The 121,896-nt window shown below is 43.3% G+C and overlaps 2 protein-coding genes across 4 annotated transcripts; both read left to right on the top strand.

Moving 5' to 3' along the window:
• The first annotated feature begins 7,382 nt into the window (after positions 1–7,382).
• LOC139578687 (zinc finger CCCH domain-containing protein 3-like) lies at positions 7,383–100,017 on the top strand. 3 transcript variants are annotated; one of them, XM_071406620.1, is made up of 13 exons: positions 7,383–7,471; positions 7,716–9,318; positions 9,897–10,117; positions 17,065–17,136; positions 63,442–63,592; positions 70,849–71,021; positions 81,180–81,261; positions 81,363–81,518; positions 81,636–81,705; positions 84,043–84,174; positions 89,946–90,115; positions 90,387–90,577; positions 99,690–100,017. In XM_071406620.1, the coding sequence occupies exons 1-13, from the start codon at positions 7,426–7,428 to the stop codon at positions 99,719–99,721; spliced, it is 3,099 nt and encodes a 1,032-aa protein (XP_071262721.1). In that variant the 5' UTR covers positions 7,383–7,425; the 3' UTR covers positions 99,722–100,017. The 3 variants fall into 3 exon arrangements, with proteins under 3 accessions (XP_071262721.1, XP_071262720.1, XP_071262723.1); XM_071406619.1 differs by having other exon boundaries at positions 7,716–9,330; XM_071406622.1 differs by lacking the exon at positions 17,065–17,136 and having other exon boundaries at positions 7,716–9,330.
• A 9,421-nt stretch (positions 100,018–109,438) lies between these two features.
• On the top strand, positions 109,439–113,942 carry LOC139578686 (transcription factor MafAa-like). Its single transcript, XM_071406618.1, has one exon. It carries the CDS (start codon positions 110,574–110,576, stop codon positions 111,498–111,500), a length of 927 nt encoding a protein of 308 aa, XP_071262719.1. The 5' UTR covers positions 109,439–110,573; the 3' UTR covers positions 111,501–113,942.
• Positions 113,943–121,896: the final 7,954 nt, after the last annotated feature.

The raw sequence follows: 121,896 nt of genomic DNA, 5'->3' as shown, positions 1-121,896 counted from the left end.
GTGTGTCACAGCATCATCGGACTGAGCTTGTTGTCATTGCAGGCAATCTCAACGCTGTGCGTTACAGAGAAGACATCCTCCTCCCTCATGTGGTACCCTTCCTGCAGGCTCATCCTGACATGACCCTCCAGCATGACAATGCCACCAGCCATACTGCTCGTTTTGTTACGTGATTTCCTGCAAGACAGGAATGTCAGTGTTCTGCCATGGCCAGCGAAGAGCCTGGATCTGGGACCGTTTGGGACCTGTTGGATCGGAGAGTGAGGGCTAGAGCGTGATCAACCATTTCAAAGTGTGTTCACATTATGGGGATAAAAATAGTCCGACTTGCGCCTAAATGTCGATTGCATGAACTTGACAAAAATCATGTGATCATAGGTCATGAAGTTGGTTCAACGTAATTTTATAAAAATTACGTGGAAACAACTTTGATTCAACCAGTGTGTGCCCAGTGGGCATTGTGAACCACGGGTGTTTTTGTTTGACCCATGTGAACGTGACCAAAGACATGACAAATAGGAACCAACTTTGCTGCAATTCATGAGTACAGTGGATATGTGCAAATGAATGTGATATTTGAGGCGCTCTCTCACCAATTCTTCGTACACATATATTTTTCAGTGTGTGATATAGGAGTTGGAGACATGTTCATTTCGACGTTCTAAAGAATACTTTTTATAAACAATGGCAACACTGCCATGTTGCGCTAAGCCTTGCTGTTGTCTTAAGTCTCTCCTTATGTAGTGTTGTGTTGTCTCTCTTGTCGTGATGTGTGTTTTGTCCTATATTTATATATTTTTTAATCCCAGTCCCGTTCCCGCAGGAGGAATTTTGCCTTTTGGTAGGCCGTCATTAGAACTAAGAATTTGTTCTTAACTGACTTGCCTGGTTAAATAAAGGTTAAATAAAATAAATAAATAAAATGTTGGAAAACCACATCAGTGTCTGACTTTTGGCTGTCGCAGATGCACCTCCCCCGACTTCAAGCCTCGACTTTGATCTGCAGTCGGTTGCTTTTTCTTACCACTCAAATGTGCCTTGTGTCTGTGGTGCCACAGCGAGAGGGATAACTGGGCCCAAAATCTGTCTTCTTCAGCAGGTTGCGTTTTTTTTTCGCTCATCAAGTGAGGAGTTTTTATATGAGTGTCGAATTTGGTTAACAAAACATGTAATTACTTATTTGCTACATGTGGCTTATTTATCAAACTGAAGTTTCGTAATGCTTAGGTTGTTATGAGTGTGCTGATTAGTAGACGTGACATCCCGGCAATTTAGAGAAAAAAAACACTTTATATCAGTGCCTGTTGTTCAAATTCATATCTGCTCTCTCATTGGTTAGAATGGTCCCACCTTGCCTTCTCCCGACTCCCTTACATTTTGGAAAACATTTATTTTATTTTCATTGCTAGAGCGGCCTCTTGAGTATCTGGACAATATAATGGATAATCTGTGCCACAGTGGAAAAAATCTGGTCGTCACTAGTTACCACTGCCACAAAGTCAGAAGGCCTGCGTACTCAACCAATCTGATGAGGGAGTGTGATGACGCTTTGCCGGCTCAGAAGACACGCCTACCCGACCAATCAAATTAGGGAGTGTGTTGACGTGTATTCTGGTTTGCGGGAAACAACTCATTTAAAAAAAAGCATATCTTGAGATCAAGTTTGAGGACAAATTAACTGAAGGGTATCAAGCGCATGAAGCGAGACAGTGGATGGTGGTTGGAAGATCGCGCTTGTTTGAAATGGAAAAGCGTTGCGGTAGCTTTTGATAAAGAAGCAGGTGTTATATAAGTGGGATGCACTGTTGAGCGCTACATCCCGAGGTATTTGTGCTAATTGTAAGGAGATTGTGAAAGCCGGTTAAATGGCGTCTCTTGAGAAGGCAAGAACAAGATGTCAGTAGAAGTGCAGTATTATCATAAGGAGACGTACTGTATACTTGGAATACTGAGGAGGAATGGAGGGAAAAAGTGAGGCAGAGAGAGGGAGGAAGAGGGTGAGCTTGAGTCGGTTAAAAATGGCGGAATAAAGGGAGATGGTTTGTTAAAGAAGAATGGTAGAAAGGGTAAGCAGAGTGAGCTGAAGACAGGAGGAGAAATGGAAGTGAATGAGGTCGAAGTATTGGAGGTGGTAGGTTTGTTTAAGTTCTCGGAGCCCGAGGCTTGCACCGAGGGTCAGGATAAAGATGAGTCTGTGACAGTAGCGGTGAAGTTTTTGGAAAAAGTGGACCTTTGCCTTTTGGCTGATCCATTTGTGCTTTCAGGATGGGTGAAAACAGAGTTGGGTGCTGTGGAATCGGTAAGGGTAACCAGAAGTGGTCTTGTGATAATTGTTTGTGTTTCTGCTGGTCAGAGGGAGAAGGCGCTCAGAGTTAAACGAATGGAGGCAAGAAATACTAATTGTTTTGCTCTCAAGAAAAGGGTGCCATTGAAAGAAGTGTTTACTTGATTACTTGGGTAGCAGTAAATGTAAATGTTGACTAACTGAAGGGGAACATTCCCGGTGTTTGTGATGCTCGTCGTTTGGTGTGACGCAGACAGGGTGGCGTGAGTGGTGAAACCAAAGAGTCATTGTCTGTTCTTTTGAGTTTTGATGTTGAGTCTTTGACCGACAAAGTGATGTTAGGATATATAAGTTATCCTGTACGAGGTTCCTAGGTGTGAGAAGTGTGCAGAAGGGCATGAGACAAAGGAATGTGTAGCATTGGGGATAGTAGTGGTATGTGTTAATTGTAGGGCTGCCCATGGGGCTGGGGATCAGAAATGTCCCGTGCGAGAGTGGCAGGTTGACGTTTCCAGGGTTATAGTACTGCAGAGGTTGTCATATGCCGAGACAGTGAAGAAAGTAGAGGAAGATGGGTCAAGGGGGCGGGATCCTGAGAGGGGTGGTGTGAGTAGTAGATCTGTACCAGTACAGAGGGATAGGCCAACAAGTGATACATGTTTCAGTAAGATTGGATTTTTTACATTTATAGCAATGTTTATCAACTGTACTGCAGGGATGGAACGTAAGTCGCAGAAAATTAAGGTTGTGGTGGCAGCTGCAGAGAGGTATTTGGGTGTGCAAGACGTGACATCAGAAGAGTTACAGGGTGTGTTAAGTGGTGGTGTCCCATCCGTTCAGGTTGTTGGCTTGAGGTAGGACTAAATAGATTTAAATAGTGGATTAGGGTGGGGTAATATATATATTTATTTTTAATTTTGTGAGTGTAGTGTTAGATGGTAAGGTATTTGCTTATTTATTTATTTTTCAAGCAAAGTATAAGGGAGTTGTACTCCAGTCTAGTAGGTGGCGGTAATGCATCATTTATTGGATGCCAACTGCTGTTAAACCTCATCGAAGAAGAAGGACCAATTAACTAAACACATTCGGTAACAAGAATTGGCAACATCACTCAAATTCATAACATTGAGAAAGGACAAAAGTTTTGGGATAAAGGGTCAGTTGTATTTTCTTTGTTAGATAACTAGTAGCTTATTTTTGCTACTCTCATCTAAAATGAGCTAGCTAGCTAGAATAAATCAAGTCAAATCAAATGTTGTTTGTCACATACACGTGTTTAGCAGATGTTATTGCGGGTGTAGCGAAATGCTTGTGCTTCTATTTCCAACAGTGCGGGAATATCTAATAAATAATATCTAACAATTTCACAACAAATACCTAATACACACAAATCAGAGTAAAGGAATGGATTTAAGAATATACAAATATATGGATGAGCAATGTCAGAGCGGCATAGACTAAGATACAGTAGATAGTATAGAATACAGTATATACATATGAGATGAGCAATGCAAGATTTGTAAACATTATTAAAGTGACTGGTGTTCCATTTATTAAAGTGGTCAATGATTTCAAGTCTGTGTATGTAGGCAGCAGCTTCTCTGTGCTATTGATGGCTATTTAACAGTCTGATGGCCTTGAGATAGAAGCTGTTTTTCATTCTCTCGGTCCCAGCTTTGATGCACCTGTACTGACCTCGCCTTCTGGATGATATACTGACCTTGCCTTCTGGATGATAGCGAGGTGAACAGGCAGTGGCTCGGGTGGTTGTTGTCCTTGATTATCTTTTTGGGCTTCCTGTGATATTGGATGTTGTAGGTGTCCTGGAGGGCAGATAGTTTGCCCCTGATGATGCGATGTGCAGACCGCACCACCCTCTGGAGAGCCCTGCGGTTGTGGGCGGTGCAGCTGCCTTACCAGGTGGTGATGCAGCCCGACAGGACGCTCTCAACTGTGCATCTGTAAAAGTGTGTGAGGGTTTTAGATGACAAGCCAAATTTCTTCAGCCTCCTGAGTTTGAAGAGGTGCTGTTCCGCCTTCTTCACCACACTGTCTGTGTTTGTTGGACCATTTCAGCTTGTCAGTGATATGTACGCAGAGGAGCATAAAACTTTCCACCTTCTCCACTGCTGTGGATGTGGATATGTGGGTGCTCCTCTTGCTGTTTCCTGAAGTCCACAATCATCTCCTTTTCTTTGTTGACGTTGAGTGAGAGGTTATTTTCCTGACACCACACTCCCAGAGCCTTCACCCCTATACACTTCTTGATAAACTCAGTAACCGTCTCAGTGTGCACATCAATATTATTCTCTGAAGCTGCCCGGAACATATCCCAGTCCGCTTGATCAAAACAATCTTGAAGCGTGGTTTCCGATTGATCAGACCATTATTGAATAGTCCTTTGCACGGGTACTTCCTGTTTGAGTTTCTGCCTATAGGAAGGGAGGAGCAAAATGGAATCGTGGTCAGATTTGCCGAAAGGAGGGCGGGGGAGGGCCTTGTATGCATCCCGGAAGTTGTAGTAACAATGACCGAGTGTTTTTCCAGTGACAGTACTACAATCGATAAGCTGATAGAATTTAGGAAGCCTTTTCTTCAAATTTGCTTTGTTAATATCCCACGCTAAAATAAATGCAGCCTCGGGATATGTGGTACACGGCTATGACAATAACCGAAGAGAATTCTCTTGGGAGATAATAGGGTCAGCATTTGATTGTGAGGTATTCTACGTTGGGTGAACAAAAGGACTTGAGTTCCTGTATGTTATTACAATTACACCATGAGTCGTTAATCATGAAACATACACCACCGCTCTTCTTCTTCCCGAAGAGATGTTTATTCCTGTCGGCGCGATAGACCGAGAATCCAGATGGTTGGACTGACTCCGACAGTATTTCCCGAGAGAGCCATGTTTCCGTGGAACAGAGTATGTTACAATCCCTGATGTCTCTCTGGCAAGAAACCCTTGCCCTGATCTCGTCAACCTTGTTATCCAGGGACAGAACATTAGTGAGTAATATACTCTGAAGTGGTGGGCGGTGTGTGCACCTCCTAAGTTTGACTAGAAAACCGCTCCGACTTCCTCTTCTCCGCGGGCGTTGTTTTGGGTCGGCCTCTGGAATCAGTTCAATTGCCCTGGGTGGTGCGAACAAAGGATCCACTTCAGGCAAGTCGTATTCCTGGTCGTAATGATGGTAGTGCTGGTGAGTTACCACCGCTCTGATACCTAATAGCTATTCCCGATTGTATGTAATAACACATAACATTTTCTGGGCTAACAATGTAATAAATAATACATACCAAAAAAAATATACAGCAAAGTTTCCTAAGAACTAGAAGCGAAGCAGCCCTCTCTGTCTGCACCGTCTTATTTAAGGAATTCCATTCCAAGCATAGAGGAGTTATTCTATTTGACAGAGCAACGTTGTTAGTTTCCTACAAGCCTTTAATAATAGTAATATATCATATTCTTGACCTTCAACAGAAGAACAGCCTTTGGCAGGAAAAACAACTCATTTGGGAGAGTTAAAATCTCCCATTCAATGGTGTTCTGTCAAGTTGTGGGCACAAAGACGTATGAATGTCACCAGGGCAAAGACCGACAAACAAATGCCAAAGAGAAATATGCTGCTGAAATGAACATGAAGGCAGTAAGTTCAAAGAAAGATCACTGTAATTTATACTATATACTTTTACAACATTAATTTCATTTGAATAATGTTGAAATACCAACTAACAATGGAATGTTCCTCAATAAAATTGAAGAAGATGGGACTTCAAATGGGTGTCCTAACTCTGTGGTCACTAAAGATCCCATGACACTTATTGCAAGTGTATTTAATGATGAGTACCATTTTATGTGTAATGTGTATATCAAACTGTATTCTTATCATGTAATTCTGTGTATAAAAGTACCCTGTATGTAAAGTGTATGAATAATGTATATATAACAAAATATCTGTAAAAAAAAAACAAGTTAAACAAGTTTACTTTGGGCCAATAAAAGTAGAGTATGTCAGTTGGGTTAGCGTGGTAAGTTTCCCCTTACACTGTTTGGGTGCTTTGGGTGTCTAGAAAAGTGTCATGTAAGTCCAATCAATTATTTATTATTAAATGTTTTGCCATCTTCCATAGCTTGAAGACCATGCCTTTGTACAGCGGCAAACTGGTTCAAAATACCAGAAAGGTGGACTGCACGGCTATGTTAGGTTAAATAAACAAATTACTATAGTAAGTCCTAGGTGCCAAATAAAGTCACAGGGTTGAAGTTTATATCTTAAATCAGCCAAAAATCAGCCAGTTTAAAAAAAATGAAATTTCTGTGAACATTTCTGTTAAACTGTTGTGGATTTTGGAAATAAAAATCTAAAATTAAGACATGTCAATTTGTTTGTCTACATGCCATTTAAAATACAATAGATATTGGAGTAAACCTATTTTGGGGTAAGACAAGTAACTATGAGTAAGGGCAAATATCATGATAATCTTGCGAGCTGAGTTGAAATAAGACATCTGATTACCACTTTGCATTTAGAACGTTTGGTTTTATTATAGTTAATAAATAACCAAATCATTGGTGAATCACTAGATTAAACAAATGCATGTCTTTAAAAAAAATCTTTATTATGGTTAAGGAAACCGAGTAGCACATTCTCCCATAAAAAAACAAAAGTCATCAAGAATATTAACAATTATTAAACTGTGAATATCTTTCCATAATTGTTTTACATGTAGACAATGCCAAAATAAATACGAAACTGTTTCTGGATGCTCAATACAAAAAGTACAATCAATGTTAATGTCTTTTTTGAGTTTCTTCAGGTAATGATTCGCAGGGTAATACTTATGGATCATTCTGAAAGAGGCCTCTTTGACCTTGTTAACAAGCAAGTTTTTGTGTGGTAATAACCAGACTTTTTCCCAACAGATATTAGTGACCAATGTATTCCAGTAATTTGTGACATAATGCATGTCTCGTCTGGCATTGCAAGCCGGTCGACATACGCGTCATCACACTCCCTCATCTGATTGGTCGAGTAGGTGGGATTTCTGATTTTGTGGGTAATCTACCCACAAACCCACACACGTAATCTATAATCGCGACGCTGGATGATGACGTTTGAGTTTAGGGCATAAACAACATGGATGAGAGAGAAGCGCTGAAAAGGCAAATCGATCTGTTGCAAAGTAATGTGGAGTTTTACAGTACAGTTAACATTAATGATACACTATATTTAATAACTAATACTTACCAGTTACATTTGAAAGCTGTCACGCTGGCTGTTGGAACCACCACGTTCTCTGTTGATGCCTAGCTAACGCTATCTAATTTAGCTGGTGCAAATTGACGGTGCTAGCTAGATACACGTTTTTGAATTTTAATTAACCACTGTTGCCAGTTACTTCTTAACCTCTTTCTGTCATCTCACAGATCTCATCAATAACCATAGAAGTATCCATGGTGATGCCCCTTCTTGTTCTGGCCAGCAGTGGCACCCAGCGAGACCACCAGCCCGAGGCAGGAGTCCCAGCTCATTTTTCAGCCCTGCATTCTCCTCGCGTGGTGGGCCTCACCCCCCTCAACCCACAGGACACTGGAGGAAGAGCTTCACCCTCAGTAGCAAGACCAGCTCATCCCAGCACAGTAGACAGACTGCCAAGCCCTCTCTAGAGCAGCAGGGTAGACCAATACAGATTACCAAGCCCTCTTTAGATTCTGCAGCACCCAACTCCTCTACTGGCTTCCTGTCCCTTCATGCTGCAGATACCTTACAGTCCAGCCACAGCAGTAAGGACCCAGCTAGAGGAGAGAAGGATGGAGCAAAATGTGCTACGTCTAGGGATCTAACAGGGCCAAGGGGCCAGCAGTACGCACTCATAGGGGGAGTGAGAAGATCTATGACGGGGACAGGCAGTGGATCCACAGCTATAGAGGCAGAGACTGAACCCGGCAGAGGAAGGACAGGACCTGGGGGCAAGGATGGGCTGGGAGTCTCGGGGCTTAAAGGGCCTGGACCTCCAGAGGACCAGCATAGAGAAACAAAACACAATATTCAGGCCAAGATTGAAGGGAAGAGCATAGGACTGGGACTGCCTCTGATGGTGACCGCCCCTGGACAAATGGACTTGTCAGGTGTCCCTACCTCAGCCAAAACGACCACCACTGCCACCAGGGTTCAGAGCACTGCTCAGCTACATATTAAACATTGCGGCACTGGGAAAACCAACACAGCAGCTAAGCAGGTTGTCGCCAAGGCAACCTCCAACAGCAACCCCACCCCTAGCGATGCCAATTCACTTCCTTTACCCCTTCCACCTCATCTCTCTGCTCCCCCTAGTGCCTCTCTCAGTCCCAGGTCCAAGCTCACCCCAGCCCAGCCAGCCTCCTCTCCCCAGAACCACTCCAAGTTTACCTGGGTGAAGAGCCATCAGCCAGGAGGAGTCAGGCCCAGCCAGGCCAGAATAGAGTCCCGGCCCCCAGAAAATCGAATCACCTCTGTCACCACCACAGTCTCCCATTCTGGGGTCCCTAGTAGTTTCTCATCCAGCCCCAGTTCCAGTAGGAAAGCCTTTGCCCCCAGAAAGAAGGTTCCCCGTAGGCTCAGTTTATCCACTGCAGTCCCTAAGACCTCCAAGTACACCTGGGTGTCCTCCTCTACAGGGGCCCAGGCTAGGCTGTCCCGGAAGCCTCTCTCACCCAAAGACCTGGCCCTGGCTCTGCCCCAGAGAGCTACAGAGGGGTTGGTAGCCAAGAAACCAAAATCCCTAAATCTTTTAGCCAAGCAGCGTAAGGCAGCAGGGGCCTCCTCCTCCACTACCCTCAGTAGTCGCTACTGCTGGAAGGCAGGGCCTGGGGGAGGGGGGCAGACTGGCTCCGGGACAGGGTCCAGAGGTGGGTCTCTGTTCCGCTGGACCTCAGAGAAAGAGAACGGGGCCAAGGGGGAGTCCAGTGTCCCTCCATCTGTAACTCAACGCACCGCCTCCTCTTCCCCTGGAGGGTTCAAACTCAGGAGCAGGATGAAGATCATCAGGAGGTCAGTTAGCAGGTGAGAAAGAAGAGGATGAGGGCAGCCAGTGATTTATCTTCTCATCCATTCTCTTACTATAGAGAGCAATAGTAATGGCGTCTTTTTGTAAGCACTAACTCCGCCATGGCTCGTTGGGTCAAAGCCTATGGGGAGGTGAATTAATGTTTTTATTTTGGGGGGTAGATAAACGTGAAAATAAGGTCTGTTAAATACAAGCCTAGGAGATCTTATACATTTTCTTTGAGATTATTTTCTTCTAACTACTTTTTGTGAATTTTGAAGCATTTATGTAAAAGAAAATATAAATTAAAGCACATAAAGGCTTTACAATTCATAAAGGTCATGTTAACTCAGGGGTTACCAAACATTTTCACTCAGGCCCCCCTTCCAGCTTTAGGGAACATCCTGCGCCCCCCCTTCAAGCGCACGCCATGTTACTATTGGCAAAAGCACTATTCATGAAAAACTGTTCACACCCCTCTTGGCAGAAGAATTTATATTATTTCCCCACTACCTCTAACACACACACACACCTACCTCTAACATGGACATCTACCTCTAACACACTCTGCTATGTATTACAGTGGGTCTGGGGCAGAACGGAGATCCAGCCCAGCAGCCATGACCCTGATCAGCCGCTACTCTCTGCGCCTTAGGACACACACTCCGGTCCGGACACAAACTGCAGTGAGGACACGCACCCTTGTCCAGAGCCCGGGGGGTGTGAAGAGGAGCCCGTCCCTTGAACTGGTCTCATTTGGCAGACACAAGCTACGACGTCTCTCCCCCAACCCCTCCAGGACAGGTAGGAAAAGAGAGCTGGGGGAAAGGGGGCAAACACACATGATGTACAGTCCTATTAGGGCCAGTAGGTTTTTCTGACCTTGGCTAGTGACCTGAACAAAAATAACATCTTCCATGTAACTCCAAAATTAATGAAGGAATTAATGGAGATCCTTTCCATTCTAACATTTTAATTAAAAAAAATAATATGATTTTATAAATTTTGCTAGCAGGGTTCGGGTGAATTCCACAAATTAAATTCCAACTCAATTCCCTCTCCCTATAAATTCCATCAATTCAATATTCCAGCAGGGTTGGGGTCAATTCCCTAAATTCAATTCCAATGTAATTCCCTCTCCATTTAAATCCCATCAATTCAATACAAATTCCATAGCAGTTCTTCAATTCAGAGTAAATTCAACTTGAATTCCAATTCTGAGTCAATAAAAAAATACAGTTCCTAATTCGTTGTTCTGCCACAACAATTCACTCAATTAAATTCATCTCAAATACAAATTCTAAATCAATTCAAAACTACAATTCTTAATTCAATATTCTGCCACAACAATTCAAATAGTTACATTTCCTCACTCGACCAATTCCCTGAATTTATATTCCTTCTTTCAACTCAAGCCAAACACAACCCAACTACCTCAACTCATGGCAGATTCCAAAGACAAACTTAACCTCTTGACAAATTAAGAGGGAATATACCTGGTAAACCTCAATGTCCCCAGAATTCTGAAAACATTCAGGAATTTGGGGAATTAGCTTAACATATAAAATAATACTATCAGATGCTTTTCAAATTGAAACATACCATCGTAAAGCTGTAAAACGTTATCCTAAATATAACCCATCCAATTTGTGAATATCATAGATAAGTTAAAGCTGTTTAATACGAACAGCATCAAATAATGCAGAAAATGCTGAATTCTCAATTCCATTCGATAGCGGCTATTGTTTTATTCATTATTGTGTTATACAGTTTTTCCCCAATTGTTTTGGAACATTGTAGGGAACAAAGCTCCATGCTCTAAAAACAATTGCCAAACCTTTTTTTATGAGATTGGGAAAACACCTAAAACACATTTACTTCATGTTTTTAATATTCAAACAAAACCCTTTATATAACATACTCATTATGTAACATTTACACATCAGTTGCCTAAATGTATAGTTCGAAACAAGATTCATGATAGAAATAAGAGGATCGTCCAGTGCCGTGGTCATGTGGACAACACTCCCAGCAACATGCAAATGTGTGCTTCCGCACCGGAGACCAGTGTTCAATTCCCATTTCCACCTTTCATGCAATTTGTCTGTCTAAATAAAGCACAAATTCTACAGTAGAGTGGAATTCCACTCCAAATAATATATGATAGGTTTATTAATTCAGTAGTTAAATTTACACTCAGTGTTGTAAAATAAACCGTTGGTGTTAATAACTTGAGTTGAGTGTGATTGTCATTTTTACTCTGTGTAGAATAAAACAATCACATTCAAAACCATAGCTATCATTATCATATTTCCCAGCATGCTTTATTGCAGGTACATTTTTAGAATTGTTTATGACAATTTCTGTGTTTTTGCATGCACATCGATTGATTGATTGATCTGATGCTGTACAAAGATAAATAACAAACAATTTTCTAATCTAATTCAATCCGTTAGTGGTTGAACTTATTGCACCCGTTAATGAGATCATTGTTCAAGTTGAAATGGTTTAGGTAGTTTCTTTTGTCCAAGTCTCCCTACCTTGGCAATCGTTATCAATGCAGGTTGTGGGTGATCAAAAGTTCCACTTGTTGGATATACATATCCATATTACTTTGCAAGCCAGCATAAATTGACTTGCTTGATGTGACCTGCAAACCATGAGTTTCAGATCACTGTGTTAGGGTAAAACTAGGCTGTTGCAGTATAGGCTAATGATATGTGTTGTCATAAAGGGTTGCATTTTAAGGATAAGATATTCACTTAGGCCACTCAGGAACATTCAATGTCGTCTTGGTAAGCAACTCCAGTGCATATTTGGCCTTGTCTCCCAGTGTCTGTTGGAAAGCAGACTGAACCAGGTTTTCCTCTAGGGTTTTGCCTGTGCTTAGCTCTATTCCGTTGTGTCCAAAATAACTCCCTTGCCGTTGACAAACATACCCATAACATGATGCTTGAAAATATGAAGAGATGTACTCAGTGTTGTTGGATTTGCCCCAAACATAACGTGTTGTATTCAGGACATAACGTTTTTTTTTGCAGTTTTACTTTAGTGCTCTATTGCAAACAGGATGCATGTTTTTTAATATTTTTTATTCTGTACACGCTTCCTTAATTCACTCTTTCATGCAGGTTAGTATTGTGGAGTAACTACAATGTTGATCCATGCACAGTTTTCTCCTATCCCCTCCATTAAACTCTATATCTGTTTAAAGTCACAATTGGTGAAATCCCTGAGCGGTTTCCGTTCTTTCCGGCAACTGAGTGAGGAAGGAGGCCTGTATCTTTGTAGTGACTGGGTGTATTGATACACCATCCAAAGTGTAATTAATAACTTCCATATGCTCAAAGAGATATTCAATGTCTGCTTTCCCCCCCCCCATCTTCCAATAGGTGCCCTACTTTGTGAGGAATTGGAAAACCTCCCTGGTCTTTGTGGTTGAATCTGTGTTTGAAATTCACTGGTCGACTGAGGAACCTTACAGTTAATTGCATGTATGGGGTACAGAGATGAGGTAGTCATTCCAAAATAATTTGAAATACTATTATTGCACACAGAGTGAGTCCATGCAACTTATTATGTGACTTGCTAAGCACATTTTTACAACTGAACGTTAGGCTTTCAATAACAAAGGGGTTGAATATTTATTGACTCAAGACATTTATTGACTCAAGACAAAATCCTAGCGGAAAACCTGGTTCATTTCAGCTTTTCATTTTTAATTTGTAAAAATGTCTAAAAACATAATCCATTTTGACATGTTGGGGTATTGTGTTTAGGCCAGTGACACAAAATCTCAATTTAATCCATTTTAAATTCAGGCTGTAACAACAAATTGTGGAAAAAGTCAAGTGGTGTGAATACTTTCTGAGGGCACTGTATGTTGTAGAATTATAAAGCAATACCAAATAATTGAGTAAACAATACTTGGTGGAATTTGAATGTTCCCTCCTTATACAAGACGTCCTTAAGTGATAGTTCACCCGTATTACAAAATAACAATGCCATAGTTCATAAACTGCTTACGGCTAAGGAAACCAAAATGTCATTTTGGTTAACTATCATGTTAATTGGACCTATATATTGCCCGTCGACTCTTCATTAGAAAACAGTATTATATATAATTATGTGATTTAAAAGAAAGTTGAATTCAATTTCAATACATTAATAATACATGGTCATAGCCTCGTGGCTATGACCACATCACAGCCTTGATTAAAAATGTCAGAACCAATGGCCTCTCATATATTGTTTTTATACAATGGGTTACCAACATGAAGAAGCAAGATTGTTACCCAAACCATATTTTTTTCAACAAAACATGATGATACATTCACTAACACTGGTTGTCAAGTGCAATTTTAGGCATTCTCTGGTTGTTAGTTCTATTCGCTTTGACTGCCGTGTAAAGCAAAACTACCCAAGCGCTGGTTAATAGAACTTTGCAAGTTGCTATGGCAAACAAAAATGGTTGCTATGGAGGCTTTTCCTCCCCTTGCTAGCTTGCCACTACACAGCTAACACAATCACTTCAGACTGAAGCTGGAAAGACAGCAAAGTATCTTAATTTCGTTTAATCTTACCCGTTTTTCTATTGATATTTCTTTGTATATATCCATACAAATTATGCTGATTCATGATTTCGACTGTCTGAGAAAAATTGCCTGTCTGTCTCGTCCGGTCACGTTCATTATTATGGGACACAGTGAAATCGAATTTCGATATTGTAACAATGTTGGAGATAATTTGTGATGCTTTTTACAGTGTTGATCAAGTTTATAAATTGTGTAGCTGGGCAGATGAGACAGTGGATCTGTAAAAGTAGTTGTAGTGCGTTGCTAGGTAACGGCGTATATTAGCGCTGGGCGATATGGCCAAAATATCATGTTATATGGTATTTAAAAAATGTTTTTGATTAATAAAAGTTCTAAATTTGCTTTATGAGTAGTGCGTGACCCTAGGGTGGCAACACATATATTCTAAATTATTTCAATGGGTCTTACTCCATTCTGATTGTTTTATACTGTTCAATTCTACCTAAAATAATTTCCTGCATTTCCATCAATTTCTGCATTTCCTGCACTCATTGTAGATCATTTCCACACTACCACGATATGGGAAAAAATACTAGGCCTTATTTTTAACCAAATGTTGCAATTGCGATTTAGATCTAAACACTTGGGTGAACTTTTGGAATCATGGAAATAGAATGTTTATTATAATTCTATAGTTAAAATATAAATAATAGTGGGTACTTTGAATACAGTGTTTGACATGACAACAAATGAAAATGCCATGGACAAGTTTATTGTGGCAGGGTAGGAACCAAAGTGATGTTCAGTGTTTCCTATGGGACCCTATAATCTTGTGCTACATTAAATCTTTGTTCATATAGCCAACATATTCATGTTTCGCCTATTCCTCTTTGATTTAGAAGATACTGTTACACAAACAACATGCTGATTTAAGCCTCCACCAGTACTGGTATCAGGCTGTATTAGCTAGCTACGTTTGCTCTGACTCAGAACTTTTATTAGCTAGTTTGCTAGCCAGCTAACTAGCGATTAGCATTAGTGGCTAACACGATTTAGCTTAACTTGCTAAGAAAATACAAACTAGCTGTTTGCAGATGTAAGAAACACAAACTGATATTGTAATTATAGAACGCTTGTGGATTTATATTACGATCAAAGTGGAAACAACTTCGTTGTCATCAACATTGTTGCATGTGCTGCATTGACCATGCAAACTGAACAAAAGTGTCTCGTGGACAAGCAACAACAAATTCGCTACTTGAGTGACGGGGTGAGACTAGGTCTGTGCGGAGTGCGGAATGGAGAGAGAGAATGCAGAGAGGGATGACTCAAGTAGCGGAGTAAACTATAAAAATGGACGTTACACAGGGCGTATCACATTTAACAATCCACACATTCAAATATCGGTATAGAAGGTAATGTAAAAACCCAAACCGGTCCGTGCATAAATACCAGTATATAGTAAAATACGGTATACTGCCCAGCCCTACATTTGATGAACGTACTGGCCATGTGTATGTTGTTTAGTATATCATCGGCAGGAAAGGTTGCTAGATCGAATCCCCGAGCTGACAAGGTAAACATCTGTCGTTCTGCCCCTGAACGAGGCAGTTAACCCACTGTTCATAGGCCGTCATTGTAAATAAGAATTTGTTCTTAACTGACTTGCCTAGTTAAAAAAAGGTTAAAATAAAAATTCCATTGCAAGGACGCTTCATGTTAGAATTCAATTTCAAATCACAGTTTAAATTCCAGTTCCATTCCAGGGATGATATTCTTTTCAAATTCAATTAAAATTCAGACAGTCTAAATTCCAGTTAAATTCCAATTACGTTTTTTGAAGATATAATTCTTCACTTCCTGCTTGAATTCCAAAATTGAATTCGGAATTTGAAATTAAATTGGAATTTACCCCAACCTTGATCACTAGCGATCACAGAATAAACACATTTTGAATTACATACCTACAGTAGAAAAGAGGATAATATATTATTTCTAATGATTTTAACTTTGTTTTTCAACTCCTAATATTTAAGCAAATTACATTCATTGGAGCCAATTAAACTCACTGGAGTAGCTGACATAGGCTTTGAAAAAGCACCCGTGAATAGGCTGGCTAATTATTCAGATGGCTGTGAGTTGTGTCTTAGTCTGTGTTAGCTACTGTGTGACTAATTCACTTAGAGGGAATCCTTAATGTTGAAACTGACACTTCTTTTTGGGATATTACAGCACAAAGAAGTTACTGCAAACAATCACTGTTTGTTGCCATCTTTAATGAATATATCCCTCTGTGTAGAATTACATGACATGGACTGGAGTAGTGTGGATATAATCTGTCTAACAGCTCTATGGTTTAGTAATTTTAGGACACTGTGATCATTTTAGGAAACTATTGGACATGTTTGCGCTTTGCAGTGCTCGAATCGGCCTATCTGCCGATGGTATCCCACACTGTCTCCAGTCTCCTGCAGGGGGCAACATACCCATCTCTATGAGAGGCCTATGGAGAAATGCAATGTGGTCTTTGTGTGAGGTCGGCAGTTAAGAAGAGGGGTGGGGGGGTGTAATTGATAGCCTGATTGAGCTGTGATGGTGAACAAGTGGTTACAGTGGGTAATTTGCAGGGCTGGAGGTGGGGAAAAGAAGAGGCTCTACTATCAAGCCCTAACATCACCACACCACTCACCTCCCCATCTCCCCCATCCAGCCCTCTAGATAAAAAGCAGCTTATGCATAATTATCATTTTGCAAATTGGATTGTTTTAACAAACTAGAGAATCTAGGCCTAACCTGATAGAAAGCAATCAGTGTTTTTACAACCCTCTCTTCCTTCCATCCCCCGGTCATTCTGCTATAGCAGCCCCTGTCATGCCCGTCTTTGTAATCTCCCCCCAGTCAATGGAGTCGAGCAGACATTAGAAAATACATCACTATTAACAATGGGCTTTATTCATCCTGATGGCTGGCTGTCTGGCCCTCTCCATCGCTCACTCTCTCTGTTTCTCTCCTTTCTCTCTCTTCATTCACCCTCCTCTTCTCACATCAACTCTCTGTCCTCCATTGTTTTCCTTCTGTTCGTCTCTTCTTGTTCTGTCTCTCACCCCTCTCTCTCTCCATCCAGTCATTCTTTCTCCTGGTTCTGTGCCTTATCTTCCCTTGTAAGTGTCGAGATGAAGCTCGCCTGAAGCAGGACATGTTTTTTTTTCTTCTCAGTGATGGAGGGAAGGAAGGAGAAACTGAGGAAAGAAGGGATGGAGAGAGAGAGAGAGAGGAAGATGGAACGAGGTAAAGAGAGAGGGAAAGTAGCCATCTATGCTGCAGATAAGAGCTGCTAATAAAGAGCAAATTTAATTACTAATGATAGGGAGCAGTCTTACAGCTCTGATGACCACACACAAACAATGTTGTTTTCTCTTCAATGATCTCTCTTTCTCTCAGTGCAGCAGTAGTGCAGGCGTTAATTTTGCTCCCCGGATATCTACGGTTTAATTTAAAGAGAAAATTCAAGGCCGTTATGAATCGTGTGTGTATGTGTGCGTACGTGTGTACGTATCTGTGAGCCCAGATAACCTAATAAAGCAGATAAACGACAGGAATGGACAGAACGCGGAGTGGAGGAGTGCTGAGCCATGTGGGTTCAGGCCCCATGTGATGGCTCGCTGGGAGTGGAGGGTCTCTCTCTCCCCCCTCCATCTCTCTTTCAGCCTCTCTCTCTCCCCCCTCCATCTCTCTTTCAGCCTCTCTAAATCAAATCAAATGTAATTGTCACATGCGCCGAATACAACAGGTGTAAACATTACCCTGAAATGTGTACTTATGAGCCCTTTCCCAACAATGCAGAATTAAAAAGTAATAGAAAATATAAATAGTAGCACAATAAACAAAGCTATATACAGTGCTCTGCAAAAGTATTCATCCCCCATGGCATTTTTCCTATTTTGTTGCATTACAACCTGTAATTTAAATAGATTTTTATTTGGATTTCATGTAATGGACATACACAAACTAGTCCAAATTGGTGAAGTGAAAAAAATTACTAAAAAATCTAAACCTGAAAAGTGGTGTGTGTATGTATTCACCCCCTTTGCTATGAAGTCCCTAAATAAGATCTGGTGCAACCAATTACCTTCAGAAGTCACATTATTAGTTAAGTAAAGTCCACAAGGAAAACGCTATGTCTGGCGCAAACACCTCCCTTCACCCCGAGAACCCCATCCCCACAATGAGCATGGTGGTGGCAGCATCATGCCGTGGGGATATATTTCATCGGCAGGGACTGGGAAAATGGTCCGAATTGAAGGAATGATGGATGGCGCTAAATACAGGGAGATTCTTGAGGGAAACCTGTTTCAGTCTTCCAGAGATTTGAGACTGGGACAGAGGTTCACCTTCCAGCAGGAGAATGACCCTAAGTGTACTGCTAAAGCAACACTTGAGTGGTTTAAGGGGAAACATTTAAGTGTCTTAGAATGGTCTAGTCCAAGCCCAGACCTCAATCCAATTGAGAATCTCAAATGAAATTGTATTGGTCACATACACATGGTTAGCAAATGTTAGTGCAAGTGTAGCGAAATGCTTTTGCTTCTAGTTCTGACCGTGCAGTAATATCTAGCAAGTGATCTAACAATTTCATGCATAGTTTCCTAAGAACACGAAGCCAGGCGTCTATCTCTGTCGGCGCCATCCCACCTGTGGTATGACTTAAAGATTGCTGTACACCAGTGGAACCTATCCAACTTGAAGGAGCTGGAGCAGTTTTGCCTTGAAGAATGGGCAAAAATCCCAGTGGCTAGATGTGCCAAGCTTATAGAGACATGCCCCAAGTGACATGTAGCTATAATTGTTGCAAACGGTGGATCTACAAAGTATTAACTTTGGGGGGGTGAATAGTTATGCATGCTCAAGGTTTATTTATTTACTTATTTCTTGTTTGTTTCACAATAAAACATATTTTGCATCTTCAAAGTGATAGGCATGTAGTGAAAATCAAATGATACAACCCCCCCAAAAATCTATTTTAATTCTAGGTTGTAAGGCAACAAAATAGGAAAAATGCCAAGGGGGGTGAATACTTTCGCAAGCCGCTGTATATATTTAAGTGGGCAGGGGTACGAGGTAGTTGAAATACTAGGTAGGGGTAAAAGTGACTAGGCAATCAGGATAGATAGTTAACAGAGTAGCAGCAGCATATGTGGAGATTGTGAATGTGTGTGTGGTGTCAATATGCGTGTGTGTGTGAGTGAGTGTGTGGGTAGAGTACTCTAGCTGTCTCTTTTGTGTCTGTATTTGTCTATACAGTGGGGCAAAAAAGTATTTAGTCAGCCACCAATTGTGCAAGTTCTCCCACTTAAAAAGATGAGAGAGGCCTGTAATTTTCATCATAGGTACACTTCAACTATGACAGACAAAATGAGAAAAAAAGTCCAGGAAATCACATTGTAGGATTTTTCATGAATTTATTTGCTAATTATGGTGGAAAATAAGTATTTGGTCACTTACAAACAAGCAAGATTTCTGGCTCTCACAGACTTGTAACTTCTTCTTTAAGAGGCTCCTCTGTCCTCCACTCGTTACCTGTATTAATGGCACCTGTTTGAACTTGTTATCAGTATAAAAGACACCTGTCCACAACCTCAAACAGTCACACTCCAAACTCCACTATGGCCAAGACCAAAGAGCTGTCAAAGGACACCAGAAACAAAATTGTAGACCTGCACCAGGCTGGGAAGACTGAATCTGCAATAGGTAAGCAGCTTGGTTTGAAGAAATCAAATGTGGGAGCAATTATTATGAAATGGAAGACATACAAGACCACTGATAATCTCCCTCGATCTGGGGCTCCACGCAAGATCTCACCCCGTGGGGTCAAAATTATCACAAGAACGGTGAGCAAAAATCCCAGAACCACACGGGGGGACCTAGTGAATGACCTGCAGAGAGCTGGGACCAAAGTAACAAAGCCTACCATCAGTAACACACTACGCCGCCAGGGACTCAAATCCTGCAGTGCCAGATGTGTCCCCCTGCTTAAGCCAGTACATGTCCAGGCCCGTCTGAAGTTTGCTAGAGAGCATTTGGATGATCCAGAAGAAGATTGGGAGAATGTCATATGGTCAGATGAAACCAAAATATAACTTTTTGGTAAAAACCCAACTCGTCGTGTTTAGAGGACAAAGAATGCTGAGATGCATCCAAAGAACACCATACCTACTGTGAAGCATGGGGGTGTAAACATCATGCTTTGGGGCTGTTTTTCTGCAAAGGGACCAGGACGACTGATCCGTGTAAAGGAAAGAATGAATGGGGCCATGTATCGTGAGATTTTGAGTGAAAACCTCCTTCCATCAGCAAGGGCATTGAAGATGAAACGTGGATGGGTCTTTCACTATGACAATGATCCCAAACACACCGCCCGGGCAACAAAGGAGTGGCTTCATAAGAAGCATCTCAAGGTCCTGGAGTGGCCTAGCAAGTCTCCAGATCTCAACCCCATAGAAAATCTTTGGAGGGAGTTGAAAGTCCGTGTTGCCCAGCAACAGCCCCAAAACATCACTGCTCTAGAGGAGATCTGCATGGAGGAATGGGCCAAAATACCAGCAACAGTGTGTGAAAACCTTGTGAAGACTTACAGAAAATGTTTGACCTCTGTCATTGCCAACAAAGGGTAAATAACAAAGTATTGAGAAACTTTTGTTATTGACCAAATACTTATTTTCCACCATAATTAGCAAATAAATTCATGAAAAATCCTACAATGTGATTTCCTGGACTTTTTTTTCTCATTTTGTCTGTCATAGTTGAAGTGTACCTATGATGAAAATTACAGGCCTCTCTCATCTTTTTAAGTGGGAGAACTTGCACAATTGGTGGCTGACTAAATACTTTTTTGCCCCACTGTATGTCTCTGTGTAATGTGGTGTTGCTCTATATTATACAATCACACAGTTAGAACAGAGCTATCTCTGAGTCTTCGCATAACAAATCCAATCCCGTCAATAGATCATGTTAGGTTCAGACTTCACTTCACTGAGAGGGTGTCTTGGGGGGTTGGAGATGTAAGTTGAGAGGGCAACTGTTGGTGCGTTAGAGTTGGTGTAGTTCACATACTGGCCCTGCTATGGCAGCCATGTTCTCCTCTTTCTCAGCATCAAGTTACTGGTACCCCCCCTCCACCACAAACACACACACATACACACACATACACCCCCACCCCCCCCCCAGCCGGTTACCCCGCCACCACAGATGTTTTGTGGGGATCCCGCTACCGTGCCGATGATCGGCCCATTTGGTCCATAAATTATCATAGTGCGACGTGCATCTAACCACAAATATATTTAGGCTTCACTTAGTGACAGTATGCTCTTATATCATGCCCCCAGGCTCTGCTATTAGGTCTTCGTATGACTTAGCAATATAGTGATTCTATGATATACTCTGAAATAAAATCTAAATCGAGCTGCACTATTTCTTTGTATATGCAACACAAAATGTAGGTGTGCGTGTGTGGACTATCTGTTAGTGCAGTGATGGTTGTAATCTCTGCACCCAGAAGCAACTATTGCGTACATGCTGGCAACTATAAATGGTTATTTTGGCAGACATGCCTAGATGTTGAGAAAGAGGTCTACGTTCCCTGCCAGGTTGTAAACTCAGCAAAAAAAGAAACGTCCCTTTTTCAGGACCCCATCTTTTAAAGATAATTTGTAAAAATCCAAATAACTTCATAGATCTTCATTGTAAAAGGGTTTAAACACTATTTCCCATGCTTGTTCAATGAACCATAAACAATTAATGAACATGCACCTGTGGAACGGTAGGCAATTAAGGTCACAGTTATGAAAACTTAGGACACTAAAGAGGCCTTTCTACTGACACTGAAAAACACCAAAAGAAAGATGCCCAGGGTCCCTGCTCATCTGCGTGAATGTGCCTTAGGCATGCTGCAAGGAGGCATGAGGACTGCAGAGCAAAAAATTGCAATGTCCGTACTGCCTAAGACAGCGCTACAGGGACGGACAGCTGATCGTCCTCGCAGTGGCAGACCACGTGTATCAACACCTGCACAGGATCAGTACATCTGAACATCACACCTGCGGGACAGGTACAGGATGGTAACAAAAACTGCCCGAGTTACACCAGGAACACACAATCCCTCCATCAGTGCTCAGACTGTCCGCAATAGGCTGAGAGAGGCTGGACTGAGGGCTTGAAAGCCTGTTGTAACACCTTGCCCAAACCGGCTGCGCACGTGCGCTATCGTGCATACATTTATTTTGCCCCCCCACACCAAACGCGATCACAACACGCAGGTTAAAATATCAAAACAAACTCTGAACCAATGACATTAATTTGGGGACAGGTCAAAAAGCATTAAACATGTATGGTAATTTAGCTAGTTAGCTTGCACTTGCTAGCTAACGTTCATTTGTCCTATTTAGCTAGCTTGCTGTTGCTAGCTAATTTGTCCTGGGATATAAACATTGAGTTGTTATTTTACCTGAAATGCACAAGGATCTCTACTCTGACAATTCATCCACACATAAAACGGCCAACCGAATCGTTTCTAGTCATCTCTCCTCCTTCCAGGCTTTTTCATCGTTTAAATTATATGGTGATCGCATCTAAACTTTCATTGTATTACCACGACTACCGGCAAAACAGTTCGTCTTTCTATCACCCACGTGGGTATAACCAATGAGGAGATGGCACGTGGGTACCTGCTTCTATAAACCAATGAGGAGATGGCACGTGGGTACCTGCTTCTATAAACCAATGAGGAGATGGGAGAGGTAGGACTTGCAGCGCGATCTGCATCAGAAATAGGAACGACATCTATTTTAGCCCTTGGTGTCGCAGACGCTCGTTGGCGTGCGCAAGCAGTGTGGGTGCAATAATTGAATAACATGGATTTCTAAATGTATTTTGTGACGCTCGCGCACGCGACGTGTCCGGTCTGGTCAGCATGTAAGGCAGGTCCTCACCAGACATCACCGGAAACAACATTGCCTATGGGCACAAACCCACCGTCGCTGGACCAGACAGGACTGGCAAAAAATGCTCTTCACTGACGAGTCGCGGTATTGTCTCACCAGGGGTGATGGTCGGATTCGTGTTTATCGTCAAAGGAATGAGTGTTACACCGAGGCCTGTACTCTGGAGCGGGATCGATTTGGAGGTGGAGGGTCCGTCATGGTCTGGGGTGGTGTGTCACAGCATCATCGGACTGAGCTTGTTGTCATTGCAGGCAATCTCAACGCTGTGCGTTACAAGGAAGACATCCTACTCCCTTCCTGCAGGCTCAACCTGATATGACCCTCTAGCATGACAATGCCACCAGCCATACTGCTCGTTCTGTGCGTGATTTCCTGCAAGACAGGAATGTCAGTGTTCTGCCATGGCCAGCGAAGAGCCCAGATCTCAATCCCATTGAGCATGTCTAGGACCTGTTGGATCGGAGGGTGAGGGCTATGGCCATTCCCCCCCAGAGATGTCCGGGAACTTGCAGGTGCCTAGGTGGAAGAGTGGGGTAATATCTCACAGCAAGAACTGGCAAATCTGGTGCAGTCCATGAGGAGGAGATGCACTGCAGTACTTAATGCAGCTGGTGGCCACACCAGATACTGACTGTTACTTTTGATTTTGATCCCCCCTTTGTTCAGGAACACACTATTCAATTTCTTTTAGTCACACGTCTGTGGAACTTGTTCAGTTTATGTATGTTGTTGAATCTTGTTATGTTCATACAAATATTTACACATGTTAAGTTTGCTGAAAATAAACACAGTTGACAGTGAGAGGACATTTATTTTTTTGCTGAGTTTATATCTTTCTCGTCTCTCGGTTGTCTCCTCATTAATCAGATCAAGCCACCCCTTCCAATCCCACCACACCCCGTCTGTATGCATGCATGACTGTAAATCGCGTTGGATAAAAGTGTCCGCTAAATGGCTAATTATATTATTATTATTAAAATCACACCCGCTTGCTGGATTATACTTATTTTTTATTCATATGTTGTACAGTAGATTAGGCTAAAGATACTCTATGCATATCCAATGTAATCAATCTCAGTGCTAGTATCAGGTATAGTCTAGGCTTCAACTATGGCAACAACGCAACACACACTGATCGGTGAAAATGACACCATCTCCCCTAACACACTGATGTCATGCGTCACATTTAAAAGCCTGTCCTTATTTGGCTGTGGTTTGGCTTAATGTGTTTTTGTTTGTTTATTTGCATCATTCACTAGTTCACATTTACATTTACATTTTTTACATTTAAGTCATTTAGCAGACGCTCTTATCCAGAGCGACTTACAAATTCACACTTTCTCTAGTTTCTCCCACTATAGTTCCCCCCCGTCCCCGTCGTAAACATTCCGTTATACACACACACAGCTTTATTTGGCTATGGGCTTGAAATCACTCCTGTATTTGTTTGGATTCAGAATACACAGTTGCTGTGTCCATATGTGTATATGCATGTACGAATACATGTGTAAAATAATCTTTCTGCATGCCAACAATCGTCTCTTACTCTTGTAATAGTTATTGAGTGAGGAAGGTGAATCGTGTGTGCGTATTTCTTTCATCAGCTGCTTGTCAACATATCCCACTCTAAATGCCATTCCCTAACACATTGTCAGTCAGGCACCATAGCTTCGTCAATCAGGCACCAGGCACGCACACTCTGCATCTTATGGCAGGCAGCAATGCCAACCCACAGCTCTCTTCGTCCTCCCTCAACAGGACAGGTAGCCTATTCTCATCAGAGGTCATCAGAGGTCTTTGAATCAGAGGTCTTTGAAACCTTGAATAAGGGTTTCAAATTTGGGGAAATGACACTCTCAATTTTTAAAAATATTTTTGACATTTTGTCAGGAAATGCAGCTCTGTCTCAGGTTCTGCTTTATTGCAGTGGTTGCACAGACTTTCCTCTACGCGTCCTGTGTCTACCTTTCTCAATGACAAGTCTCTCTCTCTCTGTTTTTATCTCTCTCTCAATTTAAGGGGCTTTATTGGCATGGGAAACATATGTTTACATTGCTCAAGCAAGTGAAATAGATAATAAACAATGGAAAAAAATTAGCAGTAAACATTACACTCACAAAAGTTCCAAATTAGTGCCAAAGCATTTCTCTCTCTCTGTTTCTCTTTCTTTGTGTTTTTCTCTCTCTGTCACTTTTTCAGGCTCTCCTCTCCTCTCCTCTCCTCTCCTCTCCTCTCCTCTCCTCTCCTCTCCTCTCCTCTCCTCTCCTCTCCTCTCCTCTCCTCTCCTCTCCTCTCCTCTCCTCTCTCTATCACTCACACACATACACACACACGCATGGCTGCATGAGGCGTCACACACATGCGTCTTCATGCATCCACAGAATCACACACACAGATGCTGCTTTGCGTTGCCGATGCAGTAAAGATTTAACCAGCTATTGTTTTGAAGGACCACCCACATCCCTCGTTATTGACTACTTTATGGTCATATTGATGGGGGAATTCCGTGGTGCCACCCTGCTGACAATGTCAGAGTTTAATTCAAAAAGAGAAAAGCTGTGCAATGGAGAGTTTAAAATAAAGAGAAGGGAGGGCCAGAAAATGTATGTTTGGGAAAGACTTGGTGAAGTGGTAAAACTGGATGATAGCAGTTGATTGTGAGGAGCTAAACAAATTTGACAATCACAGTACGGAACTTCAAATAGGCCTATGGCATGTCAAGGGAACTGTAGCCTACTGTTCAGATGGGTTAAATGGTAACTGGGAATCTGAGCACGGACTGTAGTATGTCTATAACCTCTCACATAGCCTTATGCTTAATTCTGCAGGAGTTAATATTATCTTGCAGTAAAATGATACACCAATTTAGCTTGTTAACAGCAGAGAATACCCTCTTGGATCAAGAGGCTTGCTGTCTAATATTTGTTTTGTGCGTGCAGCAAACTGTGAGTAGAATTTGAGTTACTTGTATAACTTTATGAGCTGGGACGTCTGTCCTGCAAATACTTTAGGTCAGAGACTATATAATGTTCGCAATGCGCTCGTTAGCATTTAGTTAGCATTCTCTCTGGGATTTTACATGTACTTGTTAGCATTGCTAACCATCAGATTACAAATATAGCGCCCCTTGTGTTCACTGCTGTTATTGACGAATATACTGCTATGGCATAAGGTCGGTATGACAATCTGGATACCGCCCAAGCCGAATTGCCTGTTTCTGTTTGAGTCTTTTTATTAAAGAATGTGACACAATGTGTCTGTTTGCTGCTGTTCATTAAATCATGCATAGCAGTTCTTTATATGGCCTAAAATTTGTTCATACGGGGGGGGGGGTGATATATGGTAAATGCAGACATTTGAACATTTCAGAAAAAGCTTTTAAAGCCTTCAAAAAGCTGTTTCCTGGGACCTGCTTCTTTCACATATAATTGGCGAAAAGTCCAATTGGCGAAAAGTACAAACGCTTTTCAAAGTGTGACAAAAGTACCTCAACGACACTGACTACGCCCAAGAGATCAGGAAACTCAGCGCGCTCACATTTGTCTCACCGGCTGATGTAGGCAAATGTTTCAATGAACTGCTGGATACCCTGTTATTTCATCGCCTGGAACATGAATTGGAGGGGCTCCTGACATACTTCGGGCAACATGGTTTTGGGAGAAGGTTGGAAGCATTCGAAGAAAGACTGTTTCCCATAGGTACGTCTTGTTTAACATAATAATGTCTTATTCTTTTTGATGGCAGCATGGCCAAGGCCAATAACATGGTTGCTAATATTCTTTTTTATTTTCAGAATTATGGAACTGTGACGATGCTGTCCTGCAAGACTTGGCGAAGACCAACAATGGACATTCCTGCAGCCAGCATTCCAATTGCACACTCTCTCAAAACGTGTGTTGTGTGACAAAACTGCACATTTTAGTGGCCTTTTATTGTCCCCAGCACAAGGAGCACGTATAATGATCATGCTGTTTAGTTAGCTTCTTGATATTGCCACACCTGTCAGGTGGATGGCAACTAAGGAGTGGCTCCGTAAGAAGCATCTCAAGGTCCTGGAGTGGCCTAGCCAGTCTCCAGACCTGAACCCAATAGAAAATCTTCGGAGGGAGCTGAAAGTCCGTATTGCCCAGCGACAGCCCCGAAACCTGAAGGATCTGGAGAAGGTCTGTATGGAAGAGTGGGCCAAAATCCCTGCTGCAGTGTGTGCAAACCTGGTCAAGAACTACAGGAAACGTATGATCTCTGTAATTGCAAACAAAGGTTTCTGTACCAAATATTAAGTTCTGCTTTTCTGATGTATCAAATACTTATGTCATGCAATAAAATGCAAATGAATTACTTAAAAATCATACAATGTGGTTTTCTGGATTTTTGTTTTAGATTCCGTCTCTCACAGTTGAAGTGTACCTATGATAAAAATGACAGACCTCTACATGCTTTGTAAGTAGGAAAACCTGCAAAATAGGCAGTGTATCAAAAACTTGTTCTCCCCACTGTATATGTTTTTGTGAGTGAGCAGGCTGAGCCGGTGATTGAGGGACATGGCTGGAGGCAGAAACAGTAAAGTCAGCTTGAACTCTTCCAAGTTAAGGGGGTACAATTTTTTGTAGGTATCCAGAGCAGTCAGAGCAGTGTCCTATGTGCACCGCTGGCTACACTCTCCTCTCTCTTCTCTTCTCTCTCGCTCTCTCTCTATATTTATATATATATATACTTATTTCCATAGACATGCCAACAGGGATGTTACTTGGTGGGTATGTTTCTATGTTAAACCACAAGGCCTTATGGGCCATGTAGCTATCACTGACATAGATTCTGTTAGATTTTCATTTTCACCTGATTACTGTTTAGCCAGTCATACATTGTTGCAATCTGTTTTAATAGCATATACTGTAGTACCATTTACATGGATTCATACAGACTACGTGTGACCTTTGCATAGGCCTGGCTATTCGTTGTAGTAGGAGTTTCTCCTTAAGTTCGTTGTTTTGATAATGGAAGACCAATGCCCCACTGGTTTAGCCTGGTGAAACCAACCTGATCGCTGCCTTCACCATTCTGTAAGTGAAATAGAATGGTGAACACAGCAATTTGGCTGGTTCCACCAGGCTACCACTGGTTTTGCCTTGAAATAATATGTCAACATTACAAAATGTGGGGGGAAAAAGACAAATCTTTCTCACATCCACCTGCTCAGAATAAAGCTTTTACAGTGTTCAGTTTTGGGAACAGTACCCAGAATGTGTTCTGTGGTTTTGTTGTATTATGTAAAGCTCCAGGAAGCTGCTCCAGTCCCTCAGTCAGTCAATCATAGAGCAGTACACTGGCATCTACCCCCTCACTCCCCCTATAGAGTACAATAGTATGAGTTATAATACCCATAAAACCTAGCGGTCAAACAAGGAAATGGTTCCAATCATTTTCCCATCATTAATTTTTCCCCGTAGGGGTTTTTAGAAACACTTAATGTAAGGGCTGTGTTTTGTGTAGGCATATTCTGGCGTGACGTTTTGATAACCATGTAAATATCTCTAGGACAAGGTGACTTTTTATCAATATATTCACCTTTATTCACCCCCCAAAAATGAAATGCTAATGTGGCTATCATAAAGAACAACAAATGCCATGATGATCTGGACGAGACTGCCAAATCGAGGCAAAAGTAAGAATCTCTGATTAACTATCTAATGTTAGCTACATTTTGTAATTGATACATTGGCTACATTTCTTTAAATTGACAATTCTGTGAACTGTCTTGTGCAAGTTTTAAATTGACCTGTTAGCAAAGGTGTCATCTAGAGATGCCGTGCAGGAGCTTGCAGAGATTTGTAGTCTTGCATGATGTCTACTTTGACGCTAATTAGCATTTTCGAATCTGAGGGTAAATAGAGCCGAATATATTGATGTCACCTTGTCCAAGAGAGATTTACATGGTTATCAAAACGCCATGCCATGGTAAGCCTACATGAAACACAGCTCTTATTTTAAGGGATTCTAAAAGTCCCTTTGGGAAAAATGTATGTTGGAAAAACGATTGGAACCATTTCCATGTTTGAAGGCTAGGTTTTATGGGTATTATGACACCTCCACTGTGGGGCTCTATCCCTCACCTCTCCCTCGCCATTACAGTAACCCAACACCAACTCCCTCCCCTCCATGTGTCTTTACAGAGTGAAGTGTAACCATAATAATCATGGGGGTTTGGCATTTGCGTGTCCTTGGATCGCCTGGCATGTTAATTATGGGACCTCCTCTCCCTGTCTCTCTACCTTCCTGATTGCATGCAGGGATTGCATGCAGGGACACTTCTGGTCCCATTGGGGCAGGGGTAGCGGGCGACAGAGGGGTTAGGGACTTTAGAGCTTGGGAGTTGGGGGTCCAAGCAGGGGGCTTGAAGTGTGTCCCTTGGTTGGGGGGGAGGGGGTCAGGAGCAGCCCACCTCTGCTCTAGCCTTTAACGCCCTCTTGTAAGACAATCCTCCCTCTAGTCCAGTGGGTTTATGATGGGGAACCTCAGAGGAGAGGAGACTGGCTTTACACTGGGTTACCCTCAGCGCTAGATAGGACAGGTAGCTGACTGTACGGAGTTACCTCACCCTTAAATGGCCCTTTGGGCCTCATTAGGGAATATCTTTTACACCCTGTCTTACATATACTCACTCACTCACTTTCTTCTTTTACACTCCCAAACTCCTTACTGACATACTCACACTCAATAGGTTACTTATTTACACACAGTCACTGTGTCTGTCAGTCAGTAGCTCCAGTATCTCTCTTAATCACACTAATAGCACCTACTAGTCAATCCCGCAGGGACGGAGAGATCAGTGGAGATGGATAGGGGAATGGGCCTGTCCCAGCCACTGACTGACCACAGACCACAGGTTCAGGAACTATTCTGAGCTATTCTCCCCCCACCTCCTCACTCCCTCTCTCCTCGATCCCTCTTCCTCTCTTTCTCTTCTTCGTCTCTCCCTCCTCGCTCCCTCTCTCTGTCCAGAGGGAGTAATGATATTTTTCTAATTAACTGGTTGGCTGATGCTTTCTCAGGGCCAGCTGGGCAAGGCTAGGGGCCAGATCTCACCCTGCCTCCACCATCCCGTCCAGTGCTATCCCTGGTTCAGCTGGGTGAAGCTAGGGGCCAGATTACTCTTCCCCCTGACTCGCTCTCTCCCCAAAAACAGCTCCAGCACCAGGCCCCTAGTAGCCCCTCCAGACGTGGGGAAACCCAACCCTCTAATCTCTTTCTATCTCTCTCACTGCCTGATATTTTTTGTCAGCCTTTCCAACTTTCCATTTCAGTCGTGCAGGCTGCAGGGCCGGACACCTGAACCCCCTGTCTATTCTGGTCCTCTAGAGTTATCCAGCCAGCAACCTCTCTCCCTCCCTCTCCCTGCCTACCTCCCTCCCTCCCTCCTCACACGCTCCTCTCCTCCGTGCCCCAGTCCATCCCCTGGGGGCAGTTAAGTTTCTCCAGTCTCTTGGGCCCCCCAGCTATGTGGCTATGTGCTTCAAGTCATGATAAGCATGCAAGCCTCCAAGCTCAACACCAGCCTTTCTCCTAAGCCTCTGCCCTGACCTCCCCCACCTGCCCCCTGACCCTCGGCGTTCTATGCCCGGGCACACACACACACAAACTCTCCTCACCATCCTATCCCCACAGGTGTGCCCATCACCTCCCTCAAAAGAGGAAGGTGACAGACAGGTGTAAACTGAATGATGGATGGGTGAAACATATATGAACCCGGTCTCGCCCTATCTCTATCTCTCCCTCCCTCTCTCCCTCCACTGTCTCACTCCTCCGCCTTCTCCCTCCTATCTCACTTAACCCCCCTCATTTAACTTCTGCTAGTACCCTTTATCCATCTCCTTCTCTCCCCCTCCATCACTCCTCGAGCTCACCCCAAGCCCTGGTTGTGTGTGTGTGTGTGTCCCTCTGCGTCTGAATAATTCATGCTTAACCTATTTCATTAGGGAGATTTGCTCTGAACAGAGAGAGGCAGAGTAATTGAGTCCTCTTAACTGTGTGTGTGTCTGTGACTGACTGTTAGTGTAAACATTCTAACACAGCGATAGCAGCATTGAGCGACTGTAAGAAGAGTCTGAGGAGCCACCAGTCTCTATCCCTCTCTCTCCTTTTCACAGTTACCTAGTTGATTTAATTCTCTCTTTCTCTCTCTCTCTCTCTCTTACTCACATTCACTCACTCACTCACTCACTCACTCACTCACTCACTCACTCACTCACTCACTCACCGTTTCCTGCTAACCAAATCAGTCTTTCACAATACTTGGCGGTGCTGGGGATTGGCTGTCTTGTTGATCGTTGCACAATACTAGTGTTGTTGGTAATATCCTGGTCAGATGGGTGACTGACGTGGCTACAGACGAGTAGTGCCTTCATTACTGGTCTCTATTACTCATAGTGTCTCTCTCAGGGCTTGGCAGGCTGTTTTTATTTTTGTATTTATTTAACTAGGCAGTTGGGACAACACTGTGGTTAGGGTCAGCGTCCAATGCTAATTATACACACCTGTCCTCAACCGGGTTAAGTGTACAGCCAGGACCAGGGTATACAAATGCACGTGTGCATGCATACACCCGCATACACACGTGTTTGTCAGCTGCTTGTATTTCTGCTCATGGACTGCAGAGGGGGCTGTGCACTGTGAATGCAGGCAGGACCAGGCCCGGTGACCTGAATGATTTCAGAGGATGGTCTATCTATGAGCCTTACATCTGACATTGTCGGTGGGGCTGAATGTGTGAAAGTACGTGTGAGATGCATGTTGCAGGTGTCCTCTACCCTCTACTGTATGTCACTAAGGTAATCACAGACAGGACAATCCTGAACGTAAGAATTTAGGTGGCCACCACAGCCTCCAGCTTGACCTAACCCTCTCTGTAACTGGTTGGGGGAGGCGACAGTGGAGAGTGCTGAACAGGAGATGGATTAGGTTTTGGCTTTAGGCCCTCAAAGGATCAAGAATAGGGGCACTACTCTTGACTTAACCACATTTTCCAGCCAGATCCACTCCTTAAAGCCCTCTCTGTAATGTGTTCTGTGTATGGGGGCTGCGGAGTTGACCGCGTCATAAGGTGTGAGGGGGAGTCTGAATGTCACACCTGACCCTCCACACCTGTCCAGCTGTATGATACTTAACGTCACCCTTCTCCAGACAGCTCTGCGCCTGATGCTTAATACTAATATGTACACTACGCACATATGCACGACGATTACACACATACAGTGCGTTCGGAAAGTATTCAGACCCCTTCCCCTTTTCCACATTTTGTTACGTTACAGCCTTATTCTAAAACGGACTCAATTATTTTCCCCCCTCATCAATCTACACACAATACCGCATAATGACAAAGCGAAAAAAATATTTTTAGAAATGTTTGCAAATGTATAAAAAAAACAAAAACAGAAATACCTTATTTACTTAAGTATTCAGACCCTTTGCTATGAGACTCGAAATTGAGCCCAGGTGCATCCTGTTTCCTTTGATCGTCCTTGAGCTGTTTCTAAAACTTGATTGGAGTCCACCTGTGGTAAATTCAATTGATTGGACGTTATCTAGAAAGGCACAAACCTGTCAATATAAAGGTCCCACAGTTGACAGTGCATGTCCGAGCAAAAACCAAGCCATGAGGTCAAAGGAGCTCCGAGACAGGATTGTGTTGAGGAACAGATCTGCGGAACACTACCAAAACATTTCTGTGTTCTTGGGGACCTTCAATGCTGCAGTGTCCTCCGTCATTCTTAAATGGAAGAAGTTTGGAACCACCAAGACTCATCCTAGAACTGGCCGCCCGGGTAAACTGAGCAATCAGGGGAGAAGTGCCTTGGTAAGGGAGGTGACCAAGAACCCGATGGTCACTCTGACAGAGCTCCAGAGTTCCTCTGTGGAGATGGGAGAACCTTCCAGGACAACCATCTCTGCAGCACTCCACCAATCAGGCCTTTATGGTAGAGTGGCCATACGGAAGCCACTTCTCAGTAAAAGGCACATGACAGCCCGCTTGGAATTTGCCAAAAGGCACCTAAAGGACTCTCAGACTATGAGAAACAAGATTCTCTGGTCTAATGAAACCAAGATTCAGGTTTGGTGGAAACCTGGCACCATCATGTGGTATGTTTTTCAGTGCAGGGACACACTCAATTGCATACTTTAAAAAAAAAAGGAAATACTATTTAAAAATACTCTGCGCCCCACACACTACTCTGTTTGAGAGAGACAGGGAAGAGGAGAGAGAGAAAGAGAAGGAGGGGGTGAGAGGAGAGCGACTGTGTGAGAGAGTACAGTATTGATTTGGGGGCAGTTCATTCTGTGCTGTCCCTGGTGAGTTGCTCTGGGGGAAATAGCTAGTTTGTCTCCTGTCACTTTGGCTTCACAGTTAAAGAAAGAAAAGAGCGGAGAAAGAAAACCACTTGTCTCCATAGACGAGAGCATCAACATCAAAGGGACGTGGGGAGATCTAGAACAGACGGTGCGTGCGTGCGGTGGAGAAGGTTGTATTGATCATTGGTCGTTTACTGTCCCTCGTTCCCTGGTGAATTGCACTGTGGGAAGTGGTTAATTTGTCGCCTGTCCAGGGGGTGCTTGGACAAGATGCGTGCATACAGTATGTGTGTGTGTGGTCATTTGTCTCCTGTCCAGAGTCGTCCTCAACTGTTAAAAGCCTCGCTCTGTCTCTGTGGTGACAATGTGATGTCATTGATCCCTCTGTCCAATGACGGTAATGCTGGACTAACTGGCCTCATTAACATAATGTATACATTATATACGGTAGAAATTGTATAGGAAGAAAATAACAGTTATGAAAGAATGAAGAAGCATTGTACTCTTTGTGATCTAGGAGGCTAAAAGCCTATTCAAATTGAAGAGAGCTGAAGCATTGGTATGCAGACAAAATTTTATTTCATATAATATGTACATAAACTTTTCAATTTACATTTGCAACAAAAGGTCTTGTGCCGAGAGGGTTCGGGGACATTTACCTTAAATATCAAATTTTTGCAACATATTTTGCAACCTGTATGGTGCAGCTGTCAAGTTTTTGGACCTTAAATAAAAAAGTATAGCAGTTTCATTTATCACAATTTTCTTTAGCCAATTTTGTTATTTTAATGCATGGCTGACAGACAAGTTCTTTACCTTCTCTGCTTTCCACTTGCCTCCTCCATTTCTGCTATAACACTGCAATCAGTTAGTTGTAATTTTGTGTAGAGCAGACTTCCATATATTTTGGTTAACTGCGTGTGTGACAACTCCACCAGTCCTATTTATGATATTATATACAATTTATATATTATTATAAAATATATACATTTTTTCATCAATCGTACTTTTGAGTTGAACCATAATATTTGTTCTGGTGGATTAAACTGAAATTGCAACCAGTTTTCTATTGCTTGTTTTAAAAATAGCAATATTTTGAAAATGTTTTCATTTTCAAATAACCGAAAGTGAGATGTGGTAATCTGATGAAGGGAAACAGGCCATCCTTGAACACGGGATGAGCCATTCTTACTAATCTGCTCGAGAACCGGTTCGGATTTAAGTATATTTTTTGTATGACTGAAGCCTTTAGTGAGAGGTCCAATGCTTTAATATTTTATAACTTCTGCCCACCTAATTCCTATTCATTATATGAATATGTCAGTTTAATTTTGTCTGGCTTGCTGTCAGCGTAGTGTCCAGAGCATGGAGGCGCTACCAGGAGACAGGCCAGTACATCAGGAGACGTGGAGGAGGCAGTAGGAGGGCAACAACCCAGCAGCAGGACCGCTACCTCCGCATTTGTGCAAGGAGGAGCAGGTAGAGCACTGCCAGAGCCCTGCAAAATGACGTCCAGCAGGCCACAAATGTGCATGTGTCTGCTCAAACGGTCAGAAACAGACTCCATGAGGGTGGTATGAGGGCCCGACGTCCACAGGTGGGGGTTGTGCTTACAGCCCAACACCGTGCAGGACGTATGGCATTTGCCTGAGAACACCAAGATTGGCAAATTCGCCACTGGCGCCCTGTGCTCTTCACAGATGAAAGCAGGTTCACACTGAGCACATGAGCACATGTGACAGAGTCTGGAGACGCCGTGGAGAACGTTCTGCTGCCTGCAACATCCTCCAGCATGACCGGTTTGGCGGTGGGTCAGTCATGGTGTGGGGTGGCATTTCTTTGTGGGGTCGCACAGCCCTCCATGTGCTCGCCAGAGGTAGCCTGACTGCCATTAGGTACCGAGATGAGATCCTCAGACCCCTTGTTAGACCATATGCTGACACATGCACATTTGTGGCCTGCTGGAGGTCATTTTGCAGGGCTCTGGCAGTGCTCCTCTTTGCACAAAGGTGGAGGTAGCGGTCCTGCTGCTGGGTTGTTGCCCTCCTACGGCCTCCTCCACGTCTCCTGATGTAATGGCCTGTCTCCTGGTAGCGCCTCCATGCTCTGGACACTACGCTGACAGACACAGCAAACCTTCTTGCCACAGCTCGCATTGATGTGCCATCCTGGATGAGCTGCACTACCTGAGCCACTTGTGTGGGTTGTAGACTCCGTCTCATGCTACCACTAGAGTGAGAGCGCCGCCAGCATTCAAAAGTGACCAAAACATCAGCCAGGAAGCATAGGAACTGAGAAGTGGTCTGTGGTCACCACCTGCAGAATCACTCCTTTATTGGGGGTGTCTTGCTAATTGCCTATAATTTCCACCTTTTGTCTATTCCATTTGCACAACAGCATGTGAAATCTATTGTCAATCAGTGTTGCTTCCTAAGTGGACAGTTTAATTTCACAGAAGTGTGATTGACTTGGAGTTACATTGTGTTGTTTAAGTGTTCCCTTTATTTTTTTGAGCAGTGTGTATATATATATATATATATATATACAGTGGGGAGAACAAGTATTTGATACACTGCCGATTTTGCAGGTTTTCCTACTTACAAAGCATGTAGAGGTCTGTAATTTTTATCATAGGTACACTTCAACTATGAGAGACGGAATCTAAAACAAAAATCCAGAAAATCACATTGTATGATTTTTAAGTAATTAATTTGCATTTTATTGCATGACATAAGTATTTGATACATCAGAAAAGCAGAACTTAATATTTGGTACAGAAACCTTTGTTTGCAATTACAGAGATCATACGTTTCCTGTAGTTCTTGACTAGGTTTGCACACACTGCAGCAGGGATTTTGGCCCACTCCTCCCTACAGATCTTCTCCAGATCCTTCAGGTTTCGGGGCTGTCGCTGGGCAATACGGACTTTCAGCTCCCTCCAAAGATTTTCTATTGGGTTCAGGTCTGGAGACTGGCTAGGCCACTCCAGGACCTTGAGATGCTTCTTACGGAGCCACTCCTTAGTTGCCATGGCTGTGTGCTTCGTGTCGTTGTCATGCTGGAAGACCCAGCCACGACCCATCTTCAATGCTCTTACTGAGGGAAGGAGGTTGTTGGCCAAGATCTCGCGATACATGGCCCCATCCATCCTCCCCTCAATACGGTGCAGTCGTCCTGTCCCCTTTGCAGAAAAGCATCCCCAAAGAATGATGTTTCCACCTCCATGCTTCACGGTTGGGATGGTGTTCTTGGGGTTGTACTCATACTTCTTCTTCCTCCAAACACGGCGAGTGGAGTTAGACCAAAAAGCTCTATTTTTGTCTCATCAGACCACATTACCTTCTCCCATTCCTCCTCTGGATCATCCAGATGGTCATTGGCAAACTTCAGACAGGCCTGGACATGCACTGGCTTAAGCAGGGGGACCTTGCGTGCGCTGCAGGATTTTAATCCATGACGGCGTAGTGTGTTACTAATGGTTTTCTTTGAGACTGTGGTCCCAGCTCTCTTCAGGTCATTGACCAGGTCCTGCCGTGTAGTTCTGGGCTGATCCCTCACCTTCCTCATGATCATTGATGCCCCACGAGGTGAAATCTTGCATGGAGCCCCAGACCGAGGGTGATTGACCGTCATCTTGAACTTCTTCCATTTTCTAATAATTGCGCCAACAGATGTTTCCTTCTCACCAAGCTGCTTGCCTATTGTCCTGTAGCCCATCCCAGCCTTGTGCAGGTCTACAATTTTATCCCTGATGTCCTTACACAGCTCTCTGGTCTTGGCCATTGTGGAGAGGTTGGAATCTGTTTGATTGAGTGTGTGGACAGGTGTCTTTTATACAGGTAACGAGTTCAAACAGGTGCAGTTAATACAGGTAATGAGTGGAGAACAGGAGGGCTTCTTAAAGAAAAACTAACAGGTCTGTGAGAGCCGGAATTCTTACTGGTTGGTAGGTGATCAAATACTTATGTCATGCAATAAAATGCAAATTAATTATTTAAAAATCATACAATGTGATTTTCTGGATTTTTGTTTTAGATTCCGTCTCTCACAGTTGAAGTGTACCTATGATAAAAATTACAGACCTCTACATGCTTTGTAAGTAGGAAAACCTGCAAAATCGGCAGTGTATCAAATACTTGTTCTCCCCACTGTATATACTTCCGTTCAAAAGTTTGGGGTCACTTAGAAATGTCCTTATTTTTTTAAAGAAAAGCACATTTTTTTGTCCATTAAAATAACATCAAATTAATTGGAAATACAGTGTAGACTTTGTCAATGTTGTTATTTTATTTTACATTTATTTTACTAGGCAAGACACATCCTTATTTTCAATGACGGCCTAGGAACAGCCTTGTTCAGGGGCAGAACGACAGATGTTTACCTCGGGGATTCGATCTTGTAATCTTCTGGTTACTAACGCTCTAATTTTTAGGCTTCCTGCCGCCCAATGGTAAATGACTATTGTAGCTGTAAATGGCAGATTTTATTATGGAATAGGCGTACAGAGGCCCATTATCAGCAACCCTCACTCCTGTGTTCCAATGGATTCGATTACAGGCTCAAAATGGCCAGAAACAGAACTTTATTCTGAAACTCGTCAGTTTATTCTTGTTCTGAGAAATGAAGGCTATTCCATGCGAGAAATTGCCAAGAAACTGAAGATCTCGTACAACGCTGTGTAATACTCCCTTCACAGAACAGCGCAAACTGGCTCTAACCAGAATAGAAAGTGGGAGGCCCCCTGTGCACAACTGAGCAAGAGGACAAGTACATTAGAGTGTCTATTTTGAGAAACAGACGCCTCACAAGTCCTCACCTGGCAGCTTCATTCAATTGTACCTGCAAAACACCAGTCTCAACATCAACAGTGAAGAGGCGACTCCGGGATGCTGGCCTTCTAGGCAGAGTTTCTCCGTCCAGTGTCTATGTTCTTTTCCCATCTTAATCTTCTAGGCAGAGTTGCAAAGAAAAAGCCATATCTCAGACTGGCCAATAAAAATAAAAGATTAAGATGGGAAAAGAACACAGACACTGGACAGAGGAACTCTGGCTAGAAGGCCAGCATCCCGGAGTCGCCTCTTCACTGTTGACATTGAGACTGGTGTCAATGCAATCAGCAACCACAGCTAATGAAGTCACTGAAACCCTTAAAAAAAGAGGTGCAGTGTTTTTTGGAATGGGTGGCCAGTAATAAACTGGTCCTGAACATCTCTAAAACTAAGAGCATTGTATTTGGTACAAATCATTTCCTAAGTTCTAGACCTCAGCTCATTGACAGCATTCATTGACAGCTCACTCTGTCAATGAATGGTTTGGCTGCTGAACAAGTTGAGGAGACAAAATTACTTGATGTTACCTTAGATTGTAAACTGTCATGGTCAAAACATATAGATTCAATGGTTGTAAAGATGGGGAGAGGAGAGGTCTGTCCTTAATAAAGAGATGCTCTGCTTATTTGACACCACACTCCAAAAAACAAGTTCTGCAGGCTCTAGTTTTGTCTAAGTCGTGTGGTCGAGTGCTGCAAGGAAAGACCTAGTTAAGCTGCAGCTAGCCCAGAACAGAGCGGCATATCTTGCTCGACATTGTAATCGTAGGGCTGATATAAATACTATGCGTTCCAGTCTCTCTTGGCTATGATTTGAGGAGAGACTGACAGCTTCACTTCTTTTTATAAGAAACATTCATCTGATGAAAATCCCAAATTGTTTGCGTAGTCAACTTACACACATCTCTGACACACACTTACCCCACCAGACATGCCAACAGGGGTCTTTTCACAGTCCCCAAATCCAGAACAAATTCAAGAAAGAGTACAGTATTATATAGAGCCATTATTGCATGGAACTCCGTTCCATCTCATATTGCTCAAATAAACAGCAAACCTTGTTTAAAAAAACCCCAGATAAACCAACACCTCACGGCACAACGCCTCTCCTCTATTTGACCTAGATAGTTTATTGATATGTAGGCTACGTGTGCCTTCATTTTTTTTTTTATGTAGTTCTGTCAGTGAGCTGTTCTTGTCTATTACTGTTCTGTATTATGTCATGTTTCATGTTTCGTGTGGACCCTAGGAAGAGGGAAAGGGGAAAGGGGGATACCTAGTCAGTTGTACAACTGAATGCATTCAACTGAAATGTGTCTTCCGCATTTAACCCAAACCCTTTGAATCAGAGAGGTACGGGGGGCTGCCTTTATCGACTTTTGCAACAGCTAATGGGGATCCTAATAAAATACCAAATGTGTGAAAATCTGGTGCTTACCAGAATTAAAGAGGATGAAGGTGAGATCCAGAGAGTGTGTTGATAGAGTTCATGGTTAAAGTGTTTTGTATGGTGTTCTTTGTATGCCATTTTTATATTTGAGAATTAACCAATGATATTAGGCTACTCTTGGCCATGATTACAGACATCTGTGTGTCTTTTGACACTATATAAATGAGTCAACCTGCAGTGTTTGTGATTATACCCTGATGAAGACAGCATTTTTGCCTCTGAGCTCCTAGAGTGTGCAGCTCTCCTTTGTTTTCAAGTTTTCTACTCCGCTGGCCAGCACCTCGCCTAAAAAGGTGTGCGTTTCTTTTTCTTCTAAAGCGTTTCAGATCCCAGGCGACACTGTTGACCAAATTAAACTCTAATGCGTATATCATTTGGACAGAGAGGACAGCGATACGAGTGCCCAATCGTTGCCAAATTAGCATCCTTTAAAGATAATATAATGGTTAAAAGCCTGGGCAAAAGACTCGCCGGCTTTAAAATAGGTGTGAACGATCACTCCCTAAAGGAAATCACAGAACGACGCAAAGTACTGTATCAACTCTTCTAAGACAATAGACTAAAAGGGAGACGTGTAGCTCTCATAGTCGACAAGCTATACATTGATAACCAACTGTTCTGAGACACCAAGACCACTCCATGGCTATTCTAAATCACTAACACTATTAATGGTAGGGATTGTAATACCAAACATGTTATGATAATACTAATATACAACAATTAATAAACTATAAATACGCTATACTATTGAAGTTACTTAAAATAATTAGTATTACATTTTTTATGTATAGTATTTATATATCGATAAAAGATATAGGACAATTCATGAAATAATATATCCCCAAATACAAGAATCCACAACACAAAAGTTCCCAAGCCCGAAATTAGGCAGGAATCAACACGGTAGAAATAAAAACACAACAAAGGGCACAGTATATGGGTATGTACGGGTGTATGTGAGGGGAGTGCGGGTATGTAGGCAGATGGGGTGCATGTGTGATTAGTTAAGTGAGTGAGTAATTAAAGTGGTTGCAAATGCCAGAGCCCATGTGTTTATGCGAGCAGGCATTAACTCAGCATTTTTAAGTTTAGGAATTATCTCCGAATTCTTAAGGGTATGCATTAACTCCGGATGGTTAAAGTAAAGGGTTAAGGTTTGGGATAGGCTTAAAACCAAAATATCTATCGCTGGATATGAACATGCAACCTTTGGAATCAGAGGCAGATTGTCACGCCCTGACCATAGAGAGCCTGTTATTCTCTATGTTGGTTAGGTCGGGGTGTGACTAGGGTGGGTCATCTAGGTAATTATATATCTATGTTGGCCTGGTATGATTCCCAATCAGAGGCAGCTGTTTATCGTTGTCTCTGATTGGGGATCATATTTAGGCAGCCATTTCCCCTTTGTGCTTTGTGGGATCTTGTCTTGGTATAGTTGCCTGTGAGCACTACTCTGAGCTTCACGTTTCGTTTGTTCGCTTTATTGTTTTTGTTATTTGAGTTGTCTCTTCCTAATAAAATGGATGGAAACATACCACGCTGCATTTTGGTCCACTCCTTATGACGATCGTGACACAGATACTTACGCCCATCCACCATCCCCGTCTACAACACCTAAACCTATTTAATGGTAACAGAGCTCACTGTTGCTACTAGTGGCCGGTTTCCAGTTCATCTCCCAATGTCCTCAAACATGGATGGACATCGAATACTGACTTGTATCACGGGTGACCTGGCTGATGTAAAAGGGGCCACTTGGAGCAGTATTATGTGGCCAGTTTGGCCCCTAACTGACTAGCTGTTTACAATACAACCTCAGCCTCCTACTTAGAAACACATGTTTACGACTAGTGGGCACTCATGAGGGGCCACTAAGATGCTTGTGGAATGAATTAAATTAATGAAAAAATAAATAATTAGTGTCAAATCTCGAATTGGCAAACCATCCCTTATTGGATTAATTAACACAAACAAACATTACAATAATTCACTATGGTAATGAAATGAAAATTCTTCTTCCGGGGTTCTCTGCGTTGCACATCGCATAAAGAGTGAAACAAAAGTATGGTCAAAATGTAATGCATAATAGTAAATTACATCCCTAGAGCAGTAAAATAATATACATACATACATTCACACTGTATAACATATACATCTACAGACAAATAAATACAGGAAAAAAAAGTTTAAAAAGACAAACAAGTCCCTTGATCCCTGTTGAGCACAAAGAGAAGATTAATATGGGAGACAAGCCAATACACAATCTATATACACATGCCATTAACCACATAGAAGCTAAATCATTTTTACATTTTAATTATAGGTAGCCCTTTTTTTTTTTATTCCCGGCTTTATTTAAATATTCCCGCAAAAGGAAATACACAATGGACGAAAAACCATTTCAATTTCTCCTCATCACTCAGCCACATAATGCCAGGGTATATCTGGTGGGCTTTCTGGAATAAGAGCAAGCATATATCGTGGTAGAAAGGGCAATACAGGATGAAATGAGTTTAAAATCAGATTGAATTTGTCACATACACATGGTTAGCAGATGTTAATGCGAGTGTAGCAAAATGCTTGTGCTTCTAGTTCCAACAGTGCAGTAATATCTAACAAGTAATCTAACAAATTCACAACGACTACCTTATACACACAAATGAGCGATGGCCGTGCGGCATAGGCAAGATGCAGTAGATGGTATAGAATACAGTATATACATATGAGATGAGTAATGTAGGATATGTAGACATTATTAAAGGGCCGTTATTTAAAGTGACTAGTGATACCTTTATTAAATCCATTTATTACATTTATTAAAGTGGCCAGTGATTTGAGTCTATGTTGGCAGCAGCCTCTCTCTGTTAGTGATGGCTGTTTTTTTTCAGTCTCTCAGTCCCAGCTTAAATGCACCTGTACTGACCTCGCCTTCTGGATGATAGCGGGGTGAACAGGCAGTGACTCCGTTGGTTGTTGTCCTGGAGGGCAGGTAGTTTCCCCCCGGTGATGCGTTGTGCAGACCGCTCTACCCTCAGGAGAGCCTTGCGGTTGTGGGTAGAGCAGTTGCCGTACCAGGCGGTGATGCAGCCCGACAGGATGCTCTCGATTGTGCATCTGTAAAAGTTTGTGAGTGTTTTAGGTGATTTGTCAAATTTCTTCAGCCTCCTTCACCACACTGTGTGGGTGGACCATTTCAGTTTGTCTGTGATTTCCACCTTCTCCACTACTGTCCCGTCGTTGTGGATGGGGGGATGCTCCCTCTGCTGTTTCCTGAAGTCCACGATCATCCCCTTTTGTTTTGTTGATGTCTTAAAAATAAAAAAAATATTTCACCTTTATTTAACCAGGTAAGCTAGTTGAGAAGTTCTCATTTACAACTGCGACCTGGCCAAGATAAAGCAAAGCAGTGCAACACAAACAACAACACAGAGTTACACTTGGAATAAACAAGCGTGCAGTCAATAACACAATAGAAAAGAAAGAAAGTCTATATACAGTGTGTGCAAATGGCGTGAGGAGGTAAGGCAATAAATAGGCCATAGTAGCGAAGTAATTACAATTTAGCAAATTAACACTGGAGTGATAGATGAGAAAATGATGATGTGCAAGTAGAAATACTGGTGTGCAAAAGAGCAGAAAAGTAAATAAAAACAATATGGGGATGAGGTAGGTATATTGGGTGGGCTATTTATAGATGGGTTATGTACAGCTGCAGCGATCGGTTAGCTGCTCAGATTGCTGATGTTTAAAGTTAGTGAGGGATATATAAGTCTCCAGCTTCAGCGATTTTTGCAATTTGTTCCAGTCATTGGCAGCAGATGTTGAGTGAGAGGTTCTTTTCCTGACACCACACTCCGAGGGCCCTCACCTCCTCCCTGTATGCCGTCTCATCATAGTTGGTAATCAAGCCTACCACTGTAGTGTCATCTGCAAACTTGATGATTGAGTTAGAGGCGTGCATGGCCACGCAGTCATGGGTGAACAGGGAGTACAGGAGAGGGCTGAGAACGCACCCTTGTGGGTCCCCAGTGTTGAGGATAAGCGGGGTGGAGATGTTGTTTCCTATCCTCACCACCTGGGACTGGCCCGTCAGAAAGTCCAGGACCCAGTTGCACAGGGTGGGGCCGAGACCCAGGGTTTCGAGCTTAGTGATGAGTTTGGAAGGTACTATGGTGTTAAATGCTGAGCTGTAGTCAATGAACAGCATTCTTACATAGTCCAGATGGGATAGGGCTGTGTGATGGCCATTACGTCATCTGTGGACCTATTGGGTGGTAAGCAAATTGGAGTGGGTCTAGGGTATCAGGTAGGGTGGAGGTGATATGATCCTTGACTAGTCTCTCAAAGCACTTCATGATGACAGAAGTGAGTGCTACGGGGCGATAGTCATTTTGCTCAGTTACCGTAGCTTTCTTGGGAACAGGAACAATGGTGGCCATCTTGAAGCATGTGGGCACAGAAGACTGGGATAGGGATTGGTTGAATATGTCCGTAAACACATCAGCCAGCTGGTCTGCGCATGCTCTGAGGACGCGGCTAGGGATGCCGTCTTGGCCGGCAGCCTTGCAAGGGTTAACACGTTGAAATGTTTTACTCACGTCGGCCACGGAGAAGAAGAGCCCACAGTCTTTGGTAGCGGGCCGTGTCGGTGGCACTGTGTTGTCCTCAAAGCGCGCAAAAAAGTTGTTTAATTTGTCTGGGAGCAAGACGTCGATGTCTGCGACGGGGCTGGTTTTATTTTTGTAATCTGTGATTGACTGTAGACCCTGCCACAGACATTTCGTGTTTGAGCCGTTGAATTGCGACTACTTTGTTTCTATACTGACACTTTGCTTGTTTGATTGCCTTGCGGAGGGAATAGCTACACTGTTTGTATTCGGTCATGTTTCCATTCGCCTTGCCATGATTAAAAGCGGTAGTTCGCGCTTTCAGTTTTGCGCGAATGCTGCCATCAATCCACGGTTTCTGGTTAGGGTAGGTTTTAATAGTCACAGTGGGTACAGCATCACTGATGCACTTGCTAATAAACTCTCTCAGACTCTCTCAGCGTATACGTCAATGTTGTTGTCTGAGGCTACCCGGAACATATCCCAGTCCATGTGATCGAAGCAATCTTGAAGCATGGAATCCGATTGGTCAGACCAGCGTTGGATAGACCTGTGCACAGGCGTCTCCTGTTTAAGTTTCAAACTATAGGCTGGGAGCAAGAAAATGGAGTCATGGTCAGATTTGGCGGGGGAGGGCTTTGTATGCATCGCGGAAGTTAGAGTTGCAATGGTCCAGAATGCTACCGGCTCGTGTTGCGCATTTGATATGCTGATAGAATTTAGGAAGCCTTGTTCTCAGATTTAGCTTTGTTAAAATCCCCAGCTACAATAAGTGCAGCTTCATGATACAGTGGGGTAAAAAAGTATTTAGTCAGCCACCAATTGTGCAAGTTCTCCCACTTAAAAAGATGAGAGAGGCCTGTAATTTTCATCATAGGTACACTTCAACTATGACAGACAAAATGAGGGGAAAAAATCCAGAAAATCACATTGTAGGATTTTTAATGAATTTATTTGCAAATTATGGTGGAAAATAAGTATTTGGTCAATAACAAAAGTTTATCTCAATACTTTGTTATATACCCTTTGTTGGCAATGACAGAGGTCAAACGTTTTCTGTAAGTCTTCACAAGGTTTTCACACACTGTTGCTGGTATTTTGGCCCATTCTTCCATGCAGATCTCCTCTAGAGCAGTGATGTTTTGGGGCTGTTGCTGGGCAACACGGACATTCAACTCCCTCCAAAGATTTTCTATGGGGTTGAGATCTGGAGACTGGCTAGGCCACTCCAGGACCTTGAAATGCTTCTTACGAAGCCACTCCTTCGTTGCCCGGGCGGTGTGTTTGGGATCATTGTCATGCTGAAAGACCCAGCCACGTTTCATCTTCAATGCCCTTGCTGATGGAAAGAGGTTTTCACTCAAAATCTCGCCTTTACATTTTTTAACTTGGGTCAAATGTTTCGGGTATTCTTCCACAAGCTTCCCACAATAAGTTGGGTGAATTTTGGCCCATTAACCCTTGACAGAGCTGGTGTCACTGAGTCAGGTTTGTAGGCCTCCTTGCTCGCACAGGCTTTTTCAGTTCTGCCCACACATTTTCTATAGGATTGAGGTCAGGGCTTTGTGATGGCCACTCCAATACCTTGACTTCGTTGTCCTTAAGCCATTTTGACACAACTTTGGAAGTATGCTTGGGGTCATTGTTCATTTGGAAGACTCATTTGTGACCAAGCTTTAACTTCCTGACTGATGTCTTGAGATGTTGCTTCAATATATCAAGCCTCACCCTTTTTCCTACAAACATAACGATGTTCATTATGGCCAAACAGTTCTATTTTTGTTTCAACAGAAAAGTACGATCTTTGTCCCCATGTGTAGTTGCAAACCATAGTCTTGCGTTTTTATGGCGGTTTTGGAGCAGTGGCTTCTTTCTTGCTGAGCGGACTTACCGGTTATGTCGATATAGGACTCGTTTTACTGTGGATATAGATACTTTTGTACCTGTTTCCTCCAGCATCTTTACAAGGTCCTTTGCTGTTGTTCTGGGATTGATCTGCACTTTACGCACCAAAGTACGTTAATCTCTAGGAGACAGAACGCGTCTCCTTCCTGAGCGGTATGACGGCTACGTGGTCCCATGGTGTTTATACTTGCGTACTATTGTTTGTACTGATGAACTTGGTACCTTCAGGCATTTGGAAATTGCTCCCAAGGATGAACCAGACTTGTGGAGGTCTACCATTGTTTTCTGAGGTCTTGGCTGATTTCTTTTGATTTTCCCATGATGTCAAGCAAAGAGGCACTGAGTTTGAAGGTATGCCTTGAAATACATCCAGAGGTTCACCTCCAATTGACTCAAATTATGTCAATTAGCCTATCAGAAGCTTCTAAAGCCATGACAGAATTTTCTGGAATTTTTAAAGGCACTGTCAATTTAGTGTATGTAAACTTCTGACCCACTGTAATTGTGATACAGTGAATTATAAGTGAAATAATCTGTCTGTAAACAATTGTTGGAAAAATGACTTGTGTCATGCACAAAGCAGATGTCCTAACCGACTTGCCAAAACTATAGTTTGTTAACAAGAAATTTGTGGAGTGGTTGAAAAATGAGTTTTAATGACTCTAACCTAAGTGTATGTTAACTTCCGACTGTATCTCTCACACACACAAATTTGCCCTTAATCGAACAATACCTTCTCAATTTGGCTTCATGATTAATCTACTCCACCCATTTTTTTTTCTTCATATTGCATCAACAGTTGTTTTTTTAATTAGATCTATGTCTCCCTTATTTTGGTTTTCGTACAGATGTGCACAGTCAGACTCTTGAAAAAGGTCAGACATTTCAGTTGCCCAGGCTCCCCCTATGGATAGATCCCATTGAAAAACTTCACTAGCTATTCTGGCAGTTGGTATATCCAACAGTCTATTCCAAAGTCTCACTATACATGCCTTCCATCTCACGTCACAGGGTTCCCAGCCCATATCCCCAGTTATTGTAAGTATAGATGCAAACTTGTGGACACCTGAAAGTAACGTACTGCTCTGTTATGGACATGTTCACTTTTAAAATACCTCTTAGCACGCCACTCTCCTGCTGAATAATCCAGAACTGGACACGCATGTCTGATACAGTTTCTAAAACGTAGTCAAACCAATATCTTTGAGTGTTTTTGTTGATGTGGATGTTGGTTTGTGTGTACAGTATGTTGGGTGTGTTGGTTTGTGTGTTTGTGCGTTTGATATCGGCCTACCTACATGGACGTGTGAGCCTCTGTGGGTGTGTTTGTGCCTTTCCTTTTTTGACCAAATTATTAAGTAAAAGTAATTTGTATCCGTGGAATGCTTGTGTGTGCTTGCTTCAGTGCATGTCTGCACTTGTGTGAGGGTGTGTTTGCTAACGTGTGATTGTGTGTTTATCTCTAGATCAATGCAATCTTGCTGTACTCCGTGCTTCCCTGTCTCAAAAGGAGTTTGTGCCCCTGATCTATTTTAGAGACGATTACACCCCCTCTACTACCCTTACCCTCCCTCCCTCCTCCGGTTAGCCTTTCAGGGCATTCTTAGCCTAACAAGTTTGTACATATTAATGACCAACTTGCAGCGCCGCCTCTCCAGTTACCACGATGACAGGGACCCTTTCGCTAACGCAACACCCCTCTGGCCTAGTGCTGCTCCTCTCCCTTTATCTCTCACTCTCTAACACTCGATTCCCTTTTATCTATCGCCACGAAGACATTCTACTCGGTCTGTTGGTGGAGAGGAGTAATGGTTAGAAAGTTCTGAGACCTGTCCGTGGTACCAGTCACTCTAGAGAGTCGCAGTGTGGTGTGTGTGTGTGTCTCTGTGTGCAGGGCCTCACTCTACACATCTGAGTTGCCGATGCTTGGCTTGGTATACTTTATTTTGTCATTGTACGCTCATTTCTGGGACCTTTTCCATTGTGTGCGTGCAGATGCCCGCTCGCCTAGATGCCCGTTCCTCCTGGCGATGCTGAGCGTTTTAGAGTGGGTCCGGTGCCAGTCTAGTCCTGCCCAGAGGGACCAATTACAGCACAGCAGCTGCACCCAGGCACACACACATACAAGCACGCACACACCAGGGTATCCGTTAGGAAAATGTGACGCCGGACAATGTGACCGGGAAGATTTTAATTTGTTGGCCATTTGAGTAATGTACTGCTCTATATGCACTGGGTGCATAGCCCATTAGAGCGTCCACCCACGGTAATCAGAATGACAGAAATCACATTTGGATTATAGTAATGCATCTTAGCAGAACACGCAACTCCTGTAATGAAGCAACCAGTAAAATGTCGTTTTCAAACATTTGCCTAAATGCATTTTGCTGGGAAACACCATTCTCACAGCGCACCTGACGCGAGTGGTTCCATATGTGAAACAGAAAGAGGGGGAATCTAAATATGCAACAACTAGGATGGGTAACAGGTTGTTAATATGACTAGGAGTGTGCCTTTGGCTTCTGGACAACGAAAGAAAGTTGATATGACAACCAATAGAACAGGAGAGTAAGGGCATATGAGGAAGTCTTTCATAGGCAGCTCATCCAATAGCTTCCACGAAAGCAAATTTGAAATAAATTTGCCAAAATAATATAAATACTCTTGTCTATACAGAAATAAATGTAATCATTCAAAATACTGCATCAGAGAGAATGACTTACCCACAGAGGAATTAAAGATCATTAGCTTCTTTAAGAAAAGTAGCTGTGGATTGTTTCAAACCACCAGCTCGTATAGGCCTATGCCTATTTGAGCAGCGTGTGTGGCAATAGGCCTAGCTGGTTAGCGGTCAGTGAAAAGCATCTAAAATATGTGTGACGATGATATGTCTTGACTATAATTTAAAATGTTGAGACAAGAAGAAGGGGGACGGGTGTGTGGCGACAATGGAGGGGTGTATCTCTTCGGAATGCACACAGAAGTGCCTGGCCTCTGCGTGCAAATGTCTGATTGTCTTAACTCACCACATCCATCACTAATAAGCTGAGCTTTCCAGTAATTGTTCCATTGCGAGTGATAATAGTATTTGAAAATCTGCCCTTGATAATCACCAAGCCTCGGTGTGAAAGACCAAAATATAATTATCCGACGATCCCATATATCCAGTGGAAACGTCATATAAATACCTGAATACTTTTCCCTTGTTCAAAAACGGCTTTCTGTCCCAGGCTCACTGGCCAGGAAACTCTGATCACCCAGAATAGGCTTGTTGATATAATGCTGCAAGTTCGCTAGCAACAGCTTCTGGCCAGATCCAGTTGATTGATTTGATTCAATGTTGCACTTCATTAGCAATAGGTCAAGTCAAGACAGATGAAAAGGGAGACAGACAGACAGGCTGAGTAGGGATATGAATGCAATTGAAAGAACCCACATTTTCATCAGGGTATTTTTTTTGCTGGTTTTATTTGTTTATTTATTTGTTTATTTATAAGCTTAAAGCTGCATTGGCCTAGGCTATCTCTGAGTTCCATTTCTTTAGCCACCAATGGATCATGGTTGTGTCCATATGGGAGAGGCTGATTAACCACGTGACAATCATTTTACGAAATGAAAACGTTATTATTTAAATGAAACTGTTACACGAAAATGCGCATATGAAAATCATAACTGGCGTGCAGAGCAGTAGAAGTGGTAGGATAAATTGTCTCCTGTACGCGCCGCCAATGAAGTCTTAATAAAATAATTGTCTCCACGTTTTCGAATTTTGTCTAAGCTACATTGAAGGAAGGAACGGCATGCCTCAAAATATGAAGTATGACAATCATGTTTCAAACAATTAAGTATGTTTTCAAAATGCATTGCTCACATTGTAAAGTGGTGGGTGACGCGCTGATAGCCTGCCTACCGTTGCCTGCACTTGAATGTGAGCACTTCAATTACCAAATAAAAATAGTAGGCTATCTCTTTTTAAACGTGGCCATCAAAACTGTTTTTAACATGCGATTGCATTTAAAATTGTTGCGCAAAGACTGGGCTTATAAAAGCACATGTTTTTCTCCAGGAACAACCAGCTGAGGAGCTGCGGGCAGGAATCCTGCTCAAAATAGGCTCTGTAAGCCTATGCTGTGTGCATGTGATAGTTGTGTTGGATAAATAAGATACAGTGGGGAGAACAAGTATTTGATACACTGCCGATTTTGCTGGTTTTCCTACTTACAAAGCATGTAGAGGTCTGTAATTTTTATCATAGGTACACTTCAACTGTGAGAGACGGAATCTAAAACAAAAATCCAGAAAATCACATTGTATGATTTTTAAATAATTAATTTGCATTTTATTGCATGACATAAGTATTTGATCACCTACCAATCAGTAAGAATTCCGGCTCTCACAGACCTGTTAGTTTTTCTTTAAGAAGCCCTCCTGTTCTCCACTCATTACCTGTATTAACTGCACCTGTTTGAACTCGTTACCTGTATAAAAGACACCTGTCCACACACAATCAAACAGATTCCAACCTCTCCACAATGGCCAAGACCAGAGAGCTGTATAAGGACATCAGGGATAAAATTGTAGACCTGCACAAGGCTGGGATGGGCTACGGGACAATAGGCAAGCAGCTTGGTGAGAAGGAAACAACTGTTGGCGCAATTATTAGAAAATGGAAGAAGTTCAAGATGACGGTCAATCACCCTCGGTCTGGGGCTCCATGCAAGATTTCACCTCGTGGGGCATCAATGATCATGAGGAAGGTGAGGGATCAGCCCAGAACTACACGGCAGGACCTGGTCAATGACCTGAAGAGAGCTGGGACCACAGTCTCAAAGAAAACCATTAGTAACACACTACGCCGTCATGGATTAAAATCCTGCAGCGCACGCAAGGTCCCCCTGCTTAAGCCAGTGCATGTCCAGGCCTGTCTGAAGTTTGCCAATGACCATCTGGATGATCCAGAGGAGGAATGGGAGAAGGTCATGTGGTCTGATGAGACAAAAATAGAGCTTTTTGGTCTAACTCCACTCGCCGTGTTTGGAGGAAGAAGAAGTATGAGTACAACCCCAAGAACACCATCCCAACCGTGAAGCATGGAGGTGGAAACATCATTCTTTGGGGATGCTTTTCTGCAAAGGGGACAGGACGACTGCACCGTATTGAGGGGAGGATGGATGGGGCCATGTATCGCGAGATCTTGGCCAACAACCTCCTTCCCTCAGTAAGAGCATTGAAGATGGGTCGTGGCTGGGTCTTCCAGCATGACAACGACACAAAGCACACAGCCATGGCAACTAAGGAGTGGCTCCGTAAGAAGCATCTCAAGGTCCTGGAGTGGCCTAGCCAGTCTCCAGACCTGAACCCAATAGAAAATCTTTGGAGGGAGCTGAAAGTCCGTATTGCCCAGCGACAGCCCCGAAACCTGAAGGATCTGGAGAAGATCTGTAGGGAGGAGTGGGCCAAAATCCCTGCTGCAGTGTGTGCAAACCTAGTCAAGAACTACAGGAAACGTATGATCTCTGTAATTGCAAACAAAGGTTTCTGTACCAAATATTAAGTTCTGCTTTTCTGATGTATCAAATACTTATGTCATGCAATAAAATGCAAATTAATTACTTAAAAATCATACAATGTGATTTTATGGATTTTTGTTTTAGATTCCGTCTCTCATAGTTGAAGTGTACCTATGATAAAAATTACAGACCTCTACATGCTTTGTAAGTAGGAAAACCTGCAAAATCGGCAGTGTATCAAATACTTGTTCTGCCCACTGTACATCACGACTAACAAAAATACACACACACACCAATTGAATTCCACTAAATTATGCAAATTAACCTGTAGACCGATAGGCATGGAGGTCAAATGTAATTCCATCAATGATTTAAAAATCATTATTTTGCAATTGGATCGTTTTTCTCTCCCAGTCAATTTGCCTGGCAACTATTTTATTTATTGGGTTTAATTTATTTTTATCGTTCAAAAGCTAACGGAAGCCCTGGTGCGCACACACACGCTGTAGTGCCACCAATAAGGAGAGCAAGAGAAAGGGGGAGGAGAGGGAGAAAGGGAGAAGAGAGAACTGAGAGAAGAAGACGACAGGGGATAGGTTAGATATTCACTTGGAGAAAGGAGAGATACAAATCTGTATGGGGCAGAGTGAAAAGAGAGAGGGAGTGTTCGAAATAGAGGAGGTGGGTGGGATGATCGGATGAAGAGACTATGTTGGATGGAGGGAGTGAAGAAAGAGATGGATGACTTGAAAGCTGGAGATGAGAAAGGTGGAAAGGAGGCGTAGGGAGAGAGCAAAGGGGGGGTGAGTGTTTATTTGGAGGTTTGTGTCTTCGGAGCACCTGCTTGACTTCAAAAGGTCTGGAAAGGAGTGAGCGGAAGACAGTAGCTCGTTAGCTTAGCATTAGATATGAATAATAAGGTCAAAGGTCAGGGCCAGCGCCGGTGATCATTCTCCGAGAGCCAAGGGTTTCCAGTAACGTAAATAAGACCGCAGTTTGTGAGAAGCGCTGAGGGTTTTGTCAATAACTCATAGCCTATAGGCTACGGTATGTTTTCTGTGTTTCCCCGCCTTGCCTGCCTAGGAGCCAGTCATGTTGGATAGCTCTCTTTCCTCATCTCCTACTCTTTTATAAGCAATTGTCTGATAAGTTAATGGGAAAGAATCTCAATGAGTCATTTCATCATACTGACCTTGTTGTAACAGCATGAGGCTCTGTTATAGATAGACCTATCCTAATAAGAGAACACACACACACACACACACAAACCTCAACTACCAGGTGTCAAACTTAAAAGTTCAACACCTGGTAGCTCAGTGTGTGACGCACATGGGCTGTGTTGTTGTGTCTCGACCTTGCCAGTGTGTTACTGTGTAATGGAGACCCCATGAAAGGTGGATCCCTTTTTAAAAAGAGGGTGTAAAGAAGGCCTAAATACACCCTAAGAACAGCCGCCAGTCTGACTATTTTCTGTTCCCCGTTCTCTCCCTCTCTCTTTTACACACGAGCCGTCTTTCTAACCCCCTCTCTAGCTACTGTAACCCCTTCTCTCTCTCTAACCCCCATCCTTCTCTCTCTATAACCTCCTCTCTCTCTCCCCTCTGCCCCCTCTTTTGCTTTACTTATCCCTTGACCCTCTCTCTAACCTCCCTCTGCCCTCTCAAACCACCTCTCTCTTCGTCCCTGGCCCTCTCTCTCTCCCCTCTGCCCTCAGCCATCTTTATAACCCTCTCTCCTCCCTCTTTCACCCCTCCCTCCCCCCTTAACCCCCTTTCTGTTATCACTTTGACACTGAATGGCGGTTGAAAGTCTCTCTGCGTGTCTCTCTTCGGGGCTGTAAGTCACCTCGTGGTCTCTCACTCAGCGTCTGAAAGGAAGAGGAGCTAACACCAGGGTTAGTGTCTGACCAGCCGTCCCCCATCACTCACTCACTGGCCCCGCGGCATTGCCCAAATGATGGATGTTGGCCAGACAGGCATGTGGTGCAACCAGAACCTTACCCTGGGTTTAGATACTCATACCAGAGAGCCCCAGATGAGTTTGTGTGGGGGTGAGGTAGGGGTGGTTGTGTAGGTTTGTGCATACGAGTGTACTATCTCTCATTCTTCTCTGGTCTGTTACACTCAACAAAAACGTATGTACACCTGCTCCTCCCCTCTCTCACACACTGTCACTCTCACACACACACACAGACATGCTTTCCTTGGCCATGTCCTCTGGGACTGCTTAGTAAGTAGTTCAGAGCTCTTGACATGTATCAGGAGAGTCAGGCAGGGGTTCATATCCCATGTGGACTCTGTTGTTGTCCTCTGGAGCGAGAGAGAGATACCTAACCTTGGTGTGCCCTCTTACTTAGGGGAAGGTCACACACACATCCCATCAACTACTACAACTGACGTGTGTGACTGACGCAAGCAAACACACACACACTAGGGCTGACCCCGTTTAGTCGACTGGTGGATTGTTTGGTCGATAAGCTGTGGTCAACCGAGATTTCTTTAGTCGAGCAGTTTCAGTAAAAATAAAAATAAATGTTTCATGGTACACCAGACACGTGTCTGATTCGCGCCTGTCTCAGTGGACTAATCCATTGTGGAGGCCACGGGGCTTGCACAGTCTATCACTCTAAGACGTGATACTGAAATTGTAAATGGTTATTTAATGTAAAAATAATGGCGCAACACTAATAAATAGAATATAATTTTATAACAAATGTGCTTTCTCCCACATTTGGATACGGTCGCTGTCCGCGGTTCTGAAACAAGCTTCAGTGCGGCGTAGAATTGGCGCCTTTCACTATGTTGCCATGTGCATAATAGCAAAGTTAACCAGCATATTGGGATTGAGAACAATGCGGTGCAGGCAGCAGCAGCGATGAGGAAACCGCCTTTGCTTTAGCCTAATTGTCTAAGAAAATTGAGGAGAGGGGAAACCCCAACTTTAATTAGATCGATAATCAATAGCCTAACTTAAATGTGCGTGGCTTTATAAATGATCCATATATATCTACAGAAATAAGATAGAGGTTGCTTCAGTTGCCTGTTTGAGTGTTTGTTTAATAGCCTGAGCACCAAGCCTCATGCAACGGCAAAATGTCGGATAAAGCAATTTTACAGATTCGGCTATTTTTCTATGCTGTAATAAAGGCTTTGCAATTTTTTTCGGTTTCATTTATTTAGTGTTTACACTGTTCCAAACAGGCAGGAAAATATTGTAGTTTAACAGCACCTGTTTGTCACATAATATGCAAGCACCTCTCGCTCCTATACCGTACTTTTTCTTGATCTTCTTATTGTTATTTTTGCTATTTTTATCATCATCATCATTACAATAATAAGTAACGTCGTTATCATTAGTAGCTTTGTATATTAGCCTTGTATAACCACAATTCAGCTCTAGGCCTAAGAGCGCGTCCTGTTAAGTCTTAATATCGTAACTTACTTAGGCCTATATTCCTCTAACCACTACTCTACCTGGGGCGGCAGGTAGCCTAGTGGTTAGAGCGTCGGGCCAGTAACCAAAAGTTTGCTAGATTGAATCCCCGAGCTGACAAGGTAAAAATCTGTCGTTCTGCCCCTGAACAAGGCAGTTAACCCACTGTTCCTAGGCCGTCATTGTAAATAAGATTTTGTTCTTAACTGACTTGCCTGGTTAAATAAAGATAAAAAATCTTTCTATAATAATATATATGCTACTGTATCAATCAATCATTAATTAGTTCATGCCATCACACAACATACGAGAGACATTCATGCTTTGAAATGCAATCAAGCCTTTTAGTTTTCAAATTAAATAATAAAAGGGAACTTTGAATAATTAGCCTAAACAATAAATACACTTAAATTCAAGAATGCATGCAACTGTTTCTAGTCTGCTGTAATAAAGGCTTTATATATTTTTGTTGTTGTTAGAACAGACTCTCTGCTACACTTATTTATTTAGTGTTTACACTGTTCCCAAAATAGCCATGAATAATAATAATATTGTAATCTAACAGCAACTGTTTGGCACACAATACTCATGCAGCGCTTGCTCCTATACCCTCCTTTTTCTTGATCTCCAGTAGTTTCCACAACTACTTTAAGTCAAATGTTCCACAGATCTGACTTCCCCTTTCCCTCCTGAGCAACCAGTAAACATTTGCCCGTTTCAAGTTTATTTTTCACGTCCTTCTCATCCATTTTGATGTCACGTTTTGATGTACTGTGTTTGGAGTTTGTTTAAAACCTTATTCAATGATGTGATTATGATAGGCTATAGGTCAGCCCCTATTGGTCAGTTGCATGCGATGCTTACATGTTTCACGTAAAGAGAGCAAGGGTTGAGGGAATAGGGAATGTTTTTTTCCTAAACAAATGAGGAAACATGTAAGAAACTACTGAACAAAAATCTAAATGCAACATTCAACAATTTCAACAATTTTACTGAGTTACAGTTCATATAAGGAAATCAATCAATTTAAATCAATTCATTAGGCCCTCATCTATGGATTTCACATGACTGGGCAAGGGTGCAGTCATGGTTGGGCCTGGGAGGGCATAGGCCCACCCACTTGGGGGCCAGGCCCACCCACTGGGAAGCCAGGCCCAGCCAATCAGAATGAATTTTCCCCACAAAAGGGCTTTATTACAGACAGAAATACTTGTCAGTTTCATCAGATGATCCCGCAGGTGAAGAAGCCGGATGTGGAGGTCCTGGGCTGGCGTGGTTATCCATGGTCTGCGGTTGTGAGGCCGGTTGGACGTACTGCCAAATTCTCTAAAACGACCTTGGAGTCGGCTTATGGTAGAGAAAATCACATAAAATTCTCTGGCAACAGCTCTGGTGGACATTCCTGCAGTCAACATGCCAATTGCACACTCCCTCAACTTGAGACATCTGTGGCATTGTGTTGTGTGACAAAACTGCACATTTTAGAGAGTCCTTTTATTGTCCCCGGCACAAGGTGCACCTGTGTCATGATCATGCTGTTTAATCAACTTCTTGATATGACACACCTGTCAGGTGGATGGATTATGCTCACTAACAGGAATATAAACACATTTGTGCACAACATTTGAGCGAAATAAGCGTTTTGTGCATATGAACATTACTGGGATCTTTTATTTCAGCTCATGAAACATGGGACTAACGCTTTACATGTTGCGTTTATATTTTTGTTCAGTATAAATGGCTGAAATGATGTTACAGTTTCAGCACGGACAGCACAATAAACACTTGCTGTGGTGTGGTGCCTTTTCACTGCAACAACGTGCGCCAGTCACACAGGCACTCGCTGTCATTCTTTAACACAGTGTGACCGTCGGGTTTTGAGTCATTTGTGTCTTAATTATTTGACCAAACACTGTGCTTAAAGCATTAGACAAGCTCAGTGCATATGTTGTTGTTGACACACATGGTGTCTGTCTATATATGGAAAAATAAGCTTAAACAATCGATTGGTCGAAAAAAACAGGACGACTCTCGGGTTGACCCAAGATTTGTTTTAGTCGGGGACAGCTCTAAAACACACAGACCCACTCACTCTAATGGCTGATCCTTAAATGGACAATGCCTGAGGCTCTTCCCTTTCAGGCCCCTCTTAACCCCCTGACAGGGTCTATTTGATTGACAGCCAGTCACTCCCCTTTGACTCCACAACACGTTAACATGTCACATGAGTGACACATGAGTGAACCGAGCTGTCGGACGATTCGGTCCTTGGAACCAAAAAAAGCATGCGAGCGTCACTAGTGGTTCGTCACAAAGCGAGCCCCTGTCTCCTCCAATCATCTGACTGGGGTCAGGGTCAAGTCTACGGTCTCCGGAGGTGTGTTTGTCTCATCTCTATGATGTTTTTTTAATGAGTCTTTAACGTATAGAAGTTGTTTGCGTTCGCGTACGGTATGTGCACGCGCATGTGTGTCTGTGCGTGCCCGTGTGTCAGTCCCTTTAACGGAATTGAAGTGATGGAAGCGTGTGTCTGAATGGACTGGATATTTATTGAAAGCAAATCCATCCCTGTCCCCTTGATGGGCCGAGAGGTGTATGTCTGTCTCGCTCTCGTCCCGCCCAACACATATCCTTCCTCTGATCTGTCCCATGGATATACACTCCTCTCCATATGTATTTGGACAGTGAAACTAACATTTTGGCGCTATACTCCAGCATTTCATATTTGAGAGGTAATGTTTCATATTAGGCGGCAGTACAGAATGTCCGCTTTTTTCATACATATCTGTTTTACTGTTTAGAAATGAAAGCACTTTCTGTGTTTAGTCCCCCCCCCTAAGTATTTGGACAAATCCACTTATAGTTTATTAAAGTAGTCAAAAGGTTAGTATTGTGACTCTTTTGGTTGTTTTGGATTATGTTTTGCCCAATAGGAACTGACTGTGCTTTAATGTCTTGACAGTAAAACAGATGTATGAAAATACCCTCAAATAAACGCTGACATTCTGTTCTGTCGCCTCATGAGACATTTGATCTCAAATCCAAAATGCTGGAGTTTAGAGCCAAATTTTAAAGGTTAGCTTCACTGTCCAAATATGGAGGGGAGTGTATTTACTTTGTAATAAATAGTACTGTGACTTAACTTTTCCTGGTATGTCAGATAGCGTGAGTGGTGGTGGAAAATAGGAGACTTCAGAGGGGGGTAAGGTGTTACTCTAACTAACTTGAGGGGGGTTGGGTGTTACACTACCCCTCCTGGAGGGCAGTGGAAGAATCAGCGAGGGGGGTGGTGGGGGCAGGGGGTGTGGTTTACAGACGATTGCTACACACACACGCGCACAGATGATGGCTTCACCGCGATGACAGACGAGGCGTAGCCCCTCGGGCGACACCCGAATCCCCCCCAAACCCCCTACTCCTACCCAACAACCACAATGATCCCTCCGCCTTAGTGACATCATCACTTATCGGGCCCTAGGGTGTCCATGGCACCGTCTCTCCTTCAATCTGTCAGTACACCTCTCTCATCCCGCCATCTCATATACCCTCTTATGCCGCTTATTCTAACCCTCACCCCCCTCCAACTCAACAACAGAGAAAAACACCTTCTTTCCCTCTAAACGTATGTAGAACATCTTTAAAGTCCATTATTGTGATCCACACCAATACTTTCCATGTATGAAACATGGCACAGCTAGCTTAACAGAACAGGACAAATTCAGATCATAAGATTTCTGGCATTTTACATGACTTTTATTGTGTGCTTGTTTATGAACTGAAGGCAAACACATGTAATAGCATGCCCAGACAGGAGGCCCTTAGTAGGAAACACTCTGGCCATCATCACTTCTGAATCCCACAGGCTCTCAAGGCAGCTCTGTTTTTATCCTAAGGAACGCCTCAAGGTCACACACACACCATCTAACCCCTGACAGCAGGTCTGGGACCAGAGGCTGGGTCTCCTTCCTGTAGCATTTGTCCACTGGACCTGTCAGTCAACACAGAGGGCAGAGGTCATTTCTCTCCTCTCTATTCTTTTTCTTTATTTCTATCTTTCTTTCTTTCTCTCCTTATCTCGCCACGCGCTCTCTTTATTCCTTTCTCTCTCTTTCTCTCTCTCTTTCTCTCTCCTCTCTCTCTCTCTCTCCTCTCTCCCCCCCCCTCATTCTCCATGTTGATATCTCTCACTCCCTCTCTCACACCACCCTTCTCTCTTTCTCTTCCCCCCCTTAATCTGAGACGCTAGTATGTACTCACACTTCCCCGAAACATACACACACGCACACGTTAGAGTATTTGTGATCATACGACACCAACACTATCTCACACGCAGACACACACGACACCACTAAGCTCTCTCTTACACACACGTGCACACACCCATGAGCACACAGACATGCCAGTCAGTGTGAGATATTGCACAGAACAGGCCATATTTTTGCTGGGTGGGGCAGTGGAGTGGTACTAATATTGCTAACTGATAGTACGTGCCAGAATCTGCTCTCACTCTATCTTACTATACATGTGTATCTATAAGTGAAACTGCCTGCCTGAACTTAGCATTGGGTGTTAAACTATATGCTAGTAACTTGAGCACCAAGTTGGTGGTTAACCGCATGACATTTGGTATGCATTTAAATATGATATCCTCCCAAAGTCAATTAAAGTGCAGCATTAGCTTAGCATTGGCCATGTTAAGTTAGCCTCTCGTTGGGCATGTCTATCAGATTTCCACTGGGATGCAGAGGATGAGCCCCGGGGGATTTGAATGGAGACGGGGGGGGGGGGGGGGGGGGTTGTACAGCAGAAGGGGTGTATAGAAGCTCCAGTATCAGACTGACTGTCAATAACAAGATTAACGGTCTAGGCGGTGGGGGGGTGCTGTTAGCTGGAATTAGCCGTCAGGTAAGGAGAAGTCTCGCTTGCCAGAGTCACAGCGGCTGTGGGAAGGGACTAGATAGAGGCAGGCAGGGGATCACAGAGCAGGTAGGGGGAGGAGAGGGATAGATAGCAGCCTGTCTCTAGAGACGCCACACCGTGCGGTGCGGTGTTATGATGGCATTATTTGATCGTCCCTAAGAGGATGGGGTGGAGTGGTGCTGTGGTGAGCCGCTCTGTCACTCTGCAGTCAGGGAGAAGACTAGAGCAAGAGCTTAAGACTGGGTGAAGAGAGCAGGAGGTGGAGGTCCGGAGTGGCAGGCACACTGAGATCTACTCTACCCGTCCGTCTCATAGAAGACGTCACAGTCTTCACATCCCAGTCCCGGTCGATCAGATGTAGCAGCTACGTTAGAGAAGAAACAGCAGTTGATCTGTTTCGGGGGGCTGTTGCTACATAATAGGAGAGCATGGAAATTGTCCATCCGTGGCTGCTGCTGAATCGCAGCCAAAGGGATCTAGATCCAATCCATGTCGAACTCTGTAGTTATTCGGTGTTTAGAGAGTTTGTGGAGGGTTGCGTGTGTAAGTTCAGTAGCCCAGAGCAGTAGGTGTGGGGTGGGCTTGCTGAGAAAGGTGCAGTGCAGAGTGAATAGACTAGATCATCTGTGGTTTCACAGCATGGAGTTGTGTGTCATCTTGGGATGGATGGGTTTGATCTGTGTGTGTGTGTGTGTGTGTGTGTGTGTGTGTGTGTGTGTGTGTGTGTGTGTGTGTGTGTGTGTGTGTGTGTGTGTGTGTGTGTGTGTGTGTGTGTGTGTGTGTGTGTGTGTGTGTGTGTGTGTGTGTGTGTCAGCGTGTGTGTGTGTGTGTCAGCGTGGGATGAATGGAGGGTGTGCTCTGATTGTAAACCCCAGCAGGTTGAGTGGGTCTGGGAGCAATAGGGACTCAATCTTCTTCTACTAGACCACCGCGAACACACACACACACACAAACAGGGGTCTTAATCTTCCTCTAATAGGCCTTTGACAGCAAGATGGGGGAGCGAGAGAGAGTACTACCCTTCTACCATACACGCACACAGACTCTCAAGCGTGTAGCTACACTACAAACTGGGGCTGTCATTAAACAACAGCTAAAGCGGAACATCATTGTGTTTCGCTGTTGGGACTAGGTGGACTGTGTTAGGGGTGTTTGGAATAGGACTGAAGGAGGGGTAGATGTGGGGGGTAGGGTGTGACGGGGAGGCGGTAAGAGGTTTGGGGTGCGGGGCACGGCAGCGGTCTTTGACAAGCCCTATTTGTCATCTGCCAGGAGGCCCGAATAGCTCTGAATGCAATACAGATGACTGCTGGGAAGAGAAGGGACTACAGTCCAGGCAACTAATCCTGCACAACCATGCCGCCCCCCCCACCTCACACCATGGTTATTATAGTAAATGAAAACTGAAACAAAAACAAAAATTGGAAAAACAATTTAGTAAACTGAAATAAAACAATTAAGAAAAACATTTGAAAAACTATACTGAAACCGTCTTTGGCTGCGAAATGAAATGAAATAAAATAAAATAAAAACCATCATAAGTGTTAGTTTTAGTATTTTTCCATTCTAATGGAGTTTTCAAGCTTTTTTCCCGAATTGTGTTTACAAGCTTCTGAATCTGGCAGGTAAATGCTGCGAGTTGATGGCAATGTTTGAAATAGCGTAAAAGCTATCACTAGCTAGTGGTAGCGTGAACCATAGGTGTGAACCATAGCGGCAACAAAAGTTAAAGCTGAAACTAAAAAAGACAAAAATGAAATAAAAATGGTTTTATATGACTTAAACTAAATAAAAACCTTGTAAATCAATTCTGAAAATGAAATGAAACTAAACTGAATGTGAAAAAATTATCGAAAGACTAATAGAAATGAAAAATAATAGAAAATCACAAAAATATCATAACCTTGCCTCACACACATACACACACACACGCCTATACATATGCAGCCTTACCTCATTCATACAGAGGGGCGTGTGGGTGGGCAGGTCCCGTGCGAGCGTGTGTGTGCTTGGGGTAGGTTCCACTATGATGTGTGGTGATTCATGGGTGAATGTTGGTCTGAAATTAATTATCTAGCTGATCCAGAGCTGTGTGTGTGCTGCCTGACAAGTGAAACACACTCCCCGTCCCCGGAATGTAAGATAAGAGAGAGAGGGTGGAGGAAGATAAATAATTTTGTTGTGTCATTGCTCCGAGCTGCTATTTGCTTCCTGGTCATGCTTTGTTATTAAATGCTAATTAACATGACAACAATCATGGCAATTGGCACATAAAGATATCAGATACAAATCATTGAAATTAAGTAGAAAGGGCACATTGTCGGGTCTCTCTCTCTCTCTCTCTCTCTCTCTCTCTCTCTCTCTCTCTCTCTCTCTCTCTCTCTCTCTCTCTCTCTCTCTCTCTCTCTCTCTCTCGCCTTTGCACTCTCTCTCTCTCTCAATTTCCCTCCTCACTCATTAAGAAGACAAAGTGTTGTCACCGTGAGAGATGGGTGGTACAGGAGAGAGAGGGGGGGGGGGGCAGGGAGTAAGAAAAAGAGAGATTTTCTTTGTCACCGACATCTCTCATTTTCTCCTGCTGGGTCTCAGCGTTTGTCTGAATGAACAGAAGATGATTTATTTGAGCTGGGAGACTTCTGTTTTAGACCTTCCACAACACAGCTCTGGTTCAGTTGGAGATTCACTTGTATATTTCAACTCTAGAATTGACCCATAGTTTTATTTAAATTAGAACCCACTGTATTCATCCCAGTCCTCTCCGATCTTCAGAATCATCAGTCTTATTCATTCTTCCACAGTCATCAGACACAACCTGAATCGTCACGGTACACTGCCTGATCCTGAAAGCTAAACCATAACTCCTGGCTTTGATAAATCCTCGAGTTTGTTAAATTGGTGTAAAGCAGCGGTTTCAGATCCTAGCGGATGCAAATGCCATCCTTTACCCAGCGCAGCGTGCATGTCAGCCAATCCCAGCCATCATAAAGCAATATGATGGATACACACCCAAATAAATAAATAACAAAGACTCCTATTCTTTTTTTCCTCCTCCTCCCCTCTTTTCTGGATCTGCAAAATGATATAACGAATGAGACTTAAAGAGGGAAATCGGGAAGGAGGGAAAGAGACAGGAATTATTAGGCTCATATATATATATATATATTCCTCCTTTGTTATTCACTCATCTTTACATGTGAATCTTGTTAAAGAGCACACCTGCCTGCCACAGAGTTCTAGGTGCGTGTGTGCGCCCTGCGCATGTGTGTCTGTGTCTTATTTGTGTTTTATCTGCTAACTTGACCCTAAAGCCTGGCTTGACCCTAAACCCAGGCTTGACTCCAGGCTTGACCCTAAACCCAGGCTTGACCCCAGGCTTGGCCCTAAACCCAGGCTTGACCCTAAACCCAGGCTTGACTCCAGGCTTGATCCTAAACCCAGGCTTGACCCTAAACCCAGGCTTGTCAGCCAATCCCCCAGTGGTGCATTGGCACGTTGTAGTTTGTACCTATGAGTTAGCATGGGCATATACACAAATGCCATGCCCTGTATTGGTTTCTTGACCTGTCAATCTGATGTCAATCACTTCCTCTGTCTTCCCCAGGTCCCGCCTCTCTGTCCCTGCATAGCCAATTGTCTCAGCGGGTTTTCAGGACGCGGTATAAGATAGTGACGCGCCTGGGCGGAGCCACCTCGCACACACCCCACTATAGCCACGCCCTCTCCTGGAGAGCCAAGAGGATCCATACTGCCAGGTAATGCACACACACACACACACACACACACACACACACACACACACACACACACACACACACACACACACACACACACACACACACACACACAAATACGGCATACAATGTTCCACTATTTGAAATACGCAGTTTATACATAGGCTGCACTCTGTAACACATGGTACGTAACACACACAGGCCGCCACACACACTATGGTTCTTATGTTTAGTGTGTCTCCCTTCTTAATATCACTCAGCAGCACCATAACCCAGGAAGGAGGGCCTGTCTTTAAAGTAGCAGACAGGTGTGCCGTTGTGTGTTAGCCTGTGCGTGGAGCAGAGAGGGACCCCGGGAATTTATGGAGCTTATTTTTGCACGGTAGATGACCCAGGGAATAAAACATTTACACCGGTCCTCTGCTCTGTACGCTCTGAGCATGAATTTACACCTCTTACAATGGGATCTCAAAGAAGACCCCATCAGAAGGGAGGGGAGTGGGCAGGTAGGGGGGGCTCTTCTCCGGATGTCATTACAACCTCCCGTCTCTCTTTTCCTCTGTCTTTATTGCTCTTTTTCTTCCTTTCACCCTTTCATTTTGAGAATGAGGGAATTCACTGGAATGAAGCTAAATGCATTTACTTAATAAGCACTCAATGAACATGTGATTTACAGGGCTCCAACTTAACCCCTAGCTCTTTATCCCTCATGTCTTTACCGCTCTCATCCTCACATCCATTCTATCCATCCTGTCCTCCTTTCTCCCTGGGAGTGAGAAAGGTGCTCGGTGCTAAAACAGAGGTTCTAGAAAGTAAACGATATAAATGAGACGAGGAGAGGAGGTACGAAGTGGATGAAATGAAGTGGTTATGAGGTCATAACATGGGGGACGGAGGGAGAGGTAATGAATCCTTCTGATGATCTCATTATTGCCCGACGGGCAATAAGTTCATGTGTTATTCATGACCTCATCACCGTGGGACGGACAGTTAGACAGTTAGTTAATGTTTTATTGTGATTGTTATTAACATAGACTTATGGTTTTATTGCGCCGCTAGTTAGAGGGTAATATGGTTATGGAGTTGGATAATGTATTATTCTACTGTTATGATAGGCCTGTGAAATGGCTTAGTGTCTTAATGATACTCTGTTTTCCTAAGCCTCGTAATGGGCTGTGGCGGGAGGAGATTACAAGCTGTTGCGTATCGCGCGGGCACACGCACGGACACACACAGACACCGTTGTGTTCATAGCGCGAAGGGTTCAGTCGGAGTGCGGTGTGCTGTGCAGGTGTGTTTTTGTCTTTGTGGCTGTGGCCGTGTGAGACGTCCACGGACTCAGAGGAGATACAGACACACAGGCTCCCATGACAAGGGGACACACGTGGTTACATTTCAGCTTGGAGAGATGCAGTAGTTTCTCTCTCTCTCCTCGTAAGGAAGATTGTTACCGTATGCCAGTTTGGATTTGTGTGTTCTTCATGTGTTATACAGTTATCTTAATTGCCTCTATGTGAGTGTTTCTTTTTTTGTGTGTTTGGTCTGTGTGTGGTGTCTCATTTTGTGTAGTTCAGGTTGAGCTAGGTGAAACAGTGGGACTGGCTGCATGAGGCTGAGAATGGAGCTAGGGCCTCTGGTGACTTATTACTATTCATTTAGCCGCTGCAGTAAATATTGATTAATCAAGGGATTTTCAATTTGAGCCGCGCGACATCCTGTGAAATATCACCAAGTCTGGAGATTGGGGGGGGGCTGAACAGGTCCCCTGGGAGAGAGGACGTTCTCCTAAGACCCCCCCCCCCACACTTATTCCCCTCACTACCTCAATCTGTCTGACTCTCTCTAACACCCCTGAACCTTTTATTAGTTCTATCCTAAGCCATCTAAGCAGTCCTAACTCATCTATAGCAGTCTCATCTCCTCTTACCCCCTGCACCGAGTTCTGTCCTACCTCAGCAGCCCTCTCATATCATCCCCAGTCGGGTGTCCCCAAAGCTTTAGAGAGGCCCAAGATGTAGCCTCGCTGTGGGAATAAATATGGTTCATTCTGATTTCCATAGTGGGGCTGATGCCCTTGGCACAGAGTGTCTAGCACCAGCCACACATGATCAGTGAGCACCTCTACCTATCTGAGCACTCCTGTCACCCTTAACTCCCCTCTCTCTACTCTGTTAGTCTCCCACCCAGACCCAAGGGAAGTGAGCTGACCTGTCCCGTACCCAGCATGCCGTGCGGTTCTCAGTGTGGTGTCAGCAGTAATGGGCATTCTGGGTGATTGAGTGCTGGGGGAGGCGGATTGGGTGTGGGGGGGGGGGGTCGTATTCCAGCCACCGCCACCAGGAAAGAGATATAATCTCAACATTAAGTCCATTAATAGTAGCAGGAGTTGAATTAAGAAAGCCGTAAAACATGCAGCGCACCCCAGGATAAATGACTGTCCCTCCCCTCCCTCGCTCCAGCCGTCCCTCTCTCCGCCCATCTTCTCCGTCCCTTCTTTTCTCGCCTACTCTGTTGCTTATTTGCCTCCCTCATGTTCTATGTTTTCTCTTTTTCTCTCTATCCATATCATTGTGTTGCTGGTCGTCTTTATCTTTTCATTGTCTGTCCCGTTCATCTCTTATTGTTTCTCTTCTCATCCTCGCCTCTTTTTCATGCGTTTTCAGTATCACCTTATCTCTGCTTCTCAGCTCTTTTCCACCTACTTCACTCTCTTGCACGCGCTCTCTTCTTGTCAGTTCTCTTTTGGATTTAATGGTGCTTGATTGTTTGTTTTTGAGCTACTGTTGAGACACACACACACACACACACATGGTCTCTCATCTCGTCTAGTGCTCCTCTATTGATCAGGATGTGGGAGACGGCACTAAAGGCCGCTCCGCTCTCCTCTCTCCCATCACTTACACACTCATTCACTCCTCCATTCATCCCTCCTTCACACCAGCTCATATGGCCATTTTTACTCCTCTACTCGTCACTTATCATATTTATCTTCCTATCGCTTTCTCACTTATCCCTTCTTACTTACTACGGTCTATTCTAACATTCATGTTTTTACTTCCCTTTTGCGCTTTTCTAGTCTCCCCTCTTTCTTACACACGTACACTCTCATCTACAGATTTCTGATTGCTTTGTGTTAATTTGATGTTGTTTTGCCCCAGAGGTGTCCCTTACTCTCATACGATTAGTGTAGATTGAATTGTCTTAATGCGTAATGAGTGTGTTTTAGGACCACTGTTACTGCATTGCTGTAAGCAGAGCGCGGTCCTCCTCTCCTCGCTATAGGGATTAGCTAGACTGTTTGCGCTCCTCAGTCTGTTCCAAGGGTAACTGTTTTCCCAGTATGAGCTTACTAATGCTTTCGCTGCATGCAAACAGGCCAGAGCAGCATTATTCAGAGCACTCGCGCGACCCCCAAATTCTTCCCTGTCACCGAAACAAAAGTCAGATCGTTCATCAACGGCAGTAGTAGTGCTGAATCGCTCTCTCCTTCATCTGTGTGTCGCGCATGGTGAGAGCTGTACACACAAACACACACACACACACGCACAATTTCACAGGCATGCAAACACTCAGAATATACTCACAAGGGAGTTCCTCTCTGCTATTTTCTCCACCTCTTCTACCTCTTCTCCTCTCCTCTACACTCGCCACCTACAACTCTGTGGGATCATGGTCCATAGGGTCAACTTACCCCTGCTGTAAATATACGGTGCATTCGGACCCCTTGACTTTCTCCACATTTTGTTACTAAAATGGACTAAATAAAATATTTTCCTCATCAATTTCCTCACAATACCCCATAATGAAAAAGTGAATACAGGGTTTTAGACATTTTTGCAAATGTATTAAAAATTAAAACAGAAATACCTTATTTACATAAGTATTCAGACCCTTTGCTCTGAGACTCTAAATTTATATCAGGTGCATCCTGTTTCCATTGATCATCCTTGAAATGTTTCTACAACTTGATTGGAGTCCACCTGTGGTAAATTCAATTGATTGGACATGATTTGGAAAGGCACACACCTGTCTACACACCACTGTTGACAGTGTATGTCAGAGCAAAAACCAAGCTATGAGTTCGAAGGAATTGTCCGTAGAGCTCCGAGACAGGATTGTGTCGAGGCACAGATCTGGGGAAGGGTACCAAAAAATGTCTGCAGCATTGAAGGTCCCCAAGAATGCAGTGGCCTCATCATTCTTAAATGGAAGAGGTTTTGAACCACCAAGACTCTTCCGAAGAAGGGCCTTTGTCGGGGAGGTGACCAAGAACCCGATGGTCACTCTGACAGAGCTCCAGAGTTCCTCTGTGTAGATGGGAGAACCTTCCAGGACCTAAAGGACTCTCAGACCATGAGAAACAAGATTCTCTGGTCTGATGAAACCAAGATTGAACTCTTTGGCCTGAATGCCAAGCGTCACGGCTGGAGGAAATCTGGCACCGTCCCTATGTTAAAGCATGGTGGCGACAGCATCATGCTGTGGGTTTGTTTTTCAGCGGCAGGGACTGGGAGACTAGTCAGGATCGAGGGAAAGATGATCTGAGGTCCTTGATGAAAACCTGCTCCAGAACGCTCAGAATCTCAGACTGGGGCGAATGTTCACCTTCACAACTATACACACACACACACACATACACAGCTCAAAATCTCTCTTCTCCCCCATAGTTTGTCCCATTAATGAATAACCATGGTGATTGGGATGATGTGTGTGCAGCCAGGATGTGTCCCCCAGGGCTGCTGGGGAGCAGAGTGGTATATTGGCGTGTCGGTGAAAAGGCTCCCCCTGAAACGAACGTGCTGTCCGGCAGGGGAGGATTTGTGTGGCGGACAGGCCTGGAGTACCTTTGATAACAGATCTCTTGCTTGGGGGTCAAGGGCGGCACAGGAATAGGTCAAGGAGAGAGAAGAGGGGATAAGGAAAGAGAAGAGAGACGGCTCTCTCTTCTCCTTCTCCAGTTGTATCACTTGGGGCTTTTTTTTATTATCTCTTTCGATCTCATTATCTCTCTCTCCCTTTCCTCTCTTTCCATCCTCCCTCCTCCTCTCTCGCTCTCTCTCCCCCTCTCTCTCATTAATAGGGAGATTACATGGCGATAGTAGTGGAAATAGTGGTTGTGTACAGGAAGTAATATGTATAATGTCAGTAATGATGTTGTGCTGGAGGGGAAAACTCATTCAGACAGCTGCCTACCTCACATTACTACCCTCATTCACATGCACACGCGCACACACACACACATACAGACACTCATGATGCACTCTTATATAGGCACACACTTTCTTTCATACTCTATGTATGCTCACACACACTCAACCACACACATTGCCATTTTTCCCCAATACTCCCTCACCAGGTGTCTAGTCCTCCTCCTCCTTTTCCCCTCCCAAGTCCTGCACCATGTGTCAGGGTTAACTGCTGTCTATGTTAAGTGTTCATGTCATATCCACATTAACCTCCATGATGGCTCCTCTGGCTGTTGGGCCCTGCTAAAGCCTCCCTGGGAGGCAGTCACTGCTCCTACATTAGCCTCCATTATGGCTCCCTGGGCTCCAGTTGCCCTGTGTAGGGCACACACTGATCTTATATTTGTGAAACTGAGTGTCTCTGCTGGTGAGTTATGGCCTGGTGCGGGAGAGGGAGAGAGGTAGCTAACTAGCGATCTGTGAATGTGATGTTCCTTCTCTTGTTCTTCTTTCTTCACTCAGCTACACACAAGCTCTCCACTTCATGTGTGTGTCCATTATTGTGTGTGTGTGTGTGTGTGTGTGTGTGTGTGTGTGTGTGTGTGTGTGTGTGTGTGTGTGTGTGTGTGTGTGTGTGTGTGTGTGTGTGTGTGTGTGTGTGTGTGTGTGTGTGTGTGCGTGCATCTCGCTGGCTGTGTGTCCTTGTGTGTGGTTCTCTGTGTGTGTTTCTGTGTCTGTTATTGTGTAACTGTAGTTGTAGTGTGTGAGTGTGTACGTGTGTGTTTGGGGTCCCCGCTCTGTTCTCTGTAATGGGAGGCATGAACTCTGGCTCCAAACACATTGCCAGCCCATCTGAACTACAGCAGCAAATTACCTCCAGCGCACTGCACACCAGCCCCAATCCCACCCAAATAAAAGTGACAGGCCAGTACAATTTATTGCCATAACCCCATGCCCCCCCCCCACACACACACAGTTACACACACACACAGTTACACACATAGCACAGAGGGTGACTTCCTTTGCTTCTGCATGTCATTTTGTGAATATTTATTTGTGTGTATTCTGTAGTTTTGTGGTTGTGGTTATCCAGTATATGTGAGTACAGTGTGTGTGTGTGTGTCTGCGATTGCAATTCTGGGTTTCTGTGTGTCTGTTCGGCACCACGCGTTGCTTCAGGACCCGGGGGCAGCCCTCCCTGCTCTGGCCTCCTGCCCTGTCTATTATCTCATTGATTTCCTCCTCTTTTCAATTCTCTCCATTTCCACACTGCCGCCCTTTCCATTAGGGCGGCAATTTAACAGAGTGCTGTGACACGGGAGAGAAAGAGGGAGGTGAGGAGGGAGGGTAGGACTGGGAAGCGTAAAGAGGGAGGTGAGGAGGGAGGGTAGGACTGGGAAGCCTAAAGAGGGAGGTGAGGAGGGAGGGTAGGACTGGGAAGCGTAAAGAGGGAGATGAAAAGGGAGGGTAGGACTGGGAAGCGTAAAGAGGGAGGTGAGGAGGGAGGGTAGGACTGGGAAGCGTAAAGAGGGAGGTGAGGAGGGAGGGTAGGACTGGGAAGCGTAAAGAGGGAGGGTAGGACTGGGAAGCGTAAAGAGGGAGATGAGAAGGGGAGATAAAGTGGAAGAGGAGTGCAAAAGACAGGCAGAAAGAGAAGGGGTGTAGATGTGGTGGGGAAGTGAGCAAATTACAAGAGCAGTATCATTCAGCTCATTACTACTTTGTGGTTATACCGAATTGATCTTTTTGCCCAAGTACTGCGTTCTCCAGGAGTTATCATACCATGATGTTTCCTCCCATAGAAAATACCATCCCAAAACCTGGAATTGTCAACCTGTTCAATCAAAATGTTCTGTGTATCCATGTATGCTTTTCCTAATGCTTTGCCAATTTCTCCCTCCCTCACTCTAATCTGCTTCTTCTCCTCTCTCTCTCTCTCTCTCTCTCTCTCTCTCTCTCTCTCTCTCTCTCTCTCTCTCTCTCTCTCTCTCTCTCTCTCTCTCTCTCTCTGTCTCTCTGTCTCTCTGTCTCTCTGTCTCTCTGTCTCTGTCTCTGTCTCTGTCTCTGTCTCTGTGTCTGTCTGTCCTCCAGGAGTGTGCTCCAGAGTCGTCTGCGTCCCCCCGGTAGTAATGCCGGGCACCCCCCGGCCCAACACTGGAGAGGCAGAGGGCTGGGCATGCGCTGGATTGGCGGAAACCTTTACAGCGTCTCAGCCAATAAGCTGTCCCGCACTGTGACAACCAGTGCGCCAATCAACAGGACAGGTACTACACACACACACACACCTTACAAATACAGTTGAAGTCGGAAGTTTACATACACTTAGGTTGGAGTCATTAAAACTCGTTTTTCAACCACTCCACAAATTTCTTTTAACAAACTATAGTTTTGGCAAGTCGGTTAGGACATCTACTTTGTGCATGACACAAGTCATTTTTCCCACAATTGTTTACAAACAGATTATTTCACATATAATTCACTGTATCTCAATTCCAGTGGGTCAGAAGTTTACATACACTAAGTTGACTGTGCTTTTAAATAGCTTGAAAAATTCCAGAAAATGATGTCATGGCTTTAGAAGCTTCTGATAGGCTAATTGACATAATTTGAGTCAATTGGAGGTGTACCTGTGGATGTATTTCAAGGCCTACCTTCAAACTCAGTGCCTCTTTGCTTGACATCATGGGAAAATCTAAATAAATCAGCCAAAACCTCAGAAAAAAATTGTAGACCTCCACAAGTTTGGTTCATCCTTGGGAGCAATTTCCAAATGCCTGAAGGTACCACATTCATCTGTACAAACAATAGTACGCAAGTATAAACACCATGGGACCACGCAGCCGTCATACTGCTCAGGAAGGAGACGCGTTCTGTCTCCTAGAGATGAACATACTTTAGTACAAAAAGTGCTAATCAATCCCAGAACAACAGCAAAGGACTTTGTGGAGATGCTGGAGGAAACCGGTACAAAATTATCTGTATCCACAGTAAAACGAGTCCTATATCGACATAACCTGAAAGGCTGCTCAGCAAGAAAGAAGCCACTGCTCCAGAACCGCCATAAAAAAGCCAGACTATGGTTTGCAACTGCACATGGGGACAAAGATAATCCTCTGGTGTCCTCTGGTCTGATGAAACAAAAATAGAACTGCATGGCCATAATGACCATCATTATGTTTGGAGGAAAAAGGCTTGCAAGTCAAAGGACACCAATCCAACCGTGAAGCATGCTTTTCTGCAGGAGGGGGTGCACTTCACAAAATAGATGGCATCATGAGGCAAGAAAATGATGTGGATACATTTAAACAACATCTCATGACATCAGTCAGGAAGTTAAAGCTTGGTCGCAAATGGGTCTTCCAAATGGACAATGGCCCTAAGCATACTTCCAAAGTTATGGCTTAAGAACAACAAAGTCAAGGTATTGGATTGGCCATCACAAAGCCCTGACCTCAATCCCATAGAAAATGTGTGGGCAGAACTGAAAAAGCATGTGCGAGCAAGGAGGACTACAAACCTGACTCAGTTATGCCAGCTCTGTCAGGAGGAATGGGCCAAAATTCACCCAACTTATTGTGGGAAGCTTGTGGAAGGCTACCCAAAACGTTTGACCCAAGTTAAACAATTTAAAGGCAACGCTACCAAATACTAATTGAGTGTGTAAACTTCTGACCCACTGGGAATGTGATGAAAGAAATAAAAGTTTAAATAAATAATTCTCTCAACTATTATTCTGACATTTCACATTCTTAAAATAAAGTGGTGATCCTAACTGACCTAAGACAGGGAATTCTTACTTGGATTAAATGTCATGAATTCTAAAAACTGAGTTTAAATGTATTTGGCTAAGGTGTATGTAAACTTCTGACTTCAACTGTACACTGTGCCAATCATTGTAGGCAAAGGTTATGCATTTGTTATAGACCACTGAGTGAGTGTGTATCTTGCGGTGTGATAGTGTGCAGTCACGGAAGTAGCACTACGGTAGACGAGGAGGAAATAGGAGGTATGAGGTGTGTTAGACATCTGAAATAATCAAGTTGTCATCAGTCAGTGGGAAAGGAGGAGGGGCTGCTGTGGGGAGAACTAGACGACGCAGATTAAACCCAGCCCTGAGCTGCTCTCTCAATCTCTCGCTAGCTCAATCGCTTTCTCGCTCTCTGGCTCTCTCTCTCTCTCTCTCTCTCCCCTTACAGAAAAACCACATGATTTCACATGTGGAAACTTGTTTTTGGAACACTTCACGTTACCTTTAACATGTCAAAAAAAACGTGGTTATGGAACACAACACGTGAAAACGTCGTGCTTTTAACATAGTGTTTTCAACGTACATTTTTTTTACACGCTTTGACATACATAACTGCATTGTGTATGTTTAATTATACAATATTTATTTTTCAACGTGTTCTCACCTGGTATTTGAACTGAGTTAATCTGTATTCTTACACTTTGGACTTCAAAGTGAATCTCAAATTTGTTAAAATATACTTAAAACTTTTATTTATCATAGTGATTCAGGAGTATCATTAAAACAGGTTAATATGCCCCACCAACATTAGACAACTATATAGAAAACCCTCAAATTGCTGAAATTAGTAAATGAAATCAATGATGAACGAATAGTTTAATTGATAACTCAAATAGCAATGCAGATGGCAGTCTTTTTTTGCTAAGTGCAGAGATGTATTATAGGTAATGAATGTGTATGGGTGCAGATTAGTGCACCTCAAATCCAGAGGTTGTGAGTTCAAATCCCAAGGGGGGTCATATTTTAGCTGAGCAGTGTACCACTAACTTTTAAACCACCATTTCATAACTTTACTTATAATGATTTGGGATAGTTTGAGACCATCTGGGACCATCACGTAACTTCCTGACGACTGGTAAAACAAATGTATTGAGAAAGTCTTACAAACATCCTGAATTGGTCCTCACCTTTACGGAAAAACTAAATGTCACGTGTGAAATGTTCCAAAAACACGTTTTCAGGGAGGTGGCAGGGAAGTGAGTATTACATTGAAATGGTGACTAGCTACAAATGAAATATTGTATGTTTCTTTTGTAACACATGCACTTACAGTGCCTTCAGAAAGTATTTCTCATGTTTTGTTGTGTTGTAGCCTGAATTGAAAATTGATTACATTTAGATTGTTTGTCACTGGCCTACACACACACACATACCCCATAAGGTCAAAGTGGAATTATGTTTTGAGAAGTTTTTACAAATTAATGAAAAATGAAAAGCTGAAATGTCTTAAGTCAATAAGTATTCATCCCATTGTTATAGCATGTCTAAATAAGTTCAGGGGTAAACATTTGCTTAACAAGTCACAATAAGTTGCAATGACTCTGTGTGCAATAATATTGTTTAACGTGATTTTTGAATGACTACCTCATCTCTGTACTCCACATATACAATTATCTGTAAGGTCCCACAGTCGAGCAGTGAATTTCAAACACAGATTTAACCACAAAGACCAGGGAGGTTCTCCAATGCCTCCAAATGGTAGATGGATAAACAAAAAAGCAGACATTGAATATTCCTTTGAGCATGTTGAAGTTTTTAATTAGACTTTGGTAGGTCTCTTAATACACCCAGTCACTACAAAGATACAGGCGTCCTTCCTAACTCAGTTGCCAGAGAGAAAGGAAACCGTGCAAGGATTTCACCATGAGTCCAATGGTGACTTTAAAACAGTTACAGAGTTTAATGCAGTAGTCACCAACCTTTTCTGAGTCGAGATCACTTTCACAGTCAAAAAGCAAGCTAAGATCTACTGCTCAGATTTTTTTTTACATGAACCTCACACAAACAGTTTTGTAGGAATAAGGTTTGGGCAGTAGGCCTAATACATTATCACAGCATATTGGCTATATGATTGGCCTGCCAATATTGTTAATCAGACCATATTATATTTTAAAACTAGAACTTTGATAACAAAATAGATCAGTTGGTTTAGCACTTGTGAGGCACTGTGGAGCATGAGTTGAAATAATTAGCTTTTTTATTTTACTCGACTGACGGTACCTGCATCTGATGGTCAACGACGTCAAATCATGACGTCGGTGATCTTCAGGTCGAAAAGTTGGAGCTCTAGAAAGATGCCCGAGTTTCCGACTTGGAATTCCGAGTTGGATGACCGTTCAGAACTATTTTTCCCAACTGCCTCTCACGATTTAAAAAAAGGAGCGCAAGCCTTTATCGTTCATTGGCTTTTCTACATAAATATTGGGTGATCGACTAGGAATGCCTTGAAGATTGACCGGTTGGTCACCACTGGTTTAATGGATGTGATAGGAGAAAACTGGGGATGGATCAACAACACCGTAGTAACTCCACAATACGAACCTAACTGACAGTGAAAGGAAGGAAGCCTGTGCATAATAAAAAAATATTCCAAAACATGCATCTTGTTTGCAACAAAGCACTAAACTAATACTGCAAAACGTGGCAAAGCAATTCACTTTTTGTCCCTTATAAACTCAGCAAAAAAAGAAACGTCCCCTTTTCAGGATCCTGTCTTTCAAAGATAATTCGTAAAAATCCAAATAACTTCACAGATCTTCATTGTTTCCCATGCTTGTTCAATGAACCATAAACAATTAACGAACATGCACCTGTGGAACGGTCGTTAAGACACTAACAGCTTACAGACTTAGGCAATTAAGGTCACAGTTATGAAAACTTAGGACACTAAAGAGGCCTTTCTACTGACTCTGAAAAACACCAAAAGAAAGATGCCCAGGGTCCCTGCTCATCTGCGTGAACGTGCCTTAGGCATGCTGCAAGGAGGCATGAGGACTGCAGATGTGGCCAGGGCAATAAATTGCAATGTCCGTACTGTGAGATGCCTAAGACAGCGCTACAGGGAGACAGGACGGACAGCTGATCGTCCTGGCAGTGGCAAACCACGTGTAACAACACCTGCACAGGATCGGTACATCCGATCATCACACCTGCGCGACAGGTACGGGATGGCAACAACAACTGCCCGAGTTACACCAGGAATGCACAATCCCTCCATCAGTGCTCAGACTGTCCGCAATAGGCTAAGAGAGGCTGGACTGAGGGCTTGTATGCCTGTTGTAAGGCAGGTCCTCACCAGACATCACCGGCAACAAAGTCGCCTATGGGCACAAACCCACCGTCGCTGGACCAAACAGGACTGGCAAAAAGTGCTCTTCACTGACGAGTCGCGGGTTTGTCTCACCAGGGGTGTGCGTTTATCGTCGAAGGAATGAGCATTACACCGAGGCCTGTACTCTGGAGCGGGATCGATTTGGAGGTGGAGGGTCCGTCATGGTCTGGGGTGGTGTGTCACAGCATCATCGGGCTGAGCTTGTTGTCATTGCAGGCAATCTCAACGCTGTGCGTTACAGGGAAGACATCCTCCTCCCTCATGTGGTACCCTTCCTGCAGGCTCATCCTGACATGACCCTCCAGCATGACAATGCCACCAGCCATACTGCTGTGTGGGATTTCCTGCAAGACAGGAATGTCAGTGTTCTGCCATGGCCAGCGAAGAGCCCGGATCTCAATCCCATTGAGCACGTCTGGGACCTGTTGGATCGGAGGGTGAGGGCTAGGGCCATACCCCCCAGAAATGTCTGGGAACTTGCAGGTGTCTTGGTGGAAGATCTCACAGGAAGAACTGGCAAATCTGGTACAGTGCATGAGGAGGAGATGCACTGCATTACTTAATGCAGCTGGTGGCCACACCAGATTCTGACTGTTACTTTTGATTTTGACCCCCCCCCATTTGTTCAGGGACACATTATTTTATTTCTGTTAGTCACATGTCTGTGGAACTTGTTCAGTTTATGTCTCAGTTGTTGAATCTTATGTTCATAGAAATATTTACACATGTTAAGTTTGCTGAAAATAAACGCAGTTGACAGTGAGAGGACATTTATTTTTTGCTGAGTTTAGTTCTCCTTTCCTTAAATTTATTTAAAAACATACCTTAGGTCGGAAGTAGGCTAAATACAATCAATTGACAAGGAAAGTATGAAGGGGACAGCTACAGTTGAAGACGGAAGTTTACATACACTTATGTTGGAGTTATTAAAACTAGTTTTTCAATCACTCCACAAATTTCTTGTTAACAAACTATAGTTTTGGCAAGTCAGTTAGGACATCTACTTTGTGCATGACACAAGTAATTTTTCCAACAATTGTTTACAGACAGATTATTTCACTTATATTTCACTGTATCACAATCCCAGAACTTACATTATTCGGTGAAGTTGATCGACATGAAAATAAAGTTAATAAAAAATCTTCCTAAAATGGATATAGGTCTATTTAAACGGGTTGGGAGGTTATTTGGAAGATCTTCATCCATAAATGTCAGTTACACGGTTATTCATTCAATTACCATCACAGCCTTGTTGTCACGTGTTGTTTCATGTCATCACATGTTGAAATGTTTCATCCCCGTGTTACATTTATTTCACACGTGCTCACCATGTTGTCACTTCACATAAAATCACACGAGATCACGTGAAAATCATATGGGTTTTTGTAAGGGGTCGCTCTCCTCCTTCTGTCACATACAGACTTAGTCTTTCTTTCTCTCCCCCTCTCGTTCTTTGATTTACAGTCGCTCTCTCTTACTCTCTCTCTCTCTCTGCCAAAACATGTGGCTGGAATTGAAGAGTTGACTTCTGTTCCTGCAGCTTGTGACTCGCCTCCTGATACACAAACACACACACACACACAGAAGTGCCGTTTTCACACACCCACTCTCCAGAACACCACATTCCAGCATGTTCTGAAAATGCCTTTAGTGTCCACCACAACAGCCGTTATAATTTCAGATCTCACCAGTCCAGTTAGCTGAGATTACACTACTCTTATTTTCCTGGTCATCTGCCAGTGGCCTCCCATCATAGTGTCAAGATCACAGGAACACACACTGATGAAGAGGATATATTTTACATCTGAAATATTCCAAAATTAGAGACGTGGCTAGGTACCAAGCCTCCTTACCTTACCTCCCCCCCTCTTTTCCACCATACCCATATCTCATTCCCTGCTTCCTTCCCTCCCTCCAAAACTAGAGTCTTGGAGAGCTATCAGGTCTCTGGTACACACTTAGAAAAAAAGGTGCTATGTAGAACCATATAGTGTTCTTCGGCTTGTCCCCTTTGCAAAGGTTTTTTACCTAGAACCATTTGCAGTTTTCTACCTAGACCCTTTGCAGAGGTTTCTACCTAGACCCTTTGCAGAGGTTTCTACTTAGAACCCTTTGCAGAGGGTTCTAGCTATGGTAAGATGACATGAAAATAGAGCTCTTTTGCCACGCACACCAGTGGTAGGTTTGGGGCAGTGGTGGGTTTGGCGATGAAAAACAGAAGCATATGCAGAAAAGTACCTTATACCTACGGTAAAATATGGTTATCTGTATAATGAAGCTAAAAACAATATATATGTGTATATATATATATATACAATACACTGCTGGTTCACTCAGACTCCCTTCTTTTCTCCTACTCTCTGCTTAATAAAATCACTGAAAATACTACACTGAACAAAAATATAAATGCAACATGCAACAATTTCAAAGTTACAGTTCATTTAAGGAAATCAGTCAATTGAAATAAATAAATTAGGCCCTAATCTATGGATTTCACATGACTGGCAATACAGATATGCATCTGTTCATCAGCTGTCCGGGTGGCTGGATTTGTCTCAGACGAATCCCGCAGAAGAAGAAGCCGGATGTGGAGGTCCTGGGCTGGCGTGGTTGTGAGGCCAGTTGGACTTCTGCCAAATTCTCTAAAAGGACGTTGAAGTCAGTTTATGGAAGATAGTGGCTTGCGAAAGTATTCACCCCCTTGGCATTTTTCCTATTTTGTTGCCTTACAACCTGGAATTAAAATAGATTTTTGGGGGGTTTGCATCATTTGATATACACAACATGCCACTTTGAAGATGCAAAATATTTTTTATTGTGAAACAAACAAGAAATAAGACAAAAAAACAGAACTTGAGCGTTCATAACTATTCACCCCCCCCCAAAGTCAATACTTTGTAGAGCCACCTAAGTTTTTTGGGGTGTCTTTATAAACTTGGCACATCTAGCCACTGGGATTTTTGCCCATTCTTCAAGGCAAAACTACTCCAGCTCCTTCAAGTTGGATGGGTTCCGCTGGTGTACAGCAATCTTTAAGTCATACCACAGATTCTCAACTGGATTGAGGTCTGGGCCTTGACTAGGCCATTCCAAGACATCTAAATGTTTCCCCTTAAACCACTCAAGTGTTGCTTTAGCATTATGCTTAGGGTCATTGTCCTGCTGGAAGGTGAACATCTGTCCCAGTCTCAAATCTCTGGAAGATTGATACAGGTTTCCCTCAAGAATTTCCCTGTATTTAGCGCCATCCATCATTCCTTCAATTCTGACCATTTTCCCAGTCCCTGCCGATGAAAAACATCCCCACAGCATGATGCTGCCACCACCATGCTTCACTGTGGGGATGGTGTTCTCGGGGTGATGAGAGGTGTTGGGTTTGCGCCAGACATAGCATTTTCCTTGATGGCCAAAAAGCTAAATTTTGTCTCATCTGACCAGAGTACTTTCTTCCATATGTTTGGGGAGTCTCCCACATGCCTTTTGGCGAACACCAAACATGTTTGCTTATTCTTTTCTTTAAGCAATGGCTTTTTTTCTGGACACTCTTCCGTAAAGCCCAGCTCTGTGGAGTGTATGGCTTAAAGTGGTCCTATGGACACAGATACTCCAATCTCCGCAATGGAGCTTTGCAGCTCCTTTCAGGGTTATCTATGTCTCTTTGTTGCCTCTCTGATTAATGCCCTCCTTGCCTGGTCCGTGAGTTTCGGTGGGCGGCCCTCTCTTGGCAGGTTTGTTGTGGTGCCATATTCTTTCCATTTTTTAATAATGGATTTAATGGTGCTCCGTGGGATGTTCAAAGTTTCAGATATTTTTTTATAAACCCTGATCTGTACTTCTCCACAACTTTGTCCCTGACCTGTTTGGAGAGCTCCTTGGTGGTGCCCCTTGCTTAGTGGTATTGCAGACTCTGGGTCCTTTCAGAACAAGTGTATATATACTGAGATCATGTGACACTAAGATTGCACACAGGTGGAATTTATTTAACTAATTATGTGACTTCTGAAGGTAATTGGTTGCACCATATCTTATTTAGGGACTTCATAGCAAAGGGGGTGAATACATATGCAAGGACCACTTTTCCGTTTTTTATTTTTATTTTTTTAAATCAATTTAAATTACAGGTTGCAATGCAACAACAGGTTGTAAAACAAAAACACCAAGGGGGTGAATACTTTTGCAAGGCATTGTAAATGTCCATTCAATTCTCTGGCAACAGCTCTGGGGGACATTCAAGCAGTCAGCATGCCAAATGCACGCTCCCTCAACTTGAGACATCTGTGGCATTGTGTTGTTGTATGACAAAACTGCACATTTTAGAGTGACCTTTTATTGTCCCCAGCACACGGTGCAACTGTGTAATGATTATGCGGTTTAATCAGCTTCTTGATAATCCACCCACCTGACAGGTGTGGCGTATCTTGGCAAAAGAGAAATGCTCACTAAAAGGGATGTCAAGAGAATTGTGCACAACATTTGAGAGATTTCTTTTTGTGTTAGGACATTTCTGGGATCTTTTTTTTTCAGCTCATGAAACTTGGGACCAACACTTTACATGATGCGTTTATATTTTGGTTTAGTGTAATTTGAAATACAGAAAGCATGGCAAAGATATCAACTATGTCCGTTTAAAACATTAAATTATAGCTGTCAGGTCATTGCGTCATATCTGCCTGGGCACACAGTGGAAATGGCTTGCAGTGATGGCAGATGCTTTATGACTGTAATAGCCTACTCTAGGCTACTGATGAGTGGTGAGCTTTCTGGTGCCAGCGGCTGCCGGGGCATCACCCATGTGGGTGCTACTTGTGGAGGAGTGGCTACAAAGTCAAGCGGCTACGCTACAGATGGCTGTATGTGTCGGGCACGGCGAGGTGCGCTGCTAAACAACGGCTCCAGAATTGTCTGATCCTCACCCACGACTTCCCCCTGGCTGTGACCATTATTGGCTGTTGACGCTATGAAAACAAACCGCTTCTGTTGACATCCTGATTTTGAACTGCTTTACTTTACCTGTTTAATTACTTGTATGTGCTATGTAAGTAATTCAGCTCTTAGCTGCCAAGTACGGCCTACCCTGTAATGTAATAAAACTACTACTACTACAGTGTAAACACAGACATGGACATGCACGCGTGTCCGCACACACACACAAACACTCACACAAAATATGTCAGTCGCAATGGTGTATTAATAACGCCATATTACCCATTAAAAAAAAAAAAGTTTTAGTCTTTATAGAGGCGGTTTCTTTTTTTCTCATTCTCTCTTTTCCCCAAACAACAGTGCGGTTGTCCAGTCCACAGGAAGTCTCCCACACCACCTCTAGCACTTTCATCCGGCCCTCCAGCACTCGTTTTGTGGCTAGGTAAGCACTTTAGTATATACACACACACACACACACCTCTGCTACCTGTACATAATTGCACAACTCTATGTTTTCTTGATTGTGTGTGTTCTGTCTTCCAGTCGTGCGGTTCAGAGGAGTCTAGCCATCATCAGGCACGCTCGTCAGAAGAAGTCCCAGAAACAGTACTGTATGTACTACAACCGCTTTGGCAAGTGTAACCGTGGCAATACCTGCCCCTACATCCACGATCCTGATAAGGTGGCCGTCTGTACCAGGTAACACACACACACACCTAACATGCACAGATCTCCTCAAAACCACCTGTACAGACTGTGTGGGCTCTCTGATTGGCTGCTCTGTGATCTGATGACTCTTCCCATTGGTGCCTGCAGGTTCCTGAGGGGTACGTGTAAGCAGACAGGTGGGACCTGTCCATTCTCCCATAAGGTGGCCAAGGAGAAGGTGAAACTATCTGACACACACACACACACACATACACACACACACACAACGACCTTGAGGTGAGAGTATGTGAAACGTCAATGTCTCTCACACCAGCTGGGTTGGAGTGTACTGTGTAGTTAGGCAGTTAGCGTTTGGCCCCGTCAGGTATATAGCCAGGGAGGAGGTGAGAATATGGTGTCACACACTTACAGATCTGCAAACATTGAAGGATTAATGGTAGGGGGTAGGGAAAGGGATTGCATTAGGACCGACTGGTAGTTTACCACCCAGAGATAGATATGGAGACATGTCACATACAATACGTGGTGTTTAGAGTTATGGTTGGTGTAAGACGTGGTGTATAGAGATACAGCTAGAGTCACAGTCACTCGATTGGCACAGCTCCTGTCTCTGTGCTCTCACTGGCAGTATTAAGATATACACACACACACACACACACACACACACACACACACACACACACACACACACACACTCCCACTGGTAGTGTACACACTCAGAGACGTGACCTGATTCTATGGTTAGGGGGGTGCATGTTGAAAGGAGTCGGGGTACGGGCGATGGGGGTATCATGACCAAAATGGTGGTCCCTGTCCCAGGTTTCAGATGTCCCAACATGGTTTACACCTGAACACGTACACCTTAATAGGCATGGGTACAGAGAGTATGGCATGAGTACACAACCCCTTAATTAACTATAAGACACACCTACACACAGCTGGTTACACATACCCAATATGTTCACGGCCAGTCACACAAACTCTTGTTAAAGGTCTGAGACACACACACACCTGAGCTGGATAAATCACAAATAGGTCAGAAGTATGACTCTTGTTTCAAAACTGTTTAAATTTGGTGCCAATTGGTACTATGCCAATTGCATGGCATGTTGTGTGACAAACTGCACATTTTAGATTGGCCTTTTATTGTCCCCCAGCACAAGGTGCACCTGTGTAATGATCATGCTGTTTAATCAGCTTCTTGATATGCCACACCTGTCAGGTGGATGGATTATCTTGGCAATGGAGAAATGCTCACTAACAGGGATGTAAACACATTTGTGCACAACATACGAGAGAAATAAGCTTTTTGTGCATACGGAAAATATTTTATTTCAGCTCATGAAACATGGGACCAACACTTTACATGTTGCGTTTATATATTTGCTCAGTATAGATCATTGGCTGCATCTTTAACTTCATCTAAACGACTCTCTCTCTAACAGAGAAAGAGTACAAACTAAAAGATAATAATCACATGTTTACTACTACCAACAGTCAACACAATGGTTCATCTTCGATTATTCATTCTGCTTCATAGCTACTAATGACATAGTTACATAGTAATACGTGTAGTTAAAATGTCTCATTTGTTTATCTGGCCCCATAGCACAGAATAGGGTCATGTAGTGGTGTTTAACTAGGTGTTTAACGAGGCCAGTCCGTATAGGGTAAAGGAAAGTGGTTACACTGGACAGGGAAATATGTTTTTCTTTAGACAAACAACCCACAGACAGGTGTCCTGTCCAGCCTCGCAACCCAATACGCACGCATACTAGTAGGGACTGGGGATAGACGAGGAGCTCCAATCCTGTACCCCCCCCCCCAAGAAATAACTCCCGAAACAAGACCCTCTGTACCCCCCCACCTCCGCCCGTCCCCCCTTCCTACCCCCTCAGGGCCTGGCGACCGTAACTCGTACACACAGCCAGCACATAAACGCATCATGATAGCTAGCTGGACAAGCTGCGGCCTGGATAAATATTTCTGTAGCAGTTAATTAGGTAGAACTGATCCCATCCCAACGAGCCGCCCTGATTCTCTCATTACCCCCCCCCCACCCCGGCCCTCTCCGTATAGCTCTCCCTCTCCTAGCTCCTTTTCCCTTGCTCTCTGTCTCGCACCTCTATCACTCTCTCTCTACATGGTGTATATTTAGACTGGCCTGCACTACTCTCACACAGCGTACCTTACTCACACACAAGAGGACATTTTACACCTGCATGCAGGCTGTCACACGCGCACACACACACACACACACACACTCTCTTTCTCTGTCAACTGCAATTAAGGCCATTTAACAGCAGAGGCAGTGACAGATTGTAGAAGGCGGGACCTATCTGAATGGTGGATTGGCTTGTTGACTTCTTTCACTCTACATCTGACTGTGTTTTCTCTAGTATGCTGTGAATGAACTCTTTCTTTCTCTTGCCTCTCTCGTTCTCTCTCTCTCTCAATGAAATGTTCAATTCCGTTGAAAATGCTTTATTGGTGTGCCATTTGTATGGAGATATTGCCAAGCAGAGATTGGTAACAACAACTTGTCTCTCTCTAGATGCCTGTGTGTTCGTACTTCCTGAAGGGTATATGTAACAACGGTAGCTGTCCCTACAGCCATGTCTACGTGTCCCGCAAGGCTGCTTTGTGCCAGGACTTCATCAGGGGATACTGCCCTCAGGGAGAGAAGGTATGACACACACACACACACACACACACACACACACACACACACACATACGAATACACACACACACAATCAGTCAGTCCCACACACATGTATGTACACACGCACTCATACACCTACTCTCTCTCTCTCTCTCTCTCTCTCTCTCTCTCTCTCTCTCTCTCACACAGACACAGACACTCTTTCGCACACACGTGCACACAGTCAGTCAGTCACACATATACACACAGTCAGTCACACACATACACACAGTCAGTCAGTCACACATGTACACACAATCAGTCACACACATACACACAGTCAGTCAGTCACACATGTACACACAGTCAGTCACACACGTGCACACAGTCAGTCAGTCACACATGTACACACAGTCAGTCACATACACATACACACAGTCAGTCAGTCACACATGTACACACAGTCAGTCACACACACATACACACAGTCAGTCAGTCACACATGTACACACAGTCAGTCACACACACATACACACAGTCAGTCAGTCACACACATACACACAGTCAGTCAGTCACACACGTACACACAGTCAGTCAGTCACACACGTACACACAGTCAGTCAGTCACACACGTACACACAGTCAGTCACACACGTACACACAGTCAGTCAGTCACACATGTACACACAGTCAGTCAGTCACACATGTACACACAGTCAGTCACACACATACACACAGTCAGTCAGTCACACGTGCACACACAGTCAGTCACACACATACACACAGTCAATCAGTCACACATGTACACACAGTCAGTCACACACGTGCACACAGTCAGTCAGTCACACATGTACACACAGTCAGTCAGTCACACATGTACACACAGTCAGTCAGTCACACATGTACACACAGTCAGTCAGTCACACACGCACGGGGACAGACACAGACATTCTCTCTTTCTCTTTATCATGATCTGATGACCTATGGTAGAGAAGGTAGATATACCCAGTGGTGTAGTTTACCCACTCGGTGGGCATTGCGTATTTAAGTGATAATGCCCGAGAAGCCGGTGTTTGGAGGATAGATTGGCACGGGTGTTGTTAGGCCCGAGACGAAGTCCCTTCGAGGGGCATTATTACTTTTACACAATGGGTTACCAACATATTCAAATAATGATTGACATTTTCATTAAAAACGTTATTTTGATGAATTTATTCATATTATTTCATCCTTCCACAAGATACAGTCCCGAAACAAATCTACTGTAGGGGTGCTACCCAAGCCGGCTGGTCGTTCGTTCTATTGGTTCGGTTGCCAGAGACGGGACCCAGTCGTTCAGTCCAAAAAGACTGAACGAATGGACACGACCCAGTCGTCGTTCCAAATGTTCCTTATCCCTTGCTTGCTAGCTAGCCAACTACGGTTAACTTAGTCGCGTCAATCAGTGCAGACAGAATAACAACAGCAGCTGCATTTGTTTAAGCTGTTTTCAAGTGCCATTTATTTGGATATATCCATAACAACGAGCTAATGAGGCACGATTTCGCCTGGCATAGAAAATGTGCTCTCTTGTCAGGACACTGTTGTTCAGAGGAGCTAGCCAATAACACAGCTAACACAAAAACGTCAAACTGAAGCTGGAAAGACTGCAAACTAGCTGCAATTCGTTTCACCTTTTTTCAATTGACATTTCTCCTGATCCTGACACGTTCATTACTATGGGACAGTTGGAGATCGAATTTGAATATTGAAACACTGTTGCAAATGTCAGAGAGACCGACTGCAAGGTTTATACAAATCTTCGCTGTTGAAAACAAAATGTTATTCTGAAAGAAATGTGAGCTAATTTTTATAGTGGAGATCAGGCTGGAGTGTGCTTTTAACCAATCAGCATTCAGGATTAGACCCACCCATTGTATAAACGCACTTATTAATCCCCAGGATGCGTAGTGTAGTGGTAGGTATACGCCATATCAATTAATAAGGCTGATGGAACAGATCAGAATGTTTAGCTTCAAATGATAATAAACGATTCATTTTTTCACATTTTCAGAGCAGCAATGTGCACACGGCAGCAGGCCTAGAATGGTGCGAATGTTCCAAAATTTGCAGGAAAGCACAGTTCTAAAATACACACCGCACATGCGAGCGATTTCATGGACAGAGATGGAAAATATCCATTCAAGATGTTGAAAGTGGGGAGATCTAAAGATGCAACAACAATCATGGGTTGCTAATATGACTATGATAATGCGTTTGGCTGCTAGACGATGAAATACAGTCGAAAGAAAGCCAATAGAACAGGAGAACGCATATGAGGGATGTCTTTATAAAATAATTGCCTCCACATTTCTATGGTGGGATTGTGGCTTTAGGCTACTTTGAAGCCAGTTAAGACGTGCCTCATAATATGAAGTAAAACGTCCAGGTGTCGAACAATTAAGGAACAGGTTAAATATAGCGACGCTAATGATAGGCCTAACCGTCTTCTGGTAGATTCAAAGGCTTTTGCAAACTCCATCTCATGTGCTACAGAAACACCACTAACCAAATGCATATATTAAAGGGTAACTACACTCAAAAATCCTTATGTGGTTTAAGCATGGTTGTGTACTTAGAACATCCAATTTGGTTGTTTTCAATTTTTTTTAACGTGTGACTTTGAGAGCGAAAACCTGAACAGAAAAAACAAACCTGTGAATTTCTGACTCTGTTGACAGCCTAATTTATCTGTTTCAATAGTAGGCCTACTATTAGACTACTTGCACAGTGCAGCTTGGGTTGGCCTGACTTTGAAAGACCAAAATGGGATGTATCATTTTAGGTCATTCAGAGTGTGTGTCGCTGTTTCTCAAATAATTGTTCACCTTTCCTTTGTGGACCGTTTGGGAAATGTTTGTCAAAATGAGTGTATACCCACTTCTCCAGGCACTGCTACACCACTGGACACACCCTCGTGGACATACTCTTCACACAAACATATAAACTGTCCTCCAAACAGCCCTGGGTATGGAGGGACAGCTGTTGAGAGTGAGGGCTTGTCAATAGTGACATAACTCTAGTGTCTGAGTGACACATTGAGGACCAGAGGGTAACAGTGCACGGCCACACAGACACACATGACCCCCCCCAAAAATGTAGAGTTCCCATACACACTCTGTTTCCACATTCACCGCTAGTACCACTCCTATCCTCTCTTTCCGTCTGTCTCTGTCCCTACCAATCCTATATCTGTTCATCTATCCCCTCCCTCCCTCCTATAACCCTCTCTCTGTCTCAGTTGTTGTTTATGAGTGTCTGTGTAACACATGCTTTTTCACACTGTCAGGCCTCATTTAAATATAGCACAGAGAAATGAGGATATATAAAACCAAAGGGCATTAATATTTATTCTATTAGCTGAAGTGCTTAGGTCTGGTGTGTGTGTGTGTGTGTGCTCGCGTTTGTGCGTGCACATGTGCTTGCTAGCTGGTGGTGGCTGTGGGAGGGATAGCAGGCAGTAATTACAGATGGAGGAAGTGCTGAGGATGGCACTATGGGGCAGGCAGGCAGACACTCCAGCAGCTCAGGGGTTAACCCCGCTTCCCTCTCCATCTCCATCCTCTTTTCTCGTTCCATCTCTCGCTTTGTCTCGCGCTCACTATCCCTCCCTCCCGAACACTCTTTCTCGCTCTCTCTTTTCTATCTATCCCCCATCACTACCTTCTCCCCCTTTTCTATTCTGTATTTCTCTTTTGTGCCTGTCTCTCTCGTTTTATCCAATTTGGACCCTCTTGGTCCCTTTCGCCTTCTCTCATTCCCTTGATCTCCCACCTTTCTCTTGTTTCTCCATCTCCACCACTCTTTCAACTTCCCTTGCTCTCCTTTGAACCCCAATCCACCCCCCCCCCCCTTCTGTTTCCCTCTCCTCTCTCCCCCTCTCTCCCCCTCCCCTCTCTTCCCCTCCTTTCCCACATCTCCCTCCCTCCTTGCCCCTCTCTTCTACCCCTCCCTCTCTGTAATGGTAAATGTGCTGACTCGTCCTGGTTTGGAACGCAGTGGAGAGAGAGCTCTTCTAATAGACCCCTGAGACATCCCAGCATTTCTTAAATCAAGTGGAAAATGATTAACTTGGTGTGGAATAAAGATGTTCTGTCCGCTGTTCACTTTTTTTTATCTTCCGTTTCTTGGCTCTTGCTCTCTTTCCCTCTTTTCAGTGTTTTATGAAAATGAGAACGTATTCGACTGCTGGCAGTTGAGTCTTAGTAGATTTGGCATTTGGCTCAGTTTTCCCTCTCCTTATGCTGGAAAAGGGCTCTAAAAACGGTTGTAAGTCTTTGTATGGTCCCATTCCCTGGTCTAAAGACGACCACTATAACCCCAGGGCACATCTTGGTTGGATTGGTTAAAAACAATGTAAAGCGTCTTCAATCTGCACCTCTGCTCTCAGACTCTTGAATGGTAACAGACTGATAACGTAATAGAGACAGACAGGCTTTGCTAAATTTGGCAAATAGTGTCAATGTTTACGTTAGGGCATGAAAACATATAGCATTACGGTGTGACTTTGTGAGTGTTTTGGTTTGCCGCCTCAGAAAAGCTGAAAGTGAGATAAGTCTAAGACCTACACTGATCTGACCCCTATGGTGCAGGAACATGGGTGTGAGAAGGGCAGGGGGTCTGAGTTTGGGAGTTAGTGGTACTGGCTATAGTGAGGGGTTGGGGGTATAGCGGAGAGAGAGGTGCCTCATCGGGGAGAGGAGAGGGTTGCACGGACTGGTTCAGGGCTGAGGGGACCATGGGGTGAACTGGAGTCCAAACTGTTCCTGGAAACTCAATCTGCAGACCCCCACCCCTCACACACACACACACACACACACACACACACACACACACACACACACACACACACACACACACACACACACACACACCCCTTACCCCCACCCTCACTCTATTTCTGGACCAACCTGCTCCAGGCTGCCCCCCACACACCACATACACACAAACACGGCTCGCACCCCATAGTGAGTATAATTAGCTTTTCTGACAGGTGGGAGGGATCGAATCTCCCTCAGAATGAAGTTACCAATTTACGCCCATATTACACCGTCACACACACTCTCACTGTCACATACACTCTCACCAGACCTTCATCTGTATACTCACTCAGGCACAGTGCTCTTAAGATGACCACGTTCAAGTGCACACAGACACACTCAAAAACAAAGCTTTGAAACACATACACTGAGTATACAAAACATTAGGAACATGACATAGACTGACCAGGTGAATACTATGATCCCTTATTGAGGTCACCTGTTAAATCACTTCAATCAGTGTAGATGAAGGGGAGGGAGGCGGTTAAAGAAGGATTTTTAAGCCTTGAGACAATTGAAACATGGATTGTGTATGTGTGCCATTCAAAGTGTGGACGGGCAAGACAAAATATTTAAGTGCCTTTGAACGGGTATGGTAGTAGGTACCAGGCACGCCGGTTTGAGTGTGTCAAGAACTGCAACGTTGCTGGGTTTCAAGAATGGTCCACCACCCAAAAGACATCCAGCCGACTTGACACAACTGTGGGAAGTATTGGAGTCAACATGGGCCAGCATCCCTGTGGAACGCTTTCGACGCCTTGTAGAGTCCATGCCCTGACGAATTTAGGTTTTTCTGAGGGCAAAAGGGGGTTTAACTCAATATTAGGAAGTAAACAACATGTTTTTTACACTCCGTGTAGTAACTAACAGAGCAGTCTCAAACTGTCTTCTCGGGTTATGTTAACCTCCTGTGTGTTTCATATAATAAGTGGTATCGGTCTGTCCTCTCCTCCAGTGTAAGAAGAAGCACACCCTGGTGTGTCCAGACTTCTCCAGTGGTGGCTCCTGTCCTCGAGGGGCCCAGTGTAAGCTCCAGCACCGTCAGAGGGCCAAACGCACCGCTCCTAACCCCAACCCCACCACAGGCCCCTCCGCTGCCCCGGCCAAGAAGTCCCGCACCAAGAGGTCAAGAACAGGCCCTCTGTCAAAATAATTAAATGACAAAGTGAAATTAATTAGATACAATTTATATTTAAAAAATGTAATAAAACAGAGCAAATAGATTACATTACAAATTGAAAACAGACATTTTGGAAAATGCATAGCAACAACCATAAAACACAGTAAAAACAGACATTAATTTATATTGCCAGATGTTCACAGATATTATTACATTTCGATGTCAACAATGTTTTCTAATCTCCTCCTTTTCCACTTCCCCCTCTCCTCTCTTCAGGCCTAGCCTGTCAGTGGTCCTACCTGATGACCAGGCGGCAGAGGGTTCTGCTCAGGCAGATCCAGGGACACTCTCGTCTTCTTCCTTGGGTCCTCACAAGACCAAGCTCCCGTCGTTCATCTCCCTCTCCAGCTCCCCCGAAGACACAGACGCCCCGGACACGCCCCCTGCCGACGGGGCAGAGGTCACAGGTGAGAGGTCACACAGTGACCAGGAAAGTTAGTCTAGTTCAGGGTTGTGTCCTACAGAGGTCAGGAAACTGCTTCTATGGACGCCATGTTGACTCCTATGACCCGGAGGGGTGGGGTGGGCTCATCAAACAGGGCATTGGAAAATTGTGGTAATCATTGCGAGCACTGTGATTCTTCCAACTGCCCCATGTTTTTAATACATAGCTCAGATGGCCCACTGCTAATCGAGGAAAGATGTTGAATGGATAAAAAAAAATCTAATCAAGATCCATTCAAATTATTTGTCACGTGCTTCATAAACAACAGGTGTAGACTAACAGTGAAATGTTTACTTACGGGCCCTTTACTTAGGAGTAAAGCGACTAGGTAACAGAATAGATAATAAGCAGTAGCAGCAGTGTATGTGATGAGACAAAAATATTTAATGCAAAATAGTCAATGCAGATAGTCCGGTTAGCTATTTGGTTAACTGTTTAGCAGTCTTATGGCTCGGGGGGTAGAAGCTGTTTAGGGTCCTGTTGGTTTCAGACTTGGTGTATCGGTACCGCTTGCCATGCAGTAGCAGAGAGAACAGTCTTTGGTGATAGGAGTCTGTTTAGTGACTTCCTCTGATACCACATGGTATAGAGGTCCTGGATGGCAGGGAGCTCAGCCCCAGTGATGTACTGGGCCATACGCACTACCCTCTGTAACACCTTGTGGTCGGATGCCAAGTAGTTGCCATGCCAAGCAGTGATGCAGCCAGTCAAGATGCTCTCAATGGTGCAGCCGTATAACTTTTTGAGGATCTGAAGGCCCATGACAAATCTTTTTAGCCTCCTGAGCGGGAAGAGGCGTCGTCGTGCCTTCTTCACGACTGTTGATGTGTGTGGAGCATGTTAATTCCTTAATAATGTGGACACTGGCCTCCCGGGTGGCGCAGTGGTCTAGGGCACTGCATTGCAGCGCTAGCTGTGCCACCAGAGACTGGGTTCGCGCCCAGGCTCTGTCGCAGCCGGCCGCGACCAGGAGGTCCGTGGGGCGACGCACAATTGGCCTAGCGTCGTCCGGGTTAGGGAGGGTTTGGCCGGTAGGGATATCCTTGTCTCATCGCGCACCAGCGACTCCTGTGGCGGGCCGGGCGCAGTGCACGCTAACCAAGGTCGCCAGGTGCACGGTGTTTCCTCCGACACATTGGTGCGGCTGGCTTCCGGGTTGGAGGCGCGCTGTGTTAAGAAGCAGTGTGGCTTGGTTGGGTTGGGTTTCGGAGGACACGTGGCTTTCGACCTTCGTCTCTCCCGAGCCCGTACGGGAGTTGTAGCGATGAGACAAGATAGTAATTACTAACAATTAATTGGATACCACGAGATTGGGGAGAAAAAAGGGGGTAACATTTTTATGTGGACACCGAGGAACTTGAATCTCTCAACCCGCTCCACTACAGCCCAGTCAATGTGCATGGGGGCGGCCCTCCATTTCCTGTAGTTCAGGATCAGTTGCTTTGTCTTGCTGACGTTGAGGGAAAGGTTGATGTCCTGGCACCACACCATCTTCGTCGGTGATCAGGCCTACCACCGTTGTGTCGTCAGCAAACTTAATGATGTTGGAGTCGTGCGCAAACAGGGAGTACAGGAGGGGACTAAGCATGGACCCCTGAGGGCACCATTGCCATGGGGTAAATATTAGTGGATGAGGAAATAAGGTTTAAGAACGCCCTGATATTGGGGTACTTTTAGGAGGTTGATACTGGTTGCAGTAGAAGGTAATATTTGAGTATGATAATACTTAGCTGGAAGTGTAATAGTGCTTAGTGGGAGAGAGGTAATAATATTTAGGTTTGGGGCAAGAGAGAGGCACAGCTGGGCTCTCTGTTGACAGACTGACAGATAGAGGATTAGAAGAGGGCCTCCCTCCCCCGTCACCCTCCCTCATTCCCCCTGTCGGCCTCCCCCCGTCGCCTACTCTCCTATGTCCACCTGCCTCTGCCCCTCCCTGACATAGAGGAACCCTCAATCACACACTAACACACACATTTACTCTCACTGTCCAGTAGTGAAGAAACAGACAGACACCACAAATGAACTTACCACTTCAATTCTCTTTCTATTGCCCTCCTTCTCATATTCTCTTTCAGTAACGGTACATTTTAACAATGTCTACATTTTGCTTGAAAGAAATAAACAAAATCTGTTTCTACCTAATACTAAATAGTACCCTGCGGTACAGTACATGATTCAATAACTCCAAAAGAAAGTGTTAATACATTACTATGTTATTACCATATTACCATTACATTTCTAAGTAAATACCAGGAAGACAGCGACTGTAAATTACACCAGAACCTTTCTCTCACTTTCTCTCCATCTGTCATCCCTCTCTCCCTCACTCTGTCATCATCCCTCTCTCCATGTCTGTTTCGTTTCATATTTAATCTCTCTTCTCCAGGAAACAACTATGACCTTTCACCTTTAGCTGCCCCTGTGTCATCTGGACATCCTGCATGTCACTCCCTTACCGCTAGCTACCATGACACACACACACATACAAAAACACACATATATATCTCACACACATGGAATCTCTCTTTCCTTTCATCTCAATGTATCTTTCTCCCTTTACATGGACTCTGGAACTCAGTCTCTCTCCATCTGTCATCTCCCCCCCTCTCTCTCTCCACTGTGTCCCCCTCTTTCTTCTCTTCTCTCTCTCTCTATTCTCCTCCTTAACCCTCCCTTCATCCCAGCTTTAGTATGTGTTTAAAGGGTCTTGCCTGCATCATTGGTTATTCCTGTCTGGGTTAGCTGGTCATAGCACATGCTGACTGGGGTGTATACGTGTGAGTGTGTAGAGCCAGGGCTTATTTGGAACTAGGGCTCCCTTCCGGGAACACAGCAGTCAGAGCTCAGTCTATAGCTGCTGTGGTGCCTAGTGGCAGTCGCCCATAGGCACGGAAGGCTATTTTAATGTCTGGGTACAGTGTTAGCAGGGTACAGAGCAGCTACCAGTCACAGCAAAAACTCAGTATATACAGACAACGAGGAACAATGAGGCAGACCATATAGAGTGCATTCGGAAAGTATTCAGACCCCTTGACCTTTTCCACATTTTGTTACATTTTAGAATAAGGCTGTAACGTATTAAATTATTTTTTCCCTCATCAATCTACACACAATGCCCCATAATGACTAGGCGGAAACAGTTTTTTAGAAATGTTTGCAAATGGATTATAAATGAAAAACGTAAATACCTTATTTACATTAGTATTCAGACCCTTTGCTATGAGACTCGAAATTGAGCTCAGGTGCATCCTGTTTCCGTTGATCATCCTTGAGATGATCAATGTGGTAAATTCAATTGATTGGACTTGATTTGGAAAGGCACACACCTGGTGGCAGCATCATGTTGTGGGGATGTTTTTCAGCCGCAGGTACTGGGAGACTAGTCAGGATCGAGGGAAAGATGAACGGAGCAAAGTACAGAGAGACTTGATGAAAACCTGCTCCAGAGCACTCAGGACCTCCGACTGCAGTAAGGTTCACCTTCCAACAGGACAACAACCCGAAGCACACAGCCAAGACAACGCAGGAGTGGCTTCTGGACAAGTCTCTGAATGTCCTTGAGTGGCCCAACCAGGGCCCGGACTTGAATCCGACAGAACATCTCTGGAGAGACCTGAAAATAGCTATGCAGCGACGCTCCCCATCCAACCTGACAGAGCTTGAGAGGATCTGCAGAGAAGAATGGGAGAAACTCCACAACTACAGGTGTACCAAGTAGGGCTGACCCCAATTAGTCGACTGGTCTATTTTTAGGTTGTTGGTCAACCAAGATTGTTTTAGTCGAGCAGTAACAAATATATACAGTACCAGTCAAAAGTTTGGACTAATCGTTCATCCAAAAATGTTGTTTTAGGCTGCATGACGGTGTGACGCAATTGCGGCGCCCCCAGAGGCACGCAGAGGGCAAATCGAGCTCCGTAATGCATCGCCATGCGCCTCCCACATTTTTTTTTACAATGCGGAGGGCTCTCTATAGGTCCGCATTGACATGATTGGTTGACGAAGGTGGGGGTCATATCCTGTATAACAACAGCTCTGCAATGCTCCGCGAAGCGCAAGAAGTATGCTGAGGCCATATCAACGTAAATGCTGCCTGGCCAATGCAGACGACAGATTGACCATGCGCCCAGATGCATTTCTCTCTCCAGATTGCGCTCTCTCTCCCCCCAGTTTGTACACGTTAATTGTTTGCGTTTGATTGTTAGTGTATATCAATTCCCCATTACATATATAACCTGTAGTACATTTACCGTTAAATTATAGGAATTTGTCTACAATGTTTTTTACTTTGGTTACGGTAATTTATTTTAATTAACGCGTTCAATATTATTCCGGTCTTCCCGTTCTCATTATCGGAGTGGACACGTTGTTTGCGGAGTGCACAACCTATACTACACTTGTGAAAAGGTGTTGGTTTATTTCATTCCATTTATGAGTTTTGTCAATTTAGTAATTTACTTTGGTTTGGAGCTCTCCTGTCAATGTTGAGTAAGGACATGCGCGCATAGAAGTAGGCCTAAAGGCCATCTGGCCTGCGCGCCAATGTAGGCTTTACTTTTTAGCTTTGTATCATTTTCATTTAGATTTGGATCAAATTTTGATTAACCACATGACAATGATTTTGACATATGAAGATGTTATTATAAATTAAATTAATCTGTTTCACCAAAATATGCATATGAAAACCATAACTGTCGTCCTCTTGAGGCATTTGTCTTATTTCATCAAACCGTAAACTTTAAGCATCAGACAAGCTCAATGCATATAGTTGATTTTATTCAAACATAGGGTGTGTCTATATATGGAAAAATACACGTTTAAAAATGTTGACCAATAGATTGGTCGAAAGATCAGACGACTTTCGTCGACCAAGATATTTTTTTTGTCCTACTACCAAGAAGACTCAAGGCTGTAATTGCTGCCTACGGTGCTTCAACAAAGTACTGAGAAAAGGGTCTGATATTTCAGTTTTTACTGTTTTTGCTTTGTCATTATGGGGTATTGTGTGTAGATTGATGGGGGGGAGGGGGGACTATTTAATCAATTTTAGAATAAGGCTGTAACCAGTGGTGTAAAACTACTTTAAAGTACTACTTAAGTAGTTTTTGGGGGTATCTGTACTTTACATTACTATTTATATTTTTGCATTTTACTGGGTGACTTTTACTTGAGTCATTTTCTATTAAGGTATCTTTACTTTTACTCAAGTATGACAATTGAGTACTGTTTCCACCACTGGCTGTAACGTAACAAAATGTGGAAAACGTGAAGGGGTCTGAACACTTTCCGAATGCACTGTACACACACACTTAGGCACACAAACACACAATCCTCCTGAGACACAACAAGTGGTCAGTTACACACACATACACACACAGACCGCCTTCAACTCTGTGTCCAGGGCAGTTAAGTGTTACTAATGACCGCTGGTTTATCCCCCAACACACACACACCCTCACACACACACACACACACACTCTCCACACCCTTGTGGCTTGTTAAGGGTGGAAAGAATCCAAACAAGTTCCTCTCCACTGGGGCTGTTGCAGTGACTGTATTACTGCCACACCAGCAGTCATGAGTCATGACCGTAGTAAAATTCCATGTGACCATTGAGTCACGGGAATCTCCTTTCATGCACTCTGGACATGCGTTGGTAGTATCCAATTTGCTAACTACCATCAGGTCATAACAGACTGGTACTCAGGGCTCTATTGTCCCTCTAACCACTCTGACATCAATGCAATGGAAAAGTCACGTCAAACACTTAACGTCAAAACAGTATCATGCTTTTAAAACTCACCTCACTGTGATGATCAATTTGAAGACAGAAGTTCAAAGGCAGCTTGAAACTGAGTGTAAAACATGGTCGTTGTGGCTGTTTCAGCACAGTGGAACGGACAGCGCTTTCTAAGGTGATGATTCATTCAAAACACCCATGTGCATTTTAGAGCTTATGCATATGCATAGGCTTATGAGCCCAAGCCTGGGAAGAAAAAAAACGTAATTAAATGGATTGTGCGGTTATACAATACATAGCCTACCGCATATTACGCATTGCAGACAAACATAAAACAAAACTGATTTAAGATGTCTTTGGTACATAATTGGTTTAGCCTGTACTCCAAAATTAAACAAATTTTGGATAAATGCCTTTGAGTGTGGACTGTATTATTATGCATACTGGATGGACTGGTTACCTTATGCTACGGCCTTAGTTCTATCCGCGAGTCTGGGAGAGAACGTACTGTATAGCCAGACTAGGCGATGCTGTTGGTTCATTGATTGTGCAGGGCAGCTTACAGTGAATTTGATTTTGAATAGCCTAGTAATAGGGATTTTTATTTTATTTTCAGAACGCGAAACCTTGTTACTATCGATGTTCCCGAACAGATATCACTTCGTTTCCCAAGTTAAGCACTGGGTAGATGCAGGAATAAGGTTGACGAGCCCATGGCATACAGAGTTTGGGCGGGATATCACCTGTCGTGCAGCGAGAGCATGCTTCTCAAACAGTGGTTGATGTGTGGAGTGAAATAAGTGTTTCTTATATTTATTTCTCAGCTGCTCATATTAAGCACAACTCCGCTACCAAGCTGATGTTGCCTATCCGGCATCATTGATCAACGAACTAGCGGGAAAGAGTGCGGCCTCCATTTGCTGTTTGAGTGCATACAAATTAATTTTAAAAAATCCCATGCCCCTGTTCCTGCCCATTTCATAATGGGTCATTTTGAATCAAAACTAATTTGACATATTAGTAAAAACGAGATTAAATTGAGAATAGTCTGATGGGTGTAAATATGATCACTTGATGGGAGAACAGCTGTGCAGCCTGAGGCAAGGAACAGCTTTTTTTCTGACTTTCTCAAATCATCAATCATCCCACATCATGCAGCCCATCCCGTGAATTCGGACCTCTTGACTTTTTCCACATTTTGTTACGTTACAGCCTTATTCTAAAATTGATTATAATATGTTTCCCCCTCATCAATCTACACACAATACCCCCAAATAACAAAGCAAAAACAGGTTTTTATTTTTAAAAATCTCATTTATTAAAAAAAATCTCAAAACAAAAAAGGTTTGAGGTCCTGAGCGCTCTAGAGCAGGTTTTAATCAAGAATCTCTGTAATTTGCTCTGTTCAACTTTCCCTCGATCCTAACTAGTCTCCCAGTCCCTGCCGCTGAAAAACATCCCAACAGCATGATGCTGCCACAACCATACTTCACCGTAGGGATGGTGCCAGGTTTCCTCCAGACGTGACGCTTGGCATTCAGGCCAAAGAGTTCAAACTTGGTTTCATCAGACCAGAGAATCTTGTTTCTCATGGTCTGAGAGTCCTTTAGGTGCCTTTTGGTCAACTTCAAGCGGGCTGTCATGTGCCTTTTACTGAGGGAGTGGCTTCCGTCTGGCCACTCTACCAAAAAGGCCTGATTGGTGGAGTGCTGCAGAGATGGTTGTCCTTATGGATGGTTCTCCCATCTCCAGAGAGGAACTCTGGAGCTCTGTCAGAGTGACCATCGGGTTCTTGTGGACTTCCCTGACCAAGGCCATTCTCCCCCGATTGCTCAGTTTGGCTGGGCGTCCAGCTCTAGAAAGAGTCTTGGTGGTTCCAAAATTCTTCTATTTAAGAATGATGTTGGCCACTGTGTTCTTGGGGACCTTCAATGTTACAGAAATGTTTTGGTACCCTTCCCCAGATAGGTGCCTCGAAGAAATCCTGTCTCGGAGCTCTATGGACAATTCCTTTGACCTTATGGCTTGGTTTTGCTCTGACATGCACTGTCAACTGTGGGACCTTATATTGACTGGTGTGTGCCTTTCCAAAGCATGTCCAATCAATTGAATTTACCACATGTGGACTTCAATCAAGTTGTAGAAACATCTCAAGGATGATCAATAGAAACAGGATGCACCTGATCTCATTTTCGAGTCTCGTAGCAAAGAGTCTGAATACTTATGTAAATAAGGTATTTCTGTTTTTTATTTTCAATACATTTGCAAAAACAATTATCTGAAAACCTGTTTTGACTTTGTCGTGATGGGGTATTGTGTGTAGATTGATGAGGATTTATTTTTTTTATATCCGTTTTAGAATACGCCTGTAACGTAACGAAGTGGAAAAAGTCAAGGGGTCTGAATACTTTCCGAATGCACTGTATATGTTTTGATTTCTAAGGTTCGTATCATTCACAACTAAAGCTGCCAAATAACTCTGAATCTTGTGTAGAAGACCTGTTTTAAATGATCACTTTCATGCTCAACGTAGCCACTTCATATGCTCACTTGCTCCGGATTGGGAAGAATATCCTTTCTATTTTATTCCACTAGGTTCAATTATATTCTTCTTACTATATTATCATATAATGTAAAATAATGGCATGGGACTTATAGGCATATATTGTCAGCTAAATCAACAAGCCTACTGCTTATGGCATGGAGCATAGCCAGATAACATACAGTAGGCCAACTCAACTCAACTTCTGTTCTTCTGAAATACATTTTCTTTAGAACTGAGTAAAATAAATGGATTTATTTTGATTGTGTATATTAAATTGATTTATTAGACTTTTTAAATGTAGATTCCAAAGGCACACATCAGCAGCTTGTATGTAGCTTGTATGTGTGGATGCTAAACTTTTTTAATGTTAATTAACGGTCAATTACCGTGATACCGGCAGTCTTTTGCATGACAATAACCGGCTGACAACATTTCATGGCCGCCACAGCCCTGCTCTCCACTTTACATAAATTAACCCAATAGCTATGCATCACTGCCGGGACGTACACACGTATGCACACACACCCCTGTTCTCCCATTCATTCAGTTCCCAGTGTGCTCATCAGCGGAGATGCCATCACTCAGGTTTTCAGTAGGACAGAGAGCCCTGCGTTTCACCCATTCACATCCTCAGGCACACCATCAGTCACACACACATACACACACAGCCTGTCGTTTTGTACACCCCTGTGGTTGTAGAGCGATCTCGCTGCTGTCTGACATGTTAGTTTTGTTGGTATCTTTAATCACAATCTGTTTCTGTCTTGCCTGTCTGTCCGTCCTCCACAGAGAGAATACTGCAGATCAAGCCTCGACTCTAGAACTACAGGAACTAGAATGGATACTGCCTGAACACCAAATGAGCTTTGAAAATACTACAGAGACGTATGTAATTGAATGCTTATGGAAGCTCTGACGTTTCTCAGACCCATATCTGTATCCGCTCTCAACCACACTCAGGGTCTTTTAATGTAGCTAAAGGTTTGCTTTATGGACTCATTCATTTCATACAGCAATGATGTTTGTAATAAAGATTGTATTGATATTTGAACATGTTTTGTTTTTTTGTAAATTGGAGATTTGACGAATTTGGAATAAAATGTATGTTATTACTGTACATGCCTTTGTTTGACTTTGTTTTGCTCTTGGGGTGTGTGTGTGGGGGGGGGGGGGGGCTAGCCTCTGTCTGCTTTAAGGCCCATGTATTCTGAAAAAAGGGCATCCTTCTGATAAAATAACTATTACCCACCAACCTCTCTCCCTCCTACATTCTCTCATCTTCCATCCCTCTCCGGGATCGGTCTCTTCTCCTAGATTGTGCTCGGTCTCTCTCACGCCATCTCTTTGTGTCATATAATTAGTGTGTAGGGAGATGGAGAGTGGCACAGAGAGGATGTTGGGATGTGTAATCCATCCATTACCTGCCTACCGAGCCCAGAGCAGCCCCTGATAATAAAACTATTACTACGCCCTTTGTGTGTTTGTGTGTGTGTCTCTAGTGTGTGTGTGTATATATGTGTACAGCTCCTGATATTTAGGCCATTAATACGCTATTTAACCGAGGCGTCGTCACAGTGACAAATGACTGTTGCGTCGCCCTGGGGAGCATGTTCACACCGTGGAGCTTACCACGGCAACACAGAGCATTAATTCACGCTAAGGAGCTCACACACACAATGTAGACCGAGGTTATTGTGGTAGCTAAACTAAAACTGAAACGAATATGAAAAAACGATTTAATAAACTGAAATAAAATTATTTACAAAACTAAAACTACTGAAACTATTATCTTTGACTCCAAAACGAACTAAAATTCAATAAAAACCATCATGAATTATGTTCAGTTTTCTTCCTAAACTTTGGGTAAAAATCTAATGGAGGTTTTCAATGGGGTTTTCAAGCTTTTGGGGGTGGGGGGGTATTCAAGCTCCTGAATCTAGTGGGCAAATGATGTTAGGGGATGGCAATGTTTCCAATAGGTCTAGCTAGGTCTAGCTTGTGCATCACTATCACTAGCTAAACCGGGGAAAAACGTCTAGGTAGCTAACTTGATTATTCTTACAAGTTAAAAGGCATTTGATTGGCGTAAACCACTATGCATCAGTGGTGTGAACGTGGGCGAAACACGAGTTTCCTTCCACCATATTTTTTTTGCACCAGTCTCAGCGCTATTCCCTTTAAATCCAAGTAATATTGAGGTTGACTTAATAATTGAAATGTAACCTCTGATCTGACCCATCACCTTATGTATAACTGTCCCCCCCAATGCAAGAAGTGACTTCCCCAAAAAACACTATACAACAATATTTACTATGTATCTTACAGGATGAATGCGCAACAAGCTCTCACTGCAGAATCCGTTTGTCCATAAACGTCAAATTTCAAAGGTTAAGATGAGGCATTCATTCCGAATGATTAAGTCAAGGGTTAAAGTTTGGGATAGGGTTAAAGCAAAACAACTCTAAGATTAAGTTTAGTCATTAACTCTGAACGGTTAAAGTAACTGCCCAGTGTTTCCAGATTTCTATTAAATATCCTTACAATATAAATGTTTTTCCTTCCAATTTGTTTATATTAAGTATGCTAAAAAACTGCTTTTCTGAGTTGGAATGGTGTGGGTTTCCCCAACAACAGAATGGTGTGGACGTATACCGGTCATAAAAAATATGCACGCAAGTAGACCGCTGATTGGCTAGCTCATTCTCCTCTAGACCGCTGATTGGCCAGCTCATCCTCCTCAGGGAGATGACATCATGTTCTATGAGGAAATTGCAAGCATTTTTTAAATGGTCTGTTGGAGATAGAAGTTTGAGGTGGATTTTTTTAAAGTGTTTTTTCTCCAATATATGCTTTGGTCACAAATACGAGTATAGGACTCGTCAACAACATAATTTGGTTATGAGTTAACAGAATATGAACTCTTCAAAGTAAGTTTTTCTGTGGGCAGTTACTTTAAGGTAAGGGTTGAGGTTTGTGATAGAGTTAAAACAAAAAAAACAGTGCCTAGAACTGGGATTGAGCTCGCGACCCTCAACCTTTCCCCTAGTGGCCGGTTTTGTAGTAATCTCCCGACGTCCTGCTTACCTGGACAGACGTCGAATTTCACAGTGGATCTTGAGCGACCAAGCTGGAATGAGGACAGGATTGGATGATTAGGAAACAACGACTACCCTTTCTTTCACTGTCTTTTTCCCCCAATATATCTAGATGCAGAAAGTGCACACCAGTTCTGCCCACTGTAACCATCAATGTGCCCATGTGTGCATGTGACTAATCCACCTGATTCTCTATGTGACCTATTGACAGTGGAGAGAGAGAGCTCGACATGATTGTAACACGAGACAAAATTCACAAATTCTACACTACAATGTAGTCATGTCTTAAAGATGCAATATGCAGAAATCACTCCGCCATTTCCTAGTTGCTAAAATTCTACAGTAGCATTGGTACAATTTAAGGCCATGTGGCAATCAATAATGCAGGTCCTAGGGATGGGAGCATGAGGGTCTGTGCAGATGAGATGTAGTCGTTGTTTGTGTGCATCTGTAAATTGACGTTTGTATGTGTATGTTTGTATCTGGTGTGGATTATTTATTTTTTATGACAAATAAAATATTTTTAAAAGAAAAGGAGCACACACCGCGAACCCCACCAGGGTTTGATTTCTAAAAGATTTGATTTCTGAAAGATGTGTCCTGAGTTTTGGTCTAAAATCCTAAATCAACCAGGAATGAGCAAGGTCAACTATACATTAAGGACCCCTTATTCATGTCCTCATTACATGTTGTGCAAAAAGACCACTTGTGGTCTGTAAAGTTTTTTTTTTTAAACAATATTGGAATCACCATGGTCACAACCACAAACTGTCAACTCCATATGCCTGATAGATTAAGATGGAATATTAATTTTGGTTCAAATATGTTACATTTAATTCGGTTTTAGTTATAAAGAAACTGAGAGAGAAAAAAAATGCGACTGTGTATACCACTACAATGAAGAAGAAGAAAATATATACAGTACCAGTCAAAAGTTTTGACACACCTACTCATTCCAGGGTTTTTCATTATTTTTACTTTTTCTACATTGTAGAATAATAGTAAAAATATCAAAACTTTGAAATAACACACATGGAATAATGTAGTAACCAATGTTAAACAAATCAAAATATATTTTATATTTAAGATTCTTCAAAGTAGCCACCCTTTGCCTTGATGACAGCTTTGCACACTCTTGGCATTGTCTCAACCAGCTTCATGAGGTAGTCACCTGGAATGTACTTCAATTAACAGGTGTGCCTTGTTAAAAGTTCATTTGTGGATTATGTTTTTCCTTAATGGGTTTAAGCCAATCAGTTAGGGGGGTGGTATACAGAAGATAGCCCTATTTGGTAAAAGACCAAGTCCATATTATGGCAAGAACAGCTCAAATAACCAAAGAGAAACGCCAGTCCATAATTATTTTAAGATAGTCAATGCGGAAAATGTCAAGAACTTTAAGTTTCTTTAAGTGCAGTCGCAAAAACCATCAAGCTCTATGAAGAAATTGGCTCTCATGAAGACCGCCACAGGAAAGGAAGACCCAGAGTTACCTCTGCTGTAGAGGATAAGTTCATTAGAGTTACCAGCCTCAGAAATTACATCCCAAATACATTTTTCACAGAGTTCAAGTAACAAACACATCTCAAAATCAACTGTTCAGAGGAGACTTCATGGTCGAATTGCTGCTAAGAAACCACTACTAAAGGACACCAATAAGAAGAGACTTGCTTGGGTCAAGAAACACGAGCAATGGACATTAGACCGGTGGAAATCTGTCCCTTGGTCTGATGAGTCCAAATTTGAGATTTTTGGTTCCAACCGCCGTGTCTGTGAGACGCAGAGTAGGTGAACGGATGATCTCCGCATGTGTGGTTCCCACCGTGAAGCATAGAAAAGGAGGTGTGATGGTGTGGGGGTGCTTTGCAGCTGACACTGTCAGTGGTTTATTTAGAATTCAAAACACACTTACCCAGCATGGCTACCACAGCATTCTCAAGTGATACACCATCCCATCTGGTTTGGGCTTAGTGTGACTATCATTTGTTTTTCAACAGGACAATGACCAAACACACCTCCAGGCTGTGTAAGGGCTATTTGACCAAGAAGGAGAGTGATGGAGTGCTGCATCTGATGACCTGGCCTCCACAATTACATGACCTCAACCCAATTGATATGGTTTGGGATGAGTTGGACCACAGAGTGAAGGAAAAGCAGCCAACAAGTGCTCAGCATATGCGGAAACTCATTCAAGACTGTTGGAAAAGCATTCCTCATTAAGCTGGTTGAGAGAATGCCAAGAGTGTGCAAAGCTGTCATCAAGGCAAAGGGTGGCTACTTTGATGTCTTCACTATTATTCAACAGTATAAATATTTTTAAAAAACATATATTTAAAAAAATCTTCTCCGTAAAAACATCAACTCCATCAGAGTGCTGAAATGGGATTTTTCAAATTAATAATTTTCCATATTTTACAAATGTTTGTATTTAACTCATTTTTAGAAAAAAAAATATGTTCGGTTTGAGTATCTGATGTCAACTCCATCAGAGGCTTGTCAATATTTGAATCACTGCAACGTATTTTTACATTTACGTTTTGGTCAATTCCAGGCGCTCTTATCTAGAGCGACTTACAGTAGTGTGCGCATACATGTTCATATTTCATACATATTGCTCAACAATTTAAGGATTTGCTGTGCAAGATCTAATGGATAATGTTTGCTTTATAAATGTTGTTTTATGTTCTAAATCTAGAAAAACATACCAAAATGCTAATGGAATTAGCCCTGGAGCATTTAATAGTGCTATAAAACGAAACAAAAAGATTTTTGGAGATTTCTGTTACATATTTTTTTTAATCTAAAGTTAGAATTAAACAATCAAGGTTTTTAAACACTTGTTGGACAATAATTGTAAAAATGAAATGCCTTTTATGGTGACTGACGGAGTTTACATAAATCCAACAAGTTGCATTTTATGAAGACATTTTTGGGGGGTTTTGTATGATAGCTGATACTTTGGTCTATCAAGCATATAGATGAAGACAAATATCTGTGGGAAAAAAGTTTAGATTGTCCCGTCTTTCAAGAATTCTTGAGCTCTAAAACAGCAACATTTTCTCTCAGCCTCATGGCAAAATGTGTAATAAACTGTGTGGTTCGAGCCCTGAATGCTGATTTGGCTGGGAGCCATGGTGTATCAGACCATGGGTATTACGGAACATATTTGATAAAATGTTACTGTTCTAATTACGTTGGTAACCAGTTTATATTATCAATAAGGCACCTGGGGGGGGGGGGGGTATATGGCCAATATAACAAGGCTAGGGGCAGTATCCAGGCACTCCGCATTGCATCGTGCAAGAACAGCCATGGTATATTGGCCATATACCACACCTCCTCGTGCCTTATTGCTTAAAAATAGCATGAGATTAGCTATTAAACTACACTTTTTTTTGTGTCCCATGGCAACAAAAAAAGTTTGGAGAGGGGGGCTTGCTCGAACATTGCGGGCCATTTTGAGCTACGCCACTGTAGGAGACGGGAGCTATCACTCTTCCATCCTCCCTTCCTGTTTCCCTACTCCCTCTCCCTCTTGCTGAAGATGTAAGTGCCTTAGACAGGTGTCTGCTGCTGCTTGTCTCAAACCCTCAACACAGGCTGCTGAGCTCGGCAAAGCCTAATTAAGATCAATATTTGAATGTTTTGTGAAAGCGCACAAGAAAAGGGAGAGGAGAGGAGAGAGAGAGGTGTGTGTGTGGGTTGGGGGGGTGTGTTATGTGTGTGTTCCTTTCCCCAGTAGATAGCAGTAGCATAAAAAATGCAAACTTATTATAAACAGTGGCTATTCCATTAATAAAGATCACAGTTTCTTTGTGAGAAATGATTCATTAGCTCTCACTCGTCCAACTATTTTCTTTCCTTCTGTCATTACCTCTCTCCCTACATTATCTTCATGTCTCATAGATTCAAGATGTGCAAGTATTGGATAAAGAAACTTACTTTTTCACTGACTCAACGTAAGCTTTGGCAAACGCCTTACAACATGTAGTAGTAGGCAAGTATGTAGGGTTTTCTGTCAAATCTCCATTTAACATGTTGCCTCTTTCTGTTGCCCTTCTATTGGCTTCATAAAGTGTGTATGTGTGTGCATGTGACTGCGTGTCCCTCTAGAAATTAAAACTGATTCCTTAAGACCAGCATTTAAGACTAGCATTTAAGACTTTAAGATGGCCACAAAAACTCTTTCACTGATAACCTTAACCCCCCCCCCCCCACACACACACACACACACAAACACACACACACACACACACACAGACCAAGGAGAAGACTTTGGATAGAAGAGGGTTAACTTCGCCCAAAGCTTGCGCCCACCCTGCTCAAATAATCTCCCACTCGCTATGTGGATCTCCCGCGTGCTGATGTCCATTTTTGCTTAAATCGGTAAGAACTGCACCAGCAGCGAACACCCGATATGCAAAGGCACAATGAAATCCCTGACTTCTTCTAAATGTATGTCTCAAGGCCTCGGCCACACACACTTCCCTCTCACAATGAATGGACCTAATGGCAGATCTTCTTAAATGTGGCCCTTCAATGCGGACTGCTTAGCTTGGCGTTTGGGGTCCGGCTCCTGCTTATTTGATAAAACCCCAACCCCCGTTATGATGACTTAGTGCACCTTAAACTTCAAATACCTTGATATTTCTGTCCCATTTCATCTTACAGTCCTACTTTTCTTTTCATCCTAGCCAGCAGATTTGAGCCAGGGAGAGAGGATGCGTCCCAACTGGCACCCTATTCCCTATATAGTGCACTACTTTTGACCAGAGCCCTATTGGCCATGGTCAAAGTCGTGCACTACATTCGGAATAAGATGCCATTTGGGAGGAAAATAGTGTATTTCACATCTGTAGTGTTGGACAGGAAGTTGAGCTCAGCGCAGTGTCAGGACGCACACAGTGTATTTCACAGCTGTAGTGTTGGACAGGAAGTTGAGCTCAGCGCAGTGTCAGGACGCACACAGTGTATTTCACAGCTGTAGTGTTGGACAGGAAGTTGAGCTCAGCGCAGTCAGGTGCAGGTTTGATGGTGGCTATAGGCTACTCTTCTGCCCTATTCATCTCATATTATACCTGACTAAGTTAACTTACTGCTTGCCCTCCATCTTTTTTTAATCTCAATATCACTAGACCACACGAGTCTGGGGGGCCTAGGGGCCATGTAGGCTAATTTGACAATGCACTACCATTACGCATTGCCCCTTAACCATTATTAACTTAGGCTACTGCCGTTTTTCATCTTATCACTAGAACACACCAGTCTCTCCGCAGGGCCTAAAGGGCTATGAAAAATATATGCCTTTAATTTATACTAAACAAAAATATAAATGCAACAATTTCAAACATTTTACTATATGGAAATCAGTCAATTTAAATACATTCCGTAGGCCCTAATCTATGGATTTCACATGACTGGGAATACAGATTTGCATCTGTTGGTCACAAATACCTTTTTTTTTAAAGGTAGGGGCATGGATCGGAAAACAGTATCTGGTGTGGCCACCATTTGCCACAATTATCATGCTGAAACAAGAGGTTAGGGTGTCGGATGAACAGCACGACAATGGGCCTCAGGATCTCGTCACGGTTTCTCTGCATTCAAATTGCCATCGATAAAATGCAATTGTGTTCTTTGTCCGTAGCTTATGCCTGCCCATACCATAACCCCACCGCCACCATTGGACACTCTGTTCACAACGTTTACATTAGCAAACCACTCACCCACACGACACCATACACGTGGTCTGCGGTTGTAAGGCCGGTTGGACATACTGCTAAATTCTCTAAAATTACATTGGAGGTGGCTTATGGTAGAGAAACTAACATTAAATTCTCTGGTAACAGCTCTAGTGGACATTCCTGCAGTCAGCATGCCAATTGCACACTCCCTCAACTTGTGACATCAGGCATTGTGTTGTGTGACAAAATTGCACATTTTAGAGTGGCCTTTAATTGTCCCAAGCACAAGTTGCACCTGTGTAATCAGCTTCTTGATTTGCCACACCTGTCAGGTGGATGGATTATTTTGGAAAGGAGAAACGCTCACTAACAGGGATGTAAATAAATGTGTGCACACAATTTAAGAGAAATTAGCTTTTTGTGCATATGAAACACTTCTGGGGTCTTTTATTTCAGCTCATGAAACATGGGACCAACACTTTACATGTTGCGTTTCTATTTTTGTTCAGTGTAATTTGATAAAGAACTATTCTTCCATTATGCTTTAATTGTCCCTCGACTGACCGCCTAACCCAATTTGCAGAGAAAAGACACAAGTGAGCAGAATCTCAGTATTCATCCTACCCTCCCTTGAGACGCATATCACTGGTATCGACGTTCTGCTCAACCCTCTGCTTTGATTTTCTTTAACCCGGGTGCCTCTCCAGATGAAGACGTATGTCTCCATGATGGGGGGCGTACATTGCGCGTTCCGCGCACGATGCACGCGAAGTTTAATTATTTGTCGATCCGCGGAGATGGGTCGGCATGCAATTTGTAGTTAATTGCGACTTAAAACCCTGCCCAAGGGCCATCACGTGGAATAGCCTAATTGTAATTAACCCCCTCACACCCATCGCCCGGACCCTCAGCCCGACGGAAAATGCGGCTTGATTTTATGGGCGCGTGGCACTAAATCCATCACCACATAGGGTGGACTCGTGATTGGGGAGGCCTGGCCCGGGGATGCCAGGTTCTTTCTTGTCCCTCAGACCACAGCTGCATAGGACATGTGTCCTTGTATGTGGCATAATATACATCAAATAAGAAGCGTATAATAACACCTCTCCAACTTTTACCATCTCACTTCATCCCAATATTATCTCATGCTTGTTTTCTATACGCTTTTCGTTAGGTGTTTCATTCAGTTTTGAAGTGAAACCTGAGACAACTTGTTGTTGTATGATTTTTTTTTATGAGAGCGTTAACGGGACTCCTCTGCTACCAGTGTCCCATAGTGGCTTTACGGAGTGGCCAAGCACCTCAAAGTAAACCAGCCTCTCTTATTCCTCCCTTGTTTAGTCTGTTTTGTCATATAATATTGATAATTCTAACGTTTCTGTTATAAACTGGAATAGATCTATTGTCACCACTGTTCATTTTTTCCCGTTGTTTGCTATCAATCATGTGGAGGTAAGCCAGCCTAGCGGGGCGCCTAGCGGGGCGTCTCCCGCGTACCTTACATGTGCCTGCCGCTCTCCTCTCCGTGCAGTAGCACGATCTCGTCGCTAGAGGGGGGAGATGCACCTGTTCCGCAAACATGAGTTCTGCGTTCCGACAGCTGCCGGCTGGTCCCAGCGCGAGATGTTGCTATAGGATAATGCAAATCTACCGCTGTCATCTTCTCCCATTGGTCCGTCACATACGAGGTGGGAGGTTCGGGCGCGTGGTGTCTTTAAAAGTGCAAATTGCCTTTCCCAGCGTCTCAGTGACACTGCGATGTTGCGCTGCACTGCAGAGCCGAAAGTAACGGCCATCTGCCAGATAGAGAGAACCAACTGTGCAAGGAATTCATCAGCTCACACACACATATACACACACTCTCACACACAGGACGCAACGTTCCCAGAGTGAAGGGGGAAACCGTGGGGACCGGCGCATTCGTGAGTACACAGCAAACTGATAAATCTGGACTGACCATTCAGAAACGGCACCACTTAGTCCTGTGTCCCACCACCGCTTAAGGAATATCTATTTTTAATATACATACCTATTTTCTGCTTGTAAGAACTCTTGAGAACTGTTTTTCTCCGAACCATTCCATTGTGGACTCCAGCAGATGCAGAAAGTGGGAGTTTAAAAAACATTATTATTTTTTTATTTTTTTTTACATGTTTACGCGCGTGTGTCTAGTGCACAGTGACTTTTTTCCGAGCAGTTATGCTCGTGTCTTGTGTGGAAAGTTTTATTCTGGTCATATGTAACACATGCTGCATGCTGCAGTAACTTCAGTCGCGAGCATCGCGAGCCTTCCTGCTCTCCTCCTGCAGAAAGCCTGGACTCGCTGTCCTTGCGTCAGTCGAGACGAAGAAGAAGGATACAGGAAAATATCATTTTTTTTTTAAACAGACAACAAGAGAGCAAAACTCCAGAACAGGAGAGGAGAAAATAAAAATTTCCCCTGTGCTGCTTTCCTTCACAACCACTGACTGAAGGACAGTAAATCAGAAGGCGCGAGCCGGTACAGAGGTGGAGGGAGGACAGGACCGGTTGGTGTCTCCAAATTTCACCAGGGGGCTCTAGTTTCAGCCGGCCCTGGGCCGTGGTATTAAAAAGTGAATTTGACCTGGGATAAATTGTCAACAAGAAAATCGGCAGAGGAGAACTGGCAGGTGTACAAGTTCATTTGCGTGCATACATATATTAACACCGGCGCCGCTATACATAGTTGTTGTTTTAAGGACTAGCAGCTTAATACGAAGTACCCCCTCATCTATACAACCTTACAACTCCACACACCGGGCACACAGACGTCCTCTTCGAATCGAAGAAGCAATCTACATCCGCGAGGGCTGCCCAGTGTCCTGCCCGGTGTTGGTTTGGCTGTGAGGGCGGGAGTCGTCGCATGGACTGACATGGCCACCGACCTCGCCATGAGCGCAGAGCTGCCCAATAGCCCACTGGCCATCGAGTACGTCAACGACTTCGACCTAATGAAGTTCGAAGTAAAGAAGGAGCCTCCAGAAGCTGACCGTTACTGCCACCGCCTCCCCCCGGGATCCCTCTCCTCCACCCCGATTAGCACGCCCTGCTCCTCCGTGCCTTCCTCGCCCAGCTTCTGCGCCCCCAGCCCTGGTGGCCAGTCGAGCCAAAACCTGGCCAACGGCGTCAACAGCAACAACAGCGGCAGCAGCAACACCCAGAGCGTTGGCGGTAAGCCTCAGTTGGAGGACCTGTACTGGATCCCCAGCTACCAGCACCACATCAACCCCGAAGCCCTCAACCTGACCCCCGAGGATGCGGTGGAGGCCCTCATCGGCAACGCCCATCACCACCATCACCACCACCAGGGCTACGAGGGCTTCCGCGGCCAGCAGTATGTAGGGGAGGATCTATCCGCGACCTCGGCCGGTCACCATCACCAGGCCCACCATCACCACCACCACCACGGACACCGCCTCGAGGACCGCTTCTCGGACGAGCAGCTGGTCAGCATGACAGTGCGCGAGCTCAACCGGCAACTGAGGGGGTTCAGCAAAGAGGAGGTGATCCGCCTAAAGCAGAAGAGACGCACGCTTAAGAACCGAGGTTACGCGCAGTCCTGCCGCTACAAGCGCGTGCAGCAGAGGCACATGCTGGAGAGCGAGAAGTGCACGCTCCTGAGCCAGGTGGAACAGCTGAAGCAGGACGTTGCGCGCTTGGCCAAAGAGCGGGACCTCTACAAGGAGAAGTACGACAAGCTGGCGAGACGAAGCTACAACGGTTGCGGGCCCGGTAACAACAACAGAGACCCCTCCAACGGAAACCACGGGAAACTGACCTCCACGGAATTCTTCATGTAAGAGACTGATTCGTGACATGACTTTTGCCCCCTTCTTAAAACGTTTTTTTTCTTTTCTTTTTTTTAATATATTATTTTTATTTTTCTGTTTGCATTTTTTTGTTTACAGTTATTCCTTTAGGAAAAACACTCAGTGTACATTTTAAAAGTACAACATAGCATAATGCTTCATATTTAAAGAAACAAGCAAGGTAGGTGCGCACATAGGCTAAGTAGCCTATTCTATGTGCGCAGATATAATTGTTCGATAAGTCTTAAAGATGCTCTTTGAATGAACTTCAATACACTAAGACCTCTTTATCTAGACATGGGATCACAAACTGTCAAATCAATAGACTGATTAATATTTTATGATGCAATAGATCTCAGAGAAACCCTGATTAACATTTGGAGTCTTACTGACACATGTGAATCAAACTTGGCAAAGTTGACCTACTGGACAGAAAAACAAAACTGAAATCCTTATGTTTTTCTCAGACATTAAATCCGTACCTGTTTGTTTTGATTCTTTATATGGCGTCTTAAAAGAGAGCCTTGAGCATCTTGAAGCTGGTGGGACTCAAGGAAGAGAACCCGGTATTTATTTTATCATTGGGACTGAATTGAAATCAAAGAGATCGAACCACGGAAAAAGCAATACACCTTTGCAGCTCCTGCAAGCCCCGTTGATGTACCGGACTGTGATGATGGAGGGGACTCCCTGATATGGCCTTCCATCCCCGTTAACGGAAAGGGAACATTTGAATATTGCAAGTCTAGTTCCATCCCTTTTAGCAACCCTGCATGCAGGACATGTATGGTACGGTACCCCAAACCTCCAGTCATCTAACACGAAAGCATGGCCCATGGTTCTTTCCTCCTGTCTTGGTACTTCCCTCTCCTCCTCTCTCCTCCCTCTCTTCCTAGATTAAGGCCAAGGACGCGTCTTAACCGATATTTTCAATCGATTTTTCTATTGTTTTAAAACAAAACAAAAACAAAACAAAAAGAAATGATCAACTGAGCCAGATATTAGACTTTATTTATTCCCAAGTGTACATATGTGTAGAGAACAGTTTTTGTGTTATTTGGTTACCTTACTTTTCAAAGCTTTTGTTGCTTGATGATGACCCAGAACGTCTTAATACAATGTTACAGCATGCAAATAGTCTACGATATCCTTTTACTTCTACTGGACATGTGGCCCATATGATGTAAACGAGAAGCCTAACTGCACTAAGATAAGAAACATTTTGGGGTAACATTTTTTTTTAATGGCGTATTGATAGTTATGGTAATAAGGTGGATATAGAAATTCGATGGGAGGTGATTTACATAATAGCTACAAATATAAGGATGCATTCGCTGCTAAAACTCTATGCACCAACTTAACTAAACTCTTAATTCATGGATTTTTTTAAAGTGTATAATAATAATAATAATAGAGGTGATCTGGTGGCTTGTGAATACTAATTCATTAAGTCCGCAGTACGGTGTCTTATAGCTCAATATATCTTCTGTCTGATCTGATGTGTAGAGAGATGGCTACAGAGGGTGCTTGTTTTTTGGCATACAAATTAGAATATTTTGATCTGAGGGTATGGTGCCGACTTAGACTAACTAAAAAATCCTTACTCTCATCAAGAAATCCCTGGATTGTGTGTTACCTGCTGCCTAGATATATGATGTGCAATATTGTGCAGAAGTTCTGAACCACCTTGTCAATGCCAGTTGTTAGTGCTAGGCTGATGGCGACCTGTGTAGGAATACAGCCAGGTTGACACGACAAGGATAATTATGAGAGGTGTTTGCAAGTCGAATCATAATTAACTGGAATAGAGGTGTTGTTTTCTACCTCCCAACATGCTGTACAGAAGAAGATAATGAATTATCTTGGATAATTGCATAGATTTTAAGTGAACTTCATTGTGGTGCAAATGCAATTCGTCTTCACTTAACGAAATAACTTATTTTGGTACTTTTTCTGATCTTAAACATTTTACAAAAATTTGTCCTATTTTAGTGAAAAGTTATTATTGATCGATTATCAATCAATTCATTCATCACTCAATCAGACAATAAAGCGGAGAGATGTGTCATTGGCCTCTGAGATTTAACCTGTGTTTTTGGTGCTAAAATTATTTAGAATTTTTAGAATTCCAACGTGAAACGGGCCTAAACATCAGAATCGTGGCAAGATGGTGAAGTATATTCTGCACGGTGCTGTCGATGCCGCGTTCACGTGATAGTCGGAACTAGGAAACTCGGAAATATCCGACTTCCGATTTTCTAGTTCCGACTAGTATGTGAACGCTATATCTGTAGGCTATATATGATTTCTATATATTTATTCGGGAAACATTTAAATGTCCAAAGTGTGAATAAGTCAAAACAAAGACATGTTTCAAAATGGAATGTTGTTGAGAATCTTGTTTTCGAAATGTTTAATAAAAAATTATGTTCAAAATCTGTTCATCATTCCCGATGTCTTTCGTTTAAATGTGCCTTCAAGCATTGAACAGTTAGGCTCCGCCGTAAATATAATGTTTACTCAATACACACAAAAGGTTAAAACATCTACAGTAGCCTTATAAGAAAATAAATAGCAGTTTTTTTTATAGGCCTATAAATTATTTCGAAAATAATTGTGCAAATGAAACACCTCTCGCCTGAAGCGCTCGCCTGTTTGCAATAGTAAAGACCTGGATTCCCTTTAGAGAACGAATATCTCACATGTTTCAATTAAATTATAGATTTACTAATTTTGAGAATATCCAGTGAAACACCAGCGGATGTTTTAGCTATAACCGAGCAATTCAAGAATCGTCCATAAGCGTAATATATAAAAACAAATATATATATATATATATATAGGCCTAAATGAAAAAGGAATCAGGCAAAATGTAATGACAATTTTCTACTTAGCCTATAGGCTAGCTCAGAGTTAAACAAATGAACGTAATTCTAATAGTTTAGATAGCCTATGTTTGTGGATTAGGCTATATATAAACTACTTGTCAGGTTCTGCAACGATTGGCCATCTAAATAAGGCTACTGAGCTCCAACGAAATGAGAAGCAATCTGTTGCAAAAAGTATAAAATACAGAACCGAAACCACAATACTCACATTTGTCTTATTTAAAATGTACAATTATGGTATTATTATTATGACCCTTTCATCATTATCCTGACGTTCACGTTGTGCTGTATTTTAACCGAGATAAGCTACACGTGAACTTGCCTACTTTCCTCATGTCAAACGAAACAGTGTAGTCTATATCACACATCAACCGCAATTTCTGTAAGGACGCACATTAGTCTAATTTAACCGCCGTTCGACAGACGATGGGCACGAGCTTCTCCACGTCCCTCTGCTCGGTATCCGGTAACGCCACTGGACCAAATTGTCTTTCTATGCATCCGTTTAGGCTAGTCAACTACTCTGTGTGCAGCCCTTTCTCCCCTGGCCACGAGCTTCCCACTGGGCAAAAACTGTTTCCATGTCATTTCAACAAAAACATTCTATGTGATGAAGTTGAATCAACGTTGAAAATTGATTGGACTTCAAATAAAGGAATTTCGTATTTTTTTCACCCAACTTTTAACCTAAATCCAATGACATGGTGCATGTTTTTCTTGAATTCACGTTAGTTGACAACTCAACGAAATGTAAATCAAAACTAGATGTTGAACTTAGTCTGTGCCCAGTGGGTTGTAATGTCCGGGGAAAGCCCTGCGCGGCACCATGTGATGGATGGATGGCTCATGGACTTCGCGCGCGTTTTACTACCCTGGGCTGGCAATGCTCGCACCGCAAAGGGGAGGTTCAGAGACGTCGCTGGTATAAAAGGTAGGAGAGCAGACATCTCTCTCTAACCGCAGTGAGCATGTTTGATTGTCATGTGGAGTGTTCAAACAGTGCGTTTAGAGCAGTCAGGCCTAATTTTGGTGCATTATAACTGCAGTATGCTGCAATCATGTTTTGTAAGGGATGGACCAAAATTAGGCCTGACTGCTCTAAACACACTGTTTAAACACTACACATTACAAACTAATTACTGCAGTAATGATGCAGTGAACTGCAGTTACAGTGCAGTATTACTGCAGTTGATCTGCAGTATTCTGCAATTACTGCATCCAAAATACCACAGTTGACTGCAGTCACTGCACTTTTAATGCAGTTTTAAAACGAAACTTTTTATGCAAAGGATTCATTCAGGTGTGTGTGTGTGTGTGTGTGTGTGCGTGCGTGCGTGCGCTCAAGCGCGCATGCCCACCCACCTGTGTGTGTGTGTGTGGGTGTGTGTGTGTGTGAGTGACACAGTGGGGGTCAGTGCTGTTTAAGATGAGGGGGGCAATACTTTTTTATGAGCATGACCTTTTTCTATTACAGCATATTCGATGACTGTCATTCATATTCCATTCACCCAGTTCAATGTAACATCGATAGGTTTAGGTTACGACATGATACTAGAATTTTCCCTGTACCCATCATGAGGTTGCTACAACCTAGCCTATGAATGAAAGTTTACAATGTAGGTGCACAGGTTTAGAGAAAAATGTGAGTAATCAAGGTGGCAGACAGTGACACTGTCAATACTGCCTTGCACACTCTTGCCTGCATCTAGCTGACCTAGAGTGTAATCCTTAGTCCAACAGTTGCAAACTAGAGTTTCTATTGGAGAAATTCAGGTGTGTTTATCCCTGTTTTGTTGCATTTGTTTTTGTTTGAGAAACATTTTTCAACAGAATCAGCGGAATGAATACAGTGCCATGAAAAGTATTTTCCTTCATTCTAATTTTCTCTACTTTTGAATTATTTTTGATAATAAATGTTATCAGGTCTTCAATCAAAACCTAATATTAGATAAAGGGAACCTGAGTGAACAAGTAACACAACAATTACATACTTATTTTATTAATTTTATAAACAAAGTTATGCAACACCCAATGCCCCTATGTGAAAAAGTAATTGACCCCTTGTGTAACCGGTGTGAAATGGCTAGCTAGTTAGCTGGGTGCGCACTAGTAGCGTTTCAATCGGTGACGTCACTCGCTCTGAGACTTGAAGTAGTTGTTTCCCTTGCTCTGCAAGGACCGCAGCTTTTGTGGAGCGATAGGTAATGATGCTTCGAGGGTGACTGTTGTCGATGTGTGGTTCGAGCCCAGGTAGGGGCGAGGAGAGGGACAGAAGCGAAACTGTTGCACTTGCACTCAATAACTGGTGTGCTACCTTTAGCTGCAATGACTCCAACCAAACCCTTCTTGTAGTTGTTGATCAGTCTCTCAAGTCGCTGTGGAGGAATTTTGGATGACTCTTCCATGAAGAACTGCTGTAAATTAGTGACATTTGCGGGTTTTCAAGCATGAGCTGCTCGTTTCAAGTCCTGCCACAACATCTCAATTGGGATTAGGTCTGGACTTTGATTAGACCATTCCAAAACTTCAAATTTGCTGCTTTTTAGCCATTTTCACGTAGACTTGATTGTGTGTTTTGGATCATTGTTTTTCTGCATGACCCAGTTGCGCTTCAGCTTCAGCTCACAAACGGATGGCCTGATATTCACCTTTAGAATTCTCTGATACAGAGCAGAATTCATGGTTCCTTCTATTAAGGAAAGTCGTTCAGACCCTGAGGCAGCAAAGCATTCCCAAACTATCACACTGCCACCACCATGTTTGACCGTTGGTATGAGGTTCAGTTTTGGTTTTCACCAAGCATAATGTGACCCATGTTTTACAAAAAGTTGACTCAAGTTTGCAAAAGAAGCACCTGGATGATCATCAAGACTCTTGGAAGAATGTTCTATGGACAGATTATTCAAAACTACACCTTTTTGGATACCGTGGGTCCCATCACATGCAAATACAGTTCACTTTCATAGCAGCCAGATACAAACAGCATGATCACTTTGCTCGTTAATTCCTTCTCGCATCTAAGAATTCTCCTCCTATCACTTTTTCCCTTCACTTGTGGACTTCAGTGCTAGCTACCATAGCATCCCTCTGTTTGAGCTGGGTGTTTGAGTAGGCTAAACTAGCTAGCTGCATTTGCTAGCTAAGTATGTGAAAGTGAAAATGACAAAATATCTCTCTCTCGCTCTCTCTCTACATTTTTGAAGAAATTAATTTGTTCAAAACCTTTCAACTACTGTCTTTCTCTCTCTGTGAGTCAACTACTCACTCACCACATTTGATGTACTGCAGTGCTATCTAGCTGCAGCTTATGCTTTCAGTACTAGATTCATTCCCTGATCCTTTGATTGGGTGGACAATATGTCAGTTCATGCTGCAAGAGCTCTGATAGGTTGGAGGGCGTCCTCCGGAAGTTGTCATAATTACTGTGTAAGTCTATGGAAGGGGGTGAGAACCATGAGCCTCCTAGCTTTTGTAGTGAAGTCAATGTGCCCAGAAGAGGACGGAAGCTAGCTGTACTCCGGCGACACCATGGTACTACCCTACAGAGTGCTGTTGAGGCTACTTTAGACTTTCATTGCAAAACTGTGTGTTTTAATAAATGATTTGGTGATGTGAATATAAATAGTATAGATTCATCTAAAAAGGATAACTTTTCAAATGTTTTACTATTTATATGAAATTCCTTGAGGAGGATGGTCCTCCCCTTCCTCCTCTGAGGAGCCATGTGTGTGTGCCTCTCACTCCAAATGTGTTTTTTCTCCGGGAGCAGTAAGAGCACTGAGGCCGATGTGTCAGATCTTGTGAGTGGTGATATGACATTCATCCAGTCCTCAGATGAACAGGGTTTCCATACTACTTCAGGGTCACTGACATGGAGCACGCATCACAGTTCTATGTGTATGCTCCATGCAGTTAGCGTCGTTCTATTTAGCTTTCAGACATGCAAGAAACATGTGTGTTACAGTAGTTGTGTGTATGTGCAGAAAGTGGTTCTTCCATGGCCAAAAGCTGAAAAAAGCAAGGGGACCAGTGGAGGCTCCTCAGAGGAGGAAGGGGAGGACCATCCTCATCAGTGAATTTCATACAAATAAAAAGAGTGAAACATTAAAGTTATAATTTTTAGGTGAAACACACTGTTTTGTAATGAAGGTCTTACAGTAGCCTCAACAGCACTCTGTAGGGTAGCACCATGGTGTAGCCGGAGGACAGCTAGTTTCCGTCCTCCTCTGCGTAACAAAAATTAAGGAAAAAGCAAGAGAGAGAGAGAGCTATATTTAGTTGTATTTCATTTCACTTTCACTTACTTAGCTAGCGAGCCAGTTTAGCCTACTTAAACATAAAACAGAGGGGGATACAATGTTAGCTAACTGGCTATGGCTATCCGACAATGAAACTCTTCAAAGTCAAGCTAACATTTGTTTTATTTATTGCCACTGGGGCCCGCTGGTGTAACTGCTAAACTGTTTGCTGCTGACTGTACAGTACAGTGTAGCGGGATTACTAACGTGTTAGTTCTAGTAGCTATGTTGACTATGACATTAATATGGTGACAACGATGTAGGCTGTGTGTAGTGGTTGTGATATAAAGGTTTGGGATGGTAAGTTTTTTTTGCCTGGTCACAAACAGCTGATGTGTTGTGCACTGAAGTCCACAACTGAAAAGAAAATGTGAGAGGAGGAATTATACAATGATCAAAGGGATCATGCTGTTTGTATGTGGCTGCTATTAAAGGGAAGTATGTTTGCTTGTTATCAGGGATGTATTCATTCCGCCGATTGTGTTGAAAAACATTTCTTAAACGGAAGCAAACGGAATGAAAAAGGGATGAACATGCTTGAATTTGTCCAATGGAAACTCTCATTTGCAACTGTTGGACTAATGTTTACACGCTAGATCAGCTAGATGCAGGCAAGAGTGGGCAAGGCGGTATTGAATGTGTCATGTATTGAGTATCATGTAGTAGGCTAAACCTATCGATGTTACATTGAGCTGAGTGAATGGAATATGAATGACAGTCATCCAATATGCTGTAATAGAATGAAGGTCATGCTCATTAAAATTTAAAAAAATCATTGTCCCACATCTTAAATGACACCGAGCGCCACTGAAGGGGACTGACTGTATGAGACATGCATACAATTCTGTCTATGCATGTGTTACTTATTTTTGTGTTCAGGTATTGCACTGCTTGTATCTGTGTTTTCGTCTTTGTGTGTTACTGTTTGCAAAAGTGTATGTAGCTATGTGGCATAGGGCATGTCAAATAGCAGGTTTGTTTTCTGGTCTCTGTGCTGTATCACAGTACTCTGTTAACTGGAGGGCAGGGAGAGAGGCTCCGAGTACGTGTGATATTTAAGCAATAAGGCTAGATAAGGTGTGGTATATGGCCAATATATCACGGCTAAGTGCTGTTCTTATCCACGCAACGCGTAGTGCCTGGATACAGTGCTTCGTCGGGGTATATTGGCCATATATCACAAATCCGAGGTGCCTTATTGCTATTATAAACTGGTTACCAACGTAATTAGAGCAGTACAAATAAATGTTTTATCCTACAAGTGGTATACTGCTGTCAGCCAATCAGCATTCAGAGCTCGACCCACCCAATTTATAATGTCTGATATACCACGGCATTCAGCCAATCAGCATCCTGGACCCAAACTACCCGGTTTATAATTAAGCTGTAGTGCCTGAGGGGGTGTGATGTATTTAATCAATAACGCCAGATGGGGTGTGGTATTTGGCCAATATACCATGGCTATGAGCTGTTCACTGGGTGGTTCGAGCCCTGAATGCTGATTGGCTTAAAGCCGTGGTATATCAGACCGTATACCAAGGGTATAACAAAACATTTCTTGTTACTGCCCTAATTACGTTGGTAACCAGTTTATAGTAGCATTAAGGCACCTCTGGGGTTTGTGGTATATGGCAAATATACCACGGCTAAGAGCTGTATCCAGGCACTCCGTGTTGTGTTGTGCATGGGAACAGCCCTTAGCCGTGGTATATTGGCCATATATACCACACCCCCTCGTGCATTATTGCTTGAATATAGCCAGGAAAATAGCTGAAGAGTGACCTCGAAATTGGACGTCCATCCATGTCATGAGGAAGTTGGGAAATGCCTTCAAAACCAGCTTCTTTTTTTTAACCCTATCCCAAACCCAAACCATTCTGGAATCAGTGGTGGGAAAAGTATCCAATTTTCATACTTGAGTATAGATACCTTAATAGAAAGTTACTCAAGTAAAAGTGAAAGTCAGCCAAAAGTAAAAGTAAAAGTAAAATATACTTAAGAATCAAAAGTAAAAGTAAAAATAATTTAAAATTCCTTATATTAAGCAAAGCAGACAGCACCATTTTCTTGCTTTTAAAATGTATGTATTACCAGGGGCACACTCCAGCACTCAGACATTATTTACAAAAGATGCATTTGTGTTGAGTGAGTCCGCCAGGCCAGAGGCAAAATTTGAGTACTTTTGGTTGTCAGGGAAAATGTATGGAGTAAAAAGTACAATATTTTCTTTAGGAATGTAGTGAAGTAAAAGTAAAAGTTTTCAAAAATATAAATAGTAAAGTACAGATACTCCAAAAAACGACTTAATAATACTTTAAAGTATTTTTACTTAAGTACTTTACACCACTGTCTTGAAGGAATGCCTCAACTTAAAGACATGCTCCGGTATTTTGGCGACTAAAAATTTTTTTTTTAAACCTCCCCCTTTGGCCTGGATGTGTCCATGTGTAGTTCAGACATGCATAATCTATGAGCAGAATTACTGTTCTATCACAATTAGCCATGAAATCCCTAGTTTGAAGCTGTGCCGTGCCATTTTCTCTACATTTCCCCCCAAGTGGGCCAGCCTCCTAGCAAATTGAGTTCTAGCCAGTGAGCTTCAGCCTCTCGCATTTGAGTGATAACTTGAAGAGACCTGCCCAGTGTTATCCAATTAAGTTGCAGGGCTGGCCCAACAGCTAAGTGGACACAGCAAATAGAGGGAGCAATGACGTGGTGCACTCATCTGCGCATACGTGATGTAGTACGCAATTTTCAGGGACCACTTTTGGCTCATGAGTGCTACTAACTACTGGCTAAAAAGTATACAAAAGTACCGGAGAAGCTCTTTAAAGTTTAACCTTAACCCCTAACTTCGAAATGTGATGTTTGGAGCAGCTTCTAAATTATACCTTTGGAGAAATGGAATGATGCTGAGTAGGAGCAGCAACACAGGGTATCAAAAACACTTTGAAGTTGGACATTTGGAACATCTTTGAAATTTTACCTTTGGAGAAATAGAACAATGCTAAGCTGGAGGTGAAACTTGAAAATGAGACATTTGGAGAAACATGGAGAAATGTCTAATTCTGCTGTGAGAGCTTGTTGCAGCTCTGCTTTGTGTCGAGCTAAGAACAGTCCTTAGTCATGGTATACAGGACAAATATGACAAACCCCTGAGGTGCCTTATTGCTATTATAAACTGGTTACCAACATAAATAG

Source organism: Salvelinus alpinus, chromosome 6 (assembly GCF_045679555.1).
Source record: "Salvelinus alpinus chromosome 6, SLU_Salpinus.1, whole genome shotgun sequence".
Classification (NCBI taxonomy): domain Eukaryota; kingdom Metazoa; phylum Chordata; class Actinopteri; order Salmoniformes; family Salmonidae; genus Salvelinus; species Salvelinus alpinus.
The sequence above is the reverse complement of the archived record's forward strand: the minus strand, read 5'-3'. Positions and strand labels throughout refer to the sequence as shown.

Coding starts and splice junctions, on each gene's coding strand:
- LOC139578686 (XM_071406618.1), top strand. CDS start 110,574: ATGGCCACCGACCTCGCCATGAGCGCAGAGCTGCCCAATAGCCCACTG.
- LOC139578687 (XM_071406619.1), top strand. CDS start 7,426: ATGGATGAGAGAGAAGCGCTGAAAAGGCAAATCGATCTGTTGCAAA. Junction 81,262..81,362: donor AGCACTCGTTTTGTGGCTAG/GTAAGCACTTTA, acceptor TCTGTCTTCCAG/TCGTGCGGTTCAGAGGAGTC. Junction 90,578..99,689: donor CGACGGGGCAGAGGTCACAG/GTGAGAGGTCAC, acceptor CGTCCTCCACAG/AGAGAATACTGCAGATCAAG.